Source organism: Mytilus edulis, chromosome 14 (assembly GCF_963676685.1).
Source record: "Mytilus edulis chromosome 14, xbMytEdul2.2, whole genome shotgun sequence".
In the NCBI taxonomy this organism is placed as follows: domain Eukaryota; kingdom Metazoa; phylum Mollusca; class Bivalvia; order Mytilida; family Mytilidae; genus Mytilus; species Mytilus edulis.
The window spans coordinates 58,941,944-59,086,122 of NC_092357.1; the positions used below are offsets into that span (position 1 = coordinate 58,941,944).

The 144,179-nt window shown below is 32.6% G+C and overlaps 5 protein-coding genes and 1 long non-coding RNA gene across 7 annotated transcripts; 3 read left to right on the forward strand and 3 right to left on the reverse strand.

Annotated features, from left to right (window-relative positions):
* Positions 1-31,154: 31,154 nt before the first annotated feature.
* LOC139503742 (uncharacterized) lies at positions 31,155-31,975 on the reverse strand. The gene is made up of 2 exons (XR_011659184.1): positions 31,877-31,975; positions 31,155-31,246 (listed from the first exon to the last, which is right to left on the reverse strand). It is a non-coding gene; the product is annotated as an uncharacterized lncRNA (long non-coding RNA).
* A 9,665-nt stretch (positions 31,976-41,640) lies between these two features.
* Positions 41,641-43,044, forward strand: LOC139504338 (zinc finger protein 888-like). The gene has a single exon (XM_071294409.1). It carries the CDS (start codon positions 41,641-41,643, stop codon positions 43,042-43,044), a length of 1,404 nt encoding a protein of 467 aa, XP_071150510.1.
* Positions 43,045-52,638: 9,594 nt separating this feature from the next.
* On the reverse strand, positions 52,639-67,770 carry LOC139503745 (uncharacterized). The gene is made up of 7 exons (XM_071293590.1): positions 67,464-67,770; positions 58,758-58,878; positions 56,817-56,953; positions 56,065-56,197; positions 54,793-54,932; positions 53,929-54,125; positions 52,639-52,992 (listed from the first exon to the last, which is right to left on the reverse strand). The coding sequence occupies exons 2-7, from the start codon at positions 58,861-58,863 to the stop codon at positions 52,797-52,799; spliced, it is 909 nt and encodes a 302-aa protein (XP_071149691.1). The 5' UTR covers positions 58,864-58,878; positions 67,464-67,770; the 3' UTR covers positions 52,639-52,796.
* Positions 67,771-68,792: 1,022 nt separating this feature from the next.
* On the forward strand, positions 68,793-71,290 carry LOC139503743 (cyclic GMP-AMP synthase-like receptor). The gene is given in 2 exon segments (XM_071293587.1): positions 68,793-69,489; positions 69,492-71,290. Coding segments are annotated over 2 exon segments (2,247 nt in total). The 5' UTR covers positions 68,793-68,912; the 3' UTR covers positions 71,162-71,290.
* Positions 71,291-81,398: 10,108 nt separating this feature from the next.
* On the reverse strand, positions 81,399-89,629 carry LOC139503744 (uncharacterized). 2 transcript variants are annotated; one of them, XM_071293588.1, is made up of 7 exons: positions 89,532-89,629; positions 87,082-87,209; positions 86,356-86,492; positions 85,368-85,500; positions 84,371-84,510; positions 83,323-83,519; positions 81,399-82,712 (listed from the first exon to the last, which is right to left on the reverse strand). In XM_071293588.1, the coding sequence occupies exons 2-7, from the start codon at positions 87,188-87,190 to the stop codon at positions 82,517-82,519; spliced, it is 912 nt and encodes a 303-aa protein (XP_071149689.1). In that variant the 5' UTR covers positions 87,191-87,209; positions 89,532-89,629; the 3' UTR covers positions 81,399-82,516. The 2 variants fall into 2 exon arrangements, with proteins under 2 accessions (XP_071149689.1, XP_071149690.1); XM_071293589.1 differs by lacking the exon at positions 89,532-89,629 and adding an exon at positions 89,278-89,358.
* A 3,362-nt stretch (positions 89,630-92,991) lies between these two features.
* LOC139502973 (uncharacterized) lies at positions 92,992-107,873 on the forward strand. Its single transcript, XM_071292641.1, has 7 exons — positions 92,992-93,121; positions 95,530-95,661; positions 98,930-99,066; positions 102,829-102,961; positions 103,933-104,072; positions 105,281-105,477; positions 106,228-107,873. Exons 2-7 carry the CDS (start codon positions 95,547-95,549, stop codon positions 106,421-106,423), a joined length of 918 nt encoding a protein of 305 aa, XP_071148742.1. The 5' UTR covers positions 92,992-93,121; positions 95,530-95,546; the 3' UTR covers positions 106,424-107,873.
* Positions 107,874-144,179: the final 36,306 nt, after the last annotated feature.

Below are 144,179 nucleotides of genomic sequence, written 5' to 3' on the forward strand. Positions count from 1 at the left end.
TTTTCGATTTATCAGTATCTTTTGTACCTCTTTTATATGAATGTGGCACTTGCATAAGAACTGCTCTGAGTGAGTTTTTAGAAAGTTATCGACTAAAATTCACCTTTTTATTTGTATAAGATCAAAATAATTGTATCTATGGTTTAAATTAATTCGTGATAAAGAAATCCATCATTTGATAATTTAACCGTAATAGGTAGGGTTAAGCTCATTGCAATCCCGAACGTCACTACAGACCGGAAAAGTTTGTATGCATAAATACCACATCTCCTGAATTTCACAGTTATATAAATATATAAACATATATTTAAATATTTAAAGTTGATAAAAAAGAACAACACAACCTTTTATATGTTAGATAATGTCAATCAGATGATGATCACATTGTTATTCTCGGTAGGAGAGAAGGAAAAAAACAAACACAGAGGAAAATATAACTTGAGAAAATCATTCTGTAAATTGGAAGAAATTAAAAAGAAGTGCATCCTTATGATCAAGTTGAGCTTTATAATGTCAATAGATCAATTACCACTAAAATGCCATTTTTGAACTGAAGTACACACGAGGTTAAAATGATAAACACAGTGATTTCTGAACAGTGTGCAGCAACTAAAACACATCTCTTGTACGGTATTTTATTTGCGCGACTTTTCCCCTGGAGGGGTTGTCAATTTGAAGAGTTTGGGATGGGCGGTTTTACCAATAACACTAACCACTACATACGGCGATCAATTCACGTACGAGTAAAATCTTATGAAAAGTAAAGTCACAAAAATACTGAACTCCGAGGAAAATTCAAACCGAAAATTCCCTAATCAAAAGCTCAAACACAGCAAACGAATGGACAACAACTGTCATGTTCTTGACTTGGAACAGGCATTTTTTTATGTAGAAAATGGGGAATTGAACCTGGTTTTATATTTGGCTCACCCTATCACTTGTATGACAGTCACATCCAATTCCATATTGACACCGATGCGTGAACAAAAAAAAACGGACATAAGACAAAATTTGCTTTGTTAAAAAACAATATGCGAGGGTAAATGTATACCGTGGCAAATTTGAAAATATTTTTTTTTTTTTTTTGGAAATGTTATATTTTTGTGATACGTTACACATGTACCATGTAAGCTGTACATTTGCTATATGATTATCTTTTTGAAAAATGTGTCAATTTACTGAAATGAAACAGATCTTAAGTGGTTCAGTTGGCAACATTTTTTAAAACTCACAACCTAACAATAATTATGAAGATCTGACAAAAAACAAGAGTAGCCTAAAAAGATGCCAGAATATGTTGAGGCTTCGGAGCTGTCCAACAGGAGACCTTTACTTATAACATAACAAATTTGCAAATGGTTTAAACGTTGTGAGCTAAGGCTCCGTGTTGAAAGTCATACTTTGCCTTTTACTCTTTGCCCAATGCTCTTTAACTTCGTACATTTTTTAATCTTTTTTTTTTATTCGAGCGTCACTGATGAATCTTTTGTAGACAAAACGCGCGTTTGGCGTATATATAAAATTTAGTTTGGTATCTATGATGAGTTTATTTACTGTAACATGTATAAAAGTGTATTTGAATATTTAGTGTTTATATTACAGTACAACAACACAACCTTTAACATGTTTGATAAAGGGAATTCAGATGATAATCGTACTTTTATTCTTGATAGGAGAACAAACCAAAACACAAAGGAAAACCTAACTTGTGAAAATTAAATTGGAAGAAATTAATAGAAGTGCATCCTTATGGTCATATTGAGCTGTGTAATGCCAAAAGATCAATTTCCTGTTCAATGTCATTTTATTTTTGAATTAAACATGAGGTTTAATGAGGAAAATGCCACTATGTCTGAATAATATCACTACTGTAACAACAGCCCATGAAAAGGCCGTGAAATGTCTGTGAAATATCACAGGGCCGTGAAACCCCCGTGAAAATACCTTGTGACTTTTGTAAAAAAAATTATTTGTAAAGGCCGTGAAAAATATTTGATGTTAGGAAAAGACCGTGAAATTCTGATATCCAGTGAAAAGGCCGTGATAATTTGTCCTTTCATGCTTAATAAAAAATATCACTGCCTTTTCACTGGTTGTTGAAACCAGTGAAAAGGCCGTGATATGTTTTCATGTCAATTTTGTCTTATTCTAATTCAGATTTAAAACATCCCATGTGATTATTAGGTCTTTCCACTTTTCTGTGGAAAGACCTATTGTTTTTCTTCTGATTATTTTTTTTTTTTTTTTTTTTCTTCCGCCTAATTTTGTTCTTGCGATAAACATTTGTTTCGCAATATGTCGCTTAGATATTTTGTATATGATATCGAACAGTTTATGCGCTTTTGAAATTTACCCTGCGTAAACGAATACTTTTCTTTGTAGGAGTTATCTCCCCAAACACTGTTTTCCTTGTTAGCGCATCTCCTTCGCAACCGTAAAAAATTACGACAAATTTATTTTACAAAATTGCTCGTTATATCCTTGGCATGATTTGTCCTATTTTGACGGAAGCGATATGACCGCTCCATATGAGAGTTATTTCCCCTTATGCATCTGATATAAGTGATATGAATTTCTATCTTATAAATCATAAGTGATAGAGACCTAGGATCTTTTGATTTGACGTCCTTGGTCCCAAAAAATGAAAATTAGGTCAAGGTCAAAGGTCAAGGTCATATTCTTATATTTGAATTTGGCTTATTTTCACTTATATCCAAAGACTGTATAAGATATCAACAAATTATTTTTACTAAATTGTTAGTTGCGACATGTCGTAAGATGTAAATTTTGATTGCAAGCGTACGTTGAATGTAAAAGGGAGTTTTCTCCCCTCTTGTATTTAAAAATACGCGTTTGGTGATATAACTCATTAACTAAATATAATTAAGACCTATGGTCTTTTGATTTGAGGTCCTTGGTTTATGACCTTGAAATTGATCTCAAGGTCATAGCTTTATTTGACGTTCTACATTTTGACCTTTGCTTTTATTCTATATGTTTACATGATAAAGATATACAACTTTTAGAAAAAGGTATCAAACCATTTAACCTTGAAAAAAACAACCGGAAGTGACCTTTTGTAAACCGGAAGTAGCTATTTTTTTGTACTTTATTAATATAAAAGTATATAGAACCAGATATTTTTGGAATTAGTGTCAAGTAAATATTCAAATATAATCGGAAGTAACATTTTTCAAACCGGAAGTAACAAATTATCTCCCTTATTTAAAAAAAAATGTATGGAAACAATATATTTTTGGAATCAGCTTACTAGGAGCTATCATTTGACGATTGAAATGACATTTTAAACTTAGTTTCACAATTTTTCATATCAAAATACATTGTTTTGATGGAAAGACCTTCAATTGTTCTCTGAACAATTGGTTTTTAATTGTAATATGGTTTTATTATTTCCACTCACATTTGTCTAAATATCCTATAAACTTTTCTTTATAAATATATGTCTGTATAAATATTTTTATATGCAATACTACTGAACAGGACTGACTTTTATTAAATGGAACAATTCATTGTTATAATTAATACTTTTGTGCCTATACATATTTTGTATTTAAAGAAAAGTAGTTTGCTTCTCGTCTGTACATTATTATAAACAATGTAAACACTACAGAAACATGTAAAAACGAGAACTTCCCGGAATATCAGACCATATCCGGACTCGTATTTCCTTTAGAGTAATTTGAACATTTCCAGAATGTGGTTTGAAGGGAAAACGGTACTATTTCATTTCCCCAGCATTAGGTTGGCCTTTTTTGTACCCAAGACAGGTGACGGAAGTCAACTTAGGAGGGCTGCGATTGGATGTAAGGGTACAATATATTATTTTATTTGTCTATGAATAACTGCAGTGTGTAAATTTACAATATAAATTTAAAAACCTATTGAAATATTTGCTAGAGGCTTCCACAATTTCATAAATTTGATGTCAAATGACTGTGGGCATGGATAACATAAACAAGCTCCGTTGGAAATTGGTCATGATACTATTCAATTTTAAAAATAGAGCAATAAAGTACTAACACCACACATAACTTTTGATCCAGGTTTTTATTATAAAAACTGGTAAATTTAGAAAATGTTAGTATTGTCGCCTATAAAAGAATAAATAGTACAGTTTTCCCTGAAAGACGCAGGTCGAATAATATCTACTTTATAGATCTGCAAGACGAGTGACAGCAAGTTTGAGGTAAGTTAAGTTATTAATATTTTATTTTTTATGCATCATATCACCAAAATATTGATAAAGTTTGTGAGCATTTCCGTTGAACTGATTTTCACTGAATTTGCAGAAACCGCGCAAACATATCTGTATGTGATATATTCACTTATATTTGAGGCTGTTGCATTTGATTCATTTAATCATTTCGGTTAATGTTTTCTAAGACTTACCGGATCCTTTAAACACGATTACAGTTTTGTTTTGTTTATGTATTTGGGGAAAATAGGGGGTATCCTTTTTCCCCTCACTGGCCACATAAGAAAATGACATTTATGTACAGTACACTAGGTAAACATAAACATAGATAATTGGAAATGATTATAATAGCAAAAATTATCTCTGAAATGGAGTTCACTCTGATAATCAGATTCTAACCCCCTATGAATGTGTTTGGTTCTATTTAAGTATTTTCCAACTTGGCCGTCGGGACACAGAGTTCAAAAGGGATTAATCAGAGGCGTAGCAGGTAATGTATTTAATATTTGTACGACAAAATGTCTATTCTAGAAGGGTTTATGCCATATTATACATTTTCAAAAGAAAAATTGGTATGGCAATGAGGTGTTTCAAAGATAATTGGTATGGCAAATGTGCCTACAGTAAAAGTTGGTACGCCCCTGGCATTCTGTAAAATAAATGCTAAAAATGTAGCTGTGACTCATTACGGCTACTAAGTCTGGACGAGTCTGGCTTTATTACTTCAAAGAAACATTTAGATTTAATAATCTGTCTTAAAAGTGTCTTTAGTCTTTAAAAAAAAAAAAAAAAAAAAAAAATACATATACAGATCTAATGATGCCATATTGGATAGGGGGCAAATTTTCTGGAAAATGGTGTGAAAATATGGAGAAACCTTTGCATGTTTCAATGTGGCTGTTCTGTATCAATGATGTTTTTTAGTATTTTTCATATCATTTTCACCTCCAGTATGAAAATCTGCCCCTATTCAATATGGGGTCATTAACCGGTAAGTCCTGTATTGCATGGACTAATGTTGTAGCTGTTTTATGTACATGTATGTAAATAAATGCCAAACATTAATTTGAATATATGAATAGTTTTTTTTATATACATATATAATATTATATGTAATGTTTTTTTAAATTTATTCTAAGACTGAAAAGCAAAAGGATTTTGCAGTCTTTATAACATTAATTAATTAATAATTTTTTATATAATATAATTCAGGAAACCAGTTGGAAAGAAGAACTTTTCAGTTAAAAGTTTTTCTTGGGAATTAATAGGAACTTCTATAAATGTTTCCTCTGGAATAGTTGTTCAAATGAGCAGTGAGTTGAAGGATTACATTAGAAAAATATTGCTGAAAGGGAAATATCAGACCCAAGAGATGCTCAAAATTTCTACATAACATGTTACAGCTAACTTTAGCTATTTAATCACATTGATATCTGTGTGCTTTTATGTTTTCTTTACACAATTACTACAGTTCTATTAAAATTAATATTTTTATCCCTTGTCACAACTATTAAGAATAAAAAAAACCAGCATTTTAATATGTTTATTCATAGTCTCACTTGCATTGTACTTAAAAATAAATTGTTTAAATTGCATTGTCTATAAATGTTTACACTGACATTTTTTGTTAAATTATGGCCTGAAAAATACATTAAATTTAAGATTTGAAAGGCGATTGCGCAATCAGTTAATGACTGTTTATCACAGTAGTACATTATACATGTACATTTTACGGTCTTTTCACAATGGGCACATTATTTATCACTACTTTTTCACGGTGTACATTTTTCTACAGGGATACGGTTTTTTTATCCACGTTTTCAGCTGGTACTTATCTTCACGGCCTTTTCAAGACAAATAAAGTCATACTGTACTTCATTTCACGGTCTTTTAACAAAGGGCACATAATGCATTATCACGACTTTTTCACGGTGTACATTTTTTTTAAACGGGTTTCTACGGTCTTTTCACTCAATATTTCATGTGGCACCTCTTCATGGCCTTTTCACAGCCTTTTCACGACAGTCATTCCACAGAATTGTCACGGATATGTTTCACGGCCCACCGTAAAATAACTGTGAAAAACACTGTAAAAATACATAAGTCATTTATTAGGCCCTCGATAGCTTGCTTTTCTATGTGAGCCAAGGATTCATGTGGGAGCTGCACTTTGAGCTATTATGGTTTACTTTTACAAATCTCTGATTGAAGGCTGTCTCATTGGCACTCATACTAAATATTACATACTACATCAATTACGTTTTGTTGAAATTTGATTTAAAGAATATCTTTTTTTAAAACATGGAAAATAGCCAAAAAAAAACCTTTTATACGCTGGCATTGTCCTAAAGTGCATGTACTGTACTTTAACAATTTGACATATTATTTATATAATATCAGTTTATGACACCTCTTTTAATTGGCACCTAATGTGATAATTCAAAATATCTAATAAAAGTAAAGTTACACGTCCCCGTCTTTCCACTACAAATACAGTAAGGTCCACGTTTAATGGTCGCACATTTTCTTTGAATTTTGAAACTGATATAACTTGAAAAACAAACAGTATTATTTATTTACTCACATGAAACAAACCGGGATGTGGTATTCAGTACGTAGGTGAAACTGGATGATATTTATCTAAACGAACTCAAGAACATCTGTATCGTTTTAAAAGACACAATAAATTCAAAAGTATCATTTATCAACACCTTAAGAAGCACAATCATCCTATTAAATGTTTAGCAGTTCAACCTTTAGAAGTAGTAAATAAGCAACCTGGTGAATCTCATTCAAAGTTTGTACGATCAAGGAAAATAATGGAATTAAATTGGATTAAAAAATTACAGACAGTCTACTCTCTCGGTCTTAATGATAATTTCATGGGAATTAATATATCAAGAACCGATTCCGTTAACATTTTGGATATAGTTTCTAAACCTGTTCGTAAAAACCGTTCTCACGGTCTTAGAAAAAATCGCAATCAAAGAAAATTTCGGACCAATCATACCAATATTTCGGACTTAATTTCTATTTCAAAAAACAACGGCAGACATTATCTGTTAACAAAGCTCTGTTCATTACCGGTTAATAGATTAAATAAAATTTTGGAGGATTGCAACACAATTTCATATAACAGTCAAAAGTATGAAATAATTCAAATTATTATGGCATATTGTAATTCTAAACTATTTCCATAAATTGATCGCCCTGAAGATCATAAAAACATTTTATTAAAATAAAGTATGTCAATAAAGGTTTTGATTTTGTAAATATTGCCGGTATATGTAACGACCATTCTAGTAAAGAACGAATTCCTGGATATTTAGACAATACTGAGCTCCCTCTTATTTGTTATATTTACAAGAAATCTACCCGGAAATTTGTGTTTAATTATAACCAATTGTGTAAAGATGCTAATATCAGTGAAAATACACCTACTTCGTGTAATTGCAGTAATTCCGCATACATTTATAGACCCATTTCCCATTGTATAACAGGAGATCTTAACATCGTTCAAGACCGAGAGTTAAAATCATTCCTCAATATCATCCACGACTCACTCCGTACTTACTGTTTGAAATGAATAAAACGGGAAAAAGCTGACAAAAAGTCTTTGAACTCTTTCTTTAATTCAGTAATGAACATAGTTGATATACGTATTCAACATTTTAAAGAACATTTTATTATTAACAATAACCACAATATACCTATTTCTCGTATCAAACATAAACTAAAAAAAACTAGCCAAGGAATTTGTTTTTGTCCCGGCCGATAAAGCTGCTAATAATATTATTATTGTTTGACGTAAATTTTACATTGAGGTTCTGAAAAAAGAAATTACCAATTCACCAACATTCCAACTGACTCCATTTTCAGAAATCGACATCTGTAACAAACATAAACTTTTAGCTACCGCTTTACAAGCAGAACCGAATACAATGAAAGTCTCTACTATGTATTGGCTTCCGAAGCTACACAAAACACCTTACAAATATCAATTTATTTCGTCTTCAAGCCATTGTTCCACTACTAAATTGTCTATTCTTCTTACCAGTACACTTGGTACAATCTAAAACTTGATAATAAATTGTTCAAATAAGGCCTTCGAAAATAGTGGAATTAATTACTTTTGGAGTGTCAAGAGCTCGTTGGAAGTACTTGATAAATTGCATACTTATATTGGTGATTTTGAATCTGTTCAAAGTTTGGATTTTTCTACCCTATATACCACATTGACTCACATTCTTATTAAGATAAAATTCACCCACCTAATTAAATGGGCATTTATTTTGGTGGAAGATATTAGCAAGCAAAATCGAGGGAATTGTGCAAATGATGATACAAGCATGAAAATTACCACAAAGCATCATTATTATATACTTTTTAAGAAATAACTGCTGGCCATTCAAAAAAATATTTTTTTCAAGATGGCCACGTCCATTTTCTAAAATGGCTGTTTCTTCAGTTTGAAAATACTGACTTTTCTGGAATTTTTTTTTTTGAACTTCTTTGAGTAAAAACCAATTATCAGGTTTGGCGACTTCCTTCTTTACATCACATATTTATTAAAAATGAATGTTTGATATATCCAAAATTCTTTCAAAAATATTTGAACCTTTTACTATAAATTTAGTGTTTTTGGATTTCTAATGATATTATGAATTGGTTTGATAACATATTTCAAGGTTATGATACACATGTATTTAACACCTTTTGCGCATGTGCAAACTATTTATAGACACCAAGAGCGATTTGTATGCACTATCAGGCAATTCTCAGGTATTCGATGGATAAGGCGAAAATGTGGTGAATCCCGGAGAAACATCAATTGTGACTGCAGATCAGCTACTTTTGGAAATTCCTAAGCAAATTCACTAGGAATGGCCTGACTTTTACGGAAAAGATAAGTTTATCGTCGTGTTTGGTGGATTTCACATTGAAATGACTTGTTATAAAACTCTGGGTGATATATTGCGTGATACGGAGGGACATGTTGTCTTACTAAAGGCAATATTGCAGCACCAAGAACGGCAGATTCTTTTTATGTATGTTCAAATGTACCTAGGACTAGACAGACGCATCAGACAACTGCATGTATTTTGCTTGAACTGTTAATTTCGGATTATGAAAGCTAAACTCAGAATATATAATTATGTCATGACTCTGTGACGTACAATGATTTAAAATACTGGTGTATAGAGTCATCTTGACCACAGTTTCATTCCTGGAGTTCAATTATAAATTAGAACTTCTTCTGATTTTGGTATTATGCTAATTTCATGAGTGAGATTTCGTTCTTTACAAACAGTCCATATAAAGCATGATAGCGTATTGTTTTAGGTGTTGATCGTGTAAATTATGCTCGATCGTTACCGACCCATTTCCAAGATATGACTTTCCTTCCCGAACATCACCCACAGGCGGCAATGGAATTTGAAAATGATAATTTCACTGTACGTAAGACCAGCAAATTTCTTTCATATAACACAATTGATCAGGCACAAAAACAGAATAATGCAATTGTGAAGGGCGATGTTGGTGCCATAGGATTAACCGAAGATCCCATTTAGACAAATGATTGGTAGCTGGACCAGGAGTCAGTATACTAGAAGATGAATTTGAAAGATCTTGTGGTTTGGGTCATTCTTTAACAGATGAACGACCTAATGAAGACTCAAAGAGATGTCTTTAAACAGCTTTAAAGGCTTCGTAAAGTGATGCACGAGTTTGGAAATTCATTTCTAGAAGAGTCGTCAGATTTGTAAAAAATATACTCCAAGAAATAGTTGAACAGGTAAGATATGTAAAACTCCAAGATATTTGTCCAAACAATACGAAGATCTTTTGATGCAAATGTAAAACGAAGGAGAACCTGCTTTTTATAACCAAATAAAAATAAAAACTTCTTATTTTGGCCGCAAAATGAATGGAAACGTCTTTTTTCAAAAACAAAGCTAGAGAACCTTAGGTATTAAATCGCTGCAAATGATGTCATACTGCCTTACATAAAATCTTGCATCGATAAGTATTCAAGAGTAGACATTGTATTTGATGTTTACTAAATGAATAATTTAAAGGCTGTGACAAGACAAAGGCAAGGTTTTTGTGCCAAATTGAAAGGTGATGGTTCTGGTAGAACACCAAGGGTTTGGAATAATTTTCTCTATGAAGATGACAACGAAACGAAATTGTTCAAGTTTCTTGCTGACAAAAGAGACTAATAAACATGTGTATGTCATTCATGGTGAAAATATTCTTTGCAATGTCAATAAGGATACTTCCTATCTACCACGTGTAATCATGAAGAAGCAGATACACGAATGTTTGTCCATGTTCAGCATGATTATGAAAAGTGTTGTTAAATGTAATTTTAGGTAGTACTGACACAGATGTAATAGTATCAAGAATTGCAGCAATCGCAAAACTAGATAGAACACATTGTGGATAGGTAATGGAAGGAATACAGACTTTTGTTGGCTTCCTGTACGTGACATCTCAAATGCGTTTGGTCCTTGTGTACCTGCTCTTCCTTTCTTCCATGCATTTAATGGATGTTACACTTTGTCGAATTGTCGTGGGAAAGGGAAGAGGTCAGCTTGGCTAACAATGGAAGGTTTTTTCAGATATAAAGGACTTTTTTTTGGCGTAAGTATGAAGCGAGGCACGATGTGAATTGTTTGCCAGGAAGCAACGGTATTGTGATGCAATTCCGCCTACAAGAGGTTCTTTTCCAGAGCACATCAAAAGAGAAGTAAATCAAGGATTAGTTGTTTGGGCTCAGCCTGATTCATGTATTCGACAGGTACATGTACCAAGTCATGAACACTGGGGTTGGATGAAAGAAAGAATCAATGACAGTTGAAACGAACTTCTGTGACTGCCGTTGCATCCTCGTGTCCGGAACTTTTGAAATGCGGAGGCAAAAAGCCAGCTGTGTTGGTAACTGTAAATGCTACCGTTCTGGCTTTCCTTGTACTGGTTGTTGTATAGGCAATTGTCAAATAATTATAAGATAAGCAACCTGTCTTTCTAACCAAACAAGACATTTAAACTTAACAAAGAGTGTTATCACTTGTTAAGTTGATGGATATATAAAAATATTTTCTAAGAACTTACCTCCATTTTGGAACCGGAAATCACTATTTTTCTTCATTGATGTTTTGTCGTCATTAGGAACTGTTTTTAACGTTTTATCATAACTTACATTGGTCTTTACTATATCACATCTTTCAAGGATTAACATCCCTTGTGAAGTTGCTTGAAAGTATAAAAATTGAAATTTTTGACTTTTTCGCCTGCATTTTGAAACCGGAAGTCACCTTTATTTTTATTAATGTATTGTCTAGTCGTAATTTAGGAACTGTCATTTACTTTTTATCAAATCTAACATTGGATTTTACATTTAACATACCTTTCAACGGATTAACGAATGATTGCCAATTTTTAATGACGCCATTTCCAAAATGTGTGGTGGCCATCTTGAAAAAATGTTTTTTTATAAGTGTCATTTAGTCAACCTTTATACGAAATTTCATGCTTGTATCACGATTTGCACAATTATGTCCATAATATCTCCCACTATTTTTGTGTTTTTACTTTTTATAAAGTCAGAATGTGAATATATATGTTCAAACTCTTTTAGGTCATTTTTTAGTAGCAATAAACAAAAAAACTATGTCAATTGGACATGCTTTGATACTATATATGCCCTTGAACTTTTACTAGATAACATTTTTGTTCGCTTTGGAGATTCCGTATATCGTCAAGTTATTGGAATTCCAATGGGGACTAACTGTGCACCACTTATTGCGGACCTGTTTTTGTATCGCTATAAGTTACAATTTATGACACAAATCAGCAAAGATCCATCGAAACAACATCTCATAAACAAATTTAATAATACTTTTAGATATTTGGATGACATTTTGGCTCTCAATAATGACGACTTCAGTATGTATACTAAATAAATTTATCCTGTTGAACTTACTTTAAATAAAGCTAATACTAACAATGCCCATTGACCTTCCTCGATCTTGATATCTATATCACTAACGGACAGCTTAATACTAAAATTTATGATAAAAGAGATGATTTTTCATTTCCTATAGTTAATTATCCATTTTTAGATGGTGACGTTCCATTGTCGCCATCTTACGGTGTTTATATATCTCAACTTGTACGATTCGCTCGTGTATGTAACAATGTTTTAGATTTAACGAGAGAAATTTATGTATTACTGAAAAATTATTACACCAGGGTTTTTCGATATCACAAACTAGTCAAAACATTTACTAAATGTTATCATCGGTATAAGGACATCATTCGTAAATATAGCTCAACATGCAGACTTCCTATACGTTCACAGGTATTTCACATCCAATAATGGAAATATTCTTTATAAAGCACAAAAATGTCAGTATTCACCTCAGAAACTAACAAAACCTTTAAATAGACTTATCAAGAAGGGATATAGTTACGATACTGTTGTCAGGTCACTAAAGATTGCTTATTTTGGCGTTAATATTGATTCACTTATAGGATCTTTGCATCGGAACTAAACACATTTATTAAAAAACCAGTTGTTGGCATTACACGGGTTATTTTCTTCTCATATATGTTATGATGGTATGATACTAAACCCCTAACGGGAAGGATTGTGCCTGATATTCATATAATGAAATCATAGTCTTTCAATCAGTTTAATTGAAGTCTGGAGCTGGCATGTCAGTTAACTGCTAGTAGTCTGTTGTTATTTATGTATTATTGTCATTTTGTTTATTTTCTTTTGTTACATCTTCTGACATCAGACTCCAACTTCTCTTGAATTGAATTTTAAATGTGCGTATTGTTATGCATTTACTTTTCTACATTGGCTCGAGGTATAGGGGGAGGGTTGAGATCTCAGAAACATGCTTTATTCTTACAACATTTGTATAAACTTCAAGATTATAAAACACCGGGTTTTTTCTAAAGTGAACATTGATTGGTTAAATATTTCTCAGTCATGTCCTGTGTTTGAATTTGTTTGTTAGCTTTTTGGTCATGAATGTTTGTCTCTAATATTTAATTAACTGTGCATTTGTATTCAGATATCGCAGATCAAATTTATTCGTTCATTGTTTAATCATACGTTTTTTGATTGAGTTAAGTCTGCCAATTGATATTTTATCGTATGTTTTTCTTTGTTGTGATGTTATGCTATTGTTTCAGAAAAAGGGAGAAGGTTTGGATCCATTAAAACGTTTAATCCCGCTGCAAATGTTTTCACCTGTCCTAAGTCAGGAATCTGATGTACAGTAGTTGTCGTTTGTTTATGTAATATATACGTGTTTCTCGTTTTGTTTATATAGATTAGACCGTTGGTTTTCCCGTTTGAATGGTTTTACACTAGTAATTTTGGGGGCCTTTATAGCTTGTTGTTCCGTGTGAGCCAAGGCTCCGTGTTGAAGGCCGTACTTAAACCTATAATGGTTTACTTTTTAAATTGTTATTTGTATGGAGAGTTGTCTCATTGGCACTCACACCACATCTTCCTATATCTATTTACCCCGCCGCATTTTTGCGCCTGTTCCAAGTCAGGAGCCTCTGGCCTTTGTTAGTCTTGTATTTTTTAATTTTAGTTTCTTGAGTACAATTCGGAAATTAGTATGGCGTTCATTATCACTGAACTAGCATATATTTGTTTAGGGGCCAGCTGAAGGACGCCTCCGAGTGCGGGAATGTCTCGCTACATTGAAGACCTGTTAGTGACCTTTTGCTGTTGTTTTTTCTATGGTCGGGTTGTTGTCTCTTTGACACATTCCCCATTTCCATTCTCAATTTTATTTCTAACATGTCCAGTTTTGCGCAATAACTGTGATAAAACAAAAGATCGAACAAAATATAAAAGAAACAACGTATTTAAGGGCGCACGTGCGCAAAACGGATGTTGTTAGTTTAAATTTCATCCGGTTATTACGCAATAAAGATTAGAATTTCAAAAGAATGCCATTCTTTAGATCAAATTGTTTTATATATTTGTGCAGAATGAACTTATATTTGATAAAGGCAACAGCAGTTTATTTATCTTCTCAACTAATGCGTTCCCTCGTATTTGATCACACTTTGAGGTGAACGTTTCGTCCCCGAGGGTATCACCAGCCCAGGAGTCAACACTTCAGTGTTGACATGAATATAAATAATGTGGTCTTTTTTATAAATTTCCTCTTTAGAAAACTGTAAATTTTTCGAACAACTAAGGATTTTCTTATCCCAGGCATTGATTACATTAGCCGTATTTGGCACAACTTTTTGGAATTTTGGATCCTCAATGCTCTTCAACTTTGTACTTGTTTGGCTTTATGAGCTTCACTGATTTGTCTTATGTAGACGAAACGCGCGTCTGGTGTACTTAATTATAATCCTGGTACCTTTGATAACTAAGGACTCCAGTAACACATGTGTGCTTCTCACATAAAACTGCTAAAAAGATAAAATGAAGTCGACACTAAATTTATGGACTAGATAGTTCTATGTAAACTGACTTGTTTTTGTCGTTCTTATACTCTTTTATGCCGGCAAAGTAGTAATCTGTACATTATGACCTTAACCTAATTGTGACATTTTGACTAAATTATAATTCGCATTGAGTTTGATGACCATTATGGAATACCTGTTTCACATATGATATCGGATATATTCCTTGTGCCGAAAAACATTACCGTTTCCTTTTCACAAATGTGACCTTAGGCATCAGACTATTTACCGGGTTTGTAATAACATGTGCAAAACAACGTTGAACAGGATCTATCTACCCTTCTGGAGCACCTGAGATCACCTGCAGGTTTCGGTGGGATTCTTGTTGCTTAATCTTCAGTTTCTTTGTTGTGTCATGTGTATTACTATTTGTCTGTTTGTCTTTTTCTTTTTTTAGAAATGGCGTTTGTCTTATCTGGGTCTTTAATAGCTGACTATGCAGTATGGGCTTTGCTTATAGTTGAAGGCCGTACGGTGACCTATAATTGTTAATGTCTGTGTCATTTTGGTCTCTTGTTGACAGTTGTCTCATTGGCAATCATGCAACATCTTCTTTTTCATATTGTCAGTTTATTTTCGATCCTTGAGATTTATGCCTATGAAGTATTTGAATTTCAGAATCCTTCAATTTTTGTTTGTTTCCTGAATTGTTTCCGGAATTGTTTCTCCTTAACTAAGGTAACAGAAAGGTTAGAAAATCGGACAGTGATAAACTTCTGTTATGCAAATGTTACCCTCTGATACTAATCTTTGTACTTGGAATATTAATATGAATCTTACAATTCGAAATAAATTTGGTGGAGAGATATTGTGAAAATGTGGATTTTTAAGAAATGTAGTCGATATATTCATATCGAATTATTTCAAATCGGTATGTAAAAACAACCAACAGAAACTGTAATATAACTGATATAGGTCGTTGAGATGATTTTCACACCTGTTACTAGTTTTACATTCGTCATAATAGAAAATATTTGACATACATTATTGCTATTTGTCCCCTACTACTAGACATCACACATCTGTCACAAGATCCTGTAAAACTTTGATGTCATAATAAAAAACATCTGACGTCAAGATGGAAAAGTGATTGTTGTTTGACATCAAAACTTCTAGCAGGACAGATTCTCAGGTCGAGCGGGAATAGTGTTAAGGTGTATAATAGTACATGTTGTATGAAGTCTGCTGACGTAAAAGAGTCCAAGCAGGATAGATTTCCAAATACTGAATAGCGATCAGGTGTATGAGACAGCTATTCATCAGAATTCAAATGACTTGGATACTTGAAATTATAGGTCACTGTACCGTGTACGGCTTTCAACACTGAGAAAACCAATAACATTAAGTCCACTTTAAATTAGCTTTTGAAAGGCCTTGACCATGTTGACAAACAAATGTCAATGTTTTCTCAACACAATTGAAACATAACAACTAACCGTCTACATTAAATACACATTATGAAAAACAAATATGACAGACTTAAACCAAAAATAACTATTGCAATACGCATGACTCAATACCTTGTGCTCGTTGGAGATTTTTTTTTTTGAAGTAAGATTTTCATACAGAATTCCTGTTATTCCATATTTAAGTAAAATATTTAGCATAAACAATACATTACTTTCCAGATCAAGGGCACACAATACAGAAAAAGATATCTTGATATTTGAATGAATTATTTTTTTAGTGACAAAATAGATCTTATTTAGATGGAGAGTTGTCTCATTGGCATTTATACCACATCTTCCTATATCTATAAGTTGTTTATTTAAATAAATCTTTTAGTCCAAAAGTTTGCTTTCATAAATTACATGTTTGCCTTCCTTTGATGTATTTAAAATACATATACACATCTCATTTAATGACATATGTGTGTTTCTCGGAAGTTTTTATATTATTATAATATTTGTGACAACAATGTGTAACACTTCGAATGGTTAATATGTGCCTGTAGTATACTTCAAGGACTGTATCTCATGCTCTTAGATACAAATGACAAATTATAAACTATGTCACTCTGCAGAGTGAAACACTTAATAAGGACAATGATATGTTTTATGTAGCAGGGCTTTTAAAGGTCCCTACACATATACAAGATACAATGTATTTAATGAAAACTAAAAATAGAAGAAAAAACTAAAAATAAAAGAATAAAACAACAGCCTGATTTTAACAAAACAATAAAAGAAAAAAAATATCATAGACAACAATCAATGAGTATAATGAAATAAATAAAGGCAACAGTAGTATACCGCTGTTCAAACTCATAAATCCATGGACAAAAAACAAAATCGGGGTAACAAACTAAAACTGACGGAAACGCATAAATTTAAGAGGAGACCAACGACACAACACTACAATGTAACTGACTGGACACATATCTTGTCTAAAGTTTTCGATGTGTTTTTTTTTTTAACTAAATGAGGTTCAGCGTGGCATATTTTTCTTGCTTAAAAAGGTCAGCCTTTTATCGTTCAATTCCGACAGACTAACATCGTTTTTTATGTCAAAACTTTAGAGGGGAGGGGATGTATATCCATCTGGCAACGTGAATCGTTCTGTAATTAAGGAATGCGCAAGAATTTTATATATTAATGTCAGATTGTTATTTTTTTTCAGAAGCATGGCACAGCAAGAAAAAGATACAAGATACTACAAGAAGACATTTCTTGTGGTTCGAATAAGACAATTGATTGACTTTTTCAATGTATTCTTAAATAAATCAAATAGTTGATGTAAAATGGTGTTTTGTTCTCATCTCTTAATGATTATTGATTCAAGATGTAACCGTATTAGAAGTGTAACGTTTTAGTTTAGTAAGAAAAGTTATATGGTTCGTATTCTAACGTTTTAGTTTAGTAAGAGAAGTTATATGGGAAAATCTGAATTTGGACACAAGTTTTAGTCAATGTAACCTCAGCTTAAAAATGTGTATAATGTTTGTATAATGTCCAATGGCAAATATATCATGCATGTTCATGTTGACATATGCATGATGTGTATATAAGATGGTTACATGTAGTACGAGTTGAGAGTGAAAAACTAAACATTATACCATTGAGGCAGGAATGTAAGCTTTCTTGCACTGTTTGTCGTCTCACTCTGTCCACTTAAATTTGTCGGATTTTGATCAACAAATATTTTCATTACTGTGTTTCCCAAAACTGCTGATTAAAACGAGTTCATATTTGACGAGCTGCTTGATAGTGATGAACTGTGATGTATGACCATTTTTGTATCTGGCACCTGTTTCCCATTTGCTTATATATTTTATTTAAAAATGTTGAATGATCTCAAATTTTCATTACATTTATAAGTAAGCTGCTGAACAGAATGACTTCATATTTGGTAAGTGGCTTGACCATGATGAGTTGTGTCTGCCATTTTGGATGTGTCAAAATTTGGAGATACTTTTTTGTTTTTAGATACTTTGAATTGTAAATTTTCATACGTTAAGCAAAACAACTGATTTATTCTTGTATGTATAATGAATGAATCACTGTATATCAATTAAACTAATGACTTGTTGCTTAAAAAAGCAGGAAACTCAATCAAAAGTACAGAAATTTTGATATTGATATGATCAAGATATCAACCAAAAACATTTTCTTAAAACACTTTTAAAACATTTTGAAAACATTTTTTAGGCACAGTCTCACTTAATAGAAAACATCCCAAAACATTTTCATATCGTTATTTGAGGTTCATAATGTTTTTCAAACGTTCAGAAAATATTTCTAGAAAATATTTTTTAAAAGATTATCAAAATGTTTTATACGCCATTGGTTTTCACATTATCATGATATTTCTTGACAACATTTTAATAATATTGTGCAAATACTTTAGAAAATATTTTAGAAAACGTTTTAACGATATATATTCAGCTATACAATTCATGTTTTTCTCACATTTTTTCGTGATATTTTTATGACATTAGACACAACATTTTAAGGATGTTTTTGTGTTTGCTGTATTATAATACTGCATGTGTCGAGTTTCACTGTCTGATCATATTATTTAATATGAAACCAATTGAGCATTCTAACTTACACAAGTTACATGTCCAGTTTATAAAGCAGGTTATCAAACACGTCGGAAACTTATTAAGTATGATGGGATATAAACATCATGGTTTACGTTGCTTCGTTTTCCATTTTTAATTATTTCTTCATATAATTAAATATAAATCAAGAAAAGTGCTAAAAACGCATGAAAGTTATAAAGTATTGTATCATGTTTTACGGCATTGGGTTGATACCACTGACTTAAACATTACTACCCTTAAAAGCTATAAATTTTACAAATATATACAAATGAGGGACGAAAGATACCAAAGAGACATTCATACTCTTACATCAAATATAAACTGACAACTCCATTCGGAACCTAAAAATCCGAAAGAAGGACGTAGAATACAAGCACATTTGTCATTTTCTCGGAGCCTTTATTTCAATTGCTTTGATAATAATCAACAAACAAGCAGATGTTTTTTTATATATTTATTCATATTCTACATCAACAATTCATCTGATGAGCTTAATTCTGAAGTATATAGAAAGTTATGAGGCTGGTTATCTATTTGAATTTGACTCTTCAAACACTAAACTGTATGTGTATGATGTACAATACCATGGCCTTGTTGTTGTTCATTGGGTTGTTCTTTTTTGTTTCTCTATGTTTAATCAAGGGAAATAAAATCCTTGTATGACTAAATCTAAATCATCAACCGTCAATAACCACACTTTCAATGCCAGATTGTGAACATATACGTGCAGACATATTTTTGAAACCTGTAATATCTGTTCTTGACACTGAACTCACGCGTACATCGTCTTTAAAATATGGTACTGATAGTAGCTTATCTCTCTTTACCGACGTTTTGTTGTGTGTCCTCATATGACGCGTAACCATATCACGTCTGCATGCAGCATACGGACATTGAGGACATCTATAAGGCTTTTCACCGGTATGGGTACGTTTATGTGTGTTTAAATGATCACTACGACTAAACACTTGTCCACAATCACTGCATTCATATGGTTTAATGCCTGTGTGCAATCTCATGTGGCGCGTCAACATGTCGCTACGAGAAAACGATCTATCGCAAACTTTGCATTTGTGTACTTTGGTATTTTCACCTTGTAAGATAGTCTCTGTTGGTAAGTGTTTTGCCATGTGTTTCGCTAAGTTATCAAATGAAAGAAACATCTGATTACACTCTGGACATTTGTAAGCATCAGAGTCAGAAAAAGCTCTCCGCTGATCCCGCTGTTGTTTTAAAGTTGACAGTTTAGACGATATTTTAGATATATTGATCTTCTGATCAGGGATACATTCGAGTGGAGACATTGCAACTCGATTTAGTTGTGACATTGAGTTAAACATCCTTGCCTTTGGTGGAAATTCGAAATGAATCCCAGGCAAATTGCCGGGACTCGGCGTAGTCATCTCTTGGTCTGACAGGAAACCAGACAATAGGGAAGACTTATCAAAGTCAAAAAACATATGACATCCTTCTTGAATTGAGTTGAAAGGTATTGAGTTTGCAAATGACATGAACTGTGGTGAAAGAAAACCTGGTAAATGATTATGCAGAATCGGAAAAGGAGGTTTTGTATTGTGAAATCCATGTCTTTCATGTTCTTCAGTGCTGAATGCAATTTTCGACACGGAAAGTTTCTGTGTTGGTAAACACGCACACTGGTTAACTTTCTCTTTAGTAGTTGTATTTGCAGAGCCAAAACCTTTGGTAGTAAATGGGTGTCCTTTATGTGTGACTGACATCTTTGAACACTCTGGAGAACCATGTGCCAACCGTTCTTGTGTCAGAACGTTTACTGCGGACTCCATAAACACGTCGTTATCGTCTATTTCATTTGCCGATTCATTTTTGAAAGATATTGACTTACTTGGTGAAATGCCGGACATATCCGCAATCCTACGTTCCTGAGAAGATGATTTTATTAGAGAAATCGAAGTATCCTCCATGTCAAAAGTTGAATCATCTGAGGACGACGAGTCACTACGGCTCTGAATTAAGTAACGATGTTGAAAATTTTTCTTAATATTTCCTGGAAACAATGCCTGTTTATAAGACAACGATACCTCAGCAAGTTCCTCGTTTGCCATGCCGTTCCTGACAACGTTCTGATCGAAGTGTTTCTATTTCTAATCTGTTTGAAGTGACTGATAAATAAAATTGTTTCGCGTCTTTTTATACAACTAGGTGTTAATTGAGCAGGAAGACAACGTCTCTGAAAGAGTGTGAATAACTTTGATGTCATATCAAATGCTTCTTGTGTATGGTATAAAATGGTAGATGAACTTTGATACTACATGGGATTAACACATCTAACACCTCAAAGATATAGCATACCCATGGTTTCTTCAAAGTTAACCAACTTATTTTGCGTGTATAGTTATAAGAAGACTAGTTTATAACGCGTAGGCAATTAAATTTCGCGATTTCCTCAATCTTTTTTTATAACAAACCTGTTTTTAATAATCGCGTCGATTTATGTTTGCTACATGTTTCTACTTGCGAAAATTGTTAGTTATACAGAGTATGTAAGGCATTTTTGAATAGAGTTTCAATTTTCATGTCCTTTCGGAATGATACCCAAGTAAAACAACTGTTCACTAAATTAATAATAAAGTAGATGTTAACAATTATATGCAAACGTACGCCCTTTAACAGTGAGACAACGACATACTGTTTCGTCGATTATAAAAAGTCCAGACAAAAAATGACAAAAATTACGGTTTTTTTTTCGACAAAACAATTATGATAGACAAACACCAACGAAAACCATTAAAATAGAGGCTCATGACATTGGACAGTGGTGTTACAGCACGACATACATTTAAGACCAGACTAATAAAATCAGTTGAAAAGAGCTTTACTCTTAAGATCGATATAAAACATAAAATAATCTGACAAAACACAAATGGGATGAGATAGGATATATATACATCCATGGACACATTTGGTAAAGGTTTATATTGCTGTGTGGTGACGAACCTCTGACTAGATAATTTACCTAGTAGAGAAATATTTCGCTCTGTGTAAACAGACATGGCATAGCAAACGGGTTGTCTTATATATATTTAAACATTTGACAAGGCAGCAATTCAACACAAACTGTTACATGGTGTTTTTAGGTCAATGAGAAGATAATGACACTAACATTTAATTATTACATTCTTGGCAGGAGATGAAACAACGCTATAAAGTCAAATTTGTGAACATTTTTTCCGTAAATTGGAACGAAATTAATGACAGTGCATCACTGGTGTCAACCTTAAATGTCAGACATAATACGAATATTTCTTCAAAGATAGCAATATCGAATTTAGAAGACACATCGTAAAATGCTTCACCCTCGTGTAAGTTCACACTTTCCGGACTTAACTAACAGGAAGGGGGTTCTTGCATAAAACTGCTCTTTAACGTTTAAAGAGGGACGAAAGACACCAGAGGAACAGTCAACAGTGTGAAAATCATCTTTTTGACCTTTAAACAACATAAAACCGTTTTTTTTTCAAGTGCATCCTTATCAATACTTAAACATGTTAAATGTTTAAACTAACTTATGAGGAAGATATCGACTAAATTCGACACAGTATTTGTATAATTGCAAATCTTTGTATCGATGGACGAATTTAGTAAAGGTTTCAATGAATTCGTAGTAACGAAATCCCTTACTTGATAATTTACCCTTAATAAATAGATAAGGCTCATTGAACTCCCGACACCATATCTTCTAATTTTCACAGTTATATAAAAGTTACAGTAAATAGATGAAATTAGGAGTTACATGAAATTCCTGTTCACTTAGTCAATACAAGTACATGTAATTCCTAAAACTGCCTAGTTACTACCAGTAAATACTAATTTGAAAATGAATGTGTACACCTATTTACTAACTATTGAAAAAGACGTGTATTATTCTATTCTTGTAGTAATTTAGGTAAAAATATACTAATAAACACAAGAATATGCGATTAAAATACCAGTTTAAAAAGTACAACTCAAAAATAATATACCCTTTTCTGAATATATAAACAAATTTGAAAATATTTATTTATTTTTTTTGGAAATGTTTTATTTTTGTGATACGTTACACTAAATAATTCAAAACTTGGTGACTATGTGGAACGCATCTATCCAATCAAGCTAGAGATAAAAGATACTACAGATACAGTTAAGTCGGCCTCATATCTTGACTTAGATCTAGAAATTGACAATGAGGGTCGGTTGAAAACAAAACTTTACGACAAAAGAGATGATTTCAGCTTTCCAATTGTGAACTTTCCATTTCTAAGTAGCAACATTCCAGCAGCACCTGCATACGGGGTATATATCCCCCAATTGATACAATATTCCCGTGCTTGCATTTCCTATCATGATTTTCTTGATAGAGGGTTGCTGCTCACAAGGAAGCTATTAAACCAAGAGTTCCAAATGGTGAAGTTGAAATCATCCCTTCGTAAATTTTAAGGACGCCATCACGAGTTGGTTGACCGTTATGGAATAACCGTTTCACAAATGATATCGGATATATTCCTTACGTCGTAACTACAATCCCCTTACCTTTCATGAATGTGACCTACCGAATTAGACCATTTACCGGATTTGTTATCACTTAAGCAACACTCCCAAAATAGCTAAAAGGTGGCCTGTCAGACAACTTTAGCTTATCACAGGTACCTACAATGAATATTAGCATCTTGTTTGATTAATACAAAACACGAACAAAAATTTATGACAGTTTTCAGCAAAGCAACAATTATGAGAAAATAAAAGATCAAATAAAGAAAAGAAAACAACTTTTAAAATCAATCGGGTCAAGGACCAATCCACTATAATTTGTTAAAATCCTTGGTAATTAATTATATTTTCAATGTGCATACTCAGTGTATCATAACTCTACTTCTTGTTACGGAATACATTTGATTCAGCATTTATTTTCATATTGTGTTAGGAAATTCGTCCTTGCATGATAATCAATGTGTGTATATTTCTATAATAGAAATCCAGATTTGGTCTGTGTTTAAAATATTAAAGGATTTGTTTCGGTTATGGTAATGAGACCTAGGCCTATCATTATCAGGTATCCCTAGCTTATATTTTTTCTTTCTTGTAATATCTAGAATTGTTTCAATTTGATTTCACTTATGGTGATGCTAAACATAAGCGCAGCGAGTATTCCTGTATCTATTTTCATTATCTAAGTGTGAGACTTATAGTTTGTTTTTAGGTCAAAAGTTTAGAAAATATTTTTGTTAAATAAATAATGTTTGTGAGAAAAGTGCTTATATTAAAAAACGCCAGCAATTTATATATTTATTAGCTTGTACTATCAGATATTGTTTGGGAAGCCCGACGTAAAATTTAAATTCACAAAGAAACTGAACTCTGAGGAAAATTAAAACGGAAATACCCTATTATAAAGGCCAAATCAAATACATAAAACGATTGGATAACAACTGTCATATTCTAACTAAGTTAAGTTCAAATAATGACAATGATTCGTATCGAGATATACTAACTATAAAAATTTCCTGTACCAAGTCAGGAATATGGCCATTGTTATATTATAGTTCGTTTCTGTGTGTGTTTCAATTTAACGTTGCGTCGTTTGTTTTCTCTTATTTTTGAGTGTAAATTGACATTGCGATAAGACGTGTCACGGTACTTGTCTATCCCAAATTCATGTATTTGGTTTTGATGTTATATTTGTTATTCTCGTGGGATGTTGTCTGATGCTTGGTCCGTTTCTGTGTGTGTTAGTTACATTGTAGTGTTGTGTCGTTGTTCTCCTCTTATATTTATGCGTTTCCGTCAGTTTTAGTATGATACCCCGATTTTGTTTTTTGTCCATGGATTTATGAGTTTGAACAGCGGTATACTACTGTTGCCTTTATACTAACCTGCATACTAATGTTTTATATTTTTATATAAAATTTGCTATCTGGGGCAAATTATTTGAGGGAATTACCAACATTTCTGTTAATTTACAACCCGATTTAAAGTTTCAGAATTTAATCATTTTCTTTAATGTCGAGAGTATTTTCAAAATAGAATCGTAGACTTTCGGTAGGGCAGCTATGCATATAGAAACTTATCAAGCTCATTGAAAGTTATAAACAGCAATCACATTCGGAGATGCAAAACAATTCCGATAATCTCTCGCGTTGTAACGCTAGATGTTATAAATACATTACAATAATGAAATAAATGATATTTTTTTCAATGTTATATTAGTATTTTGACGAAAAACTAACAATATTCAGTGTATCTACCTGCAGATTTCTTTACTCTTTTACTATTGAAATGCTGGGACCTTCTCTGGGGTTTGATATGTCAGTGAAGTAATTGTTCATAGCATGTGAAATAAAATAAAAAAAGTTAAATAGAGAAAAACACAAAGTGTAATATTTTGATTAAAGATCAATCAGGCAATAATCATATCGTTGGTTTTTTTTTTATTAAAATTGTCTTCGTGTGAGAGAGAAAAACACAAGAAAACAGATGCTATGAGAAGTATTTTTGTAAGTTGATAACACTATCGGAATAAGTTCAACATCAATGTAAGCAACAATGATGTCATATTTCCATGTCAGGTTTTAGAACAGGGACGACAGATACGTATACCAGAGGGACAGTTAAACTCATAAATCGAAAATTAGCTTACAACGCTATGGCTAAAAATGAAAAAGACAAACAGACAAACAATAATACACATGACACAACATAGAAAACTAAACAATAAGCAACACGAACCCCACCAAAAACTAGGGGTGATCTCAAGTGCTCCGAAACGGTCAGCAGATTCTGCTCCACATGTGGCACCCGTCGTGTTGCTCATGATATAACAGTGTCACTAGTTAAAACTTAATTAACAAATTCAAATTAGGACATGGGTTGATATGCATTAAAAATGTAAAATCACAAAAAATACTGAACTCCGAGGAAAGGAAAGTCCCTAATCAAAAAGCAAAATTAAAAGGTCAAACACATCCCATCAAGTTTTGAAACCAATCGTAGTACTAATTTATCGGAGGACATGCAGAAAAATCCGTCCGTTAGAAACAAATCGTAGCTTTAGTAGTTTTATTTATATCAGCCCTGGCATATCTTATAGAATATCTACAACAAGTTTTAATAAAGATGTTTTATCGATTACATTTTTGCAAAATCTGATTCCTTTTTAAAATAAGCAAAGCAGAAACAGTTAATTGTTCAAATCTGATCTAACACAAATATCTTGTTTAAAATGCCACAATATACTGGTCAGGTCTTAGCTACATGACTGTATAAAAGTCATAGATTTACTTTCCTACAAAAAAAAAATTAACGCACATCATTTTAGTTGCAATTGATCCTACTGAAATCTTTGTTTTCCTTAAAGCAAATTAGCATTTTAACTCCTCAATAAGAAGATTTACTTATCATGCGATTAATTCAATTTGCTACTCACTAACATTTCTCATAATTTAGATTAAAAGAGGGACGAAAGATACCAAAGGGACAGTCAAACTCATAAATCTAAAACAAACTGACAACGCCATGGCTAAAAATGAAAAGGACAAACAAACAAGAGCACACACGACACAACATAGAAAACTAAAGAATAAACAACACGAACCCCACCAAAAAACTAGGGGTGATCTCAGGTGCTCCGGAAGGGTAATCAGATCCTGCTCCACATGTGGCACCCGTCGTGTTGCTTATGTGATATAAGTGCGGGTAAGACAATACTTGGTGTTATTGATATTTAGAGCCCAAGGCGTAGCCGAGGTGTTTAAACGTTCATAAAACACGAACAAGTATTGTCTGAACAACAAGGAATATATTCAGGCTTTAGAGGCACATTACAAAAGTATCCTTTCCCGTTGTAATATTCAAACCTTAACATAAAATTGTTATCACATTGAGAAAAATCTTGTTTGATTCATATAAGAATTTAAAAATGCGGGTTTAAACTATTACGATTTTGACCTTGTCGCATTTTTGTTACAATTCTAAAAACAGGCAATAATTTTTGAATTAAAGGTAGTCAAAATTTGACATTTAGCAATACGAAATTAAATGGTAAAATAGCATATCAGACCATTATTTTGGAATCTCAAAATCGAAGACTGCTATTAAATACGGCTAGTGAGTTAAGACACAAACATATCAATTCTTTCGACAATTTTCATTTAGCCATGGCGATGCCTGTGTATTTTAAATCTATGAGTTTGAATGTCCCTCTGGTATCTTTCGCCCCTCTTGTATGTTGACCCTACAAATAATGTAGTGTCGATTTATGTCGTTCCTCATTATAACTCAGTTTGGGCATTGGTATAACTAAAACAATCCTATTAATAAATTTCATTTAGTATGAGCATGTACGAGCTTAAAGTATCAACGTTCGTGTGTACACGTCATACGATCGGGAAGTCGAGGAGAAAACGGAAATTGACTATTGAAAAGTTGTTTGTCATACATTCTAGTTTAAGGTTTTCCAGCTGTGTTAATACCAAGGAGAAAAAATATACGGAACAGACCTTCTTCTTTCGGTACCAATCTTTTTAAGTCCATAGGGATATATTAGAGGAAAGCGCTGACTAAAGTATTATTTATCAAGTGAATTAGCGGATGTAATGAACATTTTTTTTGGTTGTGAAATAAGTTTTGTTGTTTTTATAGTGATTAAGATGATAACACAATGTTGACTGCTGTACCCCTATTTTTGACATTTTTACCTATTATGTCTGTTTGTTTTGTTCACGCATCGGTGACTATATAATGGAATTCGATGCGACTGTCATACAAGTGAGAGGTTTAGCTAGCTATAAAACCAGGTTCAATCCACCATTTTCTACATTTGAAAATGCCTGTACCAAGTCAGGAATATGACAGTTCTTGTCCATTCGTTTTTGATGCGTTTTGTTATATGATTTTGCCATGTGATTATGGACTTTCCGAATTGATTTTCCTCTGAGTTCAGTATTTTTGTGATTTTACTTTTTACATGCCTTTTTTCTGTCTTTCTTTCAAAATATTTTGCATTGAATCTGCTTTATATAAGTAAGACGACGAGCAGTGATCAACATTTAATTAACCTCCTTTCAGGGACTGAATTTTCGGCTCTCCCTTGACACCATGTGCGAGTATGATCTTGAGAAAACGATGCTAGTTCGACGGAAGGGGACGATACATGGCTGACCCGTGTTAAGGGAGAACCATATCTCTTGCACTTAAAAGACATCCTTGTAGATTTCGAAAAAGAGCAGGCTAATACCGCTACAAGGCAGCACTCGCACCCGCAAAGTGGAAAGGGATAAATGCAAGTTGCAAAACATATTTCCCAATCCACTGAAAATAAATATGTTTAAAAACTTTAAAAAAAAAAATTAACCTCCTTATAGTTTATTTTTAACATGATTTTCACGTGAAATTCACATGAGTTTCAAATGAGATTTAAGTGAAACTCTCATAAACTGATTTCACGTGAGTTTCACGTATAAGCTCGTTTTAGGTCAAAGCACGTAAAACATGTAAAATGTATGTGAATTTTAATACAAGTAAAATTAATGTTATTGAAATTTGCCTGTTAATTCCGTGCTTCACAACATTTGCAAATAAATATATTGTCTGTAAAACTCAAGGTAGTTTTGATTAAGACAGATTTAACAAAACGTCAATTATTAGTAAAATTATGTGCATATATTAGCAGATATGTATCATTTATCACCAGCCCAGTAGTCAGCACTTTTGCGTTGACTTGAATTATCATTGATATGGTGTTAATTATAAATTCACTGTTTACAAACTGTGACTTTCGAAATACTAAGTGTTTTTTTTTATACCTCAGAAAAAGATTACCTTAGCTGTATATGGAAAAACTTTTATAATTGTTTGGTCCCCAAATGCTCTTCAACTTCGTACTTTATTTGGACTTTTATTTTTTTTGGGATTCGAGCGTCAACGATGAGCCTTTTGTAGACGAAACGCGCGTCTGGCGCAAATACAAAATTTCAATTCTGGTATCTAGGAGTTTAATTAGTCCTTTAAAAATTGATCAAAATCTATTTAGGTATTTATTACCTAATTTGGTAAACCATAACGTTTTCATTTGTTTTATGTTTTAATGGTTTTGTCATCATGTTGATGAAATACGTCATTAAATGCTCTTCAGGGCTTCTAACTGAAGTTTCATAATAAAAAAAAAGTTTGGAATACTTGGTTTGAAAAATAAACTTGATTAAAGTAGGGCGTTTGATACAATCACATTGACACATTTAAAGTTTATAGAAAAAAACCCACAACTGTCACATATTACTTAAAGGTTGTGAGAATTGTTTGCGTATATTGACTCCAACATCGTCAGGATAAAACAGTAAATAGAAGTAGTAGTAATACTTGATTTATTTCACTTGACTGGGCGGGGTTTAACCGGTTCGCTTATTTAAGACCAGTCCATCTATAGACAGGTGTTTTGGGATAAAATCAAATAAGCGTCCCATATCATAAACTCATTTGTAGGTGGTTAGAAATCAATAATAATCATAACAGAGTTCATTCTTATCACACACATTTCTAATAGACTGTCCATATGCAAATTAAAAAGTAAGCCCCGCCCGATCAGTTGAAATAACATTGGTAAATACCACGTATAAGACTTATCACCGTGTTTGTACTTACATGATAAACACGATGGGTGCCAAATAAAGCAATAAAAAGTAAAATCACAAAAAAATCTGAACTCCGAGGAAAATTCTAAACGGAAAGTCCCTTAGCAAATGTAAAGTTAACCCCACAAAGAGCACCTGAGTTCATCCCCAGTTTTTGATGGGGTTCGAATTGTTACGTTTTACACTTATGCTTTTTGCGCTTTTCTTGTATTTTCGACCATTGTTGATTTCGAATCCAAGCATCGGTTAAAAAAATGCCCCTTATCATTCGATTTTCTAACTAAGGTTTTTAGTTTTGGAAACGTTTTGTAATAAGGTTCAACAGGACTTTTACTCATAATTTCAAGTCATGCTATTTAACAGCCGAATATTTGGTATGTATTTCCTCATTGTTAAAGGCTGTACGGTTGTCTATAATTGCTTTCATCATTTTTATTTGAACTTTGGTGTATAGTTTTCTCATTGCAATCATATCACTTAATTTATTAACAATTCTTGTCGGTGTCAATGCATACATCAGCAAAAAGTAAAATCTAAAAAAATACTGAACTCGGAGGAAAATTCAAAATGGGAAGTCCCTATTAAAACGGAAAAATCAAAATCTCAAACACTTCAAACGAATGAAGAACAACGGTCATATTCCCGACTTCGTACAGGCATTTTCCTATGTAAGAAATGGGGGATTGAACATGCTTTTATAGCGCTGAACCTCTCACTTGTGCGATAGTCCTCGTCAAACTCCATTAAATTGACAAAGATGCATGAACAAAACAAACAGACATAATTGGTAAAAAAGTCAAAACTAGGGGTACAGCAGTGAACATTGTGTTATAATCTTAATGTAGTGACTCTGCAGCTTTTGCTAATCTAACAGAAAATGATTGTTTGTGTACACCAATTTGAAGCATACTTCTTATCCGGCCAAAAAAATGACATTATTTCTTGTCATTGCTGCGGTAGATTTTTTTAAGGACATTATCTGTCCCTTTGGCGCATTTTCTTCTCTGGAGGAATCTACTCTTTTCGGTCCTATGGCAATAAGACTAAATAATTGGCATATTGTCCTTTTAATATACCTATGTAATTTCTAATACATATAATGAATAGCTGTTGAATAATTATTAGATTGTTTCAGGACATAAAAGACCATGAATAAGGTTGTGGCAGTAGCCCAACATCATATATATCATATATCAGCAAAAACTGAAATTCAGAAAATAACAATATTTCATACCAAGGAAACTTCTGAGCAATGCATATCTTTTTAAATGCAATGACTCTTTAAAAGAATACTATTTAATAAAAACATATTAGAAATTACAGAAAAATGACTTAAATAATGTAATACCACTCAGTCACCATCGAAACCAATATAGTTACACAGAGGGAAGTCAATATGAAGTGAAATGAAAGACATAACGAGACAAGAGAAGAAGATATTTCAATACAATATAAAATCAGTTGTCATATTGGCAATTATACCACATCTCCTTCTTTGTATACTGATATATCTATCTTAAATGTGGAGTAAATAAATCATTCATAAACAAGTTTTGAAGCTATAAATCTGAAACCGTAGGAGTTACACCATAGTTGCTAACTTTCAATTTTATCTATATTGAAAAACCACAAATTTTATTTTTGCATGAAGTTTAAGTAGACCTCCAAATAGATATGGGATTGGCTTGCTGTCTCATTAAAGTTTATACCAACGCTCATGTTTTAAATACATAAAGAAAAATTAGATTTATTTCAATTTCAAGTTAAAAGTTTATTAAAATGATGACTCTCATTCTTTTTTCACTGTTGTTTCTTCTACTTCTAAATCTAAAAAAAAACACAAAATACAAAAAATAAAATTGTTGAAATGTGTGTGTGCTGTTCGGTTCTATATTTAAATATCTAAAGCTTACTGGTAGTTTAAGATCAAGACAACAAATATCAAATGGATTAAAAAAAAATGTTATGAGTAGCTGTTATCTGCTTTTATAGATTTATGGTTTTTCAACTGTGACTCTTCCATAATTGCTATCTTGCAATTTGTCTAGTCTGTTTTGTAAAACCTGAAATATTCATCAGTTTTTTTCCTGTCAAATAAACTAGTAAAAGAGGGACGAAAGATACCAAAGGGACAGTCTAACTCATAAATCTAAAACAAACTGTCAACGCCATGGCTAAAAATGAAAAAGACAAACAGAAAAACAATAGTACACATGACACAACATAGAAAACTAAAGAATAAACAACACGAACCACACCAAAAACTTTCAGCATAATTCAACAACATACATGAATACATCTACTTAGTAATTGTTAAGACCATTAGTTATTTATTTCAATATTACTCTCAAAATGTTTTTAATTTTGATTATATGATCATGTTTTTTTATATTACTAATTTCAATGGGTTTTTTTTACAATACATTTGTTTCATGATATGTATGAATAACCACCTACCTGATACATTTTCCAACCTAATCAAGATCTCCAAGTTAGACATCAGCATATCTATCATATAAGTAGAGCCTAGTCCAACTAGTCAAGGATAATTTTCCATTCTACTTCAAAAATAAATAAAATACTCAATTGAAATAATTCATATGTATCATATAACTTTCAAAAATGTATATGAGGTTTTTTATGTGCATGATTATGTGTGTTCTCATATACGGGGCACAAGTTAATAACAACAAAAACAATTATTTATTTATCAAAGAAGCACAAAAATTTAACAATCTCATTCATTGCTTTCTTATTTTTATATTTTATTAATGTATGTTAAATCCACCCGTAAATAAAGGCAACAGTAGTATGCCGCTGTTCAAAACTCAGAAATCGATAGAAAAAAAAACAAATCCGGGTTACAAACTAAAACTGAGGGAAACGCATTAAGTATAAGAAGAGAACAACGACACAACAATAAAATGTAACACACACAGTAAATGATTGAAAGATTTTACGTACTGGGACCTTATGATTAGATTGATGTTAAGTATGATGTAGAATCGCGTGTTTGACGTCAGAATGTAAAACTCACACAGGTAGAAATATGAAAAAACTTCGTCGTTCAAAGTATGACAAGAATATAGTCTATAGTTCTTTTAGGTATATCCTCTTCATAATGTCAATTAGAAGTGGACCTTGCCCTTCTTGCCGCTTGTTAATATGCTTATTGTGTATTTCTTTTAAAAAAGAGCCATATCATTATGTATCAAAGAAACTCAAAAGGGCATATAGACAAAACATTAGCAAAGATAAAAGACAAAAATACAAAAATTATAATAGAGCATAACTTAATGACGGAATGGTTAAATACAGAGCCACGTCAAAGAAACATAAAAATTCACACGGACAAGGCATATACGCACACAGGAAAGATAATACAAACAACACAATGACGGGATGCAAAAGTACAGAGACACGTCAAATGGATATCAACAACAACAGACCAAACAGTAATAAAATAACGAATAAAAGAACACTATCACACGTTACAACATCAGTACGCAGAATCTATACTTCAATGCCATCATGTATTATTTGTGAAGTTGATATTTATGAACAAGTAAAACAGAGAAATGGAAATGGGGAATGTGTCAAAGCGACAACAACCCGACCATAGAGCAGACAACAGCCACCAATAGGTCTTCAATGTAGCGAGAAACTCCCGCACCGTGAGGAGTCCTTCAGCTGGCTCCTTAAAAAATATGTATACTAGTACAGTGATAATGAACGTCATACTAAACTCCGAGTTATACACAAAAAAATAAAATTAAATCTCATACAAGATTAACAAAGGCCGGAGGCTCCTGACTTGGGACAGGCGCAAAATTGCGGCGGGGTTAAACATGTTTATGAGATCTCAACCTTCCCCCTATACCTCTAGCCAATGTAGAAAAGTAAACGCATAACAAAGGTCTTGGTACATTCCGGTAAATCTTTTTGGAAAAAATGCGAGACCTTCTATGATCACTATGATTGGTAAATGTTTGAGTTTGATTAATATATTATAAGTACGCATGTTATTTTCGGGAAGATCGAATAATCGTATTGCAATCGTTTCCCTGCGGAAATGATGTTATTTTATTCGAGGATATATTTCTAGTCTGATAAGTTGAAGAGCAACGATGTTGACTGACCCTGTCTGTCATTTTAAGTTCTTAGTTCACAGTCGTTGCTGTATTTCCTAACATCACTTGAATTGATCATTGTTATTAGCTACAGTCACTATTTAGAGATGCAAAATTGAAATTCCCGTCTTCACAAATAATTTGGTACTTGTCAAGATCATATCTGATTATATTTTTGTTTAAGTAAAAGTTCGGGAGATACGTATCTTAAGTGTTAAACACTTGTATTAATATAATTAACAATGACAAAGAGGAAATCGAATCACAACGTTAGTAAAAAAAAGTTCAAAACCTAACTGTATTTTACAATTTTATGCATATATATCCTGGTTGTCGTATTTTAATATTTTTCATAAACTTGGACAATTGATAAATTTATTAAATTTATACGGTTAAAAGCAATGAGAAACATCTATTTTTAATCTATAAAATAAAATCAAACAGACCTATAAAAATCCAATTGCACGTGTTGGTTTAATCTGTTCATATCTTTATTTATGTTTACATCGCTTATATGGTCGTCTGAGGTCAAATCGATAGTTAATTAGATGGCGTCTGGACTAAAATTCACACGTAACGAACCTATATATTATCTATCCCATGCTCTGTAAACTGTTTATTTTAGACTTTTGATAGTTTGGATAAATGTTTTACATTGTTATAAATCAAATATGAGAATTTGAGTCAAATCGGTGACCATGAATTTGACAGTTAGTGCCCCTTTAAGACAGGTAATCTATAAATATAACCATATTCTATGGTAATTCATGTCAACACAAAAAAGTGCTGACTACAGGGCTGATGATACCCTCGGGGAAATAAATCTCCACCAGCAGTGGCATCGACCCAGTAAATAGATGAAATTGGAATAATTCAGGTAATCCCTGTAATAACTAAGCAATTAAGTAATTACAGTCATTTACTGATTGTGTCAGGGATTGCAGTGTTAAACTAACTTTCATTTTGTTTTAAAGAAACCATATATAAAATGAAAGCAACATGATATAAATTTCATGAGGTCAAAACGTTTTTCTGGATTAACCTTCATTAGTAACGTTGAAAGCCAAATATTTGAAAGCCAAGTATGAATAAGATCACAAAACGTTGATGAGCTATACACACTAAGGAACCAAATAGAATAGCTAAACCATTAAAGCACAACTTTTCCCGAGGGTGTTGGAAGTAGAAGGGTACGAATTATAGGGCTTACTAGAGGGTTAGGAAATCAAAGGTCCTTTTTAAATTGAATGCTTTTTTGTACAGTTTGTGTTTTTTGTGAAAACAGCTGTTTTTTTATTTTTGAAACTATGGGAAATTTTGAGATCTTAAATATTTCTTTACCAGAGACAAAGTACAGAATATTATCATCATGAGTGTTTCTCAGAGCAGTTCAATAGAACAGTGTTCTAAATGCAAGGTGACGAACTTTCTTGATTGTATTTGAATGATTTTGAAATGGAATTTTGAATTACATTTGTAACGGTAATTGGCCGAAGTACATGAATTGTCTTTATTTTAGCCTACGTATGACAATGATATGATTGTTTTCTTATTCCGTAAGAGGTACTAGTAATGTAGATAGGCCGTTAGTTTAAATGGCACATGTCAAGCTAGTCGGTTGGATAATTAAAGATACATAAAGACTTATCAGTGCTAGCATGAACCACACAACAAGTAAAATAAAAAAAATACTCCGAGGGAAATTCAAAACGGAAAGTCCCTAATCAAATGGCAACATCAAAGGATAAAACACATCAAACAAATAGACAACAACTGTCATATTCCTGACTTGGTACAGACATTTTTCAAATGTAGAAAATTGTGGATTAAACCCTGTTTTATAGCGCTAAACCTCTCACTTTTATGACAGTCGCATCAAAATCTGTTATTTTTAAAACGATGCGTTAACAAATATGGTTACAGCAGTCATCACTGTGTTACAACCTCAAGACAAACAAACATTTACAAAAAACACAAAAAGCATCTATCAAATTAAAAAAAATCATTCCTTGTTTTGGGTGTTGGACGTCAGAAAATGCAAACGTCACAGTATATGGATGACCGTAGGTGCTACAGAAGTGCTAGCCGTGGTCTTTTTTTCTACTTGTAGCACGTATTACCGAGGCTTATTTACTTCACTATTGTCTACATAAAGAAATGTCTGTGCCAAGTTAGGAATATGACATTCGTTTTCTATTCTTTTGATATGTTTGAGCTTTTAAATTCATTATTCGATACAATGATAAATTACTTGCCGATTTTATTTTCTATGGAGTTCGGTATTTTAGTTATTTTACTCTCAAGATTGGCCGCACACATTAAATGCACAAAGAAACAACATTGCACCTATTTTTCAATAGTTAACACCCTACTACAGCTAAATTTTTCTTGGAAGAGGGACGAAAGATACCAGAGGGAAACTCAAACTTATAGGTAGATAAACTGACAACACCAAGGCAAACAGACAAAGTTATAATATACTGCAATGAAAATGAGATATTGTTATATTCAACAGTTCAAGGTGTTTTTTTTTCATATCCTGGAATGATTCAAATTCGAATGGCGTCAAAATCACGTGATGTAAAATCGTTCTACCCCATCAAATTGCTCTACTGTCAATTAGGGGCTTTTTAAGTCCACGGCAAGTACTTTATTTGTTTGTGGGATATTGCTTTCAAATAGTTTGCAATAATTTTGGGTTTTATTCAACTGGAAACCTAATTTTGTGCCACCCCTTTCGACATCAATGGAATTTTGTATGAATATTTACCTACAGTCATGATGGTCAGAATATATATCTTTTTATCATGAATAAAAAACAAAATCTATGAAAAATAAATGTTAATGGTTTTTTTATTATATACTTAGTAGTAAATACAGATAAATTGTATGTGTAATACAATCAATGACAAGCGTGCTGTATCAGCCACCCGTGATGATATCGATATCAGCACGGTTGCAAAATCTTTATCACACCTTTAATCTGTATGACGTCATTTCAAACCTCCTCATCTGTATGACGTCATGTTACATAAAAAACATCTACTTGAGGTATATGTATATAATAAAGTGTATATGATATGGCTTTTTCAATATCACACACCTACTCTATATTCCTGTACAAAATTATGGCATGGACATCGTTTTTTTATATAGTTTTCCTTTCATTTTGGTTGGGCTTTTTTCGCGGGAAAATCGCGAAAGACGTAAGGAGCATGTCATTTTAAAATTCCTAAAAATACGATTGGCTTGTCTTGTACTGCCTGCCACAAGATTGATAACGCTGAATGGAGTAGACATAAAGCAATGGAGGCCGGAATTGGGATTTTGTGAAGTTATAGCAATTTTTAGACATAACGGAAGTCGGGATTGAAACGGGCATTAGAAATTTGGCATTTTTTTTAGCGATAATTGAGAACAACAATGAAAACTTACCTTTAGAAATGTTTTTTGTTTATTCAAAAGAGCAGAAAAAACGTAGTCTGCACTGTTTTTCTACGCCGGAAGTAGCGTAGTGACGTCAATGCGTAGTTTCCCAATGTGTTAAGTTCAAACACAAATACCTTATAACGAACTGACAAGATGACCGATTTTAGACTACGGTAGGATAAAATATAAGAAGATGTTGTATGATGCCAATGAAGCAATTCTCCATACAAGTCACGATTTTTAAAAGGTAAACCAGTAAAGGGTAAAATACGATCTTCAAGACGGAGCCTAGGCTCACAACGTTTTAACTATTTTCAAATATCTGATATAAGTATAGGTCTCCTCTTGGATGGCTCCGAGGGCTCAACAGATTCTGGCATCTCTTTATGTTATTCTTGTTTTATGTTGACCGCTAAACCACTAAAGATCATTTCCAGTTCAGTTTATTGACACAGAACATGTTTTTAAAAATATATTTACATAGCAAATGTACAGTATACATATGTTTAACTATCATTGAAATAAAACATTTTCAAAAAATTCAAATAAATATTTTCAAATGTGTTTAGCAAGGATGTATCATATTTGTGTTGTATTTTTTAAACTCATCATCTTGAATAAAGTATTCCTGTGCTTATGAGTATAATTCCCTTAAATTATATCAAGAATAGAATAATAAACTTCTTTTTCAACAGTTAGTTAACAGGTGTAAACGTTCATTTTAAAATTAGTATTTACTGGTAATAACTAGGCAGTTTCAGGAATTACTTGTATTGACTACACAGGAATTACATATATCTCCTAATTTCATCTATTTACTGTAACATTTATATAACTATAAAAATTAGAAGATATGGTATCGGGAGTTCAATGATCCTTTTCTATCTATAAAATTGTCAAGTAAGGGATTTTGATACCACGAATTAATTAAAACAGTTACTTAATTCGTCCATCGATACACGATTTTGTATTACACAAACATTGTGTCGACTATTATCGATATTTTCCTCATAACTCTCTAAGAGCAGTTTTATGCATGAAGCACATTCCTGCTAATTAAGGATGTACTTAGGTGAGGTTTTGAAATTTGTGTAAGATGTTAGGACTTCTTGGTGTTTGACCATACAATACAAGGTGAAATGTTTTGCCCTATCACACATATTTCTCTTTTGAAATAAGACGTAATAGCTCATACAAGGTTATATGACAAAATTTATGTAGATTCTTGATTTTCTTTTCTTTATTTGAGACTAAATGAATACTAATACAAATATAAGGGAAATTTCCCGCCATATTTTATAAATCAAATATCTCGAAAAGGATCTCCATGACCTATCAATATTTTAATCTTATTTTGATCCTTATCTTATACTCTGCCAGCTAAGTCCGGAAAGTGTGAACTACATTGTAACACGACGGTGGAGCATTTTCCCAAGTGTTGACTTACATTCGATCTTGCTATCTTTGAAGAAAAATTCGTATAATATCTGACATTAAAACTTGACACCAGTGATGCACTTCTATTAAATTCGTTCCAATTTACGGAAACAATTTTCACAAGTTTGGCTTTATAGGCGAGTGACATTCAGACCTAAAAAATATTTTTAATGCACCTATCTAACACACAGCTATATTATATATCATATAGATATGTATTAAACAAGTTATATAATTATGAACTTTTGAATAATACGAACATCATAGATTTGGGTTTCAAGCCAAAAATATATATGAAATGAAAAAAAAAATATGAAAAATTCCAAAATTGTTACAAAAAGCTTCTTTTTTTTCGCAAAAATTACTTCTTTTATTTTTGAAAAGTATTTTTTTATACATTGACATGTTAAACGTATATATTTTTTGCATTGTGACAACAGAAAATAAATCTACATGTTAATTTTTCACTCTTCAATACTGTTGGTCATTTTTCAATTTGGAATTATTTCTCGATTTTAATTCAATTTTTACAAAAATTGCACCGTACGAATTTTTTTACGACCGACCAAAAAAGAAAGTTCAGATATTATACTATAACAAATTTAAAAAATCAGCTGTGTGTTAGGTGGGTGCATTAAAGTCACTAACTAAGCGTCTTTTCTGAAAATGTCACTCGCCTATTATGGCGTTGTGTTATCTCCTGCCAAGAATGTAATAATTAGATGTTAGTGTCATTATCTTCTCATTGACCTATAAACACCATGTAACAGTTTGTGTTGAATTGCTTTCTTTGTTTTTTTGCTTTTTGGCCTTGAATGTTTGTCCCTAATACTTTATTAACTGTGCATATGCATTCAGATATCGCAGATCAAATTTATTCGTTTATAGTGTACTAATGTACGTTTTGTTTTTAGTTAAGCTCTGCAATTGATATTTTATCGTATGTTTTCTATGTTGTGATGTTATGCTATTGTTTCAGAAAAAGGGAGAAGGTTTGGATCCATTTAAACGTTTAATCCCGCTGTAAATGTTTGCACCTGTCCTTAGTCAGGAATCTGATGTACAGTTGTTGTTGTTTGTTTATGGAATTTATACGTGTTTCTCGTTTCTCGTTTTTATTATTTTATATAGATTAGACCGTTTGTTTTTCCGTTTGAATGGTTTTACACTAGTAATTTTGGGGCTCTTTATAGCTTGTTGTTCGATGTGAGCCAAGGCTCCATGTTAAAGACCGTATATTGACCTATAATGGTTTACTTTTTTTAAATTGCTATTTGGATGGAGAGTTGTCTCATTGGCACTCACACCACATCTTCCTATATCTATATAAGACAACCCGTTTGCTATGCCATGTCTGTTTACAAAGAGCGAAATATTTCTTTACTAGGTAAATTATCTAGTCAGAGGTTCGTCACCACACAGCAATTTAAACCTTTACCAAATGTGTCTATGGATGTATATATATCCTATCTCATCCCATTTGTGTTTTGTCAGAATATTTTATGTTTTATATCGATCTTGAGAGTAAAGCTCTTTTCAACTGATTTTAATAGTCTGGTCTTAAATGTATGTCGTGCTGTAACACCACTGTCCAATGTCATGAACCTCTAGTTTAATGGTTTTCGTTGGTTTTTGTCTATCATAATAGTGTAATTATCTTCTCATTGACCTATAAACACCATATAACAGTTTGTGTTGAATTGCTTTCTTTGTTTGTTTGCTTTTTGGCCTTGAATGTTTGTCCCTTATATTTTATTAACTGTACATGTGCTATGCATTCAGATATCGCAGATCAAATTTATTCGTTTATAGTGTACTAATGTACGGGTTTTCTTTAAGTTAAGCTTGCCAATTGATATTTTATCGTATGTTTTCTATGTTGTGATGTTATGCTATTGTTTCATAAAAAGGGAGAAGGTTTGGATCCATAAAACGTTTAATCCCGCTGCAAATGTTTGCACCTGTCCTTAGTCAGGAATCTAATGTACAGTTGTTGTTGTTTGTTTATGTAATTTATACGTGTTTTTCGTTTCTCGTTTTTATTATTTTATATAGATTAGACCGTTTGTTTTTCCATTTGAATGGTTTTACACTAGTAATTTTGGGGCTCTTTATAGCTTGTTGTTCGATGTGAGCCAAGGCTCCATGTTAAAGACCGTATATTGACCTATAATGGTTTACTTTTTTTAAATTGTTATTTGGATGGAGAGTTGTCTCATTGGCACTCACACCACATCTTCCTATATCTATATAAGACAACCCGTTTGCTATGCCATGTCTGTTTACAAAGAACGAAATATTTCTCTACTAGGTAAATTATCTAGTCAGAGCTTTCGTCACCACACAGCAATTTCAACCTTTACCAAATGTGTCCCTGGATGTATAAATATCCTGTCTCATCAGTTTTGTGTTTTGTCAGATTATTTTATGTTTTGTATTGATCTCAAAAGTAAAGCCCTTTTCAACTGATTTTTATAGTTTAGGCTTAAAAGTAGTTCTTGCTGTAACACCCCTGTCCAATGTCATGAGCCTCTAGTTCAATGGTTTTCGTTGGTGTTTGTCTATCATAATTGGTTTGTCGTTAAATAAAAAAGGTTGTATTTTCTCAATTGAATTGTTTCATGTTTTTTTAGTCTGGGGTTTTCATAGTCGATGAAACAGTATTTTGTTTTAAAGAGCGTACGTTTGCATATAATTGTTTACATCTTCTTCATTGGTAATTGATTGAACAGTTGTTTTATTCCGAAAGAACAAGAAAATTAATAACATATGCATTTAAAGATACCTTACATACTCTGTATAACTAACTAAGTAGAAACCTGTAGCAAACATATATCAACGCGATTATTAAAAACAGGTTTGTTATATAAATATATTTAGGAAATCGCGAAATTTAATTGCCTACGCGATATAAGCTAATCTTCCTATATCTATCTATAAACGCAAAACCAGTTGATTAACTTTGAAGAAACCATGGGTATGCTATAGCTTTGAGGTGTTAAATGTGTTTATCCCATGCAGTATCAAATTTCACCTACCGTTTGATACCACACACAAGAAGTATTTAATATGACATCAATATTATTCACACTCTTTCCAAGACGTTGGCTTCTACCTCAATTATCACCTAGTTGTATAAAAAGAAGCGATACAATTTTATTTATCAGTCACTTCAGAGAGATTGGAAAGAGAATCACTTTGATCAGAACGTTTTCAAGAAACGGCATGGCAAACGAGGAACTTGCTGAGGTATTGTTGTCTTATAAACAGGCATTGTTTCCAGGAAATATTAAGAAAAATTTTCAACATCGTTATCTAATTCAGAGCCGTAGTGACTCGTCGTCCTCAGATGATTCAACTTTTGACCTGGAGGATAATTCGATGTCTCTAATAAACTCATCTTCTCTGGAAAGTAGCATGGCGGATATGTCCGGCATTTCACCAAGTAAGTCAACATCTTTCAAAATTGAACCATCAAATGAAATAGACGATAACGATGTGTTTATGGAGTCTGCAGTAAAAGTTCTGACACAAGAACGGTCGGAACATGGTTCCCCAGAGTGTTCAATTATGTCATTCACACAGAAAGGACACCCATTAACTACCAAATGTTTTGGATCTGAAAATACAACTACTAAAGAACAAGTTCACCACTTTGCGGGTTTACCATCACAAAAATATTCCGTGTCGAAAATTGCATTCAGCAATGAAAAACATGAAAGACATGGATTCCAAAATGCAAAATCTCCTTTTCCGATTCTGCATAACCATTTACCAGGTTTTCTTTCACCACAGTTCATGCCATTTGCAAACTCAATACCGTTCCACTCAATTCAAGAAGAATGCAATATGTTTTTCGACTTCGATAAGTCTACCCTATTGTCTGGTTTCCTTCCAGACCAAGATATGACTACACCGAGTCCCGGCAATTCGCCTGGGATTCATTTCGAATTTCCACCTAAAACAAGGATGTTTAACTCAATGTCAGAACTGAATCGAGTCGCAATGTCTCCACTCGGATGTATTCCTAATCAGATCAATGTATCTCAATTATCGTCTAAACTGTCATCTTTAAAACAACATCGATATCAACGCAGAACTTTGTCCGACTCTGATGCTTACAAATGTCCAGATTGTAATCAGATGTTTCTGTCATTTGATAACTTAGCCAAACACATGGCAAAACACTTACCTACAGAGACTATCTTACAAGGTGAAAATACCAAAGTACACGTATGCAAAGTTTGCGATAGATCGTTTTCTCGTAGCGACATGTTGACACGCCACATGAGATTGCACACAGGCATTAAACCATACGAATGCAGTTATTGTGGACAAGTGTTTAGTCGTAGTGATCATTTAAACACACATAAACGTACCCATACCGGTGAAAAGCCTTATCGATGTCCTCATTGTCCATATGCTGCATGCAGACGTGATATGGTTACACGTCATATGAGAACACACAACAAAAAGTCGGTAAAGAGAGATAAGCTACTATCAGTACCATATTTTAAAGACGATGTACGCGTGAGTTCAGTGTCAAGAACAGATATGACAGGTTGCAAAAATACTTCTGAACGTATATGTCCACAATCTAGCATTGAAAGTGTGATAATTGATGCTTGATGATTTTCATTGATATTTCGTCGCACTTTTCATACAGGGATGTTGTTACCTTGATCAAACATAGGGAAACAAAAAAGAACAACCCAATGGACAACAACAAGGCCATGGTATTGTATATCATACACATACAGTTTAGTGTTTGAAGAGTCAAATTCAAATAGATAAACAGCCTCATAACATTCTATATACTTCAGAATTTACGCTCAGCAGATGAATTGTTGATGTAGCTTATGAATAAATATATAAAAACATCTGCTTGTTTGTTGATTCTTATTAAAGCAATTGAAATAAAAGTCTACGAGAAAATGACAAATTTCCTTGTATTCTAAGTCCTTCTTTCAGATATTTAGGTACTGCAAGGAGTTGTCAGTTTATTTTTGATGTAAGAGTAAGAAAGTCTCTTTGTTATCTTTCGTCCCTCTTTTGTATATATTTGTAAAACTTATAGCTTTTAAAGGTATTAATGCTTATGTCAGTGGTATTGACCCAATGCCGTAAAACATGATACAATACTTTATAACTTTCATGCGTTTTAAGCACTCTTCTTGATTTATATTTAATTATATATATATTATTTATGCAGAAACTGTTAAAAATGGGGAACGAAGCAACGTAAACCATGATGTTTATATCCCATCATACAAAATATGTTTCCGATGTGTTGGATAACCTGCTTTAATAACTGGACATGTAACTTATGTAAGTTAGAATGCTCAATTTATTTCTCAGACATCTTATTAAAGAAGAGGGACGAAAGATACCAAAGGGACAGTCAAAAATCTAAAACAAACTGACAACGCATTGGCTAAAAATGAAAAGGACAAACAAAACCATATGATCAAACTGTGAAACTCAACATCTGCAATATTAACACTACTGTTGATTTTTTTAATTCAATCAAATATTTTTTAAGGTTTTCCTGTTTTCTTTTTCTCTAATATATGAATATTTTGTTTTAACCAACATATATCAATTTGTGTTGGTGTGTTTTTCTTATCAATTAGCATGTACAAATGTTTCAATACAAATATGTTAACTACCATACTTCACATCCACGATTTTATCAATATCCCTCCCTAGAATGTATAAAAAATACCAGAAGGACATTCAAAATCATAGAGCAAAAACAATCTGACCACGCCATGATTAAACAAGAAAAGGACAAACAAACAAATGATAGTATGAAAGTCACAACATAGAAAACTAAAGACTAAGTAATTCAACTAGAACCCCACAAAAACTGGGGGTGATCTCAGTTTCTCCAGAGGGTAAGCAGAACCTGCTCTACATTTGGCTCTCGCCGTGTTGCTCATGTTACTACAAACCCGGTAAATAGTCTTATTGGGTAGGTGATATCCGTGAAAAGTGAACGTAGTTATATATGACATAGATAACATATACATGATCTATGACATCAGACCGTGTCATTTGACATCAATTGTGGTAGCAATGCTATTGATTTTATTTTAATTCACGCAAACAATTCTCTTACGTTTTCCTTTTTGTATTTTTTATTTCTTCAGAATTAGAATTTATAAACCCAATAACGGTGTGAAAATCATCTCAACAACCTAAATCAATTATATTACAGTTTCTATTGGTTGTTTTTTACATACCGATTTGAAATAACTCGATATGAATATATCGACTACATTACTTACAAATCCACATTTTCACAATATCTCTCCAAATTTATTTGGATTGTATGATTGCCAATGAGACAACTGTCCAAAAGAGACCAAAATGACACAGACATTAACAACTTTAGGTCACCGTACGGCATTCAACAATGAGCAAAGCCCATACCGCATAGTCAGCTTTAAAAGGCACCGATAAGATAAACGCCATTTCTAAAAAAAAAGTAAAAGACAAACAGACAAATAATGATACACACGACACAACATAAAAACTTAAGATTAAGTAACATGAATCCCCCCCCACGAAACCCGTGGTTTTGCTCATGTTATTACAAACCCGGTAAATAGAATAATGCCTCAGGTCACATTTGTGAAAAGGAAACGGGAATGTATTTACGGCACAAGGAATATATCCGATATCAAATGTGAAACAGGTATTCCATAATGGTCATCAAACTCAATGCGAATTATAATTTAGTCAAAATGTCACAATTAGGTTAAGGTCATAATGTACAGATATTACTACTTTGCCGGAATAAAAAAGTATAAGAACAACAAAAACAAGTCCGTTTACACAGGACTATCTAGTCCATAAATTTCGTTTCGTCTTCATTCTTTCTTTTTAGCAGTTTTATGTGAGGAGCACATATGTGTTACTGGAGTTTTTAGTTATCAAAGGTACCAGGATTATAATTTAGTACGCAAGACGCGCGTTTCGTCTACACAAGACTCATCAGTGAAGCTCATAAAACCAAACAAGTACAAAGTTGAAGAGCATTGAGAATCCAAAATTCCAAAACGTTGTGCCACATACGGCTAAGGTAATCTATGCCTGGGATAAGAAAATCCTTAGTTTTTCAAAAAATTCAAAGTTTTGTTAACAGGAAATTTATAAAAATAACCACATTATTGATATTCATGTCAACACTGAAGTGTTGACTACTGGGCTGGTGATACCCTCGGGGACGAAACGTCCACCCCAAAGTGTGATCAAATACGAGGGAACGCATTAGTTGAGAATATAAATAAACTGCTGTTGCCTTTATCAAATATTAGTTCATTCTGCAGAAATATATAAAACAATTTGATCTAAAGAATGGCATTCTTTTGAAATTCTAATCTTTATAACGAAATAACCGGATAAAATTCCGTTGCGCACGTGCGCCCTTAAATAAGTTCTTAAATACGTGTTGTTTTTATAATTTTGTTGGAGCTTTTGTTTTATCACAGTGTTTGCGCAAAACTAGACATGTTATAAACTTTACTTTTATTTGATATTATCAGATTATTACATGGCATTTTTCATATCGCATGTATTATCAGCCTAAGGTTCAATATCAGCCCAAGAGCCGCATGGCTCGAGGGCTGATATTGACCGAGGGCTGATAATACATGCGATATGAAAAATTGCATGTTATGATCTTTTTATCATATGCTTCAACAGTAAAGAAAAACAACAGATTCATATATTGATTCTTCTACGTGGTTCCCGAAAAGAAGTTGAAAGAGTAAAAAGTTCACGGACGTCGGACCCAAAATTTGATACATTCAATATGAAATCTTTCTATCATTTGCCTCAATAGAGAAAAAAACCTATATTTTTATAAGGGCCAATCGACAGAAAAATAATTCAACAATATACATAATGAACATTGTTTGGAAAAGTCAACTTTTTTAAAGTAACTTTTTAAATTATGTTTCAGAAAAACTTTAAAAAATGCATTGATTTAATAATTAAATTTTTTTTTTTTTTTTAATTTAATTTAATTATTTTACACAATATACTTTCCAGTATTCAAATAATTATTTTGTACACTACTATGTAATGTTTTTCACTGAAAACGTAGCATTGAGGTGTATTTTCCGGAAATTGCCGAGTACCACCGGAATGCCATGTGATAACGTTACGGAAAGGCATGTGATAACAATCGAAGCATGTGATAAACTTTTCATATCAGCCCGCTAAGCACAAATTCGAAAAATATGGAAAATACTTTAATTTAATGCTATTATCATACGGTAAAAATCATATGTTATTTAGTCTAAGTATATGATAATTTGTATTATCACATCAGGTGCCAATTAAAGAGGTGTCATAAACTGATATTATGTAAACAATATGTCAAATTGTTAAAGTACAGTAAATGCACTTTAAGACAATGCCAGCGCATAAAAGGTTGTTTTTTGTTAATTTCCATGTTTTAAAAAAAGATATTCTTTAAGTCAAATTTCAACAAAACGTAATTGATGTAAGAATATTTAATATGAGTGCCAATGAGACAGCCTTCAATCAGAGAATTTGTAAAAGTAAACCATAATAGCTCAAAATGCAGCTCCAACATGAATCCTTGGCTCACATAGAAGAGCAAGCTATCGAGGGCCTAATAAATTACTTATGTAAAATCATTCAAACCGGAAAACCAATACAATAAATACAATACAATATGCTCAATTTTAAAAACACTCCGTCACATTGACATGTGAAACAAGAGGTAAATTACAAAATACAATCACATACAATTAAAGAAATAAATAAAAGCAATTGTCTAATCTATATTAAGTAAATTTTCACTTTTATCTTGTCGATAGGAATCAGTACCTAGAAAAGCACGTTACCTGTTATATAATGATGTAAGTAATGTTATTGAAACCCTCAACATACATTGGGCCATTCCAGTTAATTTCTGACAGGTGGGGAGATTTTTTTATACCTATCAGAAAAAAACATCATGAAATACTACCTATCAGATCTAAAAATTAAGACCTATCAGATGTAGAGTTTCTGTTCATATTGGGTGGAAAAAATTACCTATCAGATTTTTTTACTGCAAGGATACTACCCATTAGAATTTTAAATACAATACCAGATAATGCATGATACGAAACTGTCTACATTCCAAAGCACCCCTAAGATCTGACATAGGCATTTTTGTAACCCTGAAGATGTAATTATTTTAAATTATTTACTGCTGCAAGACTCTCAGAAGTTTTTTTGCGTATAAGTGTACGTGTCAGATGAAAAACAAATTTCACCCCTAACATGCCTAAGATGTATAAATTTTACAGTTATTTCTTTACTGGAGACATGTTATAAACTTTTATTTGTTCAATACCTTTTGTTCTATCACATCATTATGTTAATTATAAGATGTCATAAACTGACATTATACAAACAATATGTCAACCGGGTGACGCACAATACATGTACTAGTGTCCAATGCAGCACAGAAAAGTTAAGATATATGATGATCCACATCAGAAGTTATTCGTAAAATCAAGTTCCATTTAAGAATTGAATACTTCTTTTTGTAACTTCATATGAATACTTATAATTACTTTTTTTTTTGCTAGAATCATGATAACAACTTTAAAAGCTCAAAGGTCTGAAAAGACCATTTTTTGTCAAAATTGCAAAAACAATTACTCGACATTTTTCAAAAGTTTGACTTGTGTCTTAATTTTTCTTGTCAAATTCTGATTTTTATTATATCTATATATGTACTTGAATATGTTCTTAAAATTTCGTGACAAATTCTTAACATTTGAATATTGTCTTGAAATTTCTCAACAGATTCTCGACATTCTTCTTCCTTCGCAGTAAGGCTTGACTCATTCTTGACATTTTAAATTGTGTCTTAAATTAACTTGACAGTTTTGAATTTTACAAATAATGACCAATATACCCGAAATAATTTTATCTCTATTTCTCTGTATATGAAATGCTGTTGTGTCATGTTTCACTTATTACAATAAAAACCCAAGTTGGGTATGTGAATATAAGATAATCAAATGATTCAAACCGATCATACGGTAAACATATTTCATTTTAAGGGGCCTCTGTGGCCGAGTGGTCTAAATAGTTACTACTGTAATCACTAGCCAGTCAACACTGAGGTTGTGAGTTCGAACCCCGCTCGTGTGAGTGCACTCGACTCCAACCTACATTGACTAGGATTGTCAGTTTCCTATCAAAGAACGGTGGTTTTCTCCGGGAACTCCGGCTTCTTCCACCAATAAAAACCGACCGCCACGAAATAGCCCAAATGGGTAGCTTAAAAAGATACGTTAAAACACCAAAAATAATTTTTCATTTTAAATGCATTTTATTCAATGTACCAAAATGTTTTTTTTTTTTTATTAAAAGCAATTTTAAAGTATTATCGTATCCTTATTCTTCAAAGGATTTGAATAGTTTATAATTATAAAAAAAAATGTGTAATGACATCTGCTGCAATATATTAAGTATTGTATGTGAACATGATGTTTTCCAGAAATTTCAGGTATTTCCAATTAGGAGATGTATTTTAAGCTTGGCCTTCGTAAAACGTAGATTTTACTGACGCAAATTGAGTTCACCTAGCGACGCGGAGCGGAGATAGATAAACGGATATTTGCGACAGTTAAATCGAGTTTTACGAAGGCCAAGCTTAAAATACAATACGGTTATCTCCATTATAATACCAAATATTAAAATAAATGTCATTTAATAAATATCAAATATATATGGCTTCAAAATGGCATAAAAGAAAAAGTCGGCGAAAATGTTGCATCGTCTTAAGCATCTAAACAATGTGACGTCATATGTATACTCTGGATGTCAAACATGAATACTAAACGTATTTTTACTTTTCGTACACTTCAGAATGGTTTCAATGAAGACAAAAAAAAGATTTTGAGGCCCAAATTTTGACTATCTTGTTTATTTTCTTAGAAATTACAAACCAAAAATCAAAATCAGAATTCAAAATGGTGGCTTTCTTAGTTACGGACTGGTAAAATGTGGAATCTAATCCCTAAAAAATTTTGACAACGTCCAATGAAAGTTATCGTTACAAACTAATTACATTACAATAAGTAATATACACTCGATTGGCATATGAAAAAGTATAGCTTACCTCTAATCAGCAGTGCAACTCATTAATTGACTGACCGTGCCACTAATATTTAAAAAGATTGTCGTTCGATCAAATCAAAGTCTTCATTTTTATTAAAATTTATAGAACCAATATTTTTTTTTCGTCAGAATTATGAAGTGAATTAATGCAGTATTCAAACAAATCGGAAAGATTCAAAGAAGCTTGTTACTCTGGGAAGAATAGAAAACTGTGTGTATATGTTTATAAAGGGTTACATCAATGATTTTTTATAGAAATCATTGGTTTTATGACATGGATATCACACAAACATGCAGAATTCAGATCTAAACACCTTTTTCTATGATTTCTCAAAAAGAAAATCAGAAGGGAAGTATAACAAATATTAGGTTTTGATATAAAACTATGAAATACATCACTCAATTTTGAGTTTTTGGCTGTCGTAAAAGAAATAATAATAAAAGTTTTTAAATCAAGATTGAAACTACTTATTTGTCTCAAACGAAAAAAAAAGATCCCCTTTTTAGACACATATACGCACAATAGGAATGATGAAGTTAAACAGAGCAACACGGTCACATTTTAAAACAGACGCAGGTCATCTATTTTTAATTTGACTGGCAGCTTTGAGACAGACAAAAAATCTGTAATTTAAATTATGAAACTGAATGGACCATATCAAATGACACTCAAGTGTTTCATTATTTTGCTCTCTGCTGTTGGAAAAATGCACATCAAAATCCAGATACATTTTCAAATTTTCTGAAACATGGACTTGTTACGGGTGCCACATGTGGAACAGGATCTGCTTACCCTTCCGAAGCACCTGAAATCACTCCTAGTTGTTGGTGGGGTTCGTGTTGTTTATTCTTTAGTTTTCTTTGTTGTGTCATGTGTCTATTGTTTGTCTGTTTGTCTTTTTCATGTTTTAGCCATGGCGTTGTCAGTTTATTTTCGATTTAGGAGTTTGACTGTCCATTTGGTATCTTTCGTCCCTCTTTTAAGCGAGTAATAACTTTTATCTAGCTCCTGTCTTGCCTGAAAATTCCCGTATGCATCACTTTGTCTATACTCAAAGTAGATGATGTGGTGTAAATACGACCATATTTTAAATTTCTTCAGATGAATCTTAATTGATCAGGTTGTCGGTTTTCCTATCGAAGGTTTGTTGGTCTTTTTCAGGGCACCCGACTTCCCCAATCAATACAAACTGGCCGCCAAAAAAAAGCTCAAGAGAATGTTTAAAACACAGAAAATCAAAATCAAATCAAAAATGTAACGGTGGTGAAATCTAGTTTTTTATGTTGTAAGGGTTTCAGCAGCTAGTAAACATGAACACGAGCAAATTTGTTTGAACTCAAGTTAAACCACGCGAAATAATTTTTCTCGGTTGTCTGTTTACTTTTCATTCGTCACAACTCGGCAGAAAATTTATACTTTAACTCGGCAGCGGATTTACCGGAGACTTGCCGAGTGCCTATTTTTATGTCTAGGATTAGGGGAGATAACTTGCACAACTTAAGACGCTTATTTTTCAGCCTGAACTGTGAAAGAGGAGTGCAATTACGCATAATTCACTTTTAATAACTATGGGTTCCTTTGTGTTGTTAGGATAAAAAGGGTATATATGGACTACAAAATGAAGCTTTCAAGTATAATATTAGTTAAAGACTTATATAAAAAAAAATAACAATCTTTTATTCATATCTACAATTGCGTTATTTTTTCAGAATTGTTACCTAATTTACATTGTGATGTCATCATTTTATAGAGGTACCCTTAATGTATCATGTGCTGTACACTGAACAAAAATCGTAATAACGAAAAACCTCTCTTCTAAAAAGTAGAATCCCAAAGAATTTACTGTTTGCTAAAGTATGAATAATTATAAATATTAAGGGTGTTCTTGTCCCAGACGGATAGCCCTGGCCGTATTGGTCGCAATTTTTTGGAACTTTTGGTCCTCGGTGCTTTTCGACTTTGTACATGTTTTGGCTTTCACACCATTTTCATCTGAGCGTCACTAGTTAGTATTGTTTTGACGGAACGTACGTCTGGCGTATTAATAGTTATCAAAAGTACCAGGATTATAATTTTATATGCCAGACGCGCGTTTCGTCTACATAAGACTCATCAGTGACGCTCAGATCAAAATAGTCAAAAAGCCAAACAAATACAAAGTTGAAGAGCATTGAGGACCCAAAATTTCAAAAAGTTGTGCCAAATACGGCTAAGGTAATCTGACATAATATATTAAATTATAATTAACCACCTGGTACCTTTTGTTGGCTAGTATTCGTTTGTTTCTCTGTCCTTTATTTTCTCCAATTTATTTGTATTGTAGTCCTCCTATGTGATGTTGTCAATTTTATGTTAAAATTAACACTGTCATTAAAGCGGGAGGTTTGGCATGCCACAAAAAGAGGTTCAACCCACCATTTTTTTCTTAAAATGCCCTGTGCCAAGTCAGGAAAATGGCCATTCTTTTCTGTGTGTGTTACATTTTAATATTGTGTTTCTGTTGTGTCGTAGTTCTCTTATATATGATGCGTTTCCCTCAGATTTAGTTTGTAACCAGGATTTGTTTTTTCTCTATCGATTTATGAATTTCGAATAGCGATATACTACTGTTGCCTTTACTTAACTCCGAGAAAATTTCAAAAAGGGAAGTCCCTTCTCAAATTGCATAATCAAAGCTGGAAAACTTCAAACAAATGAATAACAACGTCATAGTCGTTACTTGGTCAGACAATTTCTTATGTAGAAAAAGGTGGATTGAAACTGGTTTTATAGCTAGCTAAACTTGTCACTTCTATGGCAGGCGCTTCAAATTTCAATGTGTCCTCATTCTCTCAGAATTGATACCAAACTTACAGTGAATGTCAATTTTTATAGGGATATACTAAAATTTATCAGAAGAAATTATATATTATGTAAAAAGAAGTCAAATTAACGAAAAGGTTATCTTCTAAATAATCGTCATCATTAATTTACGTTTCGCATATTTAGATATATTATTGTATGCTGAGATATGTGTATAATGTCAGATCATACTTATACAAGTTGTATGTAAAGTAGAATGATTGAATTTTAAACATCATCATCATCGATTCTTTATTCAACATAGCATGCATATTGCACATGTGTAAAGCTTAACATTATAATGTTCAAATCACTTCAGATAAAGACAACTTTTAAAAGTACCCGGATGCATACAAAGGGAGACAATGTTGAATTTGTTTTAAGGATAAACGGTCTTTGCTGGGCTGTCCAAGCCTACGTAGACAGGATTCTTTGCATCACCGATTACTCGTACACCAACATAGGAGATGAAACCATCAATAGTGAATCCAAGTCCTGAAGCTTCTACAATCTTCTTGTACGCTTCAGCCTCTTTTTCATACTGGGCAATAATGGCTTGTGATTCTGTCAAAGCTCTAAAATATAATAAAAGAATCTAATTAGCATCAATAAATAATTCGCTTTATCTTATGTGATTGGTTAGGTTGCCTAATAGCACTGATTTATTGTTGACCTTTATTATTTATTTCTATTGGTTTTTAATACAATTGTGTGCACTGTTGGTTGTTTCGATCATTTTCAATATAATGTTCATATATTTATCAAAGTTGTGTAAAATTCGAACATGTGAAAAAGTTTTTTTTTATATAGACGACACGTGTTTTGTTAATTGTAGTAAGGTCGATTCGATTGGCATATTAAGATTATGCAGGAGTGAACTCATGTGGTTAAAAGTCATTCGAGCCATTGCAGTCAAAGTGTACAGTAGCAATTTGCAAAATGAATAATATTTAATTTTTATCAATTATCTATAATAAAATGTGCGCTGGTCTCTGCAAGTTGCGTCACCCTTGTGAGAGTTTGCGGTTATTTGTATATATCGTATGTTCGTTTGAGTTTACGAATAAGAATTTAATTTATCTTATCTTTTACAAATTCGTCAAATGTGCATTAGATAAATAAATATGTATATATCTAGTTAGTTCAATAACTAATTTTCTTTTTACAAATTTGACTATTGCATCCAACGAGGTATGCTAAAAGAAATTAAAAATAAGGTTATTGTCCTTCCGTCGGTCATGGGGTAAAATGGTCATAGTGGTCAACTTGAAATGGTTTCTGATTTTGTTTCATCAGATTACATGCAAATAACATTCGATTACTGACACAATACTAAGAACAGTTTTATATTTTTTTCTTCACAAAATATGAGTTTATAATTTAATGTTCAAGGCTGTTCATAGCAAAAGGTGGAAACTACAATATTCCTTCTACAAAATATTATCTACGGAAGGAATCAATCTAAATCAAGGGGGGTTTTGCTTTCCAGAACTAAATAGTTACTCCAATACCTGTTAGCTGAAATACGGGCAGCAGAATCTGCCTTGTCAATGATTATTTTGGCCTGTGTTTCAGCTTCACGTATCTGTGTCTCAGCCTCTGTCAAAAGTCTTGGACGTTCGTTATTTGCTACCCGTATGTCTTCCCTTGCCCTTTCTTTACTCCTTATGGCACTTTCGTATTCTATAGGTCGTGCAATGTTGTTCACCTTAAAAAACATAACATAGTTAAGTGTGTACCTTTTAGATGAAATTAAATATATCAAGAATTTAGAATTGATATAATAAGCAGGAAGAGCATTGATTTGGAATCAAAATAAGCTTAAATTATTAAAAAGTCCTTGGACTCCTTTTTGAGATATTTGATTTTTGAAATATGGCGGGAAAAGGCTGAATAGGATTTTTCCCGTATATTTGCATTGGTATTATTGAGATGTCAAATAAAAGAGTCAGGAATATGACAGTTGTTGTCCATTCGTTTGATGTGTTTTGTCATTTGATTTTGCCATTTGATTAGGGAGTTTCCGTTTTGAATATTACTCGGAGTTCGGTATAGTTGTTCTTTTGATTTTTATGCAATCAGGGTCGTTCGCATTTCCTTGGTTTTAATTGCTTTGTAATATTACTTCTATAGATTTTTGTGATTTTACGTTTTGCAATGATGAATTGAACAGAAGTGTGAGTGTTTTTTTTTACATTTTTACGTGTGTATTGTATGTGACTGCTGCCAAATCCAAATAAATGGTATGTATCCTTGCCAGTCATTAAGGGTGATCCAGTCTATATTTAACTTTTAAACTTGTGCGCTCTTTATCATCCATGATGATCTCCTTTTATTAATGTATTTAATTCAAATTGTACACAAAGTCTACTAACTTGTAAATCTGTCATTTCTGCGTTCAGCTTTTTATATCTGACCATAATGTTCTCCTTGACCTTTTCCTGAAAATTGGCACGCTCTGCTTGGAACTGAGATGTGTTAAAATGGCTACATGTCTCGTGTATAGCAGATTCCCCTTTAAAAATATATGTATCGATAAAGGTTGTTACATTTTGAAGTATGATGGAAACCACATGTTGAGCAGGATCTGCCCTACCTTCGGGAGCACCTGAGATGACCCCTAGATTTTAGTTGGGTTCGTGTTGCTTAGTCTTTAGTTTTCAATGGTGCGTCATGTGTACTAGTATTTGTCTGTTTGTCTTTTATTTTCATTTTTTAGCCATGGCGTTGTCAGATTATTATCGATCTATGAGTCCCTCTGGTATTTTTCACCCCTCTTTTAGAACAATTGATCATTTCAGAAATTAAATGTTATTTTGGTTGGCTTCAAGAGAAGGTTTTTCTACCCGGAAAACTAGTTAAGCCTCAGAGTTTAAGCATTGTGTTATGGAATAGAATGGAACTATTGTGCAACAAATTATGACACAAAGTCCATAATATCTATTAATTCCCTGGACAATTGGCCAAAATTAGGAAAAGTAATTTTAAAGCAGTTCGTCATCACAAATTTGAAATTAAGCCTTTAGGATGAAGCAAGCGCACACCTCACTGTAAGGTCAACATTGTAACTACTGAACATTAAACGGATTTTTTTACTTAATACCATTGAAACTACATCTGTCCATTAAGTTACAAAAATCGCCCATATTTACTGCTTATATTCGTTGATATATAGTTGTAGTTACCATAAGATTAAAAACGTCCTTTATGTAGTATTTTAAATGTAATAGAAAAAAGGCTGTGATGACCATCTGCTTTTTTTGCATTTATAGTTCAGATGAGGTTAATCCATTGCAACCAATCGTCATGACTTAATCAAAAATGGAGTTTCGAAATGAAAAATAATTACAAATACAGAGAAATACCAACAGTAGCTTTTTTTTTATCTATTATGCATGATATGTCTAAAGACAAAAAAGAAATAATATCGTTATAAAAAAAACTTCATTTATATGAAAATGAGATTGGGTAAAATGTTCTAATAACTCGTCTTTCAGAATCTAGAGGACTATGGGTAATCTCATTGTTCGTACACCAAAATTGAAATAATGTTACGTCCTTAGTTGAATTTCCATTGTTTATCATGTTTTTTCAAATTATTACCCAGAATGCTTTAGATTCTGAATAGGCGAATTGGCACATGATACCTTCATATTTGAGAATCTTCGTGTAACCATCTTTGTCCCTGAATTCAAGAATGACCTCCCTTAGTTTGTCCGATCTGACTTTGTACTGATAGGTTATGTCTAGGACAATTTGAACTCCATCTTTGTTTAAACTCTGAAACAGATTACAGTAAAAATGAAACAGTAATAATTATATCACCCTAGATACTACAAAGGGTCTGGTTCACATCATCTTCGCTAGCCAAGGGTTACGATCCACTCCCGCTCTCTGAAGAGAGCGGGAGTGGATCGTAACCATTTGCTAACGAAGATGGGTTCCCATATGATATATAGAAAACAGAACTAGATAGTATTAATGAATAGAGCAAAGCTAAATTAAATAAAAAGTGTTCAGAAAAAACTCTTTCTTCCAAAGTCTTGCATTCAGTGTAACAGGTTGCGCTTGGCTGGTTTATGAATGAATTTACGAACTTGTCATTGAAACGAATTGGAAGCAAGTTTCGATAAAAATGGTAAAACAAATAATTTTCTGAATACTGCTGGATTATGTTCATTATTGTTCTAATATCTGATTTTCACATTCATCATTTGCATTGATATATAAATAGTATGTTTCTTTTTTTTATATACATATATGACTTCTAGTAAATGTTAGATTAATATGTTCTGACTGGTATTACTTTCAATTGCCTCCGCGCTTTATACAAAATGTATTTGGTCAACGCTTTTACAACCCAATGAATTTACATTAATATCTTCAGTAATATATTTACTTCTAGATGGTTAAATGTAAGTGATGTGTATACACTTGGAAATATGATGAATTTGAATCCAGGAAGTCCGGTGTATAAACCTTCTCTTTCTGTGGTATTTCCCAAAATTTTCCTAATCGTATCATACTTTATCCCAACTGTGAATGAAAAAATCAAATTATTTATATTATATTTTATTATCTTTGACTACCTTTCTTATGACTTTGTTTTTGCTTTCATTAAAAAAGACAGGTAGAAGCTCCGAGGAACAGTAGTGATCACCTTGGAATTTGCATGAAATTGAAACATTGCAATATATATATATACATAAGACTGTTTGTGTCGATAAGAAACAATGTGATGCTAATGTTTGCATGAGGAGTTTAATGAAGATTTATCATTTACTTGTACATGTTGTAAGCAGATATTTTGTCCATTTCATCAAAAACATTTTTTGTACAGTAGGTAAAACGCAAACAATAGTCCAAATCATTAAGCCTCAATATGCAGTCGACTGACAATTTTAGTATTTTTACGTGTTTGTATGTCTGATTTTACTGATTAGTTTAACTTTTTACAGTTTTTGCCAAATTCTCATAGTTTCCGAGAAAGAAGTAAAACTCGGTAAATTTTCATTCAATGGCAACATCTTTCATAAACTTAATCGTCAATTTGACCATATTGACTTTCTTGTAGATCCATTTTTGATGATTTCATTTTAAGTTTTGTTTCTCTTTGTCTTCAATTCTTTTTGGGAGAAAGTGGGTAGAAATCGTTTTGCAAGGACAATAACTCGTACACGTCTTTTGATTGTATCAATTTGATTTTTTTTATCTAGTTTTATTGATTGTGTTAATTTAAACAGTATCTTTAATAGAAGTTTCTACAAACTACAGTTTGGTAGAAAATAAACTCATCATAGATACCAGGATTAACATTTATATATACGCCAGACGGGCGTTCCGTGTACAAAAGACTCATCAATCAGTGACGCTCGAATAAAAAAAATATATGTCCTTGAAAGGCATTCACTCCTAGAAGAAGTCGACTTCTGATGGCAAGCATGTTTTATCAATTGTAGATATTGTTGGTCATAGTTTTTGCTTTCAACAATTTCTCTTCATCTTCAATAGATAATATTGTGAAAATTGAATTCCAAGATCAATTTCACCTATTGTAAACAACGTGGCCGTGTGGTCTAAGTAGTTCATTCAAAGCTACTAGTAGGCTGTTGCCACTGAGGCAATCCCTGCTTGTGACAGGTGTGGTTCGATCCCGATCTTAGTTGACCTAAATTTCTGTTTTCATACCGAAAATCAGGATAAAGCAAAGAAGGTCGAATGTGGACTTAAACACCAACAGTCAATCTAATAACTATTTTGAATTGAATTATGATTTCGGCAAAATTGACCTACTCATGCTTCTTGTTTTATTGATCTTTTTTTTAATTCTTTGTACTAAAAGATGAAATTGGTAAACATAGTGATTTGTATATTATTTTATATGAGTCGTCTAAAAGTCAATATGTTAACTTCCCCCTATGGAACCAATCTAAAAATAACTGCAATTTTGTAAATTTGAATTTATTCAATACCCATAAAAAATAAGGATCGTGAACAGCGTTGCTTATATTCAAATTTGAAAGCACAACAATCCCAAACTCTTTTACAGAAGTTTGACAGTAATCTATTGTCGAACATTTAAAAAACCAAGCTAGCTACCGTATAGCGGGTTATTTTCGCGGGGAGTACATTTACGCTGATTTTCGCGGATAGAACAAATCGCCATAATAGATTCTGACAATTTAAAAGTGAACATGTAACGATATTGATAACAGTTTTAAATTCCCCAAAATAATAACCGCCAAAATAGTTTGTATGCCCTTTTCTATTAAAATCGCGAAATTTTACAACCGCGAAAATAATCCGCTATATGGTATCTTAACGATATTTTTCCACGTACTTTCATCTGAATCCAGTTTCTTCAGTGAAGTAGCTACTACTGCTATCACCGTGATAATAACAATCAGAACAATGACGGTGATAACAACACACTTACAGCTACTCATCTTGTTTTATGTTTTCTGTAAATGAGAATATAACATCCAAAAACATCCGGAAAAGACATGATGGAGACAATATTATTTAGTGAGCAAGTACTAATAAGTTCACTATTGCTCCTGTTGACATCCGTTAGAAACATTTTAAAAAAAAATATACGCATACGTGTACCAGTCGATCCTATATTTTTCGACATAATAGCGGACCCGCATGAATCATTTTTGTTTTTGCCTAAAATGATTCAACTTAATCAACAATCTTATAAACTGGGGAAATGTTTTGACTGGACACTATTGCACTCTCCTCTCAGATGTAACAATTATAACAAAAATCTTCTATTTACCGATGCATGTAACATTGATCAAATAAACATTTTGTATAGTGATGTGAAATGTTCAAGTTGCTTAGCAATAATCAATGATTGGTTAAATGTACAATATACATTGTAGAGGGAAAAGATCATACACGCGTTAGTAAATTTTCTTGCCACATATTAAATAAACTCATCATTGATTCCAAGATGGTGAACGTAAGACACGCGTCTCGTCTTCAAAAGACTTATTATTGACGATCAAATAAAGAAATGATTAAAAATGCCAAATAAAGTACGAAGTGAAAAAGCAATAAGGAACCAAAATTTCGCACGTTTCACGCTTATCATTTTTCGGGTATAAAAGCCTTAGAATTTCGAAAAATTCAAATTTGTTTCATAAATAGTTTATGATGATACATATCAACATAGAAGTGCTGACGTATGTGCTGGTGATAGTTTTAGAGTTTAACTTATGCTTTTTGATATTTTGTTTTGAAAGCGTGACGTTTTTTTAATTTAAATTTTTCTTTTAATATATTCTCAGTTAGTCAAAACATACTCCTAAAAGTACCTGCAAAGGCAACCTACAGTCATAACATATGTCAGTTTATCTAGGGTCAAGGTCATAGTTGATATAGTCATACTGGCATTTTTGCAAAAACGTGTTTCCTAATGATCAATCAAATACTCCGAATAGAATTGCAATTGTTCATGGATATATGTCATGTATTGTTAGTGGAAACTCAGACACAAAAAACACAAGAGCATTTGACACAAATGATTGATTGTTTAATCATCTTAAAGAACTTAAAAAAATATAAAAAATGATCCAACAGTTCGTTGTCTCGTTTGAATTGTTTTACATATCGTGAAATCATTATTATTCGATGTATACCAATTTTCGTGGATTTCGTGGGTTCACGGGAACCACGAATTTAAAATTTCAACCAATTACAAATTTCCTAAACGAATATACGCAGACTTTGCCAAAACCACGAAATTACATATCCACGAAAATGAAGTTTTCCTCCACGAAAATTGGTACCCACGAAAATAAATGAATCCACAGTAAGTCATTTCGGGCCTTTTATAGCTGACTATGTGGTACGGAATTGCTGTCTTGAAAGGGTCTTTATTTCAGTATTCTCTTTTTTTATCTTTATTCTCCACATTTACAGAATAATGAACAAAATGAGCAGAATAAAAATAGAAAAAATTAAAATGTCAATTGTTCTTGAACAATTGAGAGGTCTTTCTTTTTGTAATGTAAAATACATGTTCCAATAGACGTAGAATGTATTGAAAAGTTCTTACACACAAAAAACTTAAAATATAAAAATCAACAAATTCGCTTTTTAGATGACCTTGATGATGAAGATCATCAGTCCACAATGTCATTACAAAAGACCCCATGGGTATAGGACCTTTGTTTCGAGAGTTAAAGGTAATGTTGTTTTTTTCAGAAACAGATAACAGGGGTTATGCCCCTTACGGATAGGTCAAATCTCTTTGGTCAAAATATGAAAAAAAAGTGTGCCTTTATGACCCAAACAATTTTCACTATTTACCATTTCTGTAAGTATAAAAAGAAGATATGGCATGATTGCCAATGAGACAACTATCCACAAAAGACCAAAATGACACAGACATTAACAACTATAGGTCACCGTACGGCCTTCAACAATGAGCAAAGCCCATACCGCATAGTCAGCTATAAAAGGCCCCGATAAGACAATGTAAAACAAATCAAACGAGAAAACTAACGCCCTTATTTATATATAAAAAAAAAAAAAAAAAAAAAAAAAAAAAAATGAACGAAAATCAAATATGTAACACATATACAAACGACAACCACTGTATTACAGGCTCCTGACTTGGGACAGGCACATACATAAATAATGTGGCGGGGTTAAACATGTTAGCGGGATCCCAACCCTCCCCCTAACCTGGGACAGTGGTATAACAGTACAATATAAGAACGATAATCGTTTTTGAGTTATCCAGGAAAAAGTTTTAAGGTCAAAAGTCAACCTTAAAAAGCTTAAAAACACACTAAAAATCCTTTAAATAAGGTCAAAAACAAATAATTTGATATCTGGGATATGACCTTGACCTTGTGATTTTTGTCAAGGTCATTAGTCCCCAATGTCATTGCTGAAAATCTCAAGGGGTCTAGGACCTTTATTTATATAGTAAAAGCGTAAAACCTGGTATTGTCTTTTCAGAAACCTAAAACTGGGGTAATGCCCCTTACAGAAATGTCAAATCTCTTCGGTCAAATGTAAAAAAGTTGCGCCTCATCCACCTCAACGTTTTTCACTATTTACTATTTCTGTAAGTACAATCGTTTTTGAGATATCGACAAAAAAGATGTCAGGTCAAAGGTCAAACTTTTAAAGCTTTAAAACACACTGAAAATCCTTTAAATAAGGTCAAAACAAATAATTTGATATCTGGGATATGACCTTGACCTTGTGATTTTTGTCAAGGTCATTAGTCCCCAATGTCATTGCTGAAGATCCCATGGGTCTAGGACCTTTGGTTATATAGTAAAAGCGTAAAAGCTGGTAATGTCTTTTCAGAAACCTAAAACCGGGGTAATGCCCCTTACAGAAATGTCAAATCTCTTCGGTCAAATGTAAAAAAGTTGCGCCTCATCCACCTCAACGTTTTTCACTATTTACTATTTCTGTAAGTACAATCGTTTTTGAGATATCGACAAAAAAGATGTCAGGTCAAAGGTCAAACTTTAAAAGCTTTAAAACACACTGAAAATCCTTTAAATAAGGTCAAAAACAAATAATTTGATATCTGGGATATGACCTTGACCTTGTGATTTTTGTCAAGGTCATTAGTTCCCAATGTCATTGCTGAAGATCCCATGGGTCTAGGACCTTTGGTTATATAGTAAAAGCGTAAAAGCTGGTATTGTCTTTTCAGAAACCTAAAACAAGTGTAATGCCCCTTACAGAAAGGTCAAATCTCTTCGGTCAAATGTAAAAAAAGTTGCGCCTCATCCACCTCAACGTTCTTCACTATTTACTATTTCTGTAAGTACAATCGTTTTTGAGATATCGACAAAAAAGTTGTCAGGTCAAAGGTCAAACTTAAAAAGCTTTAAAACACACTGATAATCCTTTAAATAAGGTCAAAAACACATAATTCGCTATGTGGGACATGACCTTGACCTTTTGACCTTTGTCAAGGTCATTAGTCCCCAATGGCATTGCTGAAAACCCCATGGGTCTAGGACCTTTGGTCATATAGTAAAAGCTGATTTTGCCTTTTCAGAAACCTAAAACAAGAGTTATGTCCCTTACAGAAAGGTCAAATCTCTTCGGTCAAATGTAACAAAGTTGCGCATTAATGACCCAAACATTTTCCACTATACAACACTTCTGAAAGTATTAAGGTTGCTGAGATTATCTCATAACAAGGTGTTAGGTCAAAGATCAAGGTCAACATACACATTTGACCTTGAGGTATTTTTCAAAGTCACATGAATTGATGATGAATGGTGAAGATCCAAGGTGTCTACGACTTACGGTTTCTGAGTTTTGGTAGCCAACCGACACCGGTTAATTTTAATAGGGGCATAACTCTAATAATGAGTCGTTGAATCTTTTCGATCCAAATGTAACGAAGAACCAAGGTCTGGTCCTGAACAAATTTCACCCTTCGTTTTTTTTTCTACCTATTACGGTTACGGTGTTGGAACGATAACAAGGTTTTTGGGTTTCGGAGGGATTACTCCGAACCGACAAAATATCTCGACTCACAGGATGAGTTCCGGATAGGTATTCATGACACTGATACAAAGTGTGAACATGAAAGCGACACGTCTTACGGTTTAGGCTGCTAACTTCGTCAAAGTTTGGCGGAAGAATAATAATAATAAACAGAAGAAATACAGTAAGGTCTTTCCCTTTTGAAAAGGAAAGACCTTAATAATAATAATTAAAATGTCAATTGTTCTTGAACATTTGAGAGGTCTTTCCTTTTGTAATGTAAAATACATGTTCCAATAGACGTAGAATGTATTGAAAAGTTCTTACACACAAAAAACTTTAAAATATAAAAATCAAAAAATTCGCTTTTTAGATGACCTTGACATTTGTGAAGATCATCAGTCCACAATATCATTACAAAAGGCCCCATGGGTCTAGGACCTTTGGTTTAAGATTTAAAGCTTATTTTACCTTTTCGGAACCATTTACAGGGGTAATGCCCCTTAAAAATATGTCAAATCTCTTCGTTCAAAATGTAAAAAAATTGTGCCTCTGCACCTTAACATTTTCCACTATTTACTCTTTCTGTAAGTACAATCGTTTTTTAGATATCGCCTGAAAAGTTGTAAGGTCAAAGGTCAAGATCAACCTTAAAAAGCTTTAAAACACACTGAAAATCCTTTAAATAAGGTCAAAAACACATAATTCGCTATATGGGACTTTACCTTGACTTTTCACCTTTTGACCTTTGTCAAGGTCATTAGTCCCCTATGTCATTGCTGAAGACCCCATGGGTCTAGAACCTTATGTCATATAGTAAAAGATGGTTTTGCCTTTTCAGAAACCTAAAACAAGAGTTATGCCCCTTACAGAAAGGTCAAATCTCTTCGGTCAAAATGTAACAAAGTTGCGAATTAATGACCCCACCATTTTCCATTATCCAATGCAACACTTCTGAAAGTATCTGAGATTGCTGAGATTATCCCAGAACAAGGTGTTAGGTCAAAGATCAAGGTCAACACAGAAATTTGACCTTGAGGTATTTTTCAAAGTCACATGAATTGATGATGAATGGTGAAGATCCTAGGTGTTTACGACTTACGGTTTCTGAGTTTTGGTGGCCAACCGACACCGGTTAATTTAATAGGGGCATAACCCTACCAATGAGTCGTTGAATCTTTTCGATCCAAATGTAATGAAGAACCAGGGTCTGGTCTTGAACAAATTTCACCCTTCGTTTTTTTCTACCTATTACGGTTACGGTGTTGGAACGATAACAAGGTTTTGATGGTTTCATAGGGATTACTCCAAACCGACAAAATATTTCGACTCACAGGGTGAGTTCCGGATAGGTATTCATGACACTGATACAAAGTGTGAACATGAAAGCGACAGGTATTACGTTTAAGGCTGCTAACTTCGTCAAAGTTTGGCGGAAAAAGAATAATAATAATAATTAAAAACCAATTCTTCAGAGAACAATTGAAGGTCTTTTCACCTCGATAATAAAAATGAAATTTAAAAAACTTTTTGTGAGAAAATTTTACTCCGTGTTGATGTAATGTGGTAAATCAAACTGATAAAAAAAAGATTAATAGGTTCATGTCGAAGACTTAATTGTTTTATATAATGAACCAGAAAGAATTTTAAGCAAAGGTCAAAATCTAGAACGTCAAATTGACCTTTGACCTTGACCTCAATTTTGAGTTCATAGGTCAGTGATCTAAAATCTAAATACCCCAGGTCAATCATTTATATGGTTGTGGAGAAATACTGATTTCAAATACATAAGGGGAGAAAACTCGTATAAGGGTTAACTAAAACACTTCGACTGAAATAGGTTGAAGTTGCGCCTTATTGTAAACAGAAATTTGGCAAACACGTCATATCATTAACTGTAAAAGTTTCTTTTGAATAACGATAACAAGCAAAATTCAAAATTTATTACATGACCTTGACCTTCGACCTTGACCTACATTTCAAGGTCATAGGTCAATGAACTCAAATCGGAAGGCCCGAGGTCAATCACTTGTATGGTTGTGGAGAAATAATGATTTCAAATACATAAGGGAAGAATACTCGTATAAGGGTTAACCAAAACACTTCGACTGAAATAGGTTGAAGTTGCGCCTTATTCTAAACAGTAATTTGGCAAACACATCATATCATTAACTTTAACAGTTTATTTTGAATAACGATAACAAGCAAAATTAAAAAAAAATTATAACATGACCTTGACCTTTGACCTTGACCTCAGTTTCAAGGTCATAGTCAGTGATATCAAATAGGAAGGCCGGAGGTCAATCACTTGTATGGTTGTGGAGAAATACTGATTTAAAGTACAAAAGGGGAGGAAACTCCTATAAGGGTTAACCAAAACTCTTCGACTGAAATAGGTTGAAGTTGCGCCTTTTTGTAAACAGTTATTTGGCAAACACATCATATCATTTACTGTCACAGTTTCTTTGGAATAACGATAACAAGCAAAATTCAAAATTTATAACATGATCTTGACCTTTGACCTTGACCTCAATTTCCTTCAAATGGACCAAGGACTTCATATCAAAAGACTGTAGGTCTCTACGACTTATTACGTATGAATTTATTCAACATATAACTCCTATAAGATGTCTTCCGATCACTCAAGTCAAAATTAACCATATCATTCTTAAGAGTAGACGAACAATTTGGTGAAAACAGTTTGCTAAAATCTTTTACGGTTTTAGAGATATAGCGATAACAAGAAAAAGGGGACGCGGGGAGATAACTCCTATAAGAATAAGTGTTCGGTCCCACAGGGTGAGTTTTGAAACCCCCATTACTGTACAACATCATTGGCCAAAAATTCATTTGATATGTTGTAAGACAAAAAAGCATCTCAGACGGCAGAAGAAAAAAAAACAAAAACAAAAACAAATAATCAGAAGAAAAACAAAAGGTCTTTCCACTAATAATAATAATAATAATAATAATTAAAAACCAATTGTTCAGAGAACCATTGATGGTCTTTCCACCAGTTAAGACCTTTTTTATATGAAAATATTAAAATTAGGTTTTCAATGTCAATTTTAGCGTCAAATGACTGCTTATTGAACGCTTATTACAGAAATATATGGTTTCTATACAAAAAGATATAAATAAGGGAGATCATTTTTTACTTCCGGTTTAAAATATGTTACTTCCGGTAATTTTTTATTGTTTACTTGACATTGATTCCAAAAATATATGGTTCTATATATTTGTTCATTAATTAAGTACAAAATATAGCTACTTCCGGTTTACAAAAGGTCACTTCCTGTTGTCTTTTTCTAGATCACATTGCTTGCAACCTAATTTAAAAAGTCCCATGTCTTGATCATGTATACATATGAGGTATAAGCAAAGGTCAAAATCTAGAACGTAACATTTACCTATGACCTTGAGCTCAATTTCGAGGTCATCAACCAAGGACCTCAAATCAAAAGTCTCTAGCACTCTACTATATATTGTTAATGAGTTGTATAACCTTACAACTAATATAAGATATAAAAGGGGGCAAAACTGGCATCAATTGTTTACGTACTCTTTCGGCTAAAATTTACGTGTTACGACATGTCGCAACTAACAATTTGGTAAAAATAATTTGTCGATAAGTTATACGGCTTTTGAAAATAAGTAAAAATAAGCCAAAATAAAATTTATAATATGACCTTGACCTTTGACCTTGAACTTATTTTCATTTTTTTGGACCAAGGATCTCAAATCAAAAGACACTAGGTCTCTATCACTTATGGTTTACCAGTAAGAAATGCATATTCTTATATCAAACATAAAAGGGGGATAACTCTCATATGGAATCTATATACGTCTTCGGTCAATATAAAACAGAACATCCGGAGGATATAACGAGCAATTTGGAAAAATGAATTTGTCAGTTTCTTATACGGTTGTGAAGCCTTAGAGATAACAAGAAAAACAGTGTTCGGGGAGATAACTCTTATTTGGGAAAGTATTCGGTTAAGCAGAGTTGGTTTCAAAAGCGTATAAATGTTCGATATCATATTCCAAAAATCTAAGCGACATCTTTCGAAACAACGAAGGAAAAAAATTAGGAGAAAGAAAAAAAAATAATAATCAGAAGAAATCCAATAGGTCTTTCCACGGAAAAGTGGAAAGACCTAATAATAATAAACAGAAGAAATACAGTAAGGTCTTTCCCTTTTGAAAAAGGAAAGACCTTAATAAATAAAGAATACATAAAAATTGGGTGCTTTTAAATATAAAAAATAGAGAATAATTAGCAAAATTTACAAGAAACAAGAGGTATTAACACAAGAGGAAACTTGCTTAAGAATACACAATTTGTAAAATACAGTCACCAAAAAAAAGTCATTGCAAAATATAAAACGCATTTAAAAATGTACCGAATAAACTCATCACCTTTCGAAAGAACTAACAAAATCTCAATATCAAAATATAATTTAATTGAAAAATTTTCAATAACACAGGACAGACAATTCAGTATATGCTTGAATAAAAAAATCTGCTTTCATTATTACATTATTTTAAAATCTAAAAAATGTCTTACCTTTGAAATACCAAAATGTATCACCGTTTAGGTCTCTAAAATAATTGAAGGTCTGAAATGCGGATGTGTACAAATTGCATATTCACGTTGTGGTTGTAAACAAATTAAGATGCATTTCTTTTTAAATCCCCAGGTATTGACGTCAACCAAGCATACAAAAGCGATATTAGAATCATGTCAGAGGTATCGAAGATACCTGTACATTGTATATGATGTTATCGTAAAGAATAAAACGCAGGGGTCGAAATTAGCGCTGGTCCGGTGGTCCGGGACCAGTAGAATGTGCGTCGGACCAGTAGAACTTGTCGATAAAAATCACTAATTGCGTCGCAATCTCCGTTTGTTTACAAAACAATTTATCTGTGAAATCAATATCACGGTACTTGGGGATATTACAATTGATCAAGTTAATTAATATCTCGTTTGAGTGTCGTTCACAAGGAGTTAAACCGCCGGACAAAAAATGAAAATAAATGAAAATCAAAAGGAAGATCGAAATAAAGGATATGAAACTGACAAAAGGAAACGCAAATACCAAAAATCATGGGGAAAAGATCGCGAATGGTTGAATTATATAGAAGAGCTGTACAACATGTTTAACATTGATCAGTCGTCAATTTTCATTATTGAAAGTACATAAAAATAAAGCTCGGGATCATATACTGTCTTTTGGTATATCTGCAGATGCGGATACGTCAACGTATATGATATGGTTGATACGTCTTTAAATGACCGACCTCTATTAATAGAGCATTTGCATTATTCACGTATCAGGATACGTGCACGGATCGACGTATACGTATCGAACAGATGTGTTTACAATAATGGTTTAACCCCGATCTCTATTAAAATTAAATGCATTATAAAATATGTTCATCGGGACCAACTTGACTTATTTATCCTTTCCTCATATACGTGTTAAACGATACGGATACGCCAGCAAATACTTGATTAATGCAAATGCTCTATTTGTAAATAAACTTATCGAAGTGTTATAATGTAGTCATTCTTGTAAGAAAAAAATATTAGACATTAAACGAAAGTATGGTCTTGTTATTAAGTTATAACTTTATATTTCAATTTCATTTACAGGATATGGTAACCGTCTCTCAAATCTTATTTATCAATTTCAAACAGTAATTGCTTTCTTAAATTATTTTTATGTATTACATATTAATGTTATCTTCTATTTATTCACCTGTGGCAGGTAAGATCAACGAATATCAAAATGTATGTGTAATTTAAATACTGTCATGTGACAGATCAACGTGTAATAAAAAATAATATCGTGTACATGTAACGTAAACACTGTCATGTGACAGATAATAATATCGGTGGTTATTATCGAATAGAACTGATTAACAGTACACATTGCATGTGCATGCTACAAAAAAAAGGAAGCCATTTAAAGAAACAAAGCTTTCCATATAAAGGATTGGAATTGATATCATGGAAACCTTTATGAAGGTTAAAGACATAGCACTGCCGAATAAGAAGCTCGTCAATAATTCCACTTCCGTCTTGGACCATACACAGATTAGAGATAGGATATGGGACGAAGACCTTCATGATGAAGATAGCATAAACAAATTCAAGGAATTTTCCTTCGGTCTATTGTCACTCGATGAAGTTAAATTGACCAACATTTTTAATGCGCTCGATTTTGAACAATGTGTTTCTATGGACGATCCTAAAGCTACAGAGATTGTTACAAGTATAGAATGTTTAATAACTTCTCTCCTTCAAAAGGTAGGAGAAATTGATGCACGATTTAAGTCTTCCCTTATCAAGGGTGGTAGTTTTTATGATGATACAAAAATAGGAGAAATAGATGAGTTCGATTTTGTGGCACTAATTGATTCATTATCCAAAGAAGGGGTTCTCGAGGCCCGAGAAGCAAAACAAAAGAGAGGTTTTGTGTTTCTGACCGTTAAGGACAGGGGAGCATTGAAGGAATTTGAAGATTTTATCGATACCGATGGAGTCATTTGTGTTAAAATGTTTAAAGAGCATTTTTCAGACCTTTTATTTTCTCTCTATCTGAAATTGAGATACCCGAAAACGTTATTCCATCTAGCAGATTTAACAGTGGAGATGAAAACGATGATGACTGGGTACCATTGTACCATGGGCCTTGTGCGAAACTGAATTTGACATACATTTGCAATACAACGCCAGATGTTATTGAAATTGTCATAGATATTGCACCTGGTATCGCATTTCCAAATAAGATGTATATTCCACCAGTTCTTGAAACGCTTACGCATTTACATCCAAATGAATTTCTTCAGACATTGAAAGAATTATGCGACAAGCAAGAAATATTTGTTGTTCCATTCGATTTTGATACTACAGAAAAAATTGGTGAGTCGTCGTGGACTTATAAATACAGTGATACCTGGCGAATTTCGTTTTCCTCCATTGAAAAAGCTGTGTTTTCATTATACAGTCACAAAAGTACAGAAAAGACCTTTTATAGACTTCTAAAAATTCTAAAGGAATTTCACTTTCAAAAGTCTGATGATGTCATCGAAAAAAGTGGCTCCAAACACTTGAAAGGTTACGAGCCACAAAGCACACTTATGTCTACAAGTGGTTTAACCATTCAGCCCTTGTTCTGCCATGACGATGACGCAGATGAAAAGTCAGAGGAGTCAGAAAATCACGAAGTAGATTTTAAGGAAGGATTTTGTGTTGAGTCAATATACCAAAACACAAATTTTGAAGCGAATGATTACGAAGTCGATTATAACAAGACAAAAGAAAATACAATATATGTAAAAGATATGACGGCCTATCCAAAAGAGCAAATGGAGACACCAATACATTATGCTGATGAAAATGAGAACAAATTTAGCCTCTTAACATTTGAAGTATGCAAGTCGATCAACATTTCGTTAAACACAATAGTGGATACACCATCTAAAAAACAAGAAATCCGACATAATGAATACAAACCAAAACTTCCGACTCGTTCCGTTCAGACAATGGCATGTACAAACTATAGAACGAGTACCAAAAATGTGGTCGAACTTTATCCGGAAGGTACAAGTTTCCTAGACATAGTAAATTCTAAATATGCCAACAATCCATTGACAAGAGATACACATTATACTGCGGGGTATTTTGCACCTGGAAGTTCCATGCAGGCTACAAACTCTGAATATCTTCATAATTATTCGAAAAGTTCCAACATTTTAAATATAAATGACATAGAAATTCTATATTTGAGAGAGAAGGCTTCTGGTGTGGTAAGTAAAGATACATTCGATGCAAACACTCAAGCAGAACATTTTAATGAGAGCCAAACATCTTTATCAAGCAACGAAATAGATTCAACTGAGCCAGGTACATTGATTTCAAAGACAACCCCTTTCGGAGATACTTTTAAGATTTTGAAATACAGAGAGTCGTTGCCTCTTTTCAAGACTTACTATTTAAAGATGCTCTTTCTTGCAATGAAAACAGCTTATCCTAGAGAAAATGACTGGGCAAAGGACAAATTATGTTCTCTTGTGATATCGGCACTGCAAATGTTATATTACGCTTTCTCGTCCAAACAGAAGGGGTTTCTCAATTACTGGTTCCAAGATTATGTGGAAAATCGTACACGAGAATCTACTTCGATTGAAATTATTTTCTGTTTGCATGAAACACTCGCACTGTTCAAAGAATTTGCAGATATGCCAGACGTCTAATAGTACTTCCTTAGCATTTTAAATTTGAGTTCTCGATGGTTTTTGAACATTTTTTGGTTCGAGCGCAACTGATGAGTCTTTAAAAGACGAAACAATTGTCCGACGTACACATTTTGAATCCTAGTATCTTTGATGTGATTATTTACTACCGATTCAACAAAGTTTTGGATACATAAATGGGCAACAAATGCCAAAAACATATATATGTTCCGATAATATATGGCTTTGTAAATGAGCATCAATTCCCTTTATTCAACACTGGAATATCTGGATATGCTTTTTATAAACTGTTATCAAAGAGATATGTTTCGCTTTATTGTAATTTTGATAATGCAAATGTCGAAATTAAATAGCAATACTTTAACATGTTAGTTTTGCAAATATTCAAAGTCAATGAACCATGACTGAAGGTACATGACTAAACAATCTCCATCGAAATGAGATGTGCCCATGTGAATACAAATGCATACCGAAAACTGTTTATCATAAGTAGTTCCCTTTAAACAAACCTAAACACAAACTAATACATGTAAACTAAGCAAACTTTCAAAGTCATTTATACATTACTGGTGGTGCGGGGTCAAATAATCTCCATGGTAATGAGACTTGCCAATGCCTATACAACTGCATACAAAATATTATTGACCTAACACTAGTGGTTCCCCACAAACCGACCTCATCACAAACTAATACATGAAAGCTAGGCAAAAGTTTCAAAGTCAATAGACCATGACTGAGTGGTTCCCCATAAACTGACTTAATCACAAAGTAATTCACGAAAAGTTGAAAACTAAGCAAAAGTGTCAGTCAATAGACTATAACTGAGGGGGTGGAACCAAATGATATCTATGGTGATGAGATGTGCCAACACTAATACAACTGCATACCAAATATCTTTTACTTACCACTAGTGGTTCACCATAAACTAGACCTAATCACAAACTAAAACATTGTTGACGCTGCCGCCACCGTCGTCGTAGCCGACACCGGAAACAGCATTCCTATGTTTCTTAAAACAATATTCTGCTATCTTTTTTCCACATTCTCTTTTGGAAAAGTTGTGACTCATGATCAATGAATTGTCTATCACTAGGAGGATATAATCCTACCATCTATGGTTTTGACTGTCCCTCTGGTATCTTTCCCCCTCTCTAATATTAAAACAAGCTATTATCCTAAATATGCATGAAGTGTTGTAACTTGGTGTTTCATAAATATTGTGACATAGTGATTGTGAAATAAACATAAGGTATCAAACGTTTCAACTTAATAAAAAAAATAATAATCCACAATGCTTTCCTCCAAAAACATTTGCATAATACCATATGCCACAATTCTAATGCTTTTAAATATCATTCAACATAGTGGTATTAAACATGAGCCCGACAATAAAACATGCTACACCGAAGATGTAGTGATCAGTGTGCCGAAGTTTTTTATTGACAACACATATGTTCAATTTTGGGGTAGAACTTCGCGGCATATTGTTAGCATTCCCAAGTAATCTAACTCTGCATCTTTTCTTGCCGATGTTTTCCTATTTTCTTATTTTCATAAGAGCCGGAGTTTCTTCAGACACGTGATTATGAAGATAAAAGACACTAAATTATTTAATTACACATACAGGTAAATCGATGATGTTCCATTATCAATACACACTTTTCTGCTTGCTTCACGTTTATTTATCCTCCTCAACTAGACATTAAAGTAACTTCAGATACACTACATCATTCTAGACATTTTCCTAGAATTTTAAAACAGTTGTCATCTCAGTACAAACCAGACGATATGTGCATTTTGTAAACTGATGTGTATGTGCCTGTCCCAAGACAGGAGCCTGTAATTCAGTGGTTGTCATTTGTTTATGTGTTACATATTTGTTTTTCGTTCATTTTTTTTTTACATAAATAAGGCCGTTAGTTTTCTCGTTTGAATTGTTTTACATTGTCTTATCGGGGCCTTTTATAGCTGACTATGCGGTATTGACTTTGCTCATTGAAGGCCGTACGGTGACCTATAGTTGTTAATGTCTGTGTCATTTTGGTCTTTTGTGGATAGTTGTCTCATTGGCAGTCATACCACATCTTCTTTTTATATTTGTCTTTTTCATTTTGATATTGTTTCTTGTGGTTGTTTGATTCTTGTCGTGATTCGGTATGTATGCATTTCACCATCGGGTTTTATACTTTTTAACTTTGGGCATTCCTGGTGCAGGTGGGTCCTGAGGTACGAATCGAACATTTGATATGACTGTCATACAAGTGAGAGGTTAAGTTAGTTATAAAACCAGGTTCAATCCAACACCATCTACATAAGAAAATGCCTGTACCAAGTCAGGAATATGACAGTTGTTATTCATTTGTTTGATGTGTTTTATCTTTTGATTTAATCATTTGCCTCGGGACTTTCCGTTTTTGTGATTTTACATTTTACACTAAGTGTTATTCATGTTTCGTCTATATTTTGTGTACAACTGCATGTTTTACTTATTCGAGGTGTACACTATATAACATGTACCCCAGTTTTTGATGGGGTTAGTGTTGCTAAGTCTGTATTTTTCTGTTCATGTGTTTGGTGTACTATTAGTTGTCTATTATGTCCTTTTCTTTATCGTCCATGTCGTTGTCTATTTATTTTCGATTTATGAGTTTGAATTTTCCTCTGGTATCTTTCGCCCCTATATTATATAAGGTATGTACCATCAATAACCTTTTTATTTTAAGAAACTGTGCTTACTCTGTGATCATTTGAGCCTACCCGAAGTGTTACCCAATAAAATGGATATTGATAGGTTGCACCAGTTGACATCGTTGTCAAATTTATATCACTGATGAGTCTTTTGTAGGCGAAGCGCATATCTGATTTACAAAATCTTAATTCTAGCATCTTTAAGTTCACGACTATCTACTAGACCTTTTTTGTTCGCGTCTTTGTTTCAATATCTTGTATGTTTATTAGAATATTAAGTCTGTAGTGTTGTATGTCTGTGATGTTTGGCTCCAGGCTACAAATTATTGTTACATATATGACGTGGCTCTGTACTTATATGTCCCGTCATTGTGTTATAGTACTATGGTAAATTTGTGTATTCTTGTCTTTAATTTTTGCTAATATGCTTGGTTTATATGACATTTTGTGCTTTGTTACGTATTTGTATGTTTTTTTTATTTACAACATAATGTTGACTTCTGTGTTTTTGACATTTTTACCTTTTATGTCTGATTGTTTTGTTCATGCATCGTTGTCAATATAGTGGAATTTGATGTGACTGTCATACAAGTGAGAGGTTTAGCTAGCTATAAAACCAGATTCAATCCACCATTTTCTACATAAGAAAATGCATGTACCAAGACAGATATATGGCAGTTGTCCTTTTGATTTGTTTGAGTTTTTTATTTTGCCATTTGATGTCAGAGGGACTATCTGGTTTGAATTTTCCTCGGAGTTCAGTATTTTTGTAATTTTACTTTTTATTACGTCTGTTGGGTTCATTGCCCGATCTTGTCACTATAATGGAACTATTAACTTTCATAAAAGTATGTAGCTGCTATAAAACCAAGATCCACCCACCGTATTCCTCAGAAAATTCCTGTTTCAAGTCAGAAATTTGTCAGTTGCTTTTCGATTGTTAATCGATTATAGCTTTTGATTTCAACAGTTTTCATGTTTTCACTGTTTCAACTTACCCATAAGTTGGTTATTTTTGTTATACTATTTTGTTTGAAAGGATTGATTGATTGATTGATTGATTGATTTATTGATTTGATTGATTGATTGATTGATTGATTGATTGATTGATGAATGCTTAATGTCAATGGCAAATATGTTGGAGAGGATAATGAAGTTCAGTTAGGTAAAATTGTTTATTCAAAATATAAATAAACTACACGTGGTTCTACTAATGTTGCCATAAAAATATGATACACTGTACAGTAATGGGTGTAACTATAGCTATAGGAATAAATCATACAAATTAAAATGTACAGTGAAACCTGTTTTAAGAGACCACTTAAGGGAGACCAAAAATGTAGTTATTTAAGATCCTTTAGAAATAAGTTATTCTTTTTGATATTTTAGTTGGTAGTAGTCATATTCATTTTAACTTACTTCTTGTTGGGCTTGCCTTGAATTTTACAATAAAAAGATCAATTTGATTGTCACCAATCTAAGCTAAAAATAAATATCAAAATATTTTGATTATCTTTAAGTAATTAACTTTTGACATATTAGACAGATAAGTATTGAATATAAATCATAGTCATTCACCCTATAATTATAGATTATGGTTGATCATCTCAACGAGATTGATTTTCTGGCTTGAGCCAGGACGGCCAAAGCGAGAAAGGCAATCGAGTTGATATGACCAATGATGATCTGTTTATCGCTATTTTACCTATGACGACGTTGGTCAATTTCATGTCAATTTCGTTAGCAACGCCACGTGCCTGCTTAGTTTCTAGCGATAATTTTCCATCTCAAGTGAAAAATTATCACAAAGAGATCAAAGGAAAAATGCACAAAATAGCGATAATCATGATAGTATATGTTTCCTAAAACACATTGAAAATTTCAATTTTATTTTTCAAAATTGTATTCAAATTTATTTAAGTTTTGGTTATTTTGGTTGATCTTTTTGTATATACATGTATATAGTATTTACAGATGATATAAACTCATCAAAGATATAATAATTCAAAATCCAGAAACAAGTTTCTCCTGAATGATTTGATGCTTTCTATCAAAAAATATATAAAATTATAAACAGATATATCATACCAAAACAATAAATAGTTTACCTTGCTAAATCGTCACAGACAAGTATAAAACAGGTACTACATCTAAAGACATAAGTACAGCACATCAATTTCAGACAACATAACAACATGAAAACTAATAGAACTAGATATGCTAATGATTGGATAAGAATAATGAATATAATTGTGATGTGAAAATTATATTAAGGATGTTTGCTTCTCTAATTTTTGAATTTTTGTCAGATTTTCGGAATCCTCTGGTTTTATCCATGTATTAACATTAAAATATTTTGCCCATCAACCCCTACTTGCATTTCATATTTTTATTAAATATTATTTAAAAAGCCATATTTCAAAATCTTATGAGATCCTTGTTATTTTTTCATAGTTTTTTAAACAAAAAAGGTGCCAATGTTAAGTGAAAGAAAAATCTAGAGAGAATAATTTCCCGCCAAATTTTCAACAGCTTATATCTCGAAAACAAGCACACGGACCCTCCATTTTCTTCTGCTTTTTTAGTTACTTTATTTATATACATTCAATTTATAACAGTCTTTTAAAAAGGTTGTTATTTTTAAACAGAGTAGCGAACATCCTTAATATATTATCTATATATCAATAAATATCCCTGGTTACATTTCAGTCTTCATACATTAGAGAAGCAAGTAGAATGAAATTCAAAACAGTGTAGCTGTGGCCATTGATTGACACATTTAATTCATCCATTGACTGGGACAATTTAAGAGAACGTTTGTCTGTAACGACCACTGTTCACGACGTACCTACGACAGGGCTTCCAAAAAATATTTGAGCCAGCCGGACATTTCATATCTGATCCCGATTTTAATCCCTTAAGACTTAGTCACAAAAGGCAATTATGGTAATCAGATGGCCATTCCAATGATTGGCATTACATTAAAACGATTTTAAACTTTACTTTGATATGATATGAATTTGATGTTAGGATGTTACTGTTAAATTGGCAGTGCATCATTCAAAGTGTGCACATCAGCGTGCTCATATCTGCCATAGACTTTTTATTTGTGCAAAATGACATTGTCAAAAACTACTTTCGTTTTCAACCGGATGTTGACTTGACAATGGTAAAACATGGACCATAAACGAATACGTAAAATCCGTGTATTTTTACAAAGCATGACTGAGAGAAGAAGCTCTTTCCACGTTATTTCTTCAACAAAATACTTGAATTGAACGTTAGATACAGGTATCATTGATAATTTTAGCATTTTTGAAGAAATGTAGGATGCATTATTAAATTTCCCACCTGTGCACATGCGCACACGTGTTCTAGTTCATACGACATAGTTCTGACGATTTTTTATTTAAAACCTTAAAATTTTTCATCAAATCATTTTGATAAACTAATTTCTAATAATTTTAATCTTTAGAACGAAATCAATTAGATACAAACCGCTGAAATGTAAGAAAATATTTGTGATTAAACCGATCAATTTATACGATGTCCGGTACTGATCATAGTTCACCTGTCACCTGAACAGGTAGATTTCAGCTGTCCAACTACTAATTAGCCTTGATTAAAATTAGAAAGTATTGAAGTAGGTGTTGTTTTGATAGTAATTAATCATCATGTCACATTTATGACCGGAAACGTGTTGATGTTAAAGGCAAAAGGTTGGGTAAAAAAGATCGTGAATTATGTAAAAATGACCGAAAAAGCCTTGAAAAATAAAAAGTATATGACCGTTTCATGCTTTGCCCAGCCGGACTTTTACCGGACATTATACAAATGACCGGAATATATGACCGTTTTGGAAGCCCTGACCTACGATAGACATTTAAACTGTGGGGTCACCAAAGGTTTCTTGACGCCTTTAATTATAAAATAATTCGAAAAATTAATCAGGAATAACTTTTATGTTTTGATTTATATAATTATAAATTGTGTTATTTCTGATTAATTGTTTGAACTACTTTATTTAGGTGTTGACCCCATAGTTTTAGTGTCTTTAAAAAGTACATAGTGAACAGTGGTCGTTACATACAAACGTTCACCTAAATTGTCGCAGTCAATGGACGAATTTAATGTGTTAATCAACAGCCACAGCTACACTGTTTTGAATTTCATTCTATATGTTGTTAAAAAAGAACACCTAAATTGTCCCAGTCAATGGACGAATTTAATGTGTTAATCAACAGCCACAGCTACACTGTTTTGAATTTCATTCTATATGTTGTTAAAAAAGAACAATGCCACTTGTTGGCCTCTTGTCGGTTTAATTCAAAGGTCAAATGTATATTTTAAATAATATCTGGAGAAAAAAAATCTTTGTAACCCTGAATGTGCAGATATAGTTGTAACTGGTCATCATTAATAAAACACTTCAAACTTTGATCTTAAAGCTTTTTACAACATTGAACATTTGACCTTGAAGTATTTCATCTTGTTTAAAATCTACCAAAAATGTGTGACAATTAACTAGATTTATCCAAAATTTTTAAATGAGATAATTTGCTGAAAAAAAATTTATATAGGAAGGCAAGTTTTCGTTTGAGCTTGAAATTCTACGGGGCCAAGAAAATGGCTTTCATCTTACCTATCTTTTTGAATATATATTAATAGTTATCAAAGGTACCAGCTGCATAAATACCTTAAACATGAATATATGATGAATGAGTGAATATGAAAATATATTTCATCTATACACAAAATATTCTCAGCTATTAGGAAAGGAAGGCACTTTTTAATGAATTGCAGAAAAAAGCATCTGTTATCTGAAACATGGATGTCTGCATTGAAGAGGTAGGGCAGGGGAGTCCACTCTTAAAAATCAAAGGTAAATTTATGTCAATTATATTCATTAATGTATTCAAAGCTTCTCAGAAACAAAGATTATTTTAGCATCTGTTATCTGAAACTTCAATGTCTGCATTGAAGAGGTAGTGGTAGGGGAAACTACTCTTAAAATCAAAGGTACTTTTATGTCAATTAAAATAAACTATTAGAAATGAATCATTGATTGCAAGAGTTATCACCCTTTGCCAGTAAGTTATCAGGGTAAAATAAGAAAAAAAAGTAAAAAATACTCTATGATTGTTCTAGCTTGTGACTTGTATTTACAACTAAGAACATGATACTTTTTGTTATTATCAGGTGACATAGGAATTGAAGTTAATTGCCCTCGGATTTCACACAATTGGTTTCACACAACACCTTATCACTATTTGTCCTCCATTACTGGACATCAGAAAAGTTTCTATAAATTTTGACATCATAATAGAGAACATGTGACGCCACAATGGAAAAGCGATTGTTGTGTGATGTCAAAAGTTCAAGCCGGAAAGATTCTGGGGTCAAGTGGGACAGATTTGTAAATAGCATTAAGGTGTTTATAAATTAACCAAAAAATTGAATATTGTGGTTATATAATATTTGATAGCAGTAAAATACACTTCTCACAGCATATTTTCCAAAATTACATAATTTCTTTGTTTTCATAAATAAAAACACATATACCAAAAATTGCAAATTAAACACAGAAAAGCATTTTTTATACAAGTTCTAAATAAAAAACATGTATTACAATTCAAAGTCAATATAAAGAATACAAAAAGTAGAGGATAAACACATTCATCAAATTCAATTAACAAGAAATAATGAGTACAAAATAAAAGTGCAACATTTTAAAAATCTCATATAAAATGGAAGATAAAATAAAATAAAAGCCTTAAATAAAGTTCATTTACTACAAACTTTCAAAACAACTCTTATAAATTTTTGAAATATAAGTGAGAATAAACTTATCATACATACCAGGATAAAAAATTGATATACCTGAGGCATGTTTCGTCTCTTTAGTGATGCTTTTAATAAAAACTGTGAAAAGACTTAATACAGTAAAAAGTACATGTATATCTTTTTATAGACCAAAGCAGAACATGTAAACAATTGAATGATTGACAGTAAACAGATAAAAAGACAAAATTTTCATAGATAATTGAAAATATTTATGGAATTCAAGAAAGCTCTATTTTTTATTTACTTTTACCCTAATTTTCTACATTTGAATTCAAAAATTCAAACGTAGAAAAATATTTAACACGTGACCAAACAATGATAATTCCCTCAAAATCTCTGCCCATTTGTGAATTTATATGTTGATGGTTTAGTTGCTTAATTATTTCCAGCTTTCAAATTCTTAAAACAGATTAATTAAATCAATTACTACAAAATTACAAAATATACCTGATAATTTACAAAGGAAAACTTGCAAAAAACAAATTTAAAAATAGAATAAAACTAATAAAAATATTTTTACAACAGTCATGACTAAATAACTGCTTTACCTCTTTGGTTAACATAGTCTAAACCTCCTTCAATAAAAAAACATGTCTAATATCTACAGTGTAACCTACATAATCTGACACATGAGTATTCCAACATCCTGCTTTAATCAACATATTTTCATGGTTCCCAAAATATGCCTATCCTTGTATATAAACAGAGTATTCCGACACCCTGCTGAATTGGACATTTTTTTCTGGTCCCCAAGTGTGTCAAATAGTACAGGTTACACTATATTCTCTACATTTTTACCCTTGCACTAATAAAATATATTTCTCTTTGGATTATAATTGCGTCTTAAAACTGATACTGTCGGTGGGGAGGTATCAATACCTAATAAGTTTTATTCAAATTATTCATCGCTATTTTCAGACCAGCTTTTTATATATTTCATGAATAACAAGATTTTTAAACAGAGTAAAAGTTTGTCTGAACTCAACATTTTCAAAACTGGTGAATCCAAAGATGCATTAAGATTGAAATACTTTGTTTAAAATGCAGGCCCGTAGCCAGGAATTTCCAAAGGGGGGTTCGTTGGACTAACAAACTCGACTTTAACAGTAACAATTCGAACAGAACATCGACTTTAACAGTGCTTATTTGTTTTCAAGGTGGGGTTCGTCCAAACCCCCCGAACCCCCCCCTGGCTACGGAAATGAACACACATATCATCATGCTATGGTAAAAGTTTAAAAGTAATCTTAATTTAATCTCATTTCATTGCTATATAATGTCATGGAAGCTACAAAAATAAATAATAATATTACAATAAAACATCTTCTTCTTACTGTTAAGACTCATCATGGCCAAAAATAAGTCCCTGGACTTGCCTTCAATTTTTTTTAGCGAGAACCCTGACAATTTTACATACTGGATCACTACATACAATGTATGTGCAACATGCTTGTTCTATATAATGAATATAATGATGGGCATCTATACTCTTGGGTTCCCATGTGTACATTATTTTTTTCTTACTTTCGGGAAAGTTTCAGGAAAGGAATTAAAACAAACAGAAATTTCTGATAATTAGTACCCTTATTTTAAAAGTCAAATTTTTGACAACATGTAATAGTAGAATAAATAATTATTTGTTTCCTATTCAAAATCATACCTGGTAGCAATCTTTTATCAAATAGTTTATTAAAATATTTTGTAATTTTAGTTGTCTCTAAGCTAATGATAATTAAGCATTTTCTTGTACATTCATTAAAGTACTTTTGATTCACTATCATTAGTGAGGGGGGATAGGACCTTTATCGGGACTCCGGGATCGGGTGTTTTTAAGCTCGGGATTTCGGGATTGACCCTTTTGGGATCTGGGAATTCTTTTTTCCAATTTCGGGATGCCAGGATTTAGAATTTGTTAAATTTGGAACCTCGGGATATCGTGTTTTTAAGCCCGTGATTTTGGGACCAGGACCCCTCCTACCCTCCCTCATTATCATTAGTGGGATAGCAAATTTTGTGGATTTCATGGATACAGGTGAACCATTCAAATTTTCTATAAGCTTGTATGCAGATTTTAGCAAACCAATGAAATCAAAAATCCATGAAAACACAAGTTTTCCTCAATCCACGAAAATTGGTACCCACCAGAATAATTGAATCAACAGTATACATTTAAACAAAACAAAAATGTGTGATTAAAGTGAAAGAACTGGGTAAAACTTACTTAAAACAAAAGAAAATCTCTGCAAATGCTGAAAGTATATTTTAACAGTTTACATTATATAAACAAGATGCTATAAAGAATAAATACAAAAATGATGATTGTAAGGATCACAGAATGATACAAAGTTTCCTGAGAAAAATGAAATATATGAAGTATGTCAAATTTGTCTTCCAAATCCAAGGGGAGAAAATAAGATTCTTGGAAAGTATATTTTAATATCTAATCTTTAAGCTAAAAAAAATTAATTTGCAGTTTCAGAATCTTATTCTGTGTAATATTTAAAAAAAAAAGTACAGCAAAGCATCTTGATTTAAATACTACCAATGACATGAGGTTATTGTCATTTTGGTGGGAACAATAAAATTACCCATAGTCCTTTAGATTCTGAAACAGCCAATTGAAATCTTTGGTTGTTTTGGATTGTATTGTAAAGCAAAAAGTTATTATCTTTTTTAAATTTTCAAATTTTCACCTTATCTTATTGCACAATCTGTAAGCAAATATCGTATTAAACAATGTTCTGCGAAAAAGAGTAAATTTTCAAATTTGACAGGAAGCAGAAAAAGGGAGACAATTATGACATACACAGAGGTTTAAACACTTTAAGGATAAACTGTCTTTGCTGGGCTGTCCAAGCCTATGTAGACAGGATTCTTCGCATCAGCGATTACTCGTACACCAAGATAGGAAATGAAACCATCAATAGTGAATCCAAGTCCTGAGGCTTCTACAATCTTCTTATACGCTTCAGCCTCTTTTTCATACTGGGCAATAATGGCCTGTGCCTCAGTTGTAGCTCTAAAAAAGAATTGAAAAGCTATTATACTTGAAAAATGCATAAATATAAATAATCTTTCACAATTTCACTAGACAAAGGATTTGAGAGTTGGCCATACCAAAGAGTTCTAACCATAGACAGACTTCTGTTTACACAAAAAAATCCTGTATGACAAAATTTAAATTCATCAATTTTGTTGTATGAAGGTTATCTGCCTGATATTGTTTAAATTACTATAAATTTAGAAATTATTGCAATGTTTTTAATATTGCCAAAAAAATGTGACAGGGTTACAATCCCAATAATTTAAACTTGCATTTTGATTTATTTTTATATTTTATTTGAATATGGGTTTTTCTCAATATCGCACAAATTCAAATCCCATTTTAGTTAAAAATTACTAAATCACAATAATAAATGCATGCAATAATTTCTGAATTAACAGTATTTAACAAACTCAGCTGAGACATTATTTTGACTATCAACCCAACAGTGTTTAACAAAGTCAGTTCAGACATTCTTCTGACACTTAACTCATCAGTCTTCACTTATACTCCTTACTGCCTTAGAAGAGAGTAGCGAAAGACACCAGAGGGACATTCAAACTCTGGGGCATAAAAATATTCTTACCTATTAGCTAAGATACGAGCATCAGATTCTGCCTTGTCTATAATAATCTTAGCTTGTGTTTCAGCTTCACGTTTCTGTGTCTCAGCCTCAGTCAAAAGTCTTGGACGTTCATTGTTGGCAACCTGAATATCTTCCCTGGCTCTTTCTTTACTCCTGATGGCACTCTCATATTCAGATGGACGAGCAATGTTGCTCACCTAAAACGAAAGAATACTGTTTAGTAAAGTTATCTTCATATACATGTGAAGTCTAACAATACGCTTATGTTTATTTAATGTACAAAGGGAAGTAATCCTTTTATTATTCAATTATTATCTCCCCTATTCTTAAAAAATAGAATATTGTTTAGCAACGTTAACTTCATATACATGTGAAATGAAACAATAGGGTTATGTCCCTTTTTTCCCCGGGATATGAAGCAATGCTTTTATTCTAATCTTGCTGATGTTTAATAGTTGTTTTTTAATTTAATGCACAAAGGGAAGTAATCCTTTCATAATTTAATTACTGTCTCCCTCTTATTTGTACACTTACTGTTCATTAAAATACATTTTTGCTCTCACCTAACAGATGGCAACTTTCAACCTCCTTACCAAATATGAAATTGCTCTGTTTAGTTGAACATGAGAAAAGTGAGTTGAAATTGCCTGACAGACAGACGAACAGACAGATGGACAAACAGACAGATTGACGAACAGACAGATTGACGAACAGACAAATGAATGAACAGACAGATGGACAAGTATGCAAAATATGAGCTGCAAAGGATAGATATCAACCTTTTGCAAGTGCATGTATACATGTACATGTAAAAGTCTTTGATAGAATTAAGCAAAATCAAAAATGAAAGTACAGTCCTCTATCATCTATGAGTTTTATTTTGTTTTGTAGAATTCTGAAAACAGTCCCATTCAAATTTTTAAACAGCTACATACTTTTTGGAGAGACTTTTTTCAACCGAAATAGATTTACAGATGTTTTGATATTCATTTGCATAAGGTCCATTTCTATTTGATGCAGTTCATATTGTAAGCTTATATTTTCTCACCTGCAAGTCAGTGATATCAGCATTCAGTTCTTCATATCTGCCCACAATCTGTTGTCTGACTTTTTCCTGAAAGTTAGCACGCTCAGCTTGGAACTGAGATGTATTAAAATAGCTACATGACTCATGTAAAGCGGATTGTCCTGAAATAAAATATTTATGAATGATAGAAACAAACAAACATCCTTTCAGAACATGCTCACATAAATGTTCTTTCTATTTGTACAGTTACACCATTGTCCAAGGTTAGGGGGAGGGTAAGAATCCCGCTAACATGTTTAACCCCGCCTCATTATTTATGTATGTGCCTGTCCCAAGTCAGAAGCCTGTAATTCAGTGGTTGTTGAAAGTTGCTGTATAGTATATTTGTTTTTGTTCATTATTTTATACATTAATAATAGACAACTTTCGAGTTCGATGCATTTCCGTCGAAAAACTCTGGTTTTAGTGAACGTCATTTGTGCGTTTAGGGGCGTCGTCACTTCCATTCCAATGTTGAGCGAGTGGTTGGAAAACTATAATTCTATATTGTACGAATTATTCGGCAAATTGAATTCTCAAAATTGACAATCAGCATTGCTGTCATTAGGGAATTGTCATTAAGTACCTACAGAACAACCATTATTTCTAGTTTATCCTGCACAATGACGATCACTAAGATGCTTGATGAACGTAAATAGTGCAGGGATACAGGCGACCCCCTCTATCTGGTATTAAAATGACGTCATAAAGGCGCGTATAATTGACGATTTTTTTCCGGTGACAGATGAACTCGAAAGTGGTCTATTAGGCTGTGTTTGCATTGTTTTAAGTTTGTGATTCGGGGCATTTAATAGCTGACTATGCAGTATTTGGTTTGCATATTGTAGAAGGTGGTACGGTGATCTATAGCTGTTAATTTCTGTGTCATTGGGTCTCTTGAGGAGAGATGTCTCATTGATAAATATACCACATCTTCTTTTTTATATTGACAGTTTCAAGTAATATAAGTATACAATACCTGCATATCTAAGAACTTTAGTGTAACCATCTTTATCCCTGAAGTCAAGGATTACCTCCCTTAGTTTGGCAGATCGGACTTTGTACTGATAGGTAACGTCTAGGACAATTTTTACACCATCTTTGTTCAAACACTGAAAAAGAAGTATACATAATAGAAATATTTCTTTTGTCCTGAAACAGCCAAATTTCAGTTCATTTTACTGGAATAAAAAATGTTAAGGACACGACACAAAGGCTACAAAACTTGCATGGAATTTCTGATCTATTCAAAGAAAAATTATTTTTAACACAATAAAACATATTCAGCAATCTATATTTTTAAGTCTTTTTTAGATATTAAATCTTTTAAATCCTCAAACCCTAAAGGCTAGTATTTACCTGTTGAAACCACAAACTTTCATATGTTTAATTCTTTTTAACTTTTTTGATTCATATTTTTCTACTTCTTTTATATTGAAAATAGTTAAAAATTGACATTTTATATTTAAAGCCATGATACAAAAGTACTCTTCTGTAAGAGGTTCAATAAATTGTAACTCACAATGTATCTTAAAGTGAGTTACAAATTGAGATTTCAGACAGCTAAAAAATTAAATATAGTTGGCTTGGTATGTATGTAATTTTCTAACATGTCTTATACATAAACCTAATTATTTTTCTATTTCTCCTACATTTATACAGATATTAAGCATGTTAAGTATTAATTAAATCAAAGCAAACACTTGTTTCTATGAACAACTTTACACTTAATTTCATGAATTTATAAAACATGCTTCAATGATTAAAAGTATGGAACTGATAGACGTATTGTTACTTTTGGTATTTAGCTGTTTTAAAATATGCCTATAAAATATGGAATGGAAATGGGAAATGTGTCAAAAAGACAACAACCCAAACATAATACAGACAACAGCAGAAGGTCACGAACAGGTCTTCAATGCAGGGAGAATTTCCCACACCCAGAGGCTTCCTTCAGCTATACTTACCTCTAAGTCATTAAATGTGAGTGATTTGTACACACTTGGAAATTTGATGAATTCAAAGCCTGGCGGCCCTGTGTGTAAACCTTCTCTTTCTGTACTATCGTCTAACTTCTTCTGAACTGTGTCGTACTTTATACCAACTGGAAATATAATAATAAAACTATATAGATTTTAAAAAAGAAGATGTGGTATGATTGCCAATGAGACAACTCTCCACAAGAGACCAAAATGACACAGAAATTAACAACTATAGGTCACCGTAGGGTGTATGTCATGAATTACTTTCTTTAAATGACTATTAAATTAATTCATAAATAATGGAAAGATATCAATCTTGAGGAACTTTAAAAAATTAGGTGTAAACTACAGTTCTGACCCATTAGCAGTAACTTTGCATGTATACTTTTAATTTGGCGGAATTTATTTTGACGATTGTGTTCTTTCAGCAAAAATTTACACTCTGCGAAAACCCGCTAAACAGATTAGGGCTGTTCCAGAAAATACTATGTCCCCCCCAGGGACAGCACTTTTTTTTAACCCCCACCACCCACAGAAATCAAATTTAATTAGAACAGCACTCCCTTTGCATTTTGGTATTTCAAATACAACCACCCACATAATATTTAAAAAAAATTGCCTTCCCTGGGCATTTGCTGGGGGGGACATAGTATTTTCTGGAACAGCCCTTACTGTATAACCTAGATTAACAGTTGATTTTTTTTAACTTACTTTCATCTGAGGCTAGTTTCTTCAGTGACGTGGCTACTAATGCTATTATCATGATAATTATAGCAAGCACAATAAAACCCACTACATACACTACTTTCTTATCCCCCATCTTGGTTTATGGACGTATTCTGAAGATAAAAACAGAAAAGATTTTTTTAAATTAATCTACTGATGCTGTAACACTATAAACATGATAAAGTAAACAGAAAATAAGGAAGCAGTGTGAATAAGTTAAAAAAAATATATATTTAAAGTTCAAGAGAATACCAGTCTCTGTGAGACAGGACCAAATAGACATGATAGAGGGAAAACAAGTGAAACTGCGAGCTACTGCTCACTGATGATACCCCTGCTGCAAGTGGATAATATTAATAGTGTAAAAATATGCAAGTGTTCGGTAAACAGAAAGTTGTCGAGTGATGAATCTGAAAACGCAGAACACGGCTGACTTATATAAATCCTGAAACCAAATTTCAGAAATCCTTGTATTGTAGTTCCTGAGAAAAATGTGACGAAAATTTTCAACTTGGCTATCATGTGTAAAATCATACAAGTGTTCGGTAAACAGGAAGTTATCAAGTGATCAATCTGAAAACGCATCACATGGTAAAGCTGACTTAGATAAACCCTGAAACCAAATTTCAGAAATCCTTGTATTGTAGTTCCTGAGAAAAATGGGACGAAAAATATTCATGGGACGGACGGAAGGACTGACTGACGGAAGGACAGACAGAGGTAAAACAGTATACCCCCCCTTTTTTAAAGCGGGGTATAATTGAAAAGGCAGGACTGACATTGCAACTACATTCATGACATTTGTACCAATAAAAGCAGGACAAAATTTGTCATTTTCCACCATTAGTAAGATAGAGTCACAGGTAGTAAGTACTGTATTTTATAGAGATTTCAGCAGGTTCAGCAATCCAAATTGTTGATCATTGCTAACATCTATCATGTTCTATGAACACTGATAGGACGACAATCAAAAAATGATCAATTCGCCATTTCAGAATCTAATGCATCCTGGGTAATATTTTCAAAAATGTACACCAAAGCGGCCTGATTGGTTAAAAATGTCATAAACAATGGAAATTTAACTAATGACGAGGACGTTATTTTCACTTTGGGGTATACAACAAATGGAAGTTTTTAAAGACCTTGACTGGCTATACAGCACATGACAGCCCTTGCACGGTCGGTTTTGGGGTATGAACAATTTTGTAGTATAATATGCCAGGCCCCGATTAAAAGAAGTATTGAAGAGCATCAAAATCTAAGGGCAAATTTTAACCCTTCCTTAACCTGCTCCTCTGAAATCTTGTTTGATGCTCGTCAAATGTAAATAAAATTAACAAACTTATTTGAATGGACACAAGAAAGGTCAAGAAATCACCATAAAACAGGGTACATGATGAGCAGATGAAAATTTAGTCCAAATAATTATGACGTTTTGAAAGGCTATTATATTTTTTTTCTTTGACATCGCAGGAAGGTGTCAAAGCAAAAATTAATAATAGCTTTCCAAGACATTGTAATACATGTAGGCCAGGAAACTTTTAATAGAGCAGGGATACATGCGCACTTCTATCTGGTGAATGAAGTCAGAAATGCATTCGAAATTTACGATCTTTTCCAGTGAAAGATATGACAAGAGTTATCTCCCTTTTCGCCTTCATAATGAAAAACGACATGTTAGCCAGTTACGTTGCTTTCGCGGGAAAATTTGATATTCTGTCCCGAAGGAAACAATTTTTAAGCTGCGTAAGGTTTCTGTTGATCCAAAAATCAAAATATGCATGCGATAGAAGAATAATTTAGGAAGAAAATGAGTGCCTTTGTAAGGTATATAGTAATTTATTAATATTTTTTATCATTTTTTATCTATTTAAGTCATTAAGTAGGCAGGTAGGGAAGGCAATTCAAGATGGCAACTTAGATCCCTTTAGGATTTTTCAGTATACGGATATAGATAGTAAACTGCACATTGCTAGAAAACAAAGAAATAGTGATGTCAACATCAAATACATTAATAAAGTAATACAAATAGACAGGAAATACTAAAAAAAAATAAAAAACATTGATTAACAAAATTAAATTAATCTGCTAACCGACTCCCTGTGGTAAAAATATGCATTATTGGCATCATCCCATTATTAAGGACTGGACAAATGATTTAAATTGACACCATTATCATACCTGATTAGAAGACTGCCGGTAACAAATCTACAACGTATAATATGCGGAAATTGAAACTTGTGGTGTCCGGGTATTTCGGTATTTCGAAAGAACCCACCCAAAATTATTTCAAAATGTAAATATTTAAATGGTTATGCAATATCACAGAAATGTAGTGTTGCAAAATATATTTGTGTTCATTCTTAGTATATGTCTTAAATTATTTTTGCCAACGTTACTTTAAAATAAACAATATTTAAAGAATGAAGTCTTACCAACACACGAAAACAAACACTAAACCGCTTACGTCGCTAAAAATAACTACTTTACGAACTGTTAAATTAATATTTTTTACGAAACGAATCAACATGAAACTACATACATGATATATATTTAAATGAAATAAAACACAATCATTATAAATAAACATGACAGAGTTCTGATAAACTCAAATGCACATGATATAATACATTTACTCATTTTATATCAATCTATCAATGAATAATTACATTAGATGTATGTTTCATTATAATACGTTATTCTGATTGGCTAACTAGCAATCTCGTGATATTCCTTAATCAATTGCATTACACAATACCTTAACACCAACAAAGCAGCAGGACCAGATGAAATACCAACCAAAATACTGCAAATAACTGCTGCAGAATTATCACCAATTTTGACAAGAATCTTTCAGTTTTCACTTGACACAGGAGAAGTTCCACAGGACTGGGGAGATGCCAACATAGTGCCACTATACAAGAAAGGGGATACTCACCTAGCGGCCAATTATCGCCCAGTCTCCCTTACCTCCATCACTTGTAAGCTGTTAGAGCATATAGTTCACAGCAGCATAATGAAACATTTTGATCGACAAAATATACTCTGTGACAACCAACATGGTTTCAGGAAACGCAGATCATGTGAAAGTCAGCTTATCATCACCATCGATCGTATAGCCAAATACCTTTCAAATGGAACCCAGATTGACATCATACTTCTGGATTTTGAAAAGGCATTTGACAAGGTTCCTCATTCAAGACTGCTGTACAAACTCCAATTTTATGGAGTAAGGGGCCGGACAAACTCCTGGATCAGTTCATTCCTATCAAACAGGAAACAACAGGTAGTATTGGAAGGGGCTAGATCTCAACAAGACGATGTTCTGTCAGGAGTGCCACAGGGCACAGTACTAGGTCCTTTATTGTTCCTAACATACATCAATGACATGCCCGGATATACTCAATCAGACGTCCGCCTCTTTGCTGATGACAGTCTACTGTACAGGGAAATTAGTAACGCCAAAGATACAGAACAACTTCAGAAAGACCTTCAAGCGTTAGAAAATTGGGAAAAAACATGGATGATGAGATTCAATCCAACAAAATGCAATATTATCCGCATACCACCAAAGAACAAAGAACCTATACAATACCCATACACTCTGCATGGACACATACTCGAACCAGTAGATAGTGCCAAGTACTTGGGAGTATCAATATCAAACAATCTCTCATGGAACAAACATATCCAGAGTGTAACAGCAAAGGGTAACCGAACACTTGGGTTTGTTAAACGAAACCTAAAAGAATGTACAAGGAAAGTAAAGGCTGCTGGCTATACAACACTCGTGCGACCTGTCATAGAGTATGCTTCTACTATATGGGACCCAACCAACCAAGCAAGCATCAACACACTAGAACTCATACAGAGGAGAGCTGCTAGATTCGTCTATAATGACTACACATCACGCACACCAGGGTGCGTCACTACCATGTTAGAAGATCTAAAATGGGACACATTACAGACGAGACGCCGTGACAACAGGCTATGCATGCTCTATCGTATCCAGAATGAGCTGATAGACATCAACAAGAGTACTTACCTCAAAGGTGGCGACAGTAGAACTCGTGGAGGACACACGTTTTACCAACAGAGGGTCACCAGTGATGTCTACAGGAACTCTTCTTTCCAAGAACAATCATGGAATGGAATACATTACCTGCCAGGGTTGCTGAAGCGGGATCAGTTGAAGATTTCCGCTCAGGGCTACAGACAACACATTAATACCAGACTGGACGATTGTACATAATTTTAACCGTAACAACCTGATTTTATTGTAAATACTGTATATAGCCTTAGGGGACTAGATCTATATGTAATGTCACCATGCGTAGTCCCGCAGAGTTTAAACGTTTCATTCAAGGAACCCAACTCTTATATGGAAGAAGAAGACACAATGCAACTTTTCATTCATGATGACACGAGGTCCCACAATAAAGTGCACAGGTAAATGAAATAAAACTTGATAAAAGGCCGCGTGTTTTTATGATTCTATAGGTAAAAATGTAATTATAAGTATTGAATGCCTTTTTTTGTAACTTTATAGGGTTGTAAAAGCGTTGACCGTGCGCACATTTTTAGTATGAAGCGCTTCCGCGCTTCATACAAAACGTACTTCGGCCAACGCTTTTACACCCCAATAAATTTACAAAAAAGAGCATTCAATTCTTAAATAATCGATCACGATATTGATTTCGAATTAGTTACTAAAAAACATATAAAAAAACTAAGAATAAAGTTAAAAAAATATTGCATAAAGCTTTTCATTTTTATTTCTATAACAAAAATTGGGGATATCTTAGGGGGAAACCAGGGGCGGATCCAGCCATTTAAAAAAAGGGGGTTCCAGCTATATGTCCCCATTCAAATGCATTGATTGGCAAAAAAAAGGGGGGGTTCCAACCCCCGGACCCCCTGGATCCTCCAATACATTTAAATCCTATTCAGTATACTGAGCGGTATACAACGCCAGATACCATCAAGTCCCATCAAGTTTTCATTCCTGGAGAGGCTGTAATATTACTTTTTTCCTGCATATATCTTTTCGCTTTCTCCTTCTGTCTGTTAAAATTGACAACAGTTGACCATCACGTTCATTTTTTTTTTTTAATTTTAATTCATTTTAAGTCGGATTTGTACAGAATCTATATAGACATGATAGAAAACATATATATACCGTTTTTTTTATAATTTGTACAAAATTTTTGTGCAAATTGTCAGAGTTTTATGAACCGCTTTACACGTCAAATGGATGATACAAACAAACAGTCTAAGACTTTTGTTTCGCATATTTCTGTCATATTTCCATGTGACAACATGATACAGTCTAATACTGAGCATTGATATAAAAAAAAACATGTATAAAACATGTATAAAAAGACTTTTTATGGATATGTTTAGTTTAAACATATTTATTTATAGTGGATTGGGAAACAAGTGTTGCAACTTATATTAATCCCTTTCCACTTTGCGGGTATGATTTTGGTATATGGAGAAAAATAAAACTAGAATTCAAACTGGCCATTCAGGTATCCTCATTTCTAGTTTTAGGACAATGAGAATGGTACTAAATGTTAGGTTCAAGTATATAAATTTGAATTTAAAATATTTAACTGAAATATTTTAGAAGATAAACTTGTATCACCTGTTGCAAGAAGGTAGGTGTCAAAAGACTTATAACTTGTATATGAATTGAATTCGTCATCTGATACACCCTAATTTGCACTTATCATGCTTATAAATCGCAATCTCATGTCGATCTATCATGTGTATAGCATGTCAAGTTCAAACCCAGACTTAACCTATTCTCAATCAGAACCAATTGCAAGTTTATTGAACTCTTATACTAAGAAATGTTTTCTTTGTATGTGTATATATATATATGTACTTAGTGACAGGAGTAAATATAATTATAGACAGACTGTTTTGCGAAGTGCATGTAAATGTGTGTGCATCTAATCAAGATTTTCTCCATCGATATTGATCAAACGAGAGCTAGCACTGATCGACAAGCAATTGATAAGTATATTTCATAAATTTAAACGCATGTGGAATTAATTAACATCCTGCATGCGACTGTCTCGATCTATATTATAAATTTTACTATCATGGTTGACGAAAAAAAAATTGGGTTTACTTTTGAGTTGAATACTTTTGTAACGATTTCTAATATTGGGTGTTAAATTAGTATGTATTTTTTTGTGATTTTTCGTTACTGCTATTTTTCTTCGTTTTCTTTCTTTCTTTATCCCTTTTTCTAGAGGGGAGAGATGGCAAGTAGAAGAACATTGAATTATAATTAATGATTTTTCCATGGTTCTATATTTTAACTTTCCAGCTAGAGTTTCAGTGTGATTAAACATAGTTATCGTAAATCCAATATAGAAAATAATATAGAGTTGGATCTAAAATTAAAATTAACTTATATTTTGCATAAGAAAATGAACTTTTTTTTAATTATTCTAACCGTATTTGCCATTTATCTTTAATAAACACTCGTTTGCAAAATGGTTACACTGTAATTTGCAAAACCTATCAAGAACCGATGTATTTGGGGTTTGGGTGGGGATCCTTTATAAATGTAGTACATATGATTACAAAATGTATTAGGCTATTATTCGTCATAAATTTTGCCAATTATTCTCAGATTATAATTATTTTAGCACCCCTTTATTTTCCTTTTTCAATATTTTTCATCAGTTTTAACCCTCATTCTCTAATCGGTTAAATCCCCCTCTGAATCCCATTGAGACCCCCCCCCCCCCCCCCCCCCCCCATCTATAGTATATATTTGTAAATCGTGCAATTTGATAAAAATAATAATCATTTCACACGAGCCTCTGGAATGTATATTGACCTTTCATCAGGTTATCTCAATGGTCAATACTATAGATAATACTATAGTAGCCAAAATCATCTATAACGTCTGAATATTATAATATACACATGTACATAATGACACAAAACAAAAATCTTAAAACGCACATAATAACCCAAAACGTGACACAAGAAATAAATTAACCATTAAAGATAAACCTTTTGAATACGCTTTTTAATAACTGAGTAACTCAACGGTCAAGCAAAAGAATAAGTCAATATTTTATACATTAAAACGAAAGTAATGAGCAGATGAAACTTATCATTTTTTTAAAACTAGACTGAAACAATTACAGTATTTTAGATTGTAAAATCTCCTCGAATTTTCTTTTAAACAGATATATCATGGTAAGGAAGGTAAGTCGAGAGAATGTTAAATTTCGCGAGCCGTAAGGCGAGGGAAATTCATTCTCAAGACTGGTATTTTTCGCAAATACCCCGCAATACCATGCTATATGGTGTCTTCCTTGAATGCCAACATTTTATATGTTACCTATTCCTTGAATGCCAACAAAAATATTTCAATATATGTTTATGTAAGAACAATAGGTGTTTTTATAACCATTTAAATGATCTAGTTTCTTATAGAAGACCAGGAGCTGCATGTTTACACCGTACCTGCCTTCATCCTACGATTTTAGAGTAGATTTCATAATGCTTAATTTCTAGTATTCCGTAGAATAATGCATGGTTGATGATGTTTCCTTAAGTTTTCAGTGCAATGTGTTGTGGGTTGCGACCCCCCCACACCCCCCTTCCCCCACCCCACCCCAACTAACCCACAAAACCAGGGGTCCCGCTGTACACACTTTCTTCCAAATGAAATTGCTGCAATGAAGCAAGTACATGGCCTCCGATTTAGTTGGTATTGTTAAATACGTTAGTTTTTTTTCTCGCAAAACAACATATTTCAGTTTATTGTTACCCTAGATAAGAAAGTTTGGCAAAGAAAAAGTACACTAAAAGTACACTGCGTTCGACATACTGATGAGAGTTTACTGGAAGTAACTTCACCGGTATCATGATAATGTACCACGTAGAACAATACTTTCAAAAATATTTTGACCCGTAATATAGCCGACGCAACTGAATTTGTCACGTCCAGAAGAAAAATAGTAAAATAGGGGTCAAAGTATGGCGTCCGTTTGTCTGTGCGGGATGCTTAAAGTTAAATAACAAACAAACAAAAAACGACCATTGCATGTCCTGTTAACGTATTCTTAGAAATTGCCTGCTTATGCAGTATCATTATTAATTTGTTATGATAAAAATGCATCTGGATATTATGCAAACATGCAACCATTAATATCTCTATTAGATGCAAGTATGTCTTTCGGTGAACACGTGTACTAAGAGAACAATATACAATGTAGCTATGAACATTGCACTTCGTATGCTTTATTAATTCTTCTTTTTATTGTTTTTGATTTTGCCATATGGTTAGGGCTTTCCGTTTTGAGTTTTCTTCGGAGTTCAGTATTTTTGTAAATTTTTTTCCCATACTAGCGCTTTCAGTTTTTATTTTCAATTCACATCTCATAAATTTCTTTACAGAACATAAATAGATCACGATGGGTGACAACAGTGGGAAAGTCTGCATATTCATATGTGCTTTACTGATAGGTGGCGCTATACTTATCGCCGTGTTGGTCGGAACGTCATTGAAAAAACTGGCAACAGGCGAAGGTAATAAGTTTTATGACCAACATTGGGTTTTTGTTTGTTTCGCAAATAAAGAATTATTTATACTAGTCAACAAAACACACATGTTTGGACATGAAATTATCATTTAATGCAGCACCTGTTTGTAATTGAAAATTTTAGTTGCAATAGGTTTGGTATAGGTATAAGAAATGATTGGTACAGACTGATCTTTGAAATAAGGAGGTATTTCGATTGAACGAATTTATGATGAAGGATATTGCCTAAGTTGACGCCATCGAGACCTTTGCTGGCAAAGGAAAGATTAAGGAAAGATTTTTTCTCTTTTTCATCTTTTCCAATGCGGACAGGCTTGAAAAGTCTGTGACTTGCAATATCCGAAATTATAACTGTAATTTTGTATTGGTTTGAATGAGGGTTTGTAACAGTGGTTTCCAAACATAAATTAACAGAGAATGAAGTTTATAAAGGGGTAATGAATAAACTTTCGTGCGAATGTGATGAATACCTAATGGCTTTTGTATAAATGCAGCAAGTCATTAATAGAGACATCATGCATAGTAGGTGATGTATAATGACGATGACCATGACTGCGTTTACGTCGAGGAGTAGAGTTGAAAATATTCATCACATTCACCGAGCTACACGAAGGATTAGATAGAATACCTATACCATCAATTTTGTCATTGCAACCATATGGTGTCGCAGTTCCCAATTGTCTAATCCAGTAGTCCTCTTTTTGCCTACGGAGAGGCGTTGCAAGATTAAGATTTTTAGAGCTATGGTATATTTTGTCGATAATGCGAACTGTCATAGAAACGATGGAATGATCGGCCTGATTAAAATGCTGGTAAAGAATGTTGTTTGCATTGAGATTAATATCTGATCTATGGCCGCACATACGTTTGTTTAGCCTTCCTTTCGTTTCACCGACGTATACCAATCCGCAAAGGTTGCACTCTAATTCGTAGACGACATAAATTCATTCATTTGAAGAAGAAAAAACACATTCACATGAACAGATGAAATACAGAAAATAGCGTTTACTTGGGGATTAACATGCAAATTAATTTTGGTGAAAAGAATGTCAAAGTAGGTTTTAAGTAATAAATATTAAATATCTGCATGATCTATAACTGAAATCACAATTTCAAACCAACCATTTTTATTTTTCAATTCACAACTGTTATTAAAACAGTTTTTCTTCTATTAATTTCGAGTAAACATTTTCTGATAGAAACGTATTATTCCCATCCTTGCCTGTAAAGTTGTTCAATTAATTGTTTGAAACGGAAACAAATAGGCTACTATGTTACAGGAGAATAATTGTCTGTTTATATTCTTCATGGTCCTGGTCTCATTCCCACTATTAGTCAAACAGACCCACTTCGCAGAACTTTGGAATAAAATTGAGAATGGAAATGGGGAATGTGTGAAAGAGACAACAACCCGACCATAGAACAGACAATGTTGGTTCAGCAGAAGGTCACCAATGGGTCTTCAATGCAGCAAGCAACTCCCGCACCCGGAGGTGTCCTTTAGCATGCCCCATAACAAATATCTACACCAGCTCAGTGATAATGAACGTCATACTAAACTCCGAATTATAAACAAGAAACTAAAATTAAAAATCATGCAAGACTAACAAAGGCAAGAGGCTCCTGACTTGGGGCAGGCGCAAATGCGGCGGGGTTAAACATGTTTTTAAGATATCAAATCTCCATCTATACCTCTAGCCAATGTAGTAAAAGAGAATTCCGATTTCATAAGAGGTAACAAAAAGAAAATAAACAAAATGACAATAATACATAAATAACAACAGACTACTAGTAGTTACTGACATGCCAGCTCCAGACCTCAATTAAACTGATACTTGAAAGATTATGTATGGATAGGTTGTCCTCGTCCTGCACATGGATGAACAATTGGCAACTGGACGCTAAATTTAAAAAACGCAAACCAACAATTAACATAATTTGTTCGATCTCATTCATTTCGTCCCATGTTTAATTTTCTTTTTGATCTTAATAGGTTGTTTTGATAATTTAGAATTTATCCTTATCTAAGCATAACATTGGGATCAAGATGGGGATATTCTTCAGAAATGAATTCTTTAATTTTTATGCAATTTTATCTCTATACTTTATAAATTTGCCTGAAATTATCTATTCTTTATTATTTGGGTGTATTTTCTCGAATCTATAATATTATTTGTTCTTTGTCGTTCTGCACATTTTGCCCATCATGTATTTGCTATTCCGTTGACCCCCCTCTCAGACCCTCTAAAATCGCTAATGACATATTGTCATACTTATCCTTAAACAAATATTATTCACAACAATATTTATCTTGACTTTATTTCGTTCCCATAACCGAATATAACGTATTTGTACGAATATTAGAATTTAGCGCGTTTTTTTTATTTACTTAAAAGGGAATAATGGACAGAAATCAAAATAAAGAATTAAAAAACAACGAGGAAAAGCAAAATAAAGAAGAGAATATACAATGGGGTGCGTTTGAAAATATAAAAGGATAAATGCAAAAAAAAAAAAAATCAAGAACTGCGTGTAAAAATATAATAATTACAGAAAACAACTGACATATAAAAATTAAGCAATGAGACAATCCTTCACAAGAAACCAAAGGGACACAAACATTATTAATTACGTGTATAGGTCATTGTACAACCTTCAACACTCAGCAAAGTCAATATCACATAGTAAATGTCCAGAATACAGTTATCAGGTAATTACAGAATAACCATTACTTCTAAAGTAAAAAAAAAATCTAGAAAAAATTAAAGAATACAGAAAAGTTTGAAGAACCCCAACCATAGACTCATGATTGTTTTTGTTGAATTTTCAAAATGACAAAAGATTTCTAAATCTAGCTGAAATAATAGATATACATGTAAGAAGATGTGGTATGAGTGCCAATGAGACAACTCTCAATCCAAGTCACAATTTATAAAAGTAAACTATTATAGGTCAAGGTAAGGTCTTCAACGCGGAGTCTTGTCTCACACCAAACAGCAAGCTATAAAGGGCCGAAACAGTTACTAGTGTAAAACCATTGAAACGGTCTAATCTATATAAAAAAAACGAGAAACGAGAAACACTTATGAACCACATCAACAAACGACAACTACAAACAATTGAAGCGGGTTTTAAGTTTTACCAACCTTCAACCTTATCTGAAACAATAGTATAAACTCACAACATAGAAAGATACTATAAAATATCAATTCAAATGGCGTGACTCAATTAAAAGACATAATGTTTATTTTCAGTTGGAATCAAGTATGACACTTTCCAAAAGGATTTAGGCACGGAAACTTTAAGAGAAGGTTTACATCAGGGACCCCCGGGATACGAATTTATTATTTTCCCCAGTACATACAAGTCACTGACTTTCGATGACTTAGAAGTAAGTATACAAGTTAGACTGGTTTCCTGTCGTCTATATGTTTGGCTCATCTCAAATACCCTTACAAAAGAGAGTACCAGCTAAATTATAATTCAGGCTGGTTTCCTGTCCGTTATCTGTTTGGCTCTGACATCAATCTCAAGTACCCGCATGTTACAAAAGAGAGTACCAGCTTAGTATACAATTTGAACTAATTTTCTGTCCTTTATCTGTTTGTCTTTGAAAGCCATCTCAAATACCCGTATGTTACAAAGAGAGTACCAGCTTAGTATACAATTTGAACTGGTTTTCTGTCCTTTATCTGTTTTGAAAGCCATCTCAAGTACCCGTATGTTACAAAAGAGAGTACCAGCTTAGTATACAATTTGAACTGGTTTTCTGTCCTTTATCTGTTTTGAAAGCCATCTCAAATACCCGTATGTTACAAAAGAGAGTACCAGCTTAGTATACACTTGTTCAATCTGATGTTGTTTCCACGCTCTGATTACAAGGATCTCACAACGTTCTGTTCTATTTTCTGTTTTAACAATCATTCTGATTTTCAAGGTTTCATCCTAATCAACTTCGTACTTTATTTGGTCTTTTAATCTTGTTTTCTTTCAAGCGTTACTGATGAGTCTTTTGTAAAGGATACGCGTGTCTGGCGCAAATACAAAATTTCAATCCTGGTATCTATGATGAGTTTATTTACAACCACTTGGTCGATGCCACTGCTTGTGGAGTTTTGATTCCCCGATGTGATGGTATTACCAGCCCAGTAGTCAGCACTTCGTTGTTTACATAAATTAGCATTGATGTGGTCATAATTATAAATAAACTGTTTACAAAACTTTGAATTTTTAAAATACTTATACTTTTTTACCTCAGAAATTGATTACCATAAGCTGTATTTGCCAAAACTTTTTTTTTATTCGAGCGTCACCGATGAGTCTTTTGTAGACGAAAAGCGCATCTGTCGCAAATAAAATATTTCAATCCTGGTATCTATGATGAGTTTATTATGATACACACCTACAACAAATTGAAGACAAACATTGTATTGGTTGATTTCAAAATGTCCATGGGGGTTTTGCGTGCAAGATGGCTCTTACAGTCCTTAAAAACCTCCAAGGGGGCCTTCAAATGTAATTTTATGTTGTTTGTTGGCTTATTTATACTTTTAAAAGCCTGATTATTTGTAATATCTTCACTTATTCTTACAACATTTGTATAAACTTCAAGATTATAAAAAAACCGGTTTTTTTCTAAAGTGAACATTGATTGGTTAAATATTTCTCAGTCATGTCCTGTTTTTGAATTTGTTTGTTAGCTTTTTGGTCATGAATGTTTGTCTCTAATATTTAATTAACTGTGCATTTGTATTCAGATATCGCAGATCAAATTTATTCGTTCATTGTTTAATCATACGTTTTTTGATTGAGTTAAGTCTGCCAATTGATATTTTATCGTATGTTTTTCTTTGTTGTGATGTTATGCTATTGTTTCAGAAAAAGGGAGAAGGTTTGGATCCATTAAAACGTTTAATCCCGCTGCAAATGTTTGCACCTGTCCTAAGTCAGGAATCTGATGTACAGTAGTTGTCGTTTGTTTATGTAATATATACGTGTTTCTCGTTTCTCGTTTTGTTTATATAGATTAGACTGTTGGTTTTCCCGTTTGAATTGTTTTACACTAGTAATTTTGGGGCCCTTTATAGCTTGTTGTTCGGTGTGAGCTAAGGCTCCGTGTTGAAGGCCGTACTTTAACCTATAATGGTTTACTTTTTAAATTGTTATTTGTATGGAGAGTTGTCTCATTGGCACTCACACCACATCTTCCTATATCTATATAAAGCAATTGTGAAATTAACAGTTTTGTTTAAAATTGAAAACAAAATTGCCCTTTTTAAAATTTCCATTTTGGAAGCCTTCATGGGGGAAATCCCCCGCAAATGGTGACAGTTGGCAGGTATGAGTGATGTCAAATCCCTGTAAACAGACGACCACAGATAGAGAATCTTCAATGAAAGAGGGGCGAAAGATACCAGAGGGACAGTCAAACTCATAAATCGAAAATAAATTGACAACGCACTGGTTAAAATGAAAAAGACAAACAGACAAACTAGTATACATATAAAAAAGAAGATGTGGTATGATTGCCAATGAGACAACTATCCACAAAAGACCAAAATGACACAGACATTAACAACTATTATAGGTCAACGTACGGCCTTCAACAATAAGCAAAGCCCATACCGCATAGTCAGCTATAAAAGGCCCCAATAAGACAATGTAAAACAATTCAAACGAGAAAACTAACGGCCTTATTTATGTAAAAAAGATGAACGAAAATCAATATGTAACACATAAACAAACGACAACCACTGAATTACAGGCTCCTGACTTGAGACAGGCACATACATAAATAATGTGGCGGGGTTAAACATGTTAGAGGGATCCCAACCCTCCCCCTAACCTGGGATCCCAACCCTCCCCCTAACCTGGGACAGTGGTATAACAGTACAACATAAGAACGAACTATAAAAATCAGTTGAAAAAGACTTAACTAATCAGATGGACAAATAATAAAAGTGGACATGGCCCGGTACTTATACATCCCGACACAAAAAGACACAATGAACAGATCTGAGAGCACTCGCAGTTATCAATTATTTTTCGTGTTTTTGGCCTTATACCACAAGTTTTCTTCCCCTTTGCTACAATGCATTTTTTAGTAAAAGTCAAATTAAATTAAAAATTTGCACCGATTCAAACATGAAATAAATGAAACTGCTGATAAACTACATTATTCTAATGAAAATTATTCTAAGGAGGTATAATAGTTGTGGTTCTTGCGATCTAAAAACCATGATATGGAGAACGCTCTGATTGGCTTATTTATTTTTCATTTTTGTAATCTATCATACGATTGGTTGTTCTTGTGAATGTTTAAAACCGGAAGTCTTATCTATAGATATAGGAAGATGTGGTGTGAGTGCCAATGAGACAACTCTCCAACCAAATAACAATTTATAAAAGTAAACCATTATAGGTCAATGTACGGCCTTCAACACGGAGCCATGGCTCACACCGAACAACAAGCTATAAAGGGCCCCAAAACTACTAGTGTAAAACCATTCAAACGGGAAAACCAACGGTCTAATCTATATAAAAAAACGAGAAACGAGAAACACGTATAAATTACATAAACAAACGACAACTACTGTACATCAGATTCCTGACTTAGGACAGGTGCAGACTAAAAGTCAGGCTGATAACGGAAACAATATCCGGACACCTATTTTGTCGTTTTTCTCCCAAAATAACTCAATCTGAATTAACATTAGAATGGGTGACAAATGCGACTATGCATGTTACCTAAAGAACACAGAAGCATGATGATTAATTTATTGTGGAAGGAAGAGAAGCGTCACACAAAATAAGGTCTTCTCGTTTAATAGTATAGATAATCAATAAATCAATCATTATGTCAATGACGTTTTAAATTCATAATTAAACGTTCTACTATAGACTTATTTCTACTTTTCTACTATTTTCGATCGATATATTGTATATCCAATCGGCAATCCTCGGGTGACTCCGCTACTCTCCGCCTATCCATATGCATGAGGTACGGAATCGGCCGAGTTGTGTCGATCGATGTATTGTATGTCCAATCGGCAAACCTCGGGTGACTCCGCTACTCTCCGCCTATCCATATGCATGAGGTACGGAATCGGCCGAGTTGTGTCGAAAGATTGTATATCCTTTCTTCTACTTGTAGTGTTTAAACAAAGATGGAGTGAAAATAACCCTGGATGTGACATATCAATACAAAGTGAAATCTTCCAAACTGAGGGCGGTGATAATAGACTTTAGAAACGTAGACGGCTACACAAATATTCTCAGAAATGCAGGTATATTATCTTCTTATAATCTAATTTTGGATGTAACGAATCTTCTGATTGGCTGAAAGTTTTGAGGGCGGTGATAATAAACTTCAGAGACGTTGATGGCCACACAAATGTTCTCAGAAATGCAAGTATATCTTCTTATAACTTAAATTTGGATTTAGCGAATCTTCTGATTGACTGACAGTGTTTTGTTTATAAGCTCATAGTCATTAATTTGTCATGTGATCTTGGCTTCATCAACGTTTTTTCATGATTTGCTCCGTGTTAAAATGGAATTTAGAATTAAATTAAAAGGAATGACTATAATATTTGTTTCTGTCTATTCTAAATAACATAAAACATTTGGTACATACTTTAAAATAATACACTACGAGGGTTGTTCATTGTGCACCATATTTTTGATGTTATTACTTCATAGACAAAACATATATTACAGTCATTCCTTAAAAAAATCTAAATCTTTACTCAACATAAAATAATCAGACATACAACGGAAACAAATGTTCTTGTTTGATAAATTGATTTGGATGTAATACGTCTACTGATTGGCTGAAAGTTTTAAGGGCGGTGATAATAGACTTTAGAAACGCAGATGTCTACGTAAATGTTCTCAGAAAAGCAGTTATATCTTTAATCACTATCGATCGCAACATCGAGAGGACACTGACCGATAAAGGGCGCTGAATCATCTTCTAAACATAAAATAATCATACATACTCAGGAAAAAAATGGTTTTGCTTGATAATTTGATTTTGGATGTAACACGTCTGCTGAATGGCTGACAGTTTTTTGTCTATCAGCTCATATTGCTTCCATAAAAACGTATTTTTTAGCCATTCGTCACAACTCGGCCGATTCCGTGTCTCCATCTAAGATCGAGGGAGAGTAGTGGATTCACCCGAGGATTGCCGATTGGTAGCATAGCATGTAGATTGTTACCACTGTTTCGGATTTTGCATTTATTTATGTTTCAGGAAGATCTGCTTTACACGAATCTTGCAGTTATTTCAATACGTCACAATTCCAAGCTGAACGAGCAATTTTCCAGGAAAAAGTCCAAGAACAAATTGAATTAAGATATGAAGAGCTCCATGCAATCATTACTGATTTACAGGTGAGGGTGTTTTTAAAGATACCAGGATTATAATTTAGTACGCTAGACGCGCGTTTCGTCTACATAAGACTCATCAGTGACGCTCATATCAAAATATTTATAAAGCCAAACAAGTACAAAGTTGAAGAGCATTGAGGATCCAAAATTCCTAAAAAAAAAGTTGTGCCAAATACGGCAAAGGTAATCTATGCATGGGTTAAGAAAATCCTTAGTTTTTCGAAAAATTTGTAAAAATGACCACATTATTGAAAATTGACAAAATATTAACGTAAAAGCGCTTTACGCTTATGTGGACCAAGGCTTACACACAATGAAAATAAACAATCATACATTATTCATCTCTTGAGAGAGAGAGAGTTGGCAGTTGTAGTGTGATGTTCTTTGTATCATATTGACGAAGTCTTTGAGGTTTGACTAAAAGTGCTGTTTATGATAGATAGATATATTCTCATAAAACCATGCAGGTACAAAGGTTACAGAGAGGTTAAAAAATAATACACATAAAAATAACAAATTCATTAAAAATGACGGCGGCGTCATCATTTTTTTTTTTTTCCAAAATGTCTGATTAGAAACTTAGGGGACCAATACACTTTAAGTCAATGATATTTGATGTACATCAGTATAATCATTGCATGGCATATCTCACTTCCAGAAAAATCATTGAGTACGCCACATCAATCATTGTCTATTGCCTTTAAATCTTTTGTATAGTAAAACTTTTAACATGTTTATACATTCAATAATCAGAAATCAAACAAAAAACACATCCAAAACCTTATTTACACTTACAAATTACTCCACCAAAGGAAGACTTCGTGCATAAACTTGTCTGAAAAACATAATATGCGCATAGACTATTTTTCTGTTGCACGACTCTTACCAATGCAGTAAATAGTTATCAAAGGTACCAGGCAGTGACGCTCAAATTAAAATAGTTAAGCCAAACAAGTATAAAGTTGAAGAGTATTTATTAATGATCCAAAAGTCCACAAAGTTATGCCAAATACGACTAAGGTAATCTATGCCTTGGATAAGAAAATCCTAAGTACTTCGAATAGTTTATACTTTTGCAAACAGTAAATTCATAAAAACGACCATATAATTGATATTCATGTCAACACCGAAGTTCTGTCTACTAAGCTGGGGATAAGACATTTGGATTGAATTATTGAATGGTTCTAAATATGAATGTGATATAATTGCAGGTGAGCAATATAGATAGACCGTCAGAGTATGAAAGTGCAATTAGGAGTAAAGAAAGAGCTAGAGAAGATATCCAAGTAGCAAACAATGAACGTCCAAGACTACTTACTGAGGCGACGACGAAGCAAAGAGAAGCTGAAACCCAAGCAAAGATAATTATTGACAAGGCGGAGTCAGATGCTCGTATTTTAGCTAACAAGTAAGTTGTTTTGTAAAGAACACACGGATGGATCCATTTCATGAGAAGGGGGTGTAATTCATGAGAGCGTTAGAGACACTTGGAAAAAAACTTGGACGAACTTATGCTTAAATAAGACATAGTTATTGTTACAAACAGTAGGGCAACCAAAAGAAAGCGTCAATGTCCTGTCACCGTGCCTTATACAACAAAGTCTATAACAATATAAATATGTTTATCACCAAACATGGTACAAACTGTGCACATAGAAAGTGGAAAATGTTAGAGTAGAAAAAAGTAACATAAAAAATACTGAAAATTCAAAACAGAAAGGGCAAAATGAAAATTTCAAACACATTAAACAAATGGATAACAACCGTCATATTTCTGACTAGGTACAGATATTGTCTTATGTAGAAAATGGTGACTAATACTGCTTTTATAGCTGACAAAACCTCTAACTTGTATGACAGTCGCATCAAATTCCACTATATTGACCAAAAAACAACAACATGCATAATAGATAAAAATGTCAAAACTAGGGGTACAGCAGTCAACATTGTGTCTAATTTTAATCCGTGTATAAAAAAATATGTAACAAAGACGCACATGGAGGCATATATAGACAAAGCACATTAGCGTAAATTATAGACAAAAAAACAAAAAATTACCAAAGCACAATAACACAATGACAAAATGTATATACAAGTACAGAGTTTAAAGGTTATGTATGTTTCACATGTTACAGTTACCTTCTTTTGTCTATTCCAGAGCCCATACAGAGGCCCAGGCAATTATTGCCCAGTACGAAAAAGAGTCAGAGGCCTATAAACAGATCGTTGATGCCACAGGTCTTGCCTTCAGTATTGAAGGTTTTATCTCGTATCTAGGTGTTCGTGTAATTGCTGATGCCACGAACCCAGTTTACATCGGTTTGGACAGTCCTGCAAAAACTGTTTACCCTTGAATATTAACTAAGTTGCTGGAATATGTTTGGTACCTGATTCCGAAAACCTAGTCTACTTCGATTTTGACAGCCCTTCAAAAACTATTTACTCCTTGAATATTTATTAAGATACTGAAATATGTTTGATAACTGAGGCCAAGAGCTGAGTCTGCATCGGTTCTGACAGTCCTGTAAATCTGTTTATCTTTGAATATGTATTACGATACTGAAATATGTTTGGTACCTGATGCCAAATACGCAGTCTTCATCGGTTTTGACAGTCCTATACAAAAGCAATGAATATTTACTAAGTTACTGAAATATTTTTTGTTGCATATTCGCGATCCTTTGATTCTGTGATAAAACCATATGATAAGCCATTCTTTTGTGTGGATATTACATATTGTTAAATTATGTCAAATATGTTTAAGTTTAAAGGCACTATGTTTCCAGAACATTTTCAAAATTTTGACGGGACTTATTATTGTATACAAATGTCCGGCGTCCGTCCGTCTGTCCATCTGTCTGTGCGTCTGTCTGTCTGTTCGTATGTCTGTCCGGCGTAAACATGCCGCACCGTAACTTGAGAACGACTTATCCGAATTTCATGAAACTTAATATAGTAGTTGTTTCTTATGATGGTCAAATGATCTGTATACTTTTTGATGAAAATAAAATTAAAACTTTTTGAGTTACGGCACTTTGTAACTAAAACATGGGTGTGTTTTATTTCCCATGTCGCACTGTATCTCAAAAACGATTTTTGATTATTGTTTAAAACTTTACACACTTCTTAGTTATATTAATCTTAAGATCTGTATACTATTTGGTGATGGTTCAAAATTTTATTTTTGAGTTATTGAGTATTTTGTAAAAAGAAAAGGGGGAGGTTTTTTTTACATGTCGTGCAGTATCTCAAAAATGATTTAATATGATTATTGCTTAAAATTTTACACACTTCTTTGTTATATTAATCTTAAGATCTGTATACTTTTTGGTAATGCTTAAAACTTTTATTTTTGAGTTATTGAGTATTTTGTAAAATAGGGGGAGTTTTTTTTTTACATGTCGCGCCGTATCTCAAAAACAATTTATGATTTATAGTGCTTAAAACTTTACACACTTCTTTGTTATATTAATCCAAAGATCTGTAAACTTTTCGGTTTTGATTTAAAAAAAATATTTTAGTGATATTAAGTTTTTTGTAAAAACAAAAAGAGGGGGGGGGAACCATTTATGATTATTGCATAAAACTTCCACACAAGATGTATGGCGTATTAGGCGCTCATTGTGCAGCTGTTTATTTATGATACCATGTGCAAAGTTGCTTTTTTCTATAGATTTGATTTCCGTTGTTTCTATGGACAAATAGCAGTTTTGCTATAAAGAATAATTCTAATACATTTTTTTTCTTGTTTTCTATGTTCAAATTTAGATATAATAAACATTCTTTGCAGAATATATAAATAAATAGAGACAACCAAAAAATGCACGCAAGCACGCACATACACAATTATGATATAAACAATAATTACTCGTAGTCCTTTAATCTGCTACGTTATTTTCAGAACATGATTTATGACTAAAGGCGTTACCTTCATATTTTTATTTTCTGCATAAAATGTTTAGACTCATCGACTAGTGGATAGAATGTATGTGTACTTGGTATTTAATCTCGTAAAACCCTTAGGGGCCTCAGTGAACGAGTGGTCTAAGTAGATACTAATGTAATCACTAGCCAGTAAACACTGAGGTTGTGAGTTCGAATTCCACTCGTGCGGGTGTAATCGACTGCAATATTTATTGACTAGGATTGTTAGTTTTCCTATCGAAGGTCGTTTGTGTTCTCCGGGCACTCCGACATCCTCCACCAATAAGAACTGGCCACCATAGAATAGCTCAATTATGAAACACCTGAAATAAAAGTGGACAAGTTGAATTTATTCCTTAGAAAGTCACCACGAGTTTAGTTGACCTCTATTAAATATCTGTGTCACAGTTGACTACGGATATGTTCGAGGTTAAGTTGCATTCAAAACCAGGGTTAATCTACATTTGTGAATCATTTGTACTTGCTTATTCAGAGGAAAATTCCTGCACAAAATCTGAAATGTGACACTTATTTTCCAATTGTTCGTCGTTTTCATTTTGTAATTTGATAAATGGAATTTCCGCTTTGAATTTTCTATTTATTTCAGTATTTTTGCTACTTACTAGTATTTTATTTTTTTCTAATTGAAGTATCACAATCCAGTCTTATTCCATCTACTCTGATATCATCGAATGAGACTCACCACCGAATTCTTACTAATCATGAGAAACACTATCAGAGCCAGTTGTGAGGCAGAGTTGCTTATCTTCCCTGAGTATATGAAACTTCTTAAAAACTCAGGTTTCGTGGGGGGTCTTGTTCATGTTGTTGCGTAATCTTTAGTCTGTTGTTACAGCGGATTCCATCGAGTGTGTAGCCAAAGGTAATATTTTTGGTTAGCTTGTTTGTTAGCTGAACTGTGAAGTCATTGTTAGGTTAGGTAAACTATCCTACTTTAAGAATAGACTAGTCCGACAGAAAACAAATTGATCTGTCTGTTGGACTATGCTACTTTGAAAGGAGGGTAGTATACCTAACATAACAATGACTTCACGGTTCAGCTAACAAGCAAGCCGTAAAAGAAAAAAAGAAAATATTTTGTCTAAATTGATGAAAATTAAAAAAAGCCAAATCAATTTTAGACAATGTGTTTGGTACCACCGTAAATAACTGTATCAATTTGTCTATTCGTGATTTGAATGATTATTTGTTTATTTTCTTGTACTTATAAAAAAGAAGATGTGGTATGATTGCCAATGAGACAACTGTCCACAAGAGACCACAATGACACAGACATTAACAGCTATAGGTCACCGTAGGGCCTTCAAAAATGAATAAAGCCCATACCACATAGACAGCTATAAAAGGCCCCGATTAGACAATGTCTAACTAGATTATGCCTTTACTCATATATGAACTTGATTTATGAATTTACTCGGGAGTACAGTAACTAAAGGCATACTTTCGTGTTTTATAATGATTTCTTTAATTCATATTTGATGTATTCTTTTCCTGACCTATTGATTATTTAAGAAATAATTCATGGGGGCTTGAATATATCGTGATTTTACCACGGGTTGGCCCTTTATGACAAATATTTTACCCCTGAGCGATAGCGAGGGGTAAAATATCGGCATAAAGGGACAACCCGTGGTAAAATCTAGATATATTCAAGCCCCCATGAATTATTTCGATTCTGATAGGACACATACGGCAATTCTTTTGGATCGAAGCGCTCTAGGTGTAGGCAAATATTTGCCGTTCCCATAAATAAACGCACTAATAAACTAGCGTAAAAGAACGGAGCAAACTGCATTAGTGACATGCTTAAACTATTTAAAATAATGTATGTAGACAGTTTTGGATGAATTTGAATGATAATTTATTTATATGTCTTATATGATGTACAATAAAGGGCTTTTGCCACATTTTAGCATCATTTGTGTATGTTTCCTTGTGATGATTTTCGGATTCACAAGCGTGTATTTTCCCGTAAAATGCTTACATTCTAACGTCATTGTTCTATGACGTCGGGTATCTCATTCATAAAAAAGCATATGACGTGGGAGTACAATCGGAACAGCACTGGCAATATATTCATATTTTACCACGGGTGTGTACTCAAAGCGTTTGAAGGACGTCATGTTAGAATTCATTTTAATCAACGTGTGATTATGACGTCAATTTCGTTTTGCTTTCCTCTGAAATTCAATTCTGTGACGTCAAAGATCTGCCTTCAACTGCCCATACTTTTTAAAATTCACTTATATTGCACAATAAATCAATTATTTTACATTTGTGTGGGGAAAGAAAAGATTGTAAAAGTCAGTCAGTTTAATTCCAAAGACATAGCGAGCAAACACAAAACAGAAACTTATATATATACAAAAGTAAAATCACAAAAATACTGATCTCTGATGAAAATTCAAAAAATGGAAAGTCCCTAATCAAATGGCAAAATCAAAAGCAAAAGCTCATACACATCACACGAATGGATAAGAATTGTAAAATTCCTGACTTGGTACAGGAATTTTCGTATGTAGAAAACGGTGGACTTCAGGGGCGTAGCTAGAAAGAAACGATGTGCAAGCAACTACCGCCGAGTGGAGCGAGGCGAAAAATTTTTGGGGACCTTTTATGCAGGAAAATGTTTTTTTTTCGGTTTTCGGTCATAGGACAGTTGATAGCTTCATGTAGATAGAACTTATAAACAATTTATGAATGTAAAACTATTTATAAAGCTGCTGAATAGAGTAAATCATGGTTAATTGAAAACATAAACTACACATTTTTCTAATACAGAATTTACTCGAAATTGTCAAAAATCTGCTCTAGGCCGAAACGAACTTCTCTATTTATTTGTCGGCAATATTCACACTATCCCGATGCATATGCAGTAATGCTAGCGATGATAACCTGTCATTGTTCATTGGTGATCGTACATTTGATTTAAACAGACGTAGTACATTGATAGATCTCCACGGTAGCACTCGCGAGATGTTATAAACCAGTGTACGTGTTCGCCATCGAGCGACCTCCCAATTGAATTCGTCAAAATTACATACCAGGTCAGTTTCGTATGTCTCTGACAATGTTGAGATTTGTTCGTTTGTTATATTTCCTACAATAGGAGGAAGAAGATACGACACAAAGAAGCGATTTTCTGATAATACCAGACGCGACTCCACTCTCCAGTTCCATTATCATAGGCATTCGATTTTCATATGGTCTATAAACGCAAAATATAATGAGACTTTCCAATACTGTTTTGGCGTGTTTGCAGGACGAGTTGCTCTGTTAGTCCGTCGAACACATCGCCATGGCATAATTTCAACGATATCGAAGGGTTCTGATAAATCTCAGGCCGATTGATACATCTCATTCCAAACAGATAAACCGTACTCTGTAAAATGTACTCCGAAACTACATGTGTTAGACTGCGTATAACAAATTCAAATCTTGTAAAAGATACAAGTTACACTGTCCGATTTCGTCATGCATGATCTTCAATAAAACTTCTATTCTGAAACCAAATGCCGTTATTTAATGACATTTCATAAATTAAAAAAGTGACAACATGTGTGTTTCCTTTAAAATTTGATTTGTAATTTTTTAATTTTGCAATATTTTTTTTTGCATGCCGAACCGATGTGCACGCAACTATGTGTTGGCGTATAGGGAGCTACGCGCCTGGACTTAACCTGGTTTAATAGCGAGACTAACCGCTCACTTGTATGACAGTCGTATAATATTCCATTATATTGACAACAATATGTGAACAAAACAAACAGACATCATTGGTAAAAGTTTAAAAAAAAATGAGATACAGCAGTCAACTTGTGTTATTTTCTTATAAAACAAACACGTATGTAACAAAGAAACATCTGTCTTCAATTGAATCCATACCTTATTCATAGAAACGGATTAAAACTGGGTAAATATTAATGTAATTATATCTTTCCTGTCATTATAAAAAGGTGTAGAAATAAGATGTGTTATAATTGCTAATGTATCGGCATTAATGAGATACTTTATTACGTAGATTAAGTTTACTATATGTCACTTTACTGCCTTCGATAATGCACAAAGATCTAACAATATGAAAACGATATGTCACTATAATCACTGGTGTACGTACAGGTTTCTTTGTGTAATTATCAAATAACATGTATAGTATTCAATAGTTCAATGACAATATTTGTCCTGATTTTCAGGAGTCTCTGGCCTTTGTTAGTTCCTTTGTATAATTCGGAGTTTATTATGACGTCCATTATCACTGAACTAGTATGCATATTTGTTTAGGAGCCAGCTGTAGGACGCCTCCGGGTGCGGGAGTTCTCGCTGCATTGAAAACCCATTGGTGGGCGAGTGTCTGCTCTATGGTCGGGTTGTTGTCTCTTTGACACATTCCCCATTTCCATTCTCAATTTTATACCTTATTAACGATGAGTAAAGTGTATTAATTGCACGTTAACTATAGTGCACTCCATACTGTTGTATTATTAATATACGTATTAAGCGTACTTATATAAAACAGTATCAATTATTTCATATCGATCTCTTTTTAAAATAATTTACATTTTTTCTAATTTTTTACTGGCCATGACTATATCTATATTTTTTTTACTTAATGCTTTAGATTATAACTAAAACATTTTCTGTTGCAATTAGTTTGAGGTTCAAACTTAGTTTGACTGGACTATATTTATAACTTACAATTCATGTTTATAGTCTTTTTCAACCAACAAACGGTCATAAAAAATGTTTTATCAAACAGAGGTCAAAACATACCAAAAGGCACACATATCTCATAAGTCGAACACAAACTGAAAATGCAGTGGCAGAGAAAAAAACGACAAAAAAGACAAACATCATTACATAAAACACTGCATAGAAAAGAAAGGCTGAGCTGCATGAACCATACCAACAGTCGGGTGTAAGTCAGTAATCATAAGCTTTGTCAATACAGAAACATTGAATATTTCATGGATTACAACCCTTCGAATAAAAGGTCAATAACTTTATAAGTTATAAATGGCTCCTGACGCATGTGACATGTATCACTCAGTAGATGGTAAGCTCTAGAAATAACATCATGTTGGCATATGAAACCAAGAGTTTCAAAACATTTAAATCATCCCTTCCTAAATTTTACGGATGTCATCACGAGTCGGTTGACCGTTATGAAATATACATTTCACAGATGGAAGTGGATATTCCTTATGTGGTAACTACAATCCCGTTCCTTTTCACGAATGTGACCCATCGAATTAGACTCATTAAGGGGTTTGAACTAACATGAGCAACGCCTGCGTACCCTCTCGGCGTACCTGAGATCACCAACAGTTTTTAAAGTGGGGTTCGTGTTGCTTAGTCTTTATTTTTTTAAGTTGTATTTTTTGTACTATTGTTTCTCTGTTTTTTTTTTTTCTTTTTTTACCAAGGCATTGTCCCTTTATCTTCGATTAATGAGTATCTTTCGCCCTTCCTTTAGCAGGAACATTAGGTAAAACCCGCCATATTCGTCATGTGCCTGTCCAATCTCAGGAGCCTTAAATTCGATGGTTGTCGTTGGTTCATTTGTGTCTTATTTGTTTTTAAAAATTCTATTGTTAAGAATTAGGCAGCTATTTTTATCGCTTGAATTGTTTCACATTTTCATGCCATGTTTTGTTTAGAACGTGACTAATGAGATTTTTGTAGAAAAAAACCCGCGAGACTGGCGAACAAACTTTTAATCAGAGTATCTATGATGAGTTTATTAATGCTGACTTTACGATATGTATTTTTTTTTCTTGTGTCAATAGGAAAAGAACGCTATTCAAAATTACATAAAAAGTTAAATCGCAAAAATGTTTTTTAGCCATGGCGTTGTCAGTTTATTTTTCGATCTATGAGTTTTAATGTCCCTCTGGTATCTTTTTCCCCCCTTTTAAGACCTTTACCTCATCTAGAACATGTTATTTGCTGTGATAATATAAACGATAACAATTTTACTGCACTAAATGCATATTTCGACAAGAAATCTTTCTTCAAAAACAAATATAATCATTGAAGAGCTGATCAAATAAAAAAGGATCTAGATTATAGCTTAATACGAACAACCAATAGTAATTCGGCACTTCTGTGTTGCCTTGAAATATAATGTATACGGTTATTTTTGTATATTATCTGTTTATCAACCTGTACAATCGTTTGACATACCAAGGTTTTTCAACTTACATGCATATATGGACTAAGTTAGATTTGAAACAATGTTTTGGTAGTCATTTGTTCATATCCTTGATTGTAATTGGTTGGCGTACTTCATATATAAAATCTGGTACCGTATGTGGACGTTCGAAAAACCGGGAACAGAAACGTTCAAGTTCAAGGCCATTATCAGCTCATACCGACCGTTAGTATTTGTATATTCCGAAGGCATACTGGATATTTTACGGAGTGGACCAACCAAATGATTACAGTCACTATGGTACTATTGTGTACACAAAATGCACGTCTATTTATAACTTTTCTAGTATGTCTTTGATGATTTTTTAATATTTATATGTACCAGGCTTTTATTGTTTTATTTTGATATTATGGTTAACATTATTGCCAAAACAATAATTTGTTTGCACCTCTCATACAAGTTGAAGGTTCAGCTTGCTAGCTATAATGCCAGATTTAATTCACCACGTTTATTTTACTTTTTTACACTTCTTATCGAGAACTGTACATGTGTTCAACATCCTTTTATAACTCAATGCGTAAAAAGAACATGTTTGAAAAATTTTCAATTACTAATTCAAGTTTCATTAACGAAAACATCTAGTGCACACTTTACTGTAATGAAATGGTATATAGGACAAGATGTACAAGTGAACTGACATTTTACAATGAGCATAAGTACTTTTAATTATTATGACTGCGATGTGACAAAATTAACACAATATTTATATATATATATATATAATTGTACTATGACCGAGAAATGAAACTTTCAGTTGCTAAGGTACTCGGTAAATGCATATCATATACCAATAAACAATTATTTTCAGTTTCTACATCATTTGTTCTTTGGTGAAGAGTTATCTAATTGGCAATCATACCACGTCCTTATCTGTGATCTCACTAAAGATCAATAACAAATCGTTAATATGCCTATATCATTCGTCACAACTCGGCCGATTCCGTGCATAATCTAACAGCGGAGTCACCCGAGGACTGCCGATTCCGAGCCTAATCTAACAGCGGAGTCACCCGAGGATTGCCTATTGATGCCTATATAAGAACATTGGCAGATAACGTTTGACAGAACTCTACTTTTGTCGAAGAATTTAAAGGTGCGTATCATTTTAAAATTGTTACTTTTGTTACTTGTTTTCATCATTATTTGTTGTTATAATTATGTTCGCTCTTCGTTTAATTGGATGCATTTGTAATATATTTTAAATGCAACTATCATGCAAATGAGAAGTTAATCAAGCTATATAAAACTAAATTTAATCTACCATAATCTACATTTGAAAAAACATTAACGAACTTCAGGAATATTATAATTGTTATCCATTCGTTTGATGTGTTTGAGCTTTTAATTTTGCTATTTGCTTAGGGACTTCCCCTTTACAATTTTCCTTAGAGTTTAGTACTGGTGTTATCTTCCTTTTGTATTCGTCATTATCATTATTTGATATACTAAATAAAATTGAGAATGGAAATAGGGAATGTGCCAAAGAGACAACAACCCGACCATAGAGCAGACAACAGTCTTATATGTGTCCTTAGGTAAATTTTATGCATTTGCAATATACTTAGTCAAGGGTACGGAGCTAGTTTTCATAAAACGAATAAATGATGACAGCAAACATGCCTGATCAAAATGAGCAAACATCTATTAGAATTAATCAAGGATAATTTAATCTTTCATTACCTTTTACAAGAGGCATATACAGATAAGATAAGATAATAAGATAAGATAATAAGATAAGATAATAAGATAAGATAATAAGATAAGATAATAAGATAAGATAATAAGATAAGATAATAAGATAAGATAATAAGATAAGATACTAAGATAATAAGATAAGATAATAAATAAGATAATAAAATAAGATCTTAAGAGAAGATAATAAGAGAAGATAATAGATAAGATAATGAGATAAGATAATATGATAAGATAATAATATAAGATACTAAGATAAGACAATAAGATAAGATAATAAGATAAGATATTAAGATCAGATGATAAGATAAGATAAATAGATAAGATAAGATAAGATAATAAGATAAGATAATAAGATAAGATAATAAGATAGTAAGATATGAGGATAAGATAAGATAATAGATATGATAATAAGATAAGATAATAAGATAAGATAATAAGATAAGATAATAAGGTAAGATAATAAGATAAGATAAAAAGATAAGATAATAAGATCAGATCAGATAATAAGATCTGATAATAAGATAAGATAATAAGATAAGATAATAGATAAGAAAATAAGATAAGATTGGATTTCTATTAAGATAAATTCTTGTATGTGCAAATATTGCCTTAACGCTAAACTCAGTATAACTAGACAGTGTAATTCAGTGGTCGTTTGTTTATGTGTTACATATTTGTTTTTTGTTCATTTTTTAATATAAATAAGGCCGTTAGTTTTCTCGTTTGAATTGTTTTACATTATCTTATCAGGGTCTTTTATGGCTGACTATGTGGTATGGGCTTTGCTCATTGTTTAAGGCCGTACTGTGACCTATAGTTGTTAATGTCTGTGTCATTTGGTCTCTTGTGGTCAGTTGTCTCATTGGCAATTATACCACATCTTCTTTTTTATAGTGCATACATCTCGCATTGTAGTGCATCTTTTTGTTGAAATTATAGGAAAAGGTAAAAATAAAAAATAAAACTGACATGAAATGGCAAAATCAAATCTCAAACACATCAAACGAATGGATAACAAATGTCATATTCCTGACTTGGAAAGGGCATTTTCTACATAAGAAAATGGTGGATTGAACCTGGTTTTATAGCTAGCTTAACCTCTCACTGGTATGACAGCTGCATCAACTTCCATTATAATATTGAAAACTAAACATGAACAAAACAAACATACACAAATATATAAACAAATATATTGTGTATTCCCAACAACGAAGTAAAATTCAATTGGCGGACGGATTTATTTTATTTTATGTCTCTATGTTGTAAATTAAAGAATTATAATATGGTTTGTTACAATAATTGCAATCATAGCCTGCTTGTTGGTGTTACAGAAAACAAAGATATTATTATGTCCTATACTCACGTTTTACAAAACCAACTTTTTATATAATTGTTGATTTTAAAAGCCTACCTGTTTCTTTAAGTAGATATATTGCATGTATAAAAAAAAAAAACCAAAGGCTTCATTTAGTTTTTTACTGACTGATTCGAGCGTCACTGATGCGTCTTTTGAAGACGAAACGCTCGTCTATGATGAATTCTTTTTTATGCGTGAATGTCGCTTTTTTATCTGTTTATTTTGTAATTACCATTACAGATAATTACTGAGAGTTCAAGAAGTAGGTCATCATTAATGGTACACACAAAATGAATGTGAGTAGAAATAAACAAGAACAATACAGCAATAAAAATATAATTTACCGCATTTTCCAAAAAAAAAAATTCCGGAAAATGTCTGTAACTAGTCAATAATATTACATTTTTTTTCCGTTCGTTCCTTGGATGATATAAGCAAACGTTCGATTTTATGTCGTACAAGTGAGCGGTTTAGCGCTATAAAACCAGGTTCAGTCCACCATTTCCAACATTTAAAAATGCCTGTACCAAATCAGGAATATGACAGTCGTTGTCCATTTGTTTTTGATGTGTTATGTCATTTGATTATGCCATGTGATTAGGGGCTTTCCGATTAAATTTTCTTCAGAGTTCAGTATTTTTGTGATTTATTTTGTTTATATATGGAATTACCTCTTTTGAATTTACCGTTGAGTTTAGTATTTTTGTTAAACATTTATTCTTATTAGATAATTACTTCATTAAAACACAATTGTGGACAAAACATTGAAAAAGAGGGGTGAAAGATACTTTGAAATACTAAGGCTTTTCTACCTCAGGCATAGATTGCCTTAGCTGTATTTGGCAAAGCTTTTAGGAATTTTTGTCGTCAATGCTCTTCAACTTCGTACTTTATTTGTCCTTTTTAACTTTTTTGGATTCGAGCGTCACTTTTGAGTCTTTTGTAGACGAAACGCGCATCTAGCGTATATACTAAATTTGGTCCTGGTATATATGATGGGTTTATTTACAACCACTGGGTCGATGCCACTGCTGGTGGAGATTTATTACCCCGAGAGTATCACAAGCCCAGTAGTCAGCAGTTTTTGTGCTGACATGAATTGTCATTGATATGGTTATATTTATAAATTTATTGTTGACAAATTTTTGAATTTTTTGAAATACTGAGGCTTTTGTACCTCAGGCATAGATTACTTTAGCTGTATTTGGGAAAACTTTTAGGAATTTTGGTCCTCAATGCTCTTCAACTTCTTACTTTATTTGGCCTTTTTCACTTTTTGGGATTCGAGCGTCACTGATGAGTCTTTTGTAGACGAAACGCGTGTCTGGCGTATATACTAAATTTAGTCCTGGTATCTATGATGAGTTTATATACCAGATTGACCTTAAAACTTATAGATAAATATTAAACTGACAACGCCAGGACTACCAAAGAAAAAGACATACATACAAATAATAATACACAAAACGCAACATCGGAAAATAAAGACTTAGCAATACGAACCCCACCAATAACTGAGATTGATCTCAGGTGCTCCGGTAGGGTAAGCAGATCCTGCTCCACAGGTGGCACTCATTGTGTTGCTAATTTAATTACAAACCCGGTAAATAGTCTAATTTGGTAGGATGAACAAACTTCATCTGTTGACCTTTGGTAGAGCACTTCCTGAGCATTTCTTGTTAATATGACTTACTGTAGATAGGGTGTCTTCCTCCATCTTGGATTTGGAAATACAAAAAGACAAGGTCTAGATTTTTAATAGAATGTGCAAATATTGAGAGTAGTAGGAAATTCATGTGTAAGAACTTTTATTTCAATATCGAAAATGACATGTTTTATCATATTTATTGGTGTATTTTACAAAAAACAGAAAACTTTTGTTTAATTAAATTTTTTCAAACTTTGCCACGTAAGGGGGGGGGGGCAACTCAAATACAAGGGCAGATAATTCAGGTAAATGTACTTTTACAATAGAATGTGTTAGGAATTTACCAATTTTGTTGTGTAGAAAGAAAACGGGTCCGGTGACCCCATTTTTTCTTTTTTTAACTGAAAGCATACTATTAAAGCTATCTTCTCATATCATGCATATGTTATCTCAAAATTATATGGTGTAGTTTATGCTTTATTGCAGAAAATTGGGTTTTCCATGCATAGTCTATACAAAATGTGCAAATTTTTAACACCGTGAAGCGCAAAAGCCCTGTGCCCCATTCTTTTATTGTTTTTTTAAATTATGATATATAAACTACATTTTGCCAAATTATTAAAAAATTCTATGGATTATAATTTAGACACCTAATCTACCATAATGAAGTTTTGACCGAATCCAATACTTGGTGATAGTCTAAGACATTTGCAAGGTTATAGATATTTTGTCCTATATAAAATTTATCCTATACCGTCAATTTTAATTGCTGCAATGACTTAGAAAGAAAAAACACGAAAAGACGTTAGTTTTATTGTTTTAATTGTAGTTTTACATTTGTCATTTCGGGTCCTTTTATTGCTGACCAAGCGAAATGGGCTTTCCTTATAGTTGAAGGCCCGAACAGTCGTTAGTTTTATTGTTTTAATTGTTTTTCATTTGTCATTTCGGGGCCTTCTATTGCTGACCAAGCGAAATATGCTTTACTTATAGTTGAAAGCCGTATGGTGATTTTAGCTATTATAATGTGTGCGTCATTTGGTCTGTTAATTGTGGAGTGTTGCCACATTGGCGTTCATACTAAATCTTCTTATTTATCAGTACTTTCATTTTTAAATGTCATTCAATTCAAGTAGATTTTTGTATGATACTTTGTTAACCAATCAGCCTGGTTTTTATTTTTTTATATTGCTTTCAACTTTTTGTCAAATGCTCTTATTACAAATAGACTCGTCCACAGTCTTCATCCAAAGTCAAACTTCAATGCTCGACAGCCAGAGATCTCAAACAACTTAGAAATCTTTACTTATAGGGATCTACCGTTTGAGATTTAGGGGGAGAGGGAAGGAGGGGGCTAGAATGAAATTTGATAAAGGCAGGACAGACGTTTTGAGTGAAGAAAAAGGTAGGATGAGACACTTTAAACAACAAATAGGCAGAATGACAATTAAGAGTGGGGCGTGAATCAGATGTGGATACTTAAAAATTCCAAAGTTCTTTTAGAGTACATACAATCTAACTCTCTTTCATCTTGTAACAGTATTAAAACATTTGACTTTTCTACTCTGTACACTAGTATTCCACATTCCAAACTAAAAGACAAATTGAAAGAGTTGGTATTGCTTTGCTTCGTAAAAAAGTCTGGCCAACGTAGATACACGTATCTTGTCTTGGGGAGGGATAAGTCCTACTTTGTAAAGGATCACTCTGATTCAAACAAAAAATTCTCTGAAACTGATATTATCAAGATGCTTGATTTCTTGATTGACAACATATTTGTTACGTTCGGGGGACGTGTTTTTCAACAGACTGTCGGCATTCCAATGGGAACAAACTGTGCCCCTCTACTTGACAACTTGTTTCTTTATTATTGTGAGGCTGATACGATATTCCCGTGCTTGCATTTCCTATCATGATTTTCTTGATAGAGGGTTGCTGCTCACAAGAAAGCTATTAAACCAAGAGTTCCAAATGGTGAAGTTGAAATCATCCCTTCGTAAATTTTACGGACGCCATCACGAGTTGGTTGACCGTTATGGAATAACCGTTTCACAAATGATATCGGATATGTTCCTTACGTCGTAACTACAATCCCCTTCCCTTTCATGAATATGACCTACCGAATTAGACCATTTACAGGATTTGTTATCACATAAGCAACACGACGGGTGCCGCATGTGGAGCAGGATCTGCTTGCCCTTCCGGAGCGCCTGAGATCACCCCGTGTTTTTTGGTGGGGTTCGTGTTGTTTATTCTTTAGTTTTCTATGTTGTGTTGTGTGTGCTGTTGTTTGTTTGTCTTTTTCATTTTTAGCCATTGCGTTGTCAGTTTGTTTTATATTTATGAGTTTGACTATACCCTTGGTATCTTTCGTCCCGCTTTTATGTTTAAAAAAAGTCAGCTTAAACTAATAAAAAAAATTCTAAACCGAATAGACTGAAAAATAAAAAGGCAGAGTAGATATTACACTAAAATAATACAGGACAAATTTATTCATCCTAAATTCATTGATAGTCCTTTGATATATACGTCATATATTTGTCTTCTTTTACTTTATTCCACCTTTCAACCTTTTTTCTCAATCAAGCCCAGTTATCCAACATATGAGTTAAAAGACATCTGTTTTAAATACTCGGGTATTTATATTTATATATAACTATATATTTTCATTGAAATATGTAGTTTTTAAAATAAAAACGACTGTAGATGGTACAAATAAGCTGAACATTTAAATTTATTCTATTGTTAAGGAGATAGGAAATAAGAAAATAGTAAGCTTTTTAATGAATAAAATTAGTGTTTGTCAAACTCTTGTACATCGACAGGTTTTTTTTTTGATAAAGTGTTTGATTCAAGAGTTTTGAAATTTTCATATTTTTGTCAAATGGTCAAAGGAAATTCAATATTTTGTGAAAACCAAATTAATTTTAGTCAACGTCTTTGGTACCACCTTGAATTTCATTTTGTGATAAGTAAATTAACTACTATTGACTGATGCTGTACCAAATTTCTGATGCAATTCGCCTTTTCAGAATCTAAAGGACTATGGGTAATCTCATTGTTCTTACACCAAAATAAAAACAATGTAACGTCATTGGTTGAATGTCCATTATTTAGAACGTTTTAAATCACTCCCAACGTTTTGGGGTACGTTTCCGAAAATATTACCCAGAATGCATTAGATTCTGAAAAGGCGAATTAAAAAGCAGATAAATGACATTTACTCAATCAAACTAACTTGTGAACAGGATATATTATTGAAATCCAAATTCAAATCAACATAATAAAATTGAGAATGGAAATGGGGAATGTGTCAAAGAGACAACAACCCGACCAAATAAAAAACAACAGCAGAGGGTCACCAACAGGTCTTCAATGTAGCGAGAAATTCCCGCACCCGGAGGCGTCCTTCAGCTGGCCCCTAAACAAATATATACTAGTCCAGTGATAATGAACATTTTGATTCCAAATTTAATTTGCGTCACGGGATACCTGTATATGCTAAAAAGCTAAATTCAACTTGTTTAATCCTGTTGTATTTTCTTTGAATTATGTTTACGGTTAACGAATGGCAATGTGAAAAATAGACAAAGCAGATCTAATTCATTTTTGACATTCAAAATAAATTTATAGTGTTTTAGCATGTTTAAGGTTCATGATTAATTAGATACACGGATGAAATATAAAATCACTTTGTTCGTCTAGTACGTGTTTCGTGACGCAAATTAAATTTGGAATCAAATGCTGATTAAAAGGTAGTATACTTGTTTTCTTCAAATTAAATACTCATTATAGATATCAGATATGTTACTTGAATTCGTATCAGAACTGAACGGTAATTGTTTGGGAAGATTAATAACAAGTTGTATGTGTATCTATTTCATTTGTAAGATAATACATACACAATGTATGTAGAATTACAAAATTGTTTTCTTCAAATTAAATATTCATTATACATGTTATAGATATCAGATATGTTACTTGAATTCGTATCAGAACTGAACGGTATTTGTTTAGGAAGATTAATAACAAGTTTTGTGTGTATCCATTTCATTTGTAAGATAATAAATACAAAATGTGTGTAGAATTACAAAATTTGATTTGTCGTTTTAATTTTATCTATTTTTTATTTTACTTTAGTTTTCTTCGAGGTTGAGGGGCGAATGGTGTATTCTTTTTCAGCAATTTTTCAAAACCTGCATCATTTTATCTTATTTTTGTTATATAGCTGAAACGAGAATTGTAACAATTTTTTATAATCATTTTATTTGTTTGGCCTTTTGGTGTTTTCTTAAGAGAAACAAAAGTACAAAACTTATCTTTACCTAATTCTGACCAATTCATATCACATTATTAGATATAAGAAGGTGTGGTGTTGTTTTGGACTATTTATTGCAACTGGTAGTTATTGCACCCTTAGTTTGCCCCAATGAAGAGTGATCTCAAACTATTATTAAAGGTTTTGTTGTTATTAAAATAAGTATTGAATTATCAAACTGCTTCCAGAGATAAAATTATTCTGAGGATGGACTTAATACAAAAAAATAATCTCATATATAAACTGTAAACCAACTTATTTTCGCGAGCGATTTATTTTCGCGACATCTGCGAATACAAAAATAACGCGAATATGTACAATTTTGATCTTTACCTATTTAACAACATCAACATGATAAAGCAAATTTGAAAATCGTGAAATTAAATCTCCTCGAAAAGTGTTAGTAAGGGGTAAACGCGAAATAAAGTATCCGCGAAAAGTGTTAGTAAGGAGTACACGCGAAAATAATTCTTATATGATTTGCATATCTATAAATACTTGAATTGGATTGGTCAATTAGAATTTTTCTCTAAGTTTACACTTCGATAAACCATGTTTCCGAAACTACTTTTGTAATTTATTCATGCGCGATACACAAGCATGCAGTGATCCCGGGATTTTCAGCAAACTGAGATTTAAAAACAATTGCATAACAGTTGTGACTATTCTAGTGCATATATAACAAACAAAGAAATAAAGTTAATGCACTAAAGCTTCGAAAATGTATAAAAATAAAATTTAATAAAATTCCGCGAAATTTCATGAAGGATTTTGCGAATGTACGTCATGGCAAAACACGACGTCATACGAATAGAAATTTTCAAGGGAAAGATTATTTCGTTACGTGTACGCTTCAAATTCGGATAACATTTAATTAAAATGAAGTGTTTGAGGTAGGTGCTATTTCATTTAAGATTCCGTTGTATTTATCGGACATTTATGGTTTTTAGAAAGTCAAGATGGCGGCGTACTCCTTAGTTACGACTTGCCATTGTGCTTTTGATGGTAAATATATTTAGTAGCAATAAAATTTTTTTTTTTATTAAATATCAAAAATGTTTGGCTGAAGAATTATAAGGATTAAACACATTTTTTCTAGAGGTTATTGATGTGTAAACCGGGGCTCTTACTCACAAACTCAACATTATTCAGTTTGTGAGTTAATCGCCCCGGTTTACACATCAATAACCTCTAGAAAAAGTATGTTTAATCCTATATAAAGTATCCGCGAAAAGTGTGCGTAAGGGGTAAACGCGAAATAAAGTATCCGCGAAAATAAGTTGGTTTACAGTATTTATTTTGCAAATTATAACTTAGTGCAGGTCAATTATAGATCACAATTTGATCCCGTCCTCAATCATACCCTTTCCTTTTATAAATAAAAGTAATAATCTATAGCTATAGGAAAATGTGGTACTAGTGCCAAATGAGACAACTCTCCATCCAGGTCACAATCAGTAACAGTAAACCATTATAGGTCAAAGTACGGTCTTCAACACGGAGCTTTGACTCACACCAAACAGCAAGCTATAAAGGGCAAAAAAAACGACTAGTGTAAAACCATTCAAACGGGAATGTATATACATTATCCTGAACATATCAATCGTACTCTTTTTTACATTTTATAATAGTTATATCGCCGAAGTTTATACTTATACTTATAGCAAATTTTAACTTGGTTAGATTACTTATATTATTACCGTTGGGCAAAACTTTAGACTTAATTCGTGTTTGCCTTATCAGTATCGTCTATTCTTGTCGATCGAGTACATATCAAATTTGCTCATTAGTCTTGTTTATAGATTTAGAAGTCTATAAATATATATGTTATACTCATTAAATATTTTATTCAATTTCAATGATACATTATCAATTACAACATTTCCTGAAGGATATATCATATATGGTTTCAACAATGGAATCATACAATCCTATTTTTGAATCAATGAATGACAGAAGACGACATCTATTTCGCGAGCCTGAGGAAGATATATAGATTTGTTCAGCCAAGAATATTCATATTTCACAAGCTTTGCCCGAGGGAAATATGATTTTTCGAGGGTGATCAAATCTTCATATCTCCCGAGGCCAAGGGAAATGAATGTTTTATTCCACTGCCTGTGCCTTGTTTACTATCCGAACATCAAGTTCTAGTTTGCATACTTTTTTTTATTCTTATCATCTTTTTTATAACTAAACACGACATACAGATTGATAAACAGTTCGAATCAACAGTTAATAATTTATTAATTTATTAGTCTAATTGTTTTAACGTCAGAAATTGAACATGGTAATGCTTTTGCTATCGCTATTTGACAAAAATAAGAAGTTAAAAACGTTATGGGGCCAGTTGAAGGACGCCTCCGGGTGCGGGAATTTCTCGCTACATTGAAGACCTGTTGGTGACCTTTTGCTGTTGTTTTTTTCTATGGTCGGGTTGTTGTCTCTTTGGCACATTCCCCATTTCCATTCTCAATTTTATGTACATTAACCGGGCGTAACGTCGCTCGGTATACAATGTAATTCCGATACTTCAGAGGGGAATATGAAGATTTGTTCAATGACACGTGGGATAGTCTCAACCAATCAATAATTGATAAAACTATCAATATGTATAAACAGTGGAATAAAGACATTTACATAAACATACTATGAAGCAATTTTATTTGAATTCAAGACAAATATGTATTTTATGTTGATATTTGTAATTTTTTGCAGACATATCAAATATATATTTCGTATAACATTTGAATTCGTAGTTTATCTTAACCGCCATGGCTCAACAACAATTTGAAAAAAAGCACAAATAAAATTGTTTTTACAGGGCCGATGTGAACTCATTCTATAAATATGCTTATAAAACCTTTTCCTTGATAAACCATGTGTTCAGGAACCTGATGTTCAGTGGTTGTCGTTTGAAGATCATAAATGTTTCTCGTTTCTCGTTTATTAAAAAGATTAGACCGTTGTTTTTTTTCTTTTAAATGATTTTAGTCATTTTTGTGGCTCTTTAAAGCTTGCTGTTCGTTGTGAGCTAAGACTCCGTGTTGAAGATCATACTTTTACATGTAATGGTTTACTTTTACAAATTATGACTTTGATGGAGAGTTGCATCAATGGCACTCATACCACAACTTCTTTCATCTAGTTAAACACTTGCATTGTGATTATGAAATGTAAAAGTCATAATTATAGAACTCCTTTCATAATTTTCTGCGTTACATGTTTTAACAAATACAAGAACATTACCTGTTTTACTTTTATTGGTTTGAGCGTCACTAATGAGTCTTTTGTAAACGAAACTCACGTCTAGCACAGATACAAAATGTCAATCCTGGTAAATATGATGAGTGTATTCACATAGACCCATGCAGTCCTTTCTTGGATAAATGATTGAAAATAACAGTCATGCCATGTTGTATTACATCATATTTTTTACATACAACTTTTTAAATTTGTAACATCTTATCTATTCCAGGAAACATTCATGCATTCAGCAAGTAGGGATTCGTTGTCAATAGTGTGGATGTCCATGGGTATAGGAATAGCCATAGGTAACATACTATGCATTGCTGTCTGTAGGAAAGCCTTGAAGAAAACATTCCACCGTCTTGTAGTAATGGCTCTTTGTTTTAGCAACATTTTTACTATTTCCGGATCATCCGTCATAGTTTTTACTAGCTTCTTCGAATTCCATAACACAGGAGCATGCATTTTTCATTTTTTATTAACTTGTTTTGGAATCGTTCTCAATTACAGTCTAATATTTCTACTGTGTTTACAGAGATATTTAACTGTCAAATCATTTAACTTTGGGACTGTAGAAAGGTTTGATTATAAGAAATATCAATGGATCGGCGGCACTATCGTAATAGTTTTTCTGTACACCCTTAGCTGTGTCTTATTCATTCCGCGGGAAAAAGAACTTTCTGCATGCAGTCGTCATGCGCTTTACGGTAACAATGTCGGTACATTTGTTGTATTCATGTTCGGTCCGGTGGCGATACTTATAATTGCTGTTTTGTGTATATCAATTCTCACTAGTTACAAAATTAGGACAATTTACTATACACGCAGAGAAAATTGGTCCAAGTTTAGAAGCTTCTCGTACAATAATAAAAATACTTTTCCAGCAAAGGCCAGTGTCAGTGATACGTATAAAGTAGAACCAACAGGATCTGGTATAAAAATCAACCAGAAAGGCATAGTTAATCAAGTCAAGATTTTCAAAAATAGATCAAAGGTTGCTGATATAAACAAATATGAAAGCTATACGATAGAGAAAGATGGTCAACATGTTGAAAGCACTAAGACAAAATCAGTAGATGCATTATGTAAGGATAATGAACTTGACGTAGAAAATCGTCGAGCCAGTTTCCTCGTCATCCAACAAGACAAATCTTCTCATAAAATCAGCATGACAGATTTTTCAGTTCAAAAATCACAAACAGGTCTGATCATTTCTTGTTCCCTTTACTTACAGATCTTTCACATGTATAATGATAAGCCATCTGTAAGAGCCTTATAAAAATTTAATTATTTTTCAAGAGTTTTTGAGAACTTAAACTTGTCAATGATAAAGTTATGAAAAGTCAAGAGAGAAAATTTTCCCACCAACATTTCAATGGCTAATGTCTTGAAAACAAGCACATTGACCTATATATTTGTTTTGCTCTTTTGGTTCCTTTATTAGTCCCCTATCAATATACACTCATGTTTTGAAAAGTTAATTATTTTGAAACTGAGAAGCGTACTCCCTTAAATATCATTTCATCATAATTAGCAATTATTTTCATTTTAGAATTTTTTAAAGATTAAATAACTACTTTAAATAGCAAAAATGATCTTCAGAACAAGACAAATATTCATAGTCATCTAACACATCCTTATTCATCACTAGGTCGATGCCACTGCTGGTGGACGTGTCGTAAAAACAATATAAAAAGATGTGGAATGAGTGCTAATGAGTCAACTCTACATCAAAGTCACAATTTGCAAAAGAAAAAGCATTTTAGATCAAAGTACGGTCTGCAACATGAAGCCTTGGCTCACACCAAACAGCAAGCTATAAAGGGTCCCTAAAATGACTAGGAAAAAACATATTGAACGGGAAAACCAACGGTCTAATCTATATGAAAAAAAACGAGTTCCGAGAAACTCTTATGAACCACATCAACAAACCACAACTACTGAACATCAGATTCCTGACATTAAACAATAAGATTTATATTACAAGGATTTAGAGTCTCGCATATTCAATAAACAGTAAACTGTATTAACAACAATAATGTTTTTCTACAGAAACTGTTATAAATCAAATAATTACTGTGGATCGATCATCATTCGTTTGGTACCAAACTTTCGTGGATTTCGTAGACACAGGAAAAACCACGAATTCAAATTTTCAACAAATTATACTTTTTTTTATAAAGTTGTATATATGCAGAACTTGGCAAATCCACGAAATCTAATATCCACGAAAAATGGAAGTTTTTATCAATCCACGAAAATTAATACCGACGAAAATTAATACCGACGAAAATCAATACCGACGAAAATTAATACCGACGAAAATCAATACCGACGAAAATTAATGAATCAACTGTACATAAAATGTAGACAAAATTCTATAATAAAATTTTCTGTTGCAGCTACTTGTTTTCAAGATATATTTCTAGTGCATGCCAAAGAAGAACCAATTGGCACTAAGGAAATGCAAATCTCTACAATTGAAATAAAAGACAACTTAAGTGAAAAAGATGAAGCCATAGAAATTGAAAAACCACGTGGTTCATGGAAAAGAACTGTAAAGCCTGATTTTGTTGCAAAACATAAGCAGTCATGGGAGATTCATGCCTTCAAAACAAGTTTGGTTATATCAGTCCAAACATTAATCCTGACTGGGCCATTAGTCATTGCATATTGGATAGAGATTATAACAGGACAACGTTTAACGGAACAAGTAAATGGTATCGTAGGTCTGCCATTCTTAGTTCATGCATTTACCAATCCTTTCATATATGCTTGGAGAATACCAGATATGAGACGTGAATTTAAGAAAATTTGCAATAGGAACCACTAGCAGTGTCATGTTTAATCTTAGTTAATTCTCAATATATTTTTATCTTAGTTTATTCTCAATAATGTTTAATCTTAGTTTATTCAACGTTATCATGTTTAATCTTAGTTTATTCAACGTTGTCATGTTTAATCTTAGTTTATTCAACGTTATCATGTTTAATCTTAGTTTATTCAACGTTATCATGTTTAATATTAGTTTATTCAATGTTATCATGTTTAATCTTAGTTTATTCTTATTAATGTTTAATCTGAGTGTATAAAACTTTTCGAATATTGCTGTATAACATGTATAATTTATTTTTGAATGTAACAAGTCCTCTGATTTCCTGAAAGTTTAACATGTTTAATGTCTATCAGCTCATAGATATCAATTTATCATGTGATCATGACGTCATCAACGTTTTTCATGATTTACTCCTTAAAAATAGAATTTAAAATTAAAAAAAATGACTGTAATATGTTTCTATCTACTTAGTATTTGAAATAATCTGAAAAATGGAGTGCATACTTTTAAATAAACTGCTACGCGGGTTATTCAGTGTGCACCTCATTTTATATGTTTGTTCTCATTCACAGAAAAATATATTACACATGTTACAGTCAATTCTTTTTATCTTTGTTAACGAAAATAAAAATCTGCGTGTATTTATAAATGCATCGTAAAAAAATGAGCAAGTTCCTATTGTATCCATAATGTGTCATTTTTCACCGCGTTGAGTCGTGTCAATTTTATACTCACTTACATTTTATTCATAAGAAGGAAACTTTGGTACGATTGCAAAATGAGACACCTATTCAACAAACCCCAAATAACAGATCTAAGCCTTTAAACAAGGAAAAACAGCGCCACCGAATACTTTGCTATAAAAGATAGCGACATGACAAAATTGCAAACAATTCAAACAAAACAAAACATCAATTGCCTGATTTATGACAAAACAATAACAATAGACGAATATCTGACCACAAAGATAGAGACAAAAGTCAACCACTGAATGACAGATTCCTGACTTCCTTCGGAATGACACAAACAGAATGTATCGGTGTTTAACATGTTTATGAATGCTAAACATCACCAACAGCTTTCTCTTAAACAATAGTGTAACAGAAGCACATTAGAACAAACTGTCAAAATGAGTTGGAAATGGATTGACCTACAAGATCGACATGAATCATCAAAACAGTTAACAAAAAGACGAAGGACACAAAGTACCGATTTAAGAGTACTCGTGGTTACTAAATGCTGTTTCAAAGACAGCTTAATATACATCAAAAGATTCTCTTAGACAATTAAAAAAATGGTTTAATCTGTAAATAACTGAAAGATACTATAGTATGGTGAAAAAAAAAACTTCCTAGAAAGTGAGAGAAAACATATAAGGGTGTGATATGTCTCTTTTTTTCAGAATACTACAGAAATCGTAAGAATGAAACCTAAATATTTGTTCTTATGAAATAATTTAGTATAAAGGAATTGATGGTAGACGTGGTATGATTGCCAATGAGATAACACTTCACGAAAGACCAAAATGAAACATAAATTAACAACTATATGTCACCGTACGGCCTTCAACAATGAGCAAAGCCCAGACTGCATAGTCAGCTATAAAAAGCCCCGAAATGACAATTTAAAGCAAATTAAAGTGTGATAATGGTTTAAAAATGTGTTATCGCATATCAATAGAATAAATAATATAGCAAAAATACCGAGCTCCAAGGAAATTAAAAATGAAAAGTGTCTTGTTTTCATTCCCACAAAAAAAAAGCCGAAAACAAATAAATTTTTAAACTAAAAAAAAACAATTTTATTGTATACAAGTTCATGATGTTTTTAAGGTTTTTGATGAACGTGTGTACAATTGGATTATGAAATTATTTCTTAAAAACAAATATTAGTAAATATAGTAAGACAACAAAGTGTTTATGTACTGTTTATAATGCATGAATAGATAATTACATTCTCCTACACGAAACATCAGCATTTTCAATAAGTTCAACAATATGAACATAATTTATTTCCCAAAAGTATGAACTGGAATAACGATATATTCACGCAACCAAGCACAACAACATAATGCTACAATCTTCTACAAAAGACGACTATTTTACCTTATTGTAAGCTCTAAGTTGGGTATATGTATATACTGTGGGTTCATTATTATTTTTTGGATACCAATTTTCGTTGGTTTCGTTGGCTCAGGTGAACTACGAATTCAAATGTTCAACGAATAACATATTTTCAATAGGCTGTTAAATTGTGGTTTGTCATTACGTCGTCTGATCTTTTGATTCCGAACGTGACTTATTACCGATTGTGACTGTTTTGCTGAGTGTGAATTCGCATTTCTTTAAGATGTGTCACGGTACTTTTCTATCCTAAATTCATGTATGTAGTTTTGATGTTATATTTGTTATTCTCATCAGATTTTGTCAATGTCTTAAAACGTCTTTTCTGTTATATTCGTGCAAATAGGTAAAGATAATTAATCACCCCTTCATTTATTAGATTTTAGTTTCGTTCAACGAAATTTATACGATACATTAGGGTTACAGTTTTATTCAGAAGAAACACCGACTTTCTAGATAATACAATTAATCATATAATTACTACGGTAACCACTATTTGATATTAATAAGTATTGTAATTTTCATTGTTATTAATAAATGTCATATCAGTATTACAAATCTAATCTTAAATCAATTATAGTTCTATCTTATTTTTGGGAAACATTTTTACGAAATTCAAATGTGACGTCATTTTGTGTGATTTTTAGAATTCAAATGTGACGTCATTTTGTGTGATTTTTAGAATTCAAATGTGACGTCACTTTGTGCGTTGAGGCTTTAGCTAATTCGGCAGTGTATTTTTATGTGCTAGATTATGTTGTTTTGTGTAATGTATCCGCTTTTATTCTGTAGTTAGTCACCACTTCAGTTTTATCATGTAAATTTATTATATAGTCATTTCTTTTATAAAATTTACTGTTTACAAAAGTATGAATTATTCTAAATAATAAGGATGTTCTTATCCCAGGCAGAAAAACCCTAGACGTATTGGGCAAAACTTTTTGGAACTTTTGGTCCTCAGTGCTCTTCAACTTTGTAATTTGTTTGGCTTTCTAGCTTTTTTATCCACGCGTCACTAGTTGGTGTTCTGTGGACGAAACGCACGTCTGGCGTATTAAATTCTTAACCTGGTACCTTTTGTTAGTTATTATTCTTGTGTTTCTCTGTCATATATGTTCTCCGATTTTTTTTTTTGTATTAAGACTTGCGATGTAATGTTGTCATTTCAAGGTTATATTTAACATTGCCATAAAAGCGGGGGGTTTGGAATGCCACAAAACCAGGTTCAACCCACCATTTTGTTCTTAAAAAGTCCTGTACCAAGTCAGGAAAATGGCCATCGTTATATTATAGTTCGTTTCTGTGTGTGTTACATTTTGATGTTGTGTTTCTGTTGTGTCGTTGTTCGCCTCTTATATATGATGCATTTCCCTCAGTTTTAGTTTGTAACTCGCGTTTGTTTTTTTTACTCTATCGATTTATGAGTTTCGAACAGCAATATACTACTTTTGCCTTTATTTTGTATACAAAGTTTGCCAAACCTCGAAATCAAATATCCACGAAAATTGATACACACGAAAATAAATTAATCCACAGTACAAGAAGCAAACAATCCATCTAAAAAATTCAAGGATCTGCCATCTCAATCATAATTTCCAAATGCAAAAGCAATGCGATATAACCAGAAACAACTTACAAAAACGTTTCCATACATAAAACAAGCCCATGCCTATTTGGAATCGTTAAGCCCGGCACTCACGTTTTTATAGCAATCGTTAGACTAGTAAAAGACCAATACAGCTATTACAATATGAGAAATTGTCAGATAACAATCGTTTGCGTTGAGACGTGGGGTATAATATGTTATTATGTTTGTGATTTAAGTATTAATCATTGCATTACCTTTTTTGAAATATCTGGCGGATTTGTATGGCTGTAGATATGCTATCAAGCACAACAATTATCTACTTGAGACAATTCCTGTACCAAGTCAGGAGTATAACCGGTATTCTCCATTCGCTTGGTGTGTTTGAGCTTTTTGTTTTTCCATTTTGGACTTACAGTTTAAATTAACACGGGGTGAAGTATTTTTGTGGTTTTACTTTAAATTGTTCACTTGTACGGAATGATATAGATTTCTTTATCAAAACATGGTGTACCTTTCACAATATACAAAAAACACTGAGATACTTTCATATATACCTCCATTGCAAGAATACAAAGCAAATCTGTATAATTATCTTATACAGCACTGACTTCCTATCATATTATTGCTCATACAAACATATATTGAAATCAAATACTAATTGCATTGGATATTGGATAAACGTGCCATATGCTTGTCTTGTTGTAAAAATTCAATAGCAATGCTTATAACGATAATTCGTCAACAGTAATAACACATACGACATAATATCATACGTAGGGATTCATTACTCGATCACAAGTGTACTGCACTATTATGAGACAACTTAATTATCTTTAATAGAATTAACGGTACCAATTTCTTGCACCAGATGCGCATTTCGACAATATATGTCTCTTCAGTGATGCTCGTGGCCAAAATATTTGAAATCCAAAGCTTATATAAAAGATAAAGAGCTATAATCCAAAAGGTCCAAAAAGTATAGCTAAATCCGTGAAAGGAATCAGAGCTTTGCATGAGGGAGATACATTTCTTAATTTATAATAATTTCCATCATTTTGTAACAGCAAATTTTAATAACACAAAAAATCCGTATTTTCATGCCAGTACCGAAGTACTGGCTACTGGGCTGGTGATACCCTCGGGGACTAATAGTCCACCAGCAGAGGCATCGACCCAGTGGTAGTAATAAAATTAACGGTACCAATGTTGTTGCACCAGATGCCCATTGTCTTAAATGACACTAAATAGTTTATGATATTATAAATTTTATATTTGTAAACCGTTACACTAAATTCATCATAGATACCACAATTAGAAAAATATGAGTATCTTAAATTTTAAAGATATGCTCCGATCTATTATATATGACTTGCTACGAAGCAATGACTGTAATCCGTCCTTGTTGTTTTATAAGCACATATAGAAAATCATAAAAAATAACTTCATTATCAAAGTGTTGAATATTACAATGACCGTTTGTTAAATTCAATAAGTTAAAATTAATTAAATACGATATTGAAATAAAAAAAAGTATGAGATAAAGACAATACGTTAAGTGAAATAAATTTACATTTTACTTTGAAACTGAAATAAAGACTGTTATTCATTTCCTATATCTTTTTAATTAGGATCACTGTATTTGTCACATTTGAAACATGATACAATGTTTTATAGATATGCATAAGTGTGTCTTTTTTCTCTTCATTGTAATCATTGATCTAATTGTAATCAAATCATTATAATCATTTTGTAATCAATTGTACCAAATTTAACTTGTGATTATTCTGCCTGTAATGGGCGTCTTTAATTGGCAACAAAATACATTTGGTTTGATTTGATTTATAAGCGAATATCGATTTTTGGTTATTTGCATCGTAATTTGAAACCATTGTAAATATAAGTCGGTATATCCTTCACATATTTTTTTACATCGTCACCTTTACTAGTGTTTATTTCATTTATTTTGATATTCATAACAAAAACGTTTTTGTTCCATTATTCTTATATCATTGAAAATGAACTTTAAATGCATATTTTAGAAAGAATCATATTTATTCAAAAATACACCATGCTTGATGTACAGATATTTTCTTAGAGTTCTTAGATATAAAGTAGAACAAACCAACTATATATAAGCCCTTCTGTTCATGTAATACCACATTTCGGGGCGAGAGTTGAAGGCTCTTACTCTAGTTTCAACACATCACGTCATTCAGAAAAATATGATTAAATGGTTTTAGTTGGTTGCTTGATTACAGTATTATATCTCGTTTACTGATATACGTTTTCGTTTTGAAAGTGTTTTAATTATTTCATCATGAGTCCTTTAATCGAGGTTATCAAAATCAACTTTCTTTATATATGTAGGAATATAATAAATATTGTTTTTAAATATTGGCATGATAAAATTAGAAACATAATATTTGCTTTCTATGTAAATTTGAGAAAGGAAATATGTACATTTATATTATTCTATTCAGTGAAAACAACATAGCTGTTAACCTGAAGTCTGTAACAAGTTTCAGGGACTTGATTCTCGATAGCTCTGTCGATCAAATCATTTTAGGGGCCTTGGTGGCCTGGTGGTCTAAGTAGTTACTACTGTAATCACTAGCCAGTCAACACTGAGGTTGTGAGTTCGAACCCTTCTCGTGCGGGTGCACTCTTTATTGACTAGTCAGTTTTCCTATCGAAGATTGGTGGTTTTTCCGGGCACTCTAGCTCCCTCCACCAATAAAAACCGACCGCCCCGAAATAGTCTAAATGCTGTTCTTAAAAGTGGCGTTTAAACACCAAAAATCCACCAATCAATTATATTATTGGATATGTAAAAAAAATCTAACATTTAAAACTTGCAGCTTTCATTTTTTTTTTACATAATGCAACAAAGTGCCGTTCTTATTATCATTAGATGCAAATAGGTAATGAAGTTTTATCAAGATAGAATCAATAAATAAAGAATATACTTAAGTCTACCCATCTCGAAGTGTGAAAAATATTTTAATAGAAGTAAAAATAATTTGATTTAACATTATTAAACCCTTATTATATTAGTCTACCAATTCATTTCATTAAATTCAAAAGTCTTGTGACGATCAACATAAAAGTCGTAAATTATACATTTATTCGCATGTTCTTTTGTCCGTGATTGTGACGGTCTCTCTTGACCATATGAGATTAGATAATCCTTTTGTAAATGTCTTCCGTCTCTTATCATTTTTTGAAGGAGCGTATTTTAACGTTTTTTAGTTGTGCTTCTCGTAAAATAACTTCGAAACTTATTTGCCCGTGGTTTAAATTCATACATTCAAACGATGAGCTATAAGACGTTTACTTGTTGACATATTTTTAAAGTGTGTTGATGGTCAAAGAAAGTTCCAACAGCTAAATTTACTGACCTAAATCATTTGATTTTTCTACAATGTCAGTGCATAAAATAGTATATGTCAATATAACATTCAAACATTGTTCTACTTACATGATTCATTAGGGTAGCAGTAACTATCAAACCCATTAGACAGTAAAAATACCATACAAGTCGTCAACCTGACTCATCCTCAAAAATCAGAAGAAAATGAACAGCCACTAGCACAGGAAACCTGGTTTGGTAAAGGCGCATAATGCAGTTTGAATTACGAAACAATTTCAACTTTAATCTCTATCGAAAGAATATCGGAAAATTGAAAAGCAAAATAAAAGAACCTACTAAAAGAGATGATTAACATATATGTGAAATGTAAAACGGTCCGAACTTGTTACATGCATATGCACTTTACTTAAGAATAAGTAGGGTTTATGAAAATCAAAAGCAGCTAGAAAAACAATTATCCATTCTATGATCATTAAGCACGAAAAACGACACACAAGAAGACAAAATACGCAAACCATTGACTGAACATAATTATCAGTTAAGAACGCTGGTTGTAAATCTAATTAAGAAGGGAGACTATGAAAATCAAAGGTTTTTAAATTATTCTATACTAGAAGAGAATGTGTTTTAATCATCACCTACAATGATGTGTGAACTTTTGTATATTTTTATGTTGTACTGTTCTATGATTCCAATCCCCCTCTTTAAGTTCTTTTTCATAAATTTGCTTTTATAAACAAGGAACATTTTTATAATACAAGTTTTTAACTTTTATTTGTTTAAGTATTGAACATCACTTTGGAAGTGTTTTAACTGTTTAGCGTTGGTTAGATACGGAGATATATCTAATATACACTGAATTTATTGTCTACTGTTTTAAACATTCAATTTTTTATTGATTCAAACGTGTCAAGATTTTACAGCATTGTTGTATCTTTTGATATATTTATAGTACCCTCTTGAACACTTCATCTCATCGGCGTGATTTTTGAACGGGTTCTTGGAACTTAGTCTTTAATTTTCTATGTAAAATTTGTGATTGTTGTTTGTCCTTTTCAGTTTTTCTATTTTCTGTAAACATTGAACTGATCATTTTCAAATGCCCTTAGTATTTTACTTTTTTGTAAGTTATGGGCAATTCAAAAATGCCAATAGACGTTGCAAACCTCTAATTTGAACAGACTTCGTCACAATTTAAGGATCTATCGAATGAGTTGAGGAAAGCAAAGTTGAATATTGTTTTCCGAATTCAATGGATCAGAGGTCTCCTTCGAATCCAAATTTTGTAGAAACAACTTCTGATTTTCATATTATTAAATGTTAAATAAAAAAATACCAAACTGCTTCGCTAATTCAAAACATTAAGTCTTTTAGAAAATGGCAAATTGCAAAGCTCAAACACGTCTAACAAATGGAAAAAAAAACTGTTGTATTCCTGACTTGGTATCTTAGGTAGAACATGATGGATTTTTAATTAAATTTTAATGATCTCATAATTTTGAACCTGTGGGTGATACAAATACTGGCAATCATTTTTTTTTAACTTTAGGTTGCACTTTGTAAATACAGCAGTTTCAATACCAATGACTCTTTTGGGGAGATATATATAATATTCATATACAGTGTATATGTTAATTTGTTAACGTTCTGGTTCCGGGATATGATATCTGTATATTTTTCATAGGAAAAGTGGCGAAGATTTAGCTGCAAAGGTAGTTCCTATGGGAAATTGCAACCTATAGATTGAATAGAATTTAGATTGTCTGTTAACTGCTGATTAAAATTATCACATTAATTTAAAATAATGCTTAACTTTTCTGTAAAACAGGCAAGTTTAGGGGCCAGCTGAAGGACGCCTCCGGGTTCGGGAATTTTTCGCTGCATTGAAGACTTGTTGGTGACCTTCGGCTGTTGTCTTCTCTATGGTCGGGTTGTTGTCTCTTTGACACATTCCCCATTTCCATTCTCAATTTTATTAAGACATATCCATGATATTATATATAAAATTAGCCTATTATACACACACGTAATATGTTCATGTTTTTTAGCTCCACTGGCCCGAAGGGCCAAGTGAGCTTTTCACATGGCGTCTGTCGTCCGTCGTCGTCCGTTGTCGTCGTTAACTTTTACAAAAATCTTTTCCTCTGAAACTACTGGGTCAAATTAAAAGAAACTTGTCCACAATCATCATTAGGGTACAAGTTTAGAATTTGTTCATAAGGTCAAGATCTATCTGCCCTGAAATTTTAAGACCAATTAGGCAACTTGTTGTTGGGTTGATGCCACTGAATTGGTAATTTTAAGAAAATTTTGCAGTTTTTGGTAATTCTCTTGAATATTATTATAGATAGAGATAAACTGTAAACAGCAATAATGTAGAGCAAAGTAAGAGCTACAAATAATCAGCATGACCAAAGTGGTCAATTCATCCCTTAAGGAGTTATTGCCCTTTATGGTCATTTTTTAACAATCTTCATATATTTTTTTTCCACTGTCACTTCTTGGCCAATTTCATTATAGATAGAGATGATTATAAGCAGCAAGATTGTTAAGTAAAGTAAGATCTACAAACACATCACCAACACCAAAACACAATTTTGTCATGAATCCATCTGTGTCATTTATTTAATATGCACATAGACCAAGGTGAGCCTCTAGTTTGTGTTTTTCTGTGTTTGTTTTGTTATAATGAGGTGACATATATCAATAAACTCAACAAAGATACCAGGATTTTAATTTTTAATTCACTTTAATTTTTTGAAATGATTAATATTATTTTATTAGAACACGTTTAAACATTGGAACATGCATTTTCATGTGAAAACATGGCCATCTTTTAGATATTAGTTTTGCGTATTTATGCGCAAATGATGTAATATCTTTTGATATAATGCAAATGTGGAACTTTATTGTATGATAGTTCGTTCTGATTATTTTACCTAAAGACTTTGTCACAGTTTATTCAGTTGAAAATGGCTTGACTCGTCTGATTGGTACAAAGTATAAACAACAATTTACAAAATTATATAATGACTTTTAATGAATAAGATGTTCAGACCAAAGATATTGGTATGGTGAAAAATCAAACGTTTTGATATAATAATTTATTTCATAGAATGATCGGGATTTCAAATTTTCATAAAGTTCGTTTGAATTCTTAAAGACTCCATGTGTGGTTTATGCCACTTTGCGATCAAACAGCCTTACAAAATAGTTATTTAATCCATTTTTACTCCAATCCGAACATCATTCAGCTCTTGACGAATGCTTTGAGAAACAAATATGCGTTTATATATACAAAGCCGGTGACAATATTTCCGAAGGTATACATTTTCATTCTTTCCTATCAATACATTTGCAAAATAATTTTGGTTTATATTTCAAACTGCATGTGTCATAAATAAGTTTGTTTTGTGAATTGTGTGTTCGTATCCATAAAGAATGAAGAACAACAACCTTTTTCATGGAAATGGTAATCAACCGGATTTTCAGAAAATTTAAACAAAACTGTTCATGTGACTTTTATTCAATGAGTCATATTTTAATTCATATAAATGCAGATTACGTTGCATAGTTTTATCTTCTTTATGCTACTAAACGACAGCAATCAAGTGATAACTTAGTGAATTTATACTTACTTTACTAACATAGTGACCGAGGCGAAAATTCAAAACAGCAAATTTATTTATCCGGATATTTAGGTATGTAGTATATTTAAGTTCAGTTCAATCTCAAAAACAATATTATTATTTACTGTCGCGGACCAGTAGCCGAAGATAATTCACAGTTCGTTTTAAATAAGTAATAACTCGAAAACTTTTTGGAAATATTCTTTTTTCATATGAATGGTTACCAAAAATTAGTTATTACATCATAGATTGGGTGTTAATTCCTCTTGTCAAAAACTAAAACTAGGATACTAGTATGCCGAGTTTTTTGCTGGAAATTATACTGGTACTAGTGTTCATCGACTAAGAGCCACAATAAAAACTTCGACAAGAAAATATTTAATACCAAAAACAAAACAAAAATACCAAGACATGCTCCAATCGATAATCAAAATTTCTATAAAAAGAGACATCACTTTGGTCGAAAACTAAACGACGAAAATACATTACAAGCAATTAACACAAAACATTACAAATCAAATTTAATACAACACTAACTCGACCAAACAAAACCCTTGAAGTGTAAGCAGTCTCGCCTAATTGTGTGATGTTTTACTTTTGTAACCCCCCTTCCCGAAAAAAAAACACTTTTCACTACTTATTTTTAGCATTTTTGATATTCCTCTTTTTGAAGACTACCCAGAAATCTGGCCCCTTGCTTTTGCCTTCGTTTTCTATGTTTTATTGTCAATCTAGCCAGCCTTCGAATAACATGCTTTATATTTCAAAATGTATGTATCATTGCGTATTACTTTAACTTTGATAACTAATTACTTAAACTGGTTTATTTAGTAAAGTTTTGAAAAATGTGCAACGTTTGTTTTTGGTCCTTTTTTGTAAAGTTTGACCTAGAGCAATGTATGTGAATATATATAATTTGCGTTCAACAAAACTTGCGAACAAGACTTTTTGAAATAAATCTTCAACTCACTAAACTATCTTTGTTTTAGTTACGATATTGATATTGGTTTTGCGTATGATTCGGTCTATGTTGAAAAAGTATACTACAAGTAAGGAATAGAGAAGCGACACGCATATAAAAATTGCATTATTCTATATTCGGTTTTCTTATATTCCATTCATAATTCGAAAATGTATACCAATCATATAAAGTACACACACAAATGCAACATTAAAATACGTGTGTTCGTTTGCATGTTTTGATTTTTGTTTGCAGAACCTCCAAAAACCTCAAAATAAAATGAAGATCAAGAAGTTAAAAAAATGTTATTAATCATAAATATATAAACAATCGAATTAGACTACATACCTCTTAATTCATCATCTGAATAGCCAATCTACAGCATGTTGTCTGATTATTTTGTTTTTACATACGGGGTAATAGCCCAAGTACACCTTTTTTTGGTTACCTACTCATCAATTGTTAGTTATTATCTATTTTTATCATCACTAAAGACGATTGTTCGAGTTTTTAAATGTGAATTCAAATAGCTGATGGTAGACCTGTAGCGTATTTACACTTGCTGCATGTAAAATGTTCGTTGAGATGCATTTGTCTAACTGCTAGTTTGCATTCTTCTCAATTATTATGAAAAAAAGTTTCACTATTACTTACTTTTCAATCTATGAGTTTGACTGTCCCTCTGGTATCCTTTGTCCCTCTTTTACTTTTCATCATTAAACAGTTTAAAGTGGTGCCAACTCAAACATATGAATGAGATGGTCATTATGTAGACGAAACGAGTGTCTTGCTTTACAAATTATAAGCCTGGTATCTTTGATAACTATTTTCACCACTGGGTCGATGCCGTTGCTGGTGGACGTTTTGTTCCCTAGGGCATCACCAGCCACGTAGTCAGTACTTCGATGTTGACATGAATATCAATATAAATGGTCGTTTTTATAAATTTACTGTTCGCAAAAAGTTTAAATTATCGGAAAAACTAAGGATTTTCTTATCCCAGGCAAATATTACCTCTATACATGTTTGTCTTTCCAACTTTTTATCTGAGGGTCACTGATGAGTCTTATGTAGACGACACGCGCGTCTGGCGTAATACATTTTAAGCCTGGTACCTTCGATAACTATCGTTATGTAAAAGACAAAAGAAATATTTACTGTAACAATCTATTTCATTTCAGTTTAAAGTCAACGAAAATTTGGTTCAAAGTAGACATGACAACATTGTTGTTCCTCGCTTTGATCCTGACTTTTGAAATGTTACCTGGTAAGTCACTGAAGTACAGAAACAATCATAAATCACTTATAGCTCAAATTGTGTATTGTGTATCAAGGAGAATTATCAAAAGTGACTGACAATGATTAAAATCCAATTGTCGGAACAAACTTCTTTTTCACCTTGATTTAGATCATGTATATGGCTGCAAAGGTTTGGTTGAAAAAATTAAGTACACTAGATAAGTTGTTTTCTTCTTTCATTTAGTTCAATGCTTTCCTTGATCGTCATTACATTGTTTACTTACACAGGCAATTTTCACTCACATCAATTTCACGGGAATTTAAATTCATGTGAATCTCACGTGAAATTCACATCAATTTCACCTCAAACGAGCTTATACGTGAAACTCACGTGAAAACAATTTTTGTGAGTTTCATGTGATTCTGATGTGAAACTCATGTGAATTTCACATGAAAATCACGTAAAATATTTTCATGTGAAATTCACATGAATTTTTAAAATAGAGTAATTCAAATAACATCTAAATTTTCAAATCTAATTTAAATCATGAAAAATATCAAATTTTTTTGTTGTAAATTTCACATCAGATTCATGTGAATCTCAATTCACGTGAAATTCACATGAAAATTTTCACGTGAGTTTCATGTATAAGCTCGATTGAGGTGAATCTCACGTGAAATTTTTCATGTGAATTTCCCGTGAGATTGATGTGAAATTCATGTGAGCACATTTTGCCTGTGTAGATGGTTCGTTATCATAGATATTTTTTATGCAATAAATGGAATGCCTAAATAAGAAATTCATTGTGGGTTTTCTTTATTTATTGATAAATATGAGACGTTAGAAATTAATTTAATACTTGTATTGGCTAGTTCAATTTTATCCCTTATGTAGAGATGAATAACGCATGAATTGTGAGTATTCAGTTATTGAAGGGAAAAGAATTTCAACATTGAAAGCGAAAAAACTCATTCTTAAACAAGTAAAAACGATGATTGACATATATTTTTAACCGATAATATGAAATTAAACAGATATAGAAAAATCCAATTGCTCGAGTTTTTTTATCTATTTATATCTGTATTAATATCTATATCGCTTAAATGACCGTACGCAGACTTTTGAGGTCAACTCGAAAGTTGATTAGAAGTCACCTAGACTACGATTTTAACGAAACGATGCTATAATTATCGAGCACATGCCTTGACAGTTGTCTGTTATAGACTCTTTATAGCTCGGGATATACGTTTTACTATGTTATAAATCAAATATGAAAATTTTAGTCAAATCGGTGAATATGAACTTGACAGCTAATGCTCATAAATATCATATACAATGGTTGAAGTAGAGCATAAATCTCGAATGTTTTAAATTTGAAGAACGATACTGATAACTTTAAGAAGTTTGCAATATTTACAGTTCGTAAGTTCTCAAATAACTTTATCAATGTAATACTAAACATTATATTTAATCTCGTTTGATTAGAAGATGAAATAAAGGTGAATAAATATATTGGTACAGAAATGTGTGAAATCACTGCTTTCTTTGTAAGGACAATATAAAAATGCAATTATGTTAAATATAAAGTTATGATATTGAACACCAATACAATTCATACTATTTTATGTTATAGTATCATCCACAACGACTAGTCCAACAACCACTGGTAAGTAGTCATACACCCATTTTCAAGCTTTTTAATACCAAAAGTAGCAGTCGTAACTATTGCAAATAATTTGCAGTAAATATCATGTTTTAAGTGGTGTTAACCATCTGCCTATTGTCAAGTAACGGATACAATCCCATAGCATGCCACAAAACAAGGTTCAACCCACAACTTTTTTTCTTCTTATTAAAATGGCCTGAACCAAGTCAGAAAAATGGCCATTGTTATATTATAGTTTGTTTTTGTGTGTGCTACATTTTAATGTTGTGTTTCT

Bases quoted from the DNA above. Each gene is read 5' to 3' on its own strand.
- LOC139502973 (XM_071292641.1), top strand. From the start codon at position 95,547: ATGGGTGACAACAGTGGGAAAGTCTGCATATTCATATGTGCTTTACTG. The intron at 95,662-98,929 runs GTAATAAGTTTT...GTTTATTTTCAG, and splicing joins AAAACTGGCAACAGGCGAAG to TTGGAATCAAGTATGACACT. The intron at 105,478-106,227 runs GTAAGTTGTTTT...TGTCTATTCCAG, and splicing joins GCTCGTATTTTAGCTAACAA to AGCCCATACAGAGGCCCAGG.
- LOC139503745 (XM_071293590.1), bottom strand. From the start codon at position 58,863: ATGAGTAGCTGTAAGTGTGTTGTTATCACCGTCATTGTTCTGATTGTT. The intron at 54,933-56,064 runs GTATCATGTGCC...ATATTTTTAAAG, and splicing joins GAAGATTCTCAAATATGAAG to GGGAATCTGCTATACACGAG. The intron at 54,126-54,792 runs GTTAGTAGACTT...ATGTTTTTTAAG, and splicing joins CAGAAATGACAGATTTACAA to GTGAACAACATTGCACGACC.
- LOC139503744 (XM_071293588.1), bottom strand. From the start codon at position 87,190: ATGGGGGATAAGAAAGTAGTGTATGTAGTGGGTTTTATTGTGCTTGCT. The intron at 85,501-86,355 runs GTAAGTATAGCT...CTTCTTTTTCAG, and splicing joins TCACATTTAATGACTTAGAG to TGTTTGAACAAAGATGGTGT. The intron at 82,713-83,322 runs GTAAGAATATTT...ATTCTTTTTTAG, and splicing joins GCTCGTATCTTAGCTAATAG to AGCTACAACTGAGGCACAGG.
- LOC139504338 (XM_071294409.1), top strand. From the start codon at position 41,641: ATGGCAAACGAGGAACTTGCTGAGGTATTGTTGTCTTATAAACAGGCA.